The following is a 144,179-nucleotide window of genomic DNA, read 5'->3' as shown; positions in this document are numbered from 1 at the left end:
GCGAGTCGGAGACCTCCATTCCTTTCATGTGCGCCTCCTATCACCAGAGTAAGCGTATGAAACGCACCGTACACACGCTCTGAGAGCGTGTGTACGGTCCGTATCACTATAGTAGTGGTGCCGTAGGAGTACGCGTGGTACGGACCGTACACACCTCGTGTGTGCGGTCCGTATCACTATAGTAGTGGTGCCGTAGGAGTACACGTGGAACGGGCCGTACACACGCTCTGAGAGCATGTGTACGGTCTGTATCACTATTGTAGTGGTGCCGTAGGAGTACGCGTGGTACGGGCCGTACACACGCTCTGAGAGCGTGTGTACGGTCCGTATCACTATTGTAGTGGTGCTGTAGGAGTACGTGTGGTACGGACCGTACACACACGCGTACTCCTACGGCACCACTACTATAGTGATATGGACCGTACACACGCTCTCAGAGCATGTGTACGGTCCTTATCACTATAGTAGTGGTGTCATAGGAGTACGTGTGGTACGGACCATACACACGTCGTGTGTACGGTCCGTATCACTATAGTAGTGGTGCCATAGGAGTACGCGTGGTACGGGCCGTACACACGCTCTGAGAGCGTGTGTACGGTCCGTATAACTATTGTAGTGGTGCCGTAGGAGTACGCGTGGTACGGGCCGTACACACGCTCTGAGAGCGTGTGTACGGTCCGTATCACTATTGTAGTGGTGCCGTAGGAGTACGCGTGGTACGGACCGTACACACTCGCGTACTCCTACGGCACCACTACTATAGTGATACGGACCGTACACACGCTCTCAGAGCGTGTGTACGGTCCGTATCACTATTGTAGTGGTGCCGTACGTGTACGGGTACGTGTGAAACGCACCGTACATGTTTTTTGGAATCAAAAATTACATAGGGGACAAGTATTAGGCCCAAAATGCATGCTGGTTGTCATGGATACAGAGATTTCAGTTGCAATGTGGCCATCATGTGGGCTTGAAAAGTCAGTTGGGCCACAAATTACAATGTTGCAAAGTGGTGTTTGCCTTGCTATGATGCTCAAAATTTGAACCATGCAAATTCGTGTCATTGGTGTATGTTTAAAGGGATTGGAGGAAACTTAGGATGCAAATGAGTCTGACCAATCACTCTGTACTCCTGTAAATGAAAGCCCCCAGCAAGACAGATATAAGTCAGCCAGAACCCATGAGAGGGCACTTGCCTGCACAACTTTCCTGTCGACCACACTGCTGCTGTCTTTGCTTCCTCTGGCACCATGTCGCGGACTGTGGAGAGGGCCCAGCCATTCACACTTGAGGAGAATGAGTAATTTCTAAATGTCCTCCTCCCACAGTACCCCAGCCTGTATGGGAGACCAGGGGAGCAGGTGAGTGCTGACTCCACTACCTTTGACTGTGCACCTTTTTTGTGACTGTCACTTCTGGCATTGTGTCCAGGTGTGACAGACATGCAATGTGGTTTAGAGTGGGTCCCGGGGGGGAAAGGCTTATGTCTGTCATGCAGAGCATGATGTAGTTCCTGTGTGCGCTCCTCACTTGCATTGTGCTTACTGTGACATTCACTGCATAGTGCATGACACATTCAGCCTTGGTGGCATTTTTTGGCTATTGTCCTGAGATGATTCAGTGGTCCCCCCGGTGTGACAGGTGACTGTACCCACAGATGTGTATGAGTTGAGTGGAGCTGTGGTGAGAGTGTCCAAGTGATGTTTACGCCCTCCTGGACATTGATGTGTGTGAAGGTTCCTTGTCATGTGGGTGAATGTCTATGTGAAGTGTTGCACCACAGCTGCATGGAGGAGGCAACAGCTCTACCCATCTGATGTGAGAAGTAAGCCGTGCTGTGTGTCTGACTTACTGAGCTAGCACAACACCTGTGACACCCCACAGGCAAGTGGCACATGTGCAGAGTGAGGTATGTATCCGCTGTTGCCAATGGCAGGTGATTGATCTGTGCCTGTGTGTGTCTGTGTACTCTGCTGAGGTTGCGTCAGTGGCCTGGGGCATGTAACTGCTTTGAGGTGCTGTCCATCAGCCTGGTGTTGCATGTGATGCACAGTGTGTGCCATGATCAGGGAGTGTGTCACACCCCTCCTGCCACCTGTGTAGTTTCAATGCCATGTAGTGCATTGGGGCTTCCACAGAGGCCAATGTCTATATGAGTAAGATGCTATTCCTTGGCAGCATCCTATGCCCTGTTCAACATATCATCGATGTTCAAATGTGTGTCTCTGTGACATGGAGCAGGTGTAGTGATGTTGTCTTACTTTGTCATCCTCACAGGTAACTGCCTACGAGAAGGGGGGGATCTGGAAGGAGATCGTCAGGGCCGTGAGAGTGGCAGGGGGTCGCAGTCGACGCCTAGCCCAAGTCAGAAAACGATGGCAGGACATCCGGTGCTGGACCCGGCGGATCGCCCGGGTCCAGCTGGGGCTCTCACCTCCACGCCCCCACGGCGGGCGCCGACGCCTGACCACCCACATGATGCGTGTCCTGGCGGTGGTGTTCCCTGACCTGGATAGGCAGTTACAGGAGGGACATCAGCAAGGAGGGGGTAGGTACCTGTCTGTTTGTTGTGTTGTGTGTCCCCAGCTTTTGGAAGTGCTCTGTAGCCTGTATACACTGTCAGGGTTTATATGTGCAGTGCATATTCTGGTCCCCAAAGTCAACCGGTGCTCTTATTCGTCCCTTCCCCTGCTTGACATGTGTCCCCTGGTCTGTGTGTAATCACAATTGCACATGGTCATCTAGCCTGCCAGTTGATCCAAGTGCACATTGCTTTCTGCATCATGTGGGAGGGTGGTCTGTGACATGTGTTGGTACCTTGCCTGTGCCCTGTCCTGTTCACTCTGTTGGGGGTCCATATTTGTTGGCACTGATGATGAGTCTCCACCTGGGAGTGTTAGGTTTCAAATGAACAGACTTACAGCATGCATGACCAATGTTGTGGCCTCAGACATGATGTGCATGAGTGGGAGATATGCATAGTGCCAGGACGGTTGCTCATTTTACAGTCAGATCATTCCAGGAACAAGGAGCAGTGTGCCCACGACAGTCCCCTGAGACACCCTTGCCTCGTAATCATGTGTGTCATACAACACTGTGTCCCTTCTCAGTGTGTTCAGCATATGTTTGCCTCTGTGGCATTGTTCCCTGGCCTCATTTGTATTTATCCAAAGTGTGCTACATGTGTCGACTGGACAGGGAGACCCCATTTGGCTTGTGCATACTCACACTGGGCAGTGCCTGAGTGTCTATTCACAACTATCTGTCGATGGTTGTTTGTCACAAATATGTGTTGGCAGCCTCACGAGGTGATGTGGAGTACATTTAGGAATTCTTGCTGCACATTTTTGTAAACCCTGATTAAGAGGTGTCACTTCTTGATCTGTCTCAATCACGTTGTCTCAGGTATGGGGGATTTGTGCGGGTGAGGCCTACATGGCCAAACCTTATGTCTCCTTGCCAGGTCTGACCTGTGTGTGATAATTGGCTGGACAGAGACTCAACGTTCAGTGACCCAGTGATGTTGTGTAGGGTTTAATGTTTGTGCTTTGCAGCATGTGTCAATTGTTTAAATACATGATTCCTGCTCATCCATTTTTTGCACTAGTGTGTGGTCAAGATGCTACGTAGTTTGGTCTTTGTGTGCTGACATCTGTGTGGACAATCTGGCTTGCCATGGGGGTGTCTCCTCAGTGCAGGTATGCCTTTTTACGACACAATTGCAGGCCCATTAGCTCATGCATTGTCCTGGGTTTGGACATGTGTGCCACTCCACATGACAGGCAGTGGGTCAGATGTGTTGGCAACTGTGTCATCAGGTAACGGATGGCAATGTGACAACTGACATAATTCAAGTTGTTAGTCACAAGGTATTGTACCTTGGCACTCACAACACTTGTCAACAGGTCTTCACGATTTCTATGCTTTAGTTTGATGTTTTGTTGTTAAGAACAATAATGTGCCTGCATGACAGATGGCTCCCAAGGAAGTGCACAACAAACCACCTTTACACTTTCAGGGAACACGCAGGCACAAGTTTAAAGAAGGCACTGTTCTAATGAGACTGTTTTTCAGATTATACATATACATGTTCCCCCAGTGTTGTGGAAATTGGGTAAGTCCTTGGTTGGTGGTGATACCAACTTATGAGTGTCAAGTCATCTAGCCCTCCGTGGGCCCATGTATATGTACTTTCTGCAACAACATTTCTTTCTAACAGTGGCTTTTTTAAAGAAGGCTGCCAGCTTCTTCAATGACTGGGTAAATGTAGTTTTGTGTGCACCTCCTTGGGAGCCATCTGTTATGAAGGCACATGTGTGTTCTGTTCACAAAATGGCACATTCCCACATTCTGACCATGTCGATTGTGTAAAGTATTGTGATTCCCAAGGGACCAACATTTTTTCGTTTTGTGTTCCAAAGTACTTGCAGGTCTCTGAGTGTGGGGACACCTTTGGTATTGAGGTGTGCTACATTGCCTTGGGTGCACCACTACTGTTTCTTTCAGGGTAAACAAGAGGTGGCATGACTTCATTGTATTGCTGCCCAGACACTAGCTCCTCAGTGTATTTCTCATTCAAGTTTTGAGCTGGTGTCTCCTATTTTTGCTTGTGTCCAAGTGGCATGGTGGGTCTACCAACTGGGGAGTACAGGGCTTACATATGTGCGGAGTAATCTAGCTGTTACTCATGATGCATTGCCTGATATGCACTGTGACCTATTGTTTTTGATAAGCACATTTTTATTTCTTTATAGAAAGCAAAATCAAGGATAACATACAACTGTCCGAGTAACTTGGCATCAATAAAGTCTATCATGGAAGCATTAACAATCCATTGCAAGACCCTTCCCTCCTCCCCAGCCCCCCGCCCTCGTCCGTGGTAATCGTTCTGGGTGCCATAAGGGCGTCACTCCAGTCAGCATCCTCCAAGGGACCCACCCAGGTTTCCCACCGCTGCTTCAATCCGCTCCAATCTACCGGGGTATTGTTAATCAGGGATTTATAAATAGGGGATATTCCCCCTCTCCCAAGACACCCCAACATCACCTGGGCCTCGGGCGGGCTATGGTCATGCAGTCTGGAGTCCAGAGGGACATGTGACTGGACCGCATGGCGCAGCTGAAGATACTTATAAAACTGCGAAGACTGTAAAGAGAAGCGGTTCTGAAGCTCCTGGAAGGAACACATGTGGCTCCCCCGCCAGACATCACCCAAGCAGGAGATCCCTAGAAGATCCCACGCTCGAAATCCCTCAAGCCCCGCCACCTCCTTCAGCCAAGTCCCATGCCAGAGTGGCGTGACCGAGGTCACTGTTCCCGACCAGCGGGTATATCGCAAAGCGGCGCGCCATGCCAGAAAGGGGGCCCGTACAACATCCGGAAGCGACCGGGAAACTGTCGCCCCATAGAGCATATTCTGGATAGATGAAAACCCGGTAAGTTGCACCTCGAGCCTGTAGGCCGGATCGTCCCACCCGTTCGAGAACCAGTCGTGAATCACCAGCAGCTGGGTGGCCAAATAATACAAGTAGAGATTGGTCATGCTCAGGCCTCCGTCATATGATGGGACCCGGCAGCGGTCCAAAGCCAAACGGAGTCTGCCGCCACCCCAAAGAAATTTAGTCGCCATCTTATCCAGTTCCCGGAACCACGGGCGTGGGAAGGGGCACGGAGTGTTTTGTAGTAGGTATAGGAACTTTGGAAGGATCATCATCTTATAGAGGGCGACCCTCCCCAGTGGGTTCAATGGGAGCGACTGCCACCTAATCAGATCTGATCTGGTCTTGTTGACCACGGGGGCCACGTTGAGGGCCCAGCAGAGTTCCGGAAGGAGGGTGACCCAGATCCCCAGGTACTGAAAGGAGAGCCGCCGGAGGGGGATATCAGACTGCCAGTCGAAACACTCCCTCGACGGGTGCAGCGGGACCAGCAAGGATTTCTTCCGATGCCTGACCAAATTGGCAAAGTATCTGGCGGACCCAGGGCCCCGAGACCGCCGGATCAGAAAGATATAAAAGGACGTCGTCCGCGTAGAGAGCAATTTTGTCTGGGGCCATACCCGGCCACTGCCACCCACGAAGAACGGGGTCTGACCGGATCAGCACGGCCAAGGGTTCCATGGCCAGGACGAAAAGGAGGGGCGAGAGCGGACAGCCCTGTCGCGTCCCCCATCCTATGGGAAACGGGCGGGACAGAGCCCCATTGACCAACACACGGGCTCGCGGGCTCGCGTACAGGACACCAACCATAGCGCGGAACCGGGGGCCAAAACCCAATCGTTCCAAAATATCACCCAGGTAGGCCCACCCCACTGAATCGAAGGCCTTTTCGAAGTCAACCAGCAGAAGGGCCAGATAGGGGGAAAAGCGCTCACGGTGCACCAGGGTGAGATGCAATCGTCGCAGGCAGTGTCTGGTTCCCCGGTTTGGCATAAATCCACATTGGTCCGGGTGGACCAACGAGGCAAGGGACGGGCGCAACCGCTGTGCGAGGACAGTGGCATAGATCTTGAGCTCGGTATTAATGAGGGATATCGGCCGGTAATCTGAGCAGGACTGTGATGGGGGTTGCGTCTTGGGAAGGACGACTATAGTGGCTGTGTCCGTTTCCTGCGGGAACGAGCCCTTCTCCACCACTTCTGCAAAAAGGTCCCGAAGCCTCGGGGCCAGGGTCTCACGGTAGTGAGCATAGTATTCCTGTGGGAACCCATCTGGTCCCGGGGTCTTCCTGGGCGCCAGGCGGCTGATCGCCTCCTCAATTTCTTGCAGCGTGATGGGCAAGTCGAGGGTCTCACACACCTCCTGTCCCAACCGTCCGAGAACCGCCCCGTTCGCCCCCAGCCACTCCGCAAGGGAGATCTCAGACGCCCGAGTTCGGTATAACTGGGAGTAGTAATCAGCAAAGCTCTGGGCCATTGCCACCGATACCGTTTGGGTCCCGCCCGCGGAGTCTTTGACGGCAGGAATAATCCTGCCCGCCCGGGGGTAAGTAGCCAGCCGGTGAAGGAGTGTACCATTTTTATCCCCCCATCCGTAGACCCGGGCCACCGAGGAGCGCCAAAGAGTCCTCGCCGCCTCCAGAGAGTGCAGGCGTATCTCCTCACGCAGAAAGGCCAGGCGGCGTGTCTGTGCGGCGTCTCCCAACGCCCCCCGGTTCCGCTCTAGCTCCAAAGCCTGAGCTTCGCAAGCCGCAAGTTGTTGGATTTGTCTACGTCTCTGCTGTTGCACATGCCCCTTCGCAGCCCCCCTAATAGTCGCTTTGCCGGCCTCCCAAAGGATGGCAGAGGAGGAGACGGAGCCCGCATTATGGGAGTAATAATCAGCTATCTCGCCTCCCACCACTGTTCGCTCGGGCGGGCGGAGAGGGGAGGTGGGCCAAGAGCGAGGAGCACCAGCGAGTGGTCTGATAGGCCCCTCGGGAGGATGCGTGCATCCTGCACCCCCGCGCATTCGGTTGACGGGACAAAGATGAGATCGATCCTGGCATGAGAGTGGTGCGCCGCCGACGTGTGAGTGTATTGGCGAGCCTGTGGGTGCCAAATCCTCCAGACATCACACAGACCTTGAGATTCGGCCCAATTCGACAGTTGCTTCGCGCGCGTGGCTCTGGCGAGGGAGATCGGACCTGTCGAGTCCAGATGGGGCGCGTAGACAGCATTAAAGTTGCCTCCCAGAACGAGGGAGCCCGCCGGAAGCGTCGGGAGGAGCCCCGCGGTGTATGAAAGGGCAGTCGGTAAAAGGGATGGCGCCGCATAAAGGGACAGCAGGGTGAGGGGTCGCCCCTCAAGAGTACCACAAACAGCCACTACCATTCCCTGGGGGTCTAAATGCACCTGAGCCAAGACAAAGGGAAAGGCCCTGCGAAGCAAGATAGCCACTCCCCGGGATCCTCTTGCAAAACCTGAGTGCCACACCCTATCGTATCCATAACGGCAGAGAAAGGGACATTTATTGCCAAGGAGATGGGTCTCCTGAAGGAGGAGCACATCGATCTCCGCACGCTGTGCATATTTAAGGACAGCCATGCGTTTAAAACGATCTAGAAGACCATTGACATTCCAGGACAATACACGCATGGCGGCCTTCGGAATGAGCGCGTCAGCCATGGTCGTGGACATAAGAAGGGGTCAATGGAGGCATGGCCGCGCGGGCTCCCAGAGAGGAGGGACAGCGGGACACCGAGCAGGAGAGCCGGTCAAAGGTTTCATGATGCCGCAGAACAACAACAGAGAAGATCACCCTCTACCAACAAAACCCTCCCCAGGAGGAGGCAACAACCCCAAACCAACCCCAACCCCCCACCCCCCACCCTATACTTCGAAAACAGAAGCATCTGTCGCCCTAACGAGATGGAACAACCACCAAGCTAAAACGCTCGGGTTTGAGCACTAGTGGACCCCTGATACAGCGGAACAAGCCTGATTCACCTGCCCTGGCCGAGAGCAACGAACACAACGGAGTACTCCAACCCAGTGCCGAGCGCCTGCAACCTGGTGGGCAGATCTCCCCCCCCCCCCCCGACAAATACACAGACAGCAAAAGGAAGTCAAATGGTAGGGCTGCGAGAAAGTTCCGAGGTGTCCACTTGCACGGCTGGCCGGTCCGCGGAGCCCGCCCTCCGGGGCGACGCAGCCCGCCGCACGGCAGCCGCGGGACTAGTGTGTGCAGCAGAGGAGGCAGAAGAGGCCCCAGACCCCCGGCGCGGCCGCCCCATGGAGCGTGTGATGACCACCCCTCCCTCTGTGCGCTCCCGGGGCAGCGTGCGGCGCCGCCGGCGGGGTATCGACGACCGGGGCCCACCCCGCCCCCCCCACCCGCCCACAGGCGATCCGTGTCCAGAGCGGTGCAGGGAGTGCTCCTCCGTTAACCAGGTCCAGGCCGCTCGTGGTGTATCAAAAAATATTGTCTTGTGCTGGAAGATGACACGAAGGCGGGCCGGGAACTGAAGCTGGTATTGGAGGCCCAGGGATCGCAGCTTCTGTTTCACCTCAATATAGGAACAGCGTAGTTCTTGGACCTCTCGGGTGTAGTCCGGGAAGATCATGACCGTGTGGTTTTGGTACTTGAGGGTGTCCACGCGCCGGGCCTCGCGGAGAATGGCATCCCTGTCCCGGAAGTTAAGGATCTTGAGGATGAAGGGCCGGGGGGGGCGCGCCCGGGGGGCGAGGGGCCAGGGAGCGATGGGCCCTCTCCACTACGAATGAGGCAGACAGACTGTCCGCCGGCATCCAGGATCTGAACCAGCGTTCCATCAAGTCATCAGCACGGCCCGATTCGAACCCCTCCGGGAATCCCACCAGGCGTAAGTTACTGCGTCGGGCGCGGTTTTCTGCATCCTCGACCCGGCGGTGTAGTTCCTTGGAATGGGTGGTCAATTCCCGTACTTGGTCCTGCCGTTGACGGATATCATCTTCAGCGGTGGATATTCTAGATTCAGCTTCCGAGATGCGGGCGGTGACGTTACGCAGGTCCTGCCGGAGAAGAGCGACATCCACCTTGACCTCCCCCACCATGCCCTCCAGGGAGGCACGGGACGAATTTATGGCCTGCAGGATGGCAGCAAGGTCTGTGACGGGGGCCGGAGCCGACTCGCCAGTTGGGCCGGTCCCTCTCTCGGAGGTTGTGAATTGGTCCATTCTGGTTTGGGTGGCTGCGGGCATCTGCCTGGCTGTCTTGTCTTTACCCATGGTGGCGGCACCTGGGGCGCGGAGGTCAGCGAGGCCAGACGACGGCGGGGTATGCACCCCCAGTGCGTCCCGCGAAGACCGAGGAGTCAGGAGGCAGGGGGAAGGAGGTGCGATCAGGGCATCCCGCGTAGGTATAAGGCCAGGCGCCACCAGGCCACAGATCGGTCCCCGGCGGGCCTCCCAACCGGACAGCCGTTTATCTTCTGGAGCTCCTCCCCACAGCGGTGCCCACCACCATCTACGATCAAGGCAAGGCTTCGCCACTCAAGTCAAGGCCCTGAGCCAAAACATCGGCCACCAACACTCCTGCAGGCAATAGGTCTCCAAGGCACAACGAATGCGGTTCCGCACACAGATGACCCCTCTCACTGAGCCCCTCACCAGCGCGGTCAGCGTCCAGTTTTAAAGGGGGGCTGCAACACAGTTCGGACCTCCCCCCCAGGGGTCTCCATCACTTCGCCCTCCGCCAAGTCCACCTCGGAGCAGTGAGAGGGGGGGAGGGAGGTCACACACCCCTTGACCGCCGGTCCGTGGCCCGACCCCAGAAGGGGACCCCACACCGTCTGGATCACCCCCGATGGCCTTGGCAGATTGGAGAAGAAGGGGGGGCCAGCCCCCGGCCACCGACACCCGGCCCGATGGGGGGGTGTCCCCACCTCACCCAGCCCCCACAGCAGCCCCCAAAGGCCCAGCCGATACCTCCCTTGCAGCCGCACTCACCGCCTGTCTTGCAGCGCCATCCTGCTTCACGCCTCCTAGGCCCCCACGTGCGGTCACCAAACAGGAGCCTTGCTTTCCCCTCTTCGGCAGGGCTTGCAGCGTCCGCGCAGCCGCCTCCTTCCCTCCGCCGGCGGAATCCGGCCAACACCTCTCGTGGGCGCCGCGGGCTCAGGTAGACGCTCGCCCGCGCTGCAGCTCCAGGGCCGCCACCGGCCACCGTCAGTTAGCTTCCGAGGCTCCGGGACGGGCCCCGCGGGGACAAAGGCACTCCGGATCTCGGCCCAGGACAGCGCGACAGCTCCGCGCTTCGCTGGGCTCGGAGGGAGCCGGCCAGGGCAGTGCAGGAAGGAGCCAGAAGGACTCGTGGGGTCCGGCGCCAGGAGCCTCACTGGAAGGCGGCCATATCAGTCGGGCGCCACCTAGCGCTCGACCTATTGTTTTTGTACTCATGTGTCAGATGTATACAGGTGACTGGTGTTTTTCTGTATCTTCACCTTGCCCACAGCATCATCATTGGAAACCGAGGGAGACACCTGCATGGACCTGGATTAGGGACCTAGCACCAGTGCCACCAGTGCTGGCGAGTCTGCGAGAGCCAGTGGCACGGAGGGCGAGGGGAGTCAGTCAGAGGACCTGTCTGGTGGTGATTCCAACTACGAAGCAGACGGGTCCGAGGCTGACCTCATCGAGGGGGCGGAGGCTGCTACAACACCTGGCAGCAGTTCAACATCTGTCCCCGCCTCCTCCATTCCCATCACCGCCCTCCCAGTTGCTCCGGTCCCTTCTGTCCGTGCAGGGCACCACCATGTCTCCTTCGGGACAGGCACCGCACCCCCTGCCCCTGTCACCCCTGCTGCCCTCAGTGCAGAGTCTGTGGACATACTGCGGCAGTTGCAGGTTGGGCAGGCATCGGTGCTGACTGTCCTCCATGGCCACACCACACTGCTGACACAGATGGTGTCGTTCATGGAGGGCATGTCAGCATCAATGTCTGAACAACGCAGGTTTCTGCGGTCCACGGACTCTTCCCTGACGGCAGCAGTGAGTCTCCTGCAGCGCTTCGTCCCCCCCTACCCCAGCCCCATCCACACTTCCCTCTCCCATACCTGTCCCATGCACACCCAGACATTCCCAAGCACGCACCCCACCAGACACAGGCAGAACACCACCAAGTAAGGGCAAGCGCACACCTCCTGTCACGCACACTCAGGGGGATGTAGGCACACCCACTGGGTCTGGGGCAAAAAGACATACACGCAGCCACAGTCTGAGTCCACAGGCCTCACAACCCAGTCCCTCCAAAAGCACTCCCCTTGGCTCCCCTGCCAAACTGACACCCAAAGAGGTCGACATGGGTGAGCTGCCCATCACCCCCACTGTGACACCACCCCGCAAGCGGACGAGGAAGTCCCCGGTCAGGGTAGTTGAGTCCCACCCCATGTCCACCGCCTCCCCCAAGAGCGCTGCACCCCATCCCTCGGCCACCCCCCCTCTGTTGGCCCTGAGGTTTCTTCCGGTGCAGGGCTTACCCTGGACGCCCTGGCAGCAGTGTGCAGCGACGTGCTCACATCCACCTTTGCCGCTGCCCCACCCCGTGGTGGAGACGTCCATCCCCGCACCCACCACACCTGCCCTTCCCCCTCCTGTCCCTGCGGTGCCTGGTCCTTCCCCACATGATGCCCCCCCCCGGTCGATGAACCTGAGGGTTCCACTGTGCAGGCAAGCTAGGGGAGACGCGTGCCCATGTGTCCCCCCAAGGACTTCTATTATGGACTGGCCCTTGGCCTTTGTATATAGTGTGATTTAATAATTTGTTTTTTATGCTGAATAAAGCATTTTATTTTTACTTTGCACACTATTGCATTTCAGGTATTGATGTTGGTGCTGAGGCTCCTGGAGTTGGTGTAGTGGTAATGTGTTATGGTTCTGAGAAATGTTCTACTCTGATGGTCATGAGGTGGACCATGGTTTCTGCGTGCCATCACAAGGTCTCTGCAAAGAATCATTGTTAGTGTGTGTTATTTTGGTTTTGAGACATTGTCCCAAGGAGTGTTCCTTCCTCTGTGGCACAAGACATCTTCCCTGCAAAGAGTTGCACAATTGTTGTGCTGACCTGTGTCTACATTTCCTTTGTTGGTGACGGATCCCTTCAACTATGGCCATGCCTGCTCAGCAATGTCTCCGGCTGCATCGTCTGTGCCATCCTTGCTAGTCACTGTACTTGTGTATTGAGTATGTCGAAATGCCTTCATGGAGACATTCTCCCTTTTCAGCACTATGCATGTGTGTACTCACGGCCTAGCACACATATGGTACTTGTTCTGCAGGGTATTTGGGCACCTGACTCACAATTGTGGGCATTGTATCTGTGGGAACTCCACCCTAGTCCTTCCATGAGAGACAACATCTTGGTGGCTGGCCCAGCACCTGAACATTCCTATCAGTCCTGGGATGTGCGTGACAGTGTGTGTTCCCTTTGGCTCTCTTAGTTTAGTAGGCAGTGACATGACTATACAGTCTTGTGGCATGATCTCAGTGTGTGTATTGTGCTGCATCCACCAGGGGTGGGTATGCATGTGTTATTTGTCCTCACACCCACATGTGGTGTGTCATGCAGTGGGGGAAAGACATCCATCATCCTGGGAGTGGGACACTGCTGTCAGTGATGTGTTGTTATGGCACTATCATCATTGTCCAAAGTTAGGGATGCGTACATACACCCATGTAGTTGTGGTCATCTGATAATGATGTACACCCCCCATGTCTCTGTCCACTGCTGGGAGTCCTCTGCACCCACCCCCATGTCTCTGTCCACTGCTGGGAGTGATATGCACCCACCCCCATGTCTCTGTCCACTGCTGGGAGTCCTCTGCACCCACCCCCATGTCTCTGGCCACTGCTGGGAGTCCTCTGCACCCACCCCTCACATGTCTGTCCACTGCTGGGAGTGATATGCACCCACCCCCATGTCTCTGTCCACTGCTGGGAGTCCTCTGCACCCACCCCCATGTCTCTGTCCACTGCTGGGAGTCCTCTGCACCCACCCCTCACATGTCTGTCCACTGCTGGGAGTGATATGCACCCACCCCCATGTCTCTGTCCACTGCTGGGAGTCCTCTGCACCCACCCCCGTGTCTCTGTCCACTGCTGGGAGTCCTCTGCACCCACCCCTCACATGTCTGTCCACTGCTGGGAGTGATATGCACCCACCCCCATGTCTCTGTCCACTGCTGGGAGTCCTCTGCACCCACCCCCATGTCTCTGTCCACTGCTGGGAGTCCTCTGCACCCACCCATATATGTCTGTCCACTGCTGGGAGTCCTCTGCACCCAACCCAATGTCTCTGACCACTGCTGGGAGTCCTCTGCACCCACCCTTCACATGTCTGTCCACTGCTGGGAGTGATATGCACCCACCCCCATGTCTCTGTCCACTGCTGGGAGTCCTCTGCACCCACCCCCATGTCTCTGTCCACTGCTGGGAGTCCTCTGCACCCACCCCTCACATGTCTGTCCACTGCTGGGAGTGATATGCACCCACCCCCATGTCTCTGTCCACTGCTGGCTGTCCTCTGCACCCACCCCCATGTCTCTGTCCACTGCTGGGAGTCCTCTGCACCCACCCCCATGTCTCTGTCCACTGCTGGGAGTCCTCTGCACCCACCCCTCACATGTCTGTCCACTGCTGGGAATCCTATGCGGCCACCCACCCACCCACCCCCTTGGTGCAGTACACTGCTGTCCTGGGCCTACACACACACCAATATAAAGGTAATATGCTGCACCAGGCCGTAGGCCAACATTTGTGGTGTGTGTACGCCTTGTATCCCAAATGTACTGGTGCCGTAGGGGTATGTGTGATATGGACCGTACCCCTGCATTCATGGGGTGTGTCCGGTCTGTACCACGCGTACCCCTACGGCCCAAATACAATGGTGATACGGCCTGTACCCACGCTATGTATGTGTGGGTGCGGTCCGTATCACTATAGTAGTGGTGCCGTAGGAGTACGCGTGGTACGGCCCGAACACACTCTCTGAGAGCGTGTGTACGCTCCGTTCCACTCGTACCCCTACGGCACCACTACAATGGTGATACGGACCGTACACACGCTCTGAGGGCGTGTGTACGGTCCATACCACGTGTACCCCTACGGCACCACTACAATGGTGTTACGGACCGTACACACGCTCTGAGGGTCTGAGGGCGTGTGTATGGTCCATACCACGCGTACCCCTACGGCACCACTACAATGGTGATACGGCCCGTAAACACGCTCTGAGGGCGTGTGTACGGTCCGTACCACGCGTACCCCTACGGCACCACTACAATGGTGTTACGGACCGTACACACGCTCTGAGGGCGTATGTACGGTGTGTACCCCGCGTACCCCTACGGCACCACTACAATGGTGATACAGACCGTACACACGCTCTGAGGGCATGTGTACGGTCTGTACCACGCGTATCCCTACGGCACCACTACAATGGTGTTACGGACCGTACACACGCTCTGAGGGCGTGTGTACGGTCCGTACCACGCGTACCCCTACGGCACCACTACAATGGTGTTACGGACCGTACACACGCTCTGAGGGCGTGTGTACGGTCCGTACCACGCGTACCCCCACGGCACCACTAATATAGTGCTACGGACCGTACCCACGCTATGGATGTGTGAGTACGGTGCGTATCACTAATGTAGTGTTGCCGTAGGGGTACGCGTACACGTCCACTTCCGTTGTTGCGTGACGCAGGGATTGGTGAGCACGCCCCCCGGAGTGACCAGACCCTTGAGGTAATGCATGTCCTCAATATTGTAGGTTTTAATTTGGGTAGGGGGTATGTTTCCCGGCCCTTACCCCCCCCTTGGCCCCTGGGTGTTGTTCTCACCTTCTGCGGTGTGTGCGTCGGGTTCGGTGCACCAGGTCGTAGGCTAAGAGGGCCGGGTGACACGTAGGATGGGGTCTATGGCTGTCCGTCGCGTACTGGGTCTCCGTTTTCACGTCGGACTCAGTTTTCCGGCTTTTTTTGGCTGCCGTAAAAAAATAGCTGTGCGGAGTGACGTAGGGACGAATCGTACTTACTGGTCCGTAAAACGCTGCCTGACTCCGTACGGACGTCGCGTACGCGCTGTCCATGATCAGACTCATAGGTATTTGTTAGCCGTACGGTGTTTTGTAGGAATCGTACGGAAATGGTATTTCTGTACGAACCGTACTTGCTGGATTGTACGGTGGATATCCCGGGTACGAGTCGTATGGAGAATACGCTCCATACGACGATTCGTACCCGGGTTTTACCGGATCGGATTCGGCCCCTAGATGTTGGCCAGTAACTTGTTATTTGAAAGGAGTATACTAGCCAAACATCATTCACATATGCATTATTAGATGGCAAAGGCAAAAGACGTTAGGGTTTTGCTGCCTCAACGATTCACTGCCAGAGGTAAACGATGTAAGCTCACACTCTCAACTCAAACCTGGAATACCTTAGAGGGTCCCTCAAAATCTCTGGTGGCTAGAAGGACTTCAGAAGCACAACAGATCTAAGACTACAAACCAACAAACTCAAATCAAACATAACTGGCACTCATGTTTTCTCTGGAGCCGACACATCCACCTGCAACATGCTACCAGTTGCCCTCAAAGGCACAAAAGTCTTCTTCTAATTCTTAAAAGGGCTAAAGGCTCACCTCTTCAAAATCCACCTGGACTAGCAAACCTTTGGGCCAATCTCCCTTTAATCTCTCTTTGGGACTCTGGGTACGTTTTTCCACCTCCTCCCCATCTACTTTCTCAACCCTCTCCTTCTCAATGGCTTCATATCTCTTTTAAATTATACCTTGCCACCCCTTTCTCTTGGAACATGGTTTTCTTCTGCTTCCTTAACTTTCTCCTCCAAATCACTGCCCTGTCCTGTAGGCATCACCCCATCACTCTCCTTTAGGCAATTTCTATCTGTTTCTCTTCCTTTTAACCACCTCCACATCAGTCAGCAAGCATATTTTCCTTTGTGACCTCATGCCTCAACCCCTTTTCTTTTTCTGGATACCCACTACTTTCCAATAATTTCAAATTTAAGACGAATCCATTACTTTTCAATGAATAGGTTATTTATATGCCAGAGTGTCTCCATAAAATAAAAGCAGAGTATAGCGATCAATGTTCCAAGTGCAAGAATGGCATTGATACCTGGATCCATATACTGTAAGAATGCCTAAACATTAGAGAATATTGTGATGAGGAATATGGGTCAGGATGACACATTGAAGGAAAAATAATTTGTGATTTTTTTGGGGGGGCGTCTTTGGCTATCAGTTAAATAAATGCACAGAAATGGAGTGGAAGAACCTCCATCTGTGGAAAAATGGACATGTAAAATAAAAAAACATATGACTAATGAAAAAACATTCTACAAGAGCTTTGGAAGGTGAATACATTTTTGAAGATCTGGGGTTCCCTCAATAATTGCATAGCCCATATCAGAGTGACCTCAGGCAAGCAGACATCAATCCATTTATTAATTCCTGACAGTGACCTTGCTTCTGTGTAGACATTGGAGTGGTTATTTGATTCTGCCTCAATAGATAGTAAAGCGTCAAGCATGGAGTACAGGAAGAAGTCACCTTCTGCTTTGCTCAGGACTGTGGGCTGACATTGTCATGACCATGATCAGGTTAGTCTTGATCGGTTTCTGGTAGTAGCAAACTACTCTGCACATGGTCCAGAAAGTCAATGTTAGAACTCAGAGGAAGAAGTCCAGTGGTATGGAAGATTAGAGAAGCCAAAATGATCAATGGCAGGATGTCGGGCATTTGATCTCTCCTCTTGAACCAGCCATCCATGTGATAGCCATTTTTCTTTGCCAATGGGTGTGGCTAGGGATATGTTCATTCTTTCCCAAGATGGTTGTCTTAGCAGTTTGTGCAGCAGGAGTTTCCCTCTCCAAGATGGTGCTCGATCATTTTCCTGAATTATCTGATCTACTCAAATATTGCATTTATTGCAGCTGTGTTTCCTGATTTATTCTTCAGCCTGGAAGATCCCTACTCTGTCTCATGGTAGTCTTTGTGTATTGCTTCCTAACTCTTGTAAAGGTCTTTATCTTCAATCTTGATGTAACTATATTGCGAGTGAGGTTGTCTATGCTATCTGTGGCTTTCTCCTCCCAACTCCTCGTAAGGAGACAGATGACAGTTTTACTATGTGTTATAAGTGTAGGGTAGCACCTTAGCCACTGGGAGGAATTGCCTTTTCTGCAACTAAGAAAAAACACAAGAGAGATATTTTCTGCTTTCAATCGTTGTTTAAAATGTTGATTAAGGGATTTATTGATTTATTTATGTCAAATGTGTTAATGTATTCCTCTCTGAAACTGAAAATGTTAATTATTTTCTTCCAAAAATACTTTTCTTTTTCACTACCTATTTTGACTCTTACTGCAAACCTAGATGTACTACATGCGGACACCTTCCTGGCCGAGTTGTAATGTGAAATAAATATATACGATCTGCATAAAGCGTTTTTATTTCACTGCAATTATCTTTTGCCCTGCACCCTCATTCTGGTTAAATATTCAATGAATTACTTCAACCAATTAAAACATGGAATGGCATGGTTAGCAGATACATACTTGCCCACAGTAACAGCATATTACAAGTGGATCATCTGCAAACATGCAATGCCAAGCTCAAGTCAACATTTACTGTAGTATAATATGATGCACACAATTATACAGAGAGATTCGAAATTAAAATATATAGGGGCTGAATTACCAAGCCATTTTGCAGTCTTAAAGCATTCGATTAAAAAAAATCACAGGGTTTGTGACCGTATTTTTGTTATGTCCTAATACATTTTGCATGGCTTTAGAAACCAATAACAAATCTCTACGTGGAACAAGCATGTTTAGAGCATCCCTTCCAAATAGTGATTCATTAAGGTATGCATCAATGTTTTGGGACCAAATTCCTGTTGCAAAGCATTGACATTTTACCAACACCTCAATGGATGTTGCAACCTATTTGCAAATAGGAAGGGGCTCCCATGGGGACCCCTTTCACTTTGTGAGTGTTAAAAAAAAGCTTGTTGGGGAGGTAGGCTGTGGCCCATGGAACTACTGTCAACTCTCAAACAAACAAACCCAAAAAACTTTTCTTTATTAATTCAGCCTCTAAACTAAATTGTCTATCTTCAAAACAAAAGTTTACTTTATTTAAAATGCACTCACACACATTGTGGTGTGCTGACTCGAGCACGCCACCATCCTTGTGATGCCATCTAATCCTATTGAGTCACAGTTTGCAGACTATCTTATGAATATTGATGAGGTATAATCAACAAAAAAGGTACAATTCCAGGAAGGCTTACTGTTTTGTATTAGCCTAAAGAGGAAGAAAGTCCTTTTTTAAGAAGAACCCTCGCTCACCAACCTAGTTGGTGACATACTTCATCATAGGGTTCCCACCCAAGGGGCCAAGTGCCTCCCGGGTGTGCTGCGACACCTGATTACAGTGGAGCAGGTATTTCTTGTGTAGAGTGAAAAGTGAGATTGTATCAATTCTTGGGGGGCCAGGAGCGGTTCCACTAGACCCTTTCTCTCTTTTTGTTTAATTATATTGATGAGGTATGTCGGATTGTGATCCACTACGATTCCGAATTTTGTGAACCTACCTATTAGTGCATAGGTTAAGTCACAGGATTCCTTTCCATTTGCAAAATGTCGGTGCACAAATTACAACCACTTTTTTCAGATGGAAATCTTGTACATGAGGTCAACAGAATTATTAGCTAAAAATACAATGCACATTTGTATTAATATTCCCATTATTTTTTTTAAGTAAATAATCGCTCAGTGTAGTCTCCTCAGTTTGTCACTTATTCAGAATCCAAGGCGTTGTGTTTTGCCAGTTTATCATGTAAAGAAAACTGTTACTGCCAATTGTGACAAGATACTTAAATCCTCACAAGCAACAAGATGGACTCATGCCCTTCTCCTTTCAAACTCTGTCTAGCTGCTGCGTTGCTGCTTTCTGTTATTACACCAGTGACCACCTCAATTTTCTTGTGAGCCACTAGTCAATCAGAGCATAGGATGTCCAAGTGTGTGGCATGAGTTGTACATGGTGAATGCCAAAAATATTGTTTCAAAATTAACAAATACTATGAATACAGTGTCAAAAATATAATCGATACAAAACAATTGAGGAACAGAATACATTTGAAGAAATGGATTGGGAAGTTATATGAATTATTGTTTTAATTGACAAATAATTATATATATTATTTAATTGATTAATTGCTACTTTATTTAAGTGTCATTTGTGATTTTATAGTGTAATTTTATTTTTCAACAATGTAATTACTAATTTATATTTTAATTCCAGGTTGCAGGGTTTGTAGGGGAATAGGGTGGCAAGTTGTTTAAATTATACATTTCTATTTTTGCAATTATTTTTATATCCCATTATGTAAGTTGTAATTAAATATGTAAAGTGTTTAATTGATTGTTACTTTAATTATTTCAATTTATTTTGTGTTTTTATGTATATTTCATTTTCCAATGTATTGGTTACTAATTTATAATTTAGTAGTGGGTTTTGGTTTTCTAGGGGTATAGCGTGGTAGGTTATTTGAATTGTAAATTTATCATTACATATTTTTGATATAAATTACATATTTTTGGGGTAATTGTGTACATTTTTAACTGATTGCTAGCCAAATGAATTGTAATTAAATTATTTGATGTGTATTTATTAATAAGCTTTGTAAAATGTATTTTACATGTATTATTGGTTTAAATTGTATTTGTTTTATTGAATTACTATTTTAATGTTGTTATTTTTTATCATTTCATTTTAGATTTTTCAGTTGGAGGTTTTTGGGTAGAAAGGAGAGTAATGTATTTATTTTAACTTAATTTATTTTGCTTTTTATTTTTTGTAATTATTTTGTAATTATTATTTTTTGAATTAGATTTAATTTTATTTATATATAGATATATTTTTCATTTTGAATATGTTTTAATAATTTTATATTGTTAGGAATTTAAATGCTTCTATTGAAAATTATTAGTAATTGGACTTGTATATTTAACCCTTCCAAACTTCAACACGTTTAATGTTTTTGTTTATGTTGGAGTGGGAATAGTAAATCTAAACCCTCCAAAGTCTAACACTTTCCCTACTGTTGCCAAGATTTCAGTAGGAATAGAAAATCCATTCCCACCAAGGTCCAAAACTTTCCATGATTTAGCTTACAAGGGAGTAGGAATAGTAAATCTTACCACTCCAATGTCTAACACTTTCCTTGATTTTGCTTCCATTGGAATGGGAATTGAAAATCTAACCCCTTCAAAGTCCACACCTTTCGAACTGTTGTTTAGATTGGAGTGGTAATAATAACTCTAACCCCTCCGAAGTCCAACACTTACCCTCCTGTTGCTTATCTTGGGGTGGAAATAATAAGTCTAACCTTTCTAAAGTCCATCACTTTCCCTACTGTTGCTTGTGTTGGAGTGGAAATACTAAATCTACCTCTTCCAAAATTCAGCACGTCCATAATTTTGCTTATGCTGGAGTGGGAATACTAAATCGAACCCCATCAAAGTCCAATACTTTTCCTACTTTTGCTAGTCAATCAGACCCCTTTGATTTCTAACACTTTTTCTAGTGTTATTTATTTTTAATTGTAGTTATCTTTATGTTTTAAATACTGTTTTCTTTTTTCTTTAATGTTTATATTAGAAACAAAATGTCGTTTTTTAAAAATGTTTTTTTTAAACTATTGTAACTTTTTTGAAGTGTGATATATTTTTGTTAATATCTGTTTGTTAAATTTAATTTTTTTAAGTTATTGTTGATATTGTTGCCTTTTAAAAAAAAATAATGTGTGCTTTTTTTATTTATACATTAAGTTCACAGTATATGTTTTGTTATATATATATGTTTGTTAACTTCTACTTTTTTAAGTGATTCGTAATATTTGTAATTTAAGGCTTTGTTAATATAGTCTAATTGTTTATATTATTTTTAAAGTATATCTGTATCTTTATATATCTATTTATCTATCTATATATCCTGGCCCAGTGGAAGACAAACATCGAAACATGTCGACTGCCCCTGTTGTTTCATGCACTGTCAGTGAGGATTTGAATAAATATTAAAATCCCATTTCCTGTGGTGCCGTCTGATTTCTACTGAAGAAGTGGATCCTAAGAAGTAGGATCGTTGGACCTATATAGTGAGATATCTATATTATCTACTGGCGGTCACCAGTAGATAGTTATAGTTAGGATCTAGTTTCCATAAGAAAAGCATTTTTTGTTTTCCCAATAACTTTGGCGCCAGATGACGAATCTTCACGAAATTTTCAAAACTTGTGGGGCGCTCCGGTCAGCTCCTATCCTGAAAGTTTCGAGGTGATTCGCCAAGCCGGGGGCCGAGAAAAAAGGGGGATCCCGAAATGTGTCTCCATGTTAATTCCCATAGGAAACTTTAGACACGGCTACAGCTCCAACTGCTAAATGGAATTGCACCAAATTTGGCAAAAAGGTAGCCCTTGTTTCAGAAAGAGACCTTTTTAGGTCTCGGCTCGAAGGCTGAGCTTGCGCAGTCTCAATCCGAGATTTAATGACTTGGAGAAGAGGGGCTTGAACCCGCCCCTCTTCTCCCCTGCTCTCCATTGGCTGGCCTCTTCAATGCTGGCCAGCCATTGGAGAAGAGGTCCCGTCACTCCGATCAGGCCCCGTCCTTTTCGGATCGGGGGGCGTGTTTTTTGCAGAAAGTCTAATTATCTCCTCCAGCCAATGGCAAGAGGAGATAACAGCAAAACACGCCCCCGAATCCGAAAACGACGCTGCCTTTCTCCGAGGCATTTCTGCTTCGCCTCGGAGAAAGGCGGCGGGGTTAATGGCGTCCTCTCCCCCTTGCATAGAGTCACGTTCATTCGTCGGCTTGGTAACACGTTTGCTGCTGAGTCATGCTTATGTGCGTACGATGGGGAGAGGGGGGTGGGGAGAAACGTATACAGGCTGCATAATTAAGTGTTAGAATAGCAAAAGGATACTAATGTTTACAGATTACATTTTCTTGCCTGCACGCGTTTGCCAATCCAGATTAATAATTTGATCCACGGGTGCGGCATAACTTCACTTTGCCTGCAGATAGGTAACGTAAAAATTTAAATTAAGCGGGTGGTATTACTAAGTAATTGGATTGTGGGCAAAAATAAAACCACAACAGTAAACATTTAATGTATCTAGCATGAACAGTACACACTTTATTACTGCTTGTTTACCGACTAAATAGCGTTATTATCCCTAAAAACAGCGATCGTGCATTTCTCTTTTCTACTTCCGGGTCACGGGAAACAGAGAAACACAAGCGATTCTAATCTGTATTTCTAACCGTCGTCGCAACTTCCGGAAACACAGACCGGAAAACGCGCCTTTGCAGTAAAGCTGGGGGTCGGGGCACCTTCACGCTCCCGCCTTTGAATGTGTCTACTGCTCAGCCCGGGAGTCCTCAACTCTGAGGATAATCCGCCTTCGCTTCCCACCACTCACCGCACTATTCAAAACAGTTGCCCTCTCCTCTGCCAGACAGCAGAGCTACCCCTTACAGTACGTATCTTATGAGCTCTCACTTCTAACAGCCGAGTAGCCTGCAACCTGACGGCACGGGTCTTAGTGGCACAATGGGAGAGGTGTGTTGGTGCAGCGCGTGCGCTCTTTAAACAGCAGAGCTATCTCTCATGTACGCAGATTACACCGACCGTACAGCCAGCACTCCGGCTACATGTCTTACAGCCTCCCTCCACGATGCTCTGTGTTTTTAAGGCGGGGCCTCGGCTACATGTCTTACAGCCTCCCTCCACGATGCTCTGTGTTTTTAAGGTGGGGGCGCAGTTTTGGGATTGAATGTCTGCGCATCACTTGGAGGGGTCATTAGAGGTCAAACTGTTCTCTTTGGCAAAGGTTTGACCTTTATGTTTTTTCCTTTTAAATTGTATTCAATCAATCAGCGTTAATTGTTTGGTTAATTAATTAAAACCGTAACAAGGTTACTAAAGAACACACCAAGAAATCTGTAAACACACTTTGACCTCAACCAAGACTTACACACTCGATTCTCCCTCTCACATTACTTCCTCACCACCCCCACCCCACACACTGTGGCCATGTGTTTAATTGCTGCATTGCTTACCTTCAGATATACCCGCCCCTTACCCATACTTTCACCATCCTAGTCATCAATTAAATTGTTAATGTTGGGTTTTGTTTCAGACAAATCTGTAAAAAATCCTTACTTTTGCATGAGAGGCCAGTATTGGTGCACAGTGTGAGAAGCAGATACTGATGTATGAGGGCCAGTATTGGTGCGCAGTGCGAAAAGCTGACAATGGCTTTGCATGAGGGGCCCTATGGTGCAGAGTGCGAGAAGCTGCTACTGTTCGAGAGTGTGAGAAGTCACCGGTGGGCAGTGAGAGTGGCACTGGTGAGCAGTGTGAGAAGCTGCCATTGACAGCTTAAGGAAAAGGTACCTGTGGACAGTGAGTGTCTGGGGCTGGTGTGTGGTGTGAGAAGCTAGCACAAGTGAGTAGTGTGAGGAACCAGCACTGATGGGCACTGTGGGAACTAACAGTCGTGGGTTTTATAGTGCGTCTGCATTGGTTGGTAGAATGAAACGCTGTCCCTGGTGTACAGTGCAAGCAGCTGTCATTAATGAACAATGTGAAAAGCTAACACTGGTGATTGGTGTGAGGAGCTGTCATTAGTTGGTAGTGAGAAGCTGGCACTGGGAGAGAGTGAGATGTTGTCACAAGCGGCTTTGTGAGAAGATTGTACATTGTGTTACACAGAACGACCATAAACGAGCTAGGTTTCAAAGAAATGTGCAGAGTAGGTTTAAGAGAACAGCGTATATGCATTGCCCGAAAATTAATAAAATGCAGAGTTCAGAATTAGAAGCTCACAACCTCACAACTTCACTCTCTCTCACTCACTACCTCAATCACTCTCTATCTCACTACCTCACTCTTTCTATCTCACTAACTCACTTTCACTCTCTCTTTCACTACCTCTCTCTCTATCTCACTACATCACAACATCACTCTATGCTTATATATCACTACCTCACAACATCCCTCTCCCTCACTACCTCACTCTCTATCTACCTCACTCTCTCTATCTCACTACCTCACTCTCTATCTACCTCACTCTCTATCTCACTACCTCACTCTCTATCTACCTCACTCTCTCTCACTACCTCACTCTCTATTTCAATACCTCACTCTCTCTCTCTATCTCACTACCTCACTCTCTCTCTGCTAATGCAATAGGTATCACATATGCAAAAAAAGCTAATGCCAATAGAAATGACAATGCCATTTATTTAGGGATACAAAAATGATAAAAAAAATAATGAGCAATACCAATAGCTCTACCTATAATATTGCAGAGACCATTGCATTGTAAATGGGAAAAGGGCCAGATGCGCTTCTAGGAGGGGGTGGTGGTGGGGTGATTTCAAACCTGGGACAGACTCCTTTGGTCATGCTTCGTGTTTCATGCAGACTTTGTCTAGACGAGTGCAGAAAACAGGTTTGTCTCTCACACCACAGCCACATGTGCACACCGACCAGGCAAAACATTTTGTGTGGCTTCCTTCACAACTCAGGCAGCCAGTGAAACAGAAATACGCAAAATAGGGTGCATCTTTAGTGGCAGCAACTACGCTCCATTTTTGGTATCTCAGGCAGCCTTCTTTACTTGTGCTAATAGGACGTGGCTTAGATGTCAAGGTGTTAACTTAACCCAATGGTCGAAGTGGGGGGAAAAAAGTAGGGGAACTGTAGACGGAGAATCAGAGGGCGGGAATAACCCAAGGATCGGATCAGTGGGCGGAGCAAGAGGTGTGGCCGGAATGCGCAAACATCCCAATTGTTTGTATTTGTTTGACATTTCACTGCCCAGTTTAATCAACCAATGGATACACATGATTATTTAAGGTTATAATGAGTTATTGACATTAAAATATACTCACAAAGTGGGATATGTTTCTAATCACAGAATGTTCAAAATACGATACAATGTGGAAGCACAAGCCAATTGTCTCTGAGTCATGGAGTTTCTGTCATCAGCACTTCTCCCTTTTTCCACAACAGCAGTTCAAACATGAATGGCAAAATATCCTACATTGCAAATGTTTTGTATGAGAGAGAATAAGCTATTGACATTGTAAATAACAATGCCGTTTCTCTAAATGTTTTAAAAACAAAAACATAAACAAAAATAATGTCATGAGCAATGCCAATAGCTCTAACTTTACCAATGCCGAGACCATTGCATTGTAAATGCTTGTTTTTACATGGAGTAAATCCGTTCAGTAGTTCCTGGGAAATTCAAAAAATAGAGGTAGGAAAATCAATTTCCCAAAGGAAACGTTAGACACGGTTACAGCTGAAATTGCTGAACGGAATTACACCAAATTTGCCAAAAAGGTAGCCCTTGGTTCAGAAAGAGTCCTTTTTTTTAAATGGTGTAAATCCGTTCAGTAGTTTTTGAGATATTAAAGGAAAAATGTGTTTATATATCTGGGCGCGACCTAACTACACAAGCACGAGCTTGGCTCTAATTGGCTGGCAACACTTCAATCCAGGAAGTGTTGGCAGCCATATTGGTGCAATGCTTTTAGGTCTCGCCTAGCGACGCAGCGCATGCGCTACCTGCTTGGCCGGCTCTATTGTTCTCGATCTACCTAAACACCACTGCACTAACCTAAACCCTAATACACTACCCCCAGCACGACCCCCTACACAAACACCACTGCACTACCCTACACCCTAAAACACTACCCCAGCACGACCCCCTACACTACCCAAACACCACTGCACTACCCTACACCCTAAAACACTACCCCAGCACGACCCCCTACACTACCCAAACACCACTGCACTACCCTAAACCCTAAAACACTACCCCCAGCACGAACCCCTACACTACACAAACACCACTGCACTATCCTAAACCCTAAAACACTACCCCCAGCACGACACCCTACACTACACAAACACCACTGCACTACCCTAAACCCTAAAACACTACACCCAGCACGACCCTCTACACTACCCAAACACCACTGCACTACCCTAATCCCTAAAACACAACCACCAGCATGACCCCCTACACTACCCAAACATCACTGCACTACCCTCAAACATGACCCCCTACACTACACAAACACCACTGCACTACCCTAAACGCTAAAACACTACCCCCAGCACGACCCCCTACACTATGCAAACACCACTGCACTGCCCTAAACCCTAAAACACTACCCCCAGCATGACCCCCTACACTACCCAAACACCACTGCACTGCCATAAACCCTAAAACACTACCTTCCACACTACCCAAACACCACTGCACTGCCCTAAACCCAAAAACACTACCTCCAGCACGACCCCCTACACTTTCCAAACACCACTGCACTACCCTAAACCCTAAATCTACCCCCAGCATGACCACCTACACTACCCAAACACCACTGCACTACCCTAAACCCTAAAACATGACCCCCTACACTACACAAATGCTGCACTACCCAAAACACTAAAACAATACCCCCAGCACAACCCCTACACTACCCAAAAACCACTGCACTACCCTAAACCCTAAAACACGACCCCCTACACAAACACCACTGCACTACCCTAAATCCTAAATCTACCCCCAGCATGACCCCCTACGCTACACAAACACCACTTCACTGCCCTAAACCTAAAACACTACTCCCAGCACGTCCCTTACACTGCCCAAACACCACTGCACTACCCTAAACCCTAAAACACCCTACACTACACAAACACCACTGCACTACCCTAAACCCTAAAACACTACCCCAAGCACGACCCCCTACACTATACAAACAACACTGTACTACCCTAAACCCTAAAACACTACCCCCAGCATGACCCCCTTCTCTACCCAAACACAACTGCACTACCCTGAACCCAAAACCACTACCCCCAACACGACCCCCTACACTACCAAAACACCACTGCACTACCCTAAACCCTAAAACACTACCCCAGCAGGTCCCCCTACTCTACACAAACACCACTGCACTATCCTAAACCCTAAAACACTACCCCCAGCGCGACCCCCTTCACTACACAAACACCACTGCACTACCCTAAACCCTAGAAAAGAAACCCCCACCCCATGCCCAATCCCCCTTACCTCTCACTCCTCGTCGTTCCTCTCTCCTCGTGGTTCCCGCTTCACGTCGTCTCTGAGGGGCGGTGCACGTCGTTGTGAGGAAACGGAACAGCCTCTGTTTCCTTACAACAACGTGGATCGTCTACATGTTTTTTAGAACGCACTGGTCATTTACCATACATACCTTTACAACGAAATTCATTGTAAAGACATGCGTGGTAAATGGCCATGCGTTCTAAAACAATGTGTAGTAATGACTTCGCAATGTACAACGCATGCGTGGTAATGCATGAGTTGTAATGGCATCACGAAGATAAAAAGTCGTTGTAACAGCTGTTTAACGATTGAAGCTGGCCCCTGTGAGTCGTTTATTTGATAAATTAGGAGGAAGGAATGTGGTTTTTTCACCGAAAAGTGCATTCCCGGCTGTTGTAATGTGAAAGTGTCCGCGTGGCCTGGTTTCACTTCCGGTGAGAGAGTGGAAGAGTCTGTTTGGATCTAAAGGAGTTCTGTTGTTGGACGGGGCTGGTGCGACACGTCATCAGAAAAGACAGCTAATGGAAAGCGTCTTCCCTGAAGTGTGGAGCAGTGCCATGAGAGGTCAATGAGTGTGCGCCCCACCGCAGTATGACCGTACCGCGTGACCCATGTGCTGCCTCCAAGGTACGGGAGGCAGAAGCGGCATCGTAGGTCCTCTTCAAGACCATTGTAGCACTAATTCTACATTTTGGAACTAGGGCATTTGAACCTTTTTGTTCCTGCCAGATACAAAGAGAAGATCCTGTGTTATTCAGTGCCCTCGTTACCTTTTTTGTGGGTTGTGGTGCTTGTCACTTCACTGCCCCGCCGGTGCACACGACTGGGCACCCCACCTTGTGTGCCATCTGCAGGGCCTCTGCCCTCAGATCACTGGTTTCAGTTGCTGGAGTGGCAACATAAACAGTTGCTCCCAAAGGACTAGCCTGAACACTTAGGTGAATATTCCCTACACCAGCATTCCACGGAAATTCTTTCCTAGCTCTCCCACGTCGACGAGGACGTCATAATAGTACAGCTCCGCTCGCGACACCGTATGACGTCATCGGAGCCATAAGAGGACCTCGTCGGCGTGCTGACGTCAGTTCCACCCATTTTTTCCGTGCCACCGAGGCAAACAGGCAGACCGAGACATTTTCACATGTATACATAGTATACTAAATATATATATATATATATATATTACCTACTGGCGGTCGCCAGTAGGTAGTTATAGTTAGGACCCCTTTTCCATAGGAAAACCTCAACATTCTATTTTGAATAACTTTGGCGCCGGTCGATGAATCCTCGCGAATTTCTCAAAATAGGTGGGGCGCTACGCTCCGCTCCTACCCTGAAAGTCTCGGGGGGATTTGTCAAGCGGGGGCTGAGATAAAAGGGGGGTCCCAAAACGCGTTTTTCCCATGCATTTTTCCATAGGACCTTTAGAACGAGCTACAGCCCGAACGGCTGAACAGAATTACTAGAAATTTGGCAGAGAGGTAGTCCCTAGGTCAAGGAAGTGCCTTTTGTAGGTTTGGTGTAAATCTGTTCAGTAGATTCTGAGAAAATAGCCTTTAAATCAATATATATATCTGAGCCCGCTTACGGTACGCTTACCGTACGCTTACCGTAAGCGTACGGTGGCGTGCGCGAGCGCGATTCTGATTGGCTCTTAGATCTTAGTAAACATTCGAATCGGCCGAAACCAGGAAGCGGCGGCCGCCATTTTGTCTCTCGCACTGAGTGTTGTTTATCAAACAAGATGGCCAAAAACATGTTACGGGGCTGTTTTGACAACTCCCTCCCACATAGTCATGTTGAGGGAGTCCCCAAACATCCCCCAAGAGCAAAAACGGTTTTATTTTTTTTTCGGCAATTTCGCCGAGTACGCTTACCGTACGCTTACCGTAAGCGTACGGTAAAAAAAAAAAAAAAAAAAAAACACTATCCACACTTACCCCACCCCCTGTGCTTTTGGTGGCCGTAGGCCACCAAATGTACAGGGCTTATTAATAGGTAAAAAAAACTAAATTTTGGCAACATGAAATTATAAAATCGAAATAAAAAAAACACTATCCACATTGACCCCACCCCCTGTGCTTTTGGTGGCCGAAGGCCACCAAATGTACAGGGCTTATTAAAGTTGATAAAAACCGTGCACGGAACGAACTGCGTTAAGTGGGCGCGCACGCCTCGAATGGCGTAAAGTAACTTAGCATTTAAAAAACCGTACAAATTCACTGAAAAAACCATAGGTTTCACACGCGTTATAGTTAGGAATTAGCATTTAAAAAACCTTGCAAATTCACAGAAAAAACCATAGGTTTCACACATGTTATAGTTAGCGGAAATTTTACTGATAAAAAACCAATGAAATTCCCCCGTTATAGTTAGTTCAGCTAACTATAACTTGCGCGCCCGTAATGCACTGCTGATGACGTCACATATTACATCACTCATGACATGGTCAGTGACATCACTCATGACATCACTGATGACATCTCAAATGACATCTCAAATGACATCACTGATGACATCATCCAGTGAATGTGTGTTTTTCTGAAAATTAAATATGTTTTATATATGTATATCTCAAGGTCGATGGAAGAATAAATGGGTATATAAGTGTCTAAATGGATGAATTGTTTTTGAAAAATTGATTGTATTACTGACTGATTAAGTGTATCTTAGTGAATACATGGCTTAGTGAGTAATGTTTAAATATGTAAATATCTGTATCAGTCTCTCACTTTGTGTATAAGTGGCTGCATGGGTTGGTGTGTAGCTACATGAGTGTCTAAATAGGTTATTAGTTGGTTTTTTGAGTATCAGTATGAGTGTGAGTGTCTGGTTCGGTGAGGGGTATTACGTAGTGCATGGGTGCATGAATGAGTGACTCATTGTTTGTATGTGTTGAAGACAGCATGTGTGCAGGACTGTATGGGTGGATGAGTGTATGTATGGGTGTGTTAGTGAGTGAATGACTGTCTCAATAGTGTCTTTATGTGTAACTACATATGTTTTAAACTAGTATATGTGACTATTGGTGTATATATGTGAGTATATGTGAGAGTGAGAGATTGAAAGAGTTCCTGTATGAATAAGTATGTGTTTCTATAAGTGATTGTTTAAAAGACTAAGTATATGTAAGTTTCCGTAGAAGTAAGTGTGGTGGTGTGTGTATAACTGTATATGCAAGTAAATGTATGTTTGATTCTTTATTAGCATGACTAACTATGTGTGTGAGTACCTCTATGGATGAGTGGCATTGTGTAACAGGATGTATACGTGTATGAGTACATATGATGAGTGAGTACATGTATGAGTGACTGTATAGGACTGTTGGTGAATGAGTGGATGTGTATTTGGATCTTAGAATTACTGTATAGGTTGTTGTAACTGGTATTGGTATGTCCATTGTTTTTAAAATTTTAATTTCTATTTTTGATTGTGTGTATCAAAGGTTATATTAGGGGAAGAGGAGGTCTGCCACTCTATCACAAGGATGATGTCATCAGTGATGTCATCAGTGATGTCATTTGAGATGTCATCAGTGATGTCATGAGTGATGTCACTGACCATGTCATGAGTGATGTAATATGTGACGTCATCAGCAGTGCATTACGGGCGCGCAAGTTATAGTTAGCTGAACTAACTATAACGGGGGAATTTCATTGGTTTTTTATCAGTAAAATTTCCGCTAACTATAACATGTGTGAAACCTATGGTTTTTTCAGTGAATATATATATATATACACACACACAAATGCATACCGATAAAGGCATAAAGAAATAGCAACAGATCATGCATTTCTCACTATTAACACATACGCATGATTAAGACATATTAAAAACATTCATGCCAAACAGTAATAGCATCTTTTTGGTAGAAACAGGTGGACAACGGGGAGGCGGGTGGGATAGTGAGGAATCCACAGGCAGATACTGTATCCACCAGAAAAAGTGTTACCGAAGGTAAGTAACTTGTTCTTCTGATGGATACTTCTCCCTGTGGATTCCTCACCTTTTGAGTAGTATCCCCAAGCCGTACCTCACCCGGGGGAGGGTGTTCACCTGACTAGACCAAAAAGTCTTGCAAAACAGATCAAGCAAAATGGCCATCCCTCCTAACCTCCGAATCCAATAACAATCGAATAATTTTTCGCCGAAATTATATTGAAAATAATACTTTAAAAATACTTTTATTAATAAATTTAGACAAACACTTATAGGAAAACTTTTATTTATAATTAATTTAAAGATATTTCATACATTACAAATTACACTGAAGTCGCGACCCCAGCACAACTTTTCAAAATGGCTACCAGAATGCACGAAGCCATCGTGTAGGGTGCACGACTTCAGTATAATATATATTTTTTTTAATAAGATTGACTATAGTTTTCCTAACTAAAAATTATTCACAACTAACTAAAAATATGCCAGCATATTTACGGGACACTACCCATTTTCTGATTAGCATTGATGGGATTCACTGGGAATCAGAATACACTTTGGTCACCCTTGATGTTGACAGTCTGTATACCAGCATACAACATCAGCTGGGTTTAAGGGCTGTACAACATTTTCTCAAGACCCGTTCCATCTCTCTCCTGCATCATTCAGAAATGATCATTGCTATGATTGATTTTTGTTTGATGAACAATTTTTTTCTATTTGATGATGTCGTCTATCAGCAGTCACAGGGCACAGCGATGGGCACCTGCTTCGCCCCCAGTTATGCAAATCTAGTCATGGGCTGGTGGGAGGAGCAGGTAGCCTCTCAGCTGGAGGAATTTTCCAACTGTGTCTTGTGGCTCCGATATATTGACGACATCTTTCTAATTTGGAATGGTGATATGGACTCTGCCGGTGCATTTGTCAAGAAGTTGAATGACAACTCATACAATTTGGTCTTCACGGAACATATTAGTAGGACCTCGGTTGAGTTTCTCGATGTTACCGTTGAGATCAAAGATCAATCCATGCATACACATTTATTCCGGAAAAAGACCGCCGGCAACAGCATTTTGAGTGCTTCTAGTTCTCACCCACGCAAATTGGTGTGTAGTATCCCATATGGGGAATTACTACGCGCCAAACGCAATTGTAGCACTGAAAGTAGCTATGTAAGAGAAAAGGAAAACATGGTGCAACGCTTCAGAGATAGGGGTTACCATCAGAGTACCATTAAAGAAGCATGTAGAAACGTAGATGAGGTTGCACGCATTGAGCTACTGCATCCTGTGCAGCGAGTATCAGAAGCAGAAGGTCTGCGGTTCATTACCATGTACTCGGGACAGGCGCATGACTTGCGCCGTGTTCTGGAGAAACATTGGCATGTTCTGCTGACCGATAGCAATTTGCACAAACATCTGATCAATCATCCACAAATTACCTTTAAGAGGAGTAACTCGTTAAGAGACGAGTTGAGTCCCAATGTGGTTACCAACTCGATGACTCTCAAAAGTGTTGGCCGAACCGGTTTTCGATGTTGCAAAAACTGCAAAGCTTGCAGAAATAGTATGGATTGTACTGCGGTACATTTTTTAAGCATGAAAAAAGAGTTTGTTATTAAAAAAGCTCTTACATGCAATACTATGTACTGTGTCTATGCACTGACCTGTCCCTGCAATAAGGCATATATTGGCAGCACAATTCACCGTGCCAAAAAAAGAGTGCTGGAACATGTTAGGGCAATACGCCATAACAATAGACAGTATCCAGTTGCACGACACTTCTTTGAACAGCATGCGCAGAATGAAAAACTGTTGAAGATGGTGGTAATTGATGCTGTCATGGAGAATACACGAGGAGGTAACAAACTGCTCCACCTTAGACAATTGGAGTCAAGATATATTGTTGATTTCGAAACAATGTTCCCCAAAGGGCTAAATTCTAGTGAAGAATTATCTTTACATTTACATAATTGAGTTAAGCTGTTGTGTGTTGTACACATTGTTGCTGTTATGAATCTGATAGACTTTGTACTAAAATTAGATTTTATTGTATTTTTCAGGGATTGGTATCGAGAAAACGATTTTTTGAAGTGGCCATTGATGAACTTGACCAGTTGAGCTATGTGCAACTACACTACTTTGTTACAGTTTTGTACAGTTTTGCATAATGCCCATTAGGGTTGAATTAGGAGCATGTCGCATTACATATCCGCACACCTTGAGTCATTAAGATCGGACCTTATCATGTTTGCCCACTGGGGCATGATTGTGATATATTTTGTGTAGGTTACGTTTCACGCAATTCTGTGAATTTCTGTACTATTATTACGAGTGTGTGCAGTGAAGTTTCGCTGGTACACACCTTGGAAGCATAGCCTTGGGGTGTGTGTATATATATTATATTGAATACTTAAGCACCATTGAACAATTGAAATCACGCTATTTTGCCTTTATTTTCAGGTTTAAAATTACGTGCTGTCGAGTATTATTAGTCATTGTATTGAATCAAGTACAGTGCTAAGATGGCCGCCACTTTACCAATTTGCTTTCTCTTTCATTCACGATTGTGTTTTGATGAGTCTGTTGTTTGTTTTGTGGATATTGAATTGTATTTAACTTTAACAAAAAAACTTTGCGGTAAGCGTGAACAAGGCGAAAGCTCAAACGCGTTGTGTTTGCAGTTCAATAAACTAACTTTAAACTGCAAATCTCCTCGGTGTCCGTGAATACTTTTGGATTTGAAAGTGTGGTGTTTCATTCATATATATATATATATATATATATATATATATATATATATATATATATATACACTCCAACGCTCACCTTACTTAAAAAAGCAAGCAGGACACAGCTCCGGATAAAGTAAAGGATTTAATGAGCAAATTCCCAGCTTTTGCTAAACAGTCCGTGGAACTATGGCAGACGCGTTTCTGGCCATCATGGCCGTCATCAGTGCCGGTCTCACAGGCTGGTTAATTCATCTGTTGGCTCGGAGATCACTCCTGATAAGCAGTCTCTTAGCTCCTCCTACTGAAATCAGGTGGATGACATAATGCCGCTGGACTCCAGGAGAACTGCATGATGGTACTAGCAGTCCAACGTGGTACCTCATACAGTGATGGGAATCCAAACACCTAATAATGCCCCACAGTTCATGGCGCTGGACTGTATACTGCATATTTCACCTGGATGTGTTGATTCAGCTCGCATCCTCGTCCGTATCCTTATCAGGCAACCACACGCTGCCTCCTCTCTCCCCTCGCAAACATAACAACCCAGTGGCAGTAGTTTTCGCTCGGGGGGCGCCGTGTTTGTACTCGTCGTACTCCTCCAAAAGATTTGCTGAAAACACGGTGCTCCTGACCGAAAGGGCGTGTCCAAAGCCGGTATCAGCAAAACCGGCTGTATATGCACTCCAACGCTCACCTTACTTAAAAAAGCAAGCAGGACACAGCTCAGGATAAAGTAAAGGATTTAATGAGCAAATTCCCAGCTTTTGCTAAACAGTCCGTGGAACTATGGCAGACGCGTTTCTGGCCATCATGGCCGTCATCAGTGCCGGTCTCACAGGCTGGTAAATTCATCTGTTGGCTCGGAGATCACTCCTGATAAGCAGTCTCTTAGCTCCTCCTACTGAAATCAGGTGGATGACATAATGCCGCTGGACTCCAGGAGAACTGCATGATGGTACTAGCAGTCCAACGTGGTACCTCATACAGTGATGGGAATCCAAACACCTAATAATGCCCCACAGTTCATGGCGCTGGACTGTATACTGCATATTTCACCTGGATGTGTTGATTCAGCTCGCATCCTCGTCCGTATCCTTATCAGGCAACCACACGCTGCCTCCTCTCTCCCCTCGCAAACATAACAACCCAGTGGCAGTAGTTTTCGCTCGGGGGCGCCGTGTTTGTACTCGTCGTACTCCTCCAAAAGATTTGCTGAAAACACGGTGCTCCTGACCGAAAGGGCGTGTCCAAAGCCGGTATCAGCAAAACCGGCTGTATATGCACTCCAACGCTCACCTTACTTAAAAAAGCAAGCAGGACACAGCTCCGGATAAAGTAAAGGATTTAATGAGCAAATTCCCAGATTTTGCTAAACAGTCCGTGGAACTATGGCAGACGCGTTTCTGGCCATCATGGCCGTCATCAGTGCCGGTCTCACAGGCTGGTTAATTCATCTGTTGGCTCGGAGATCACTCCTGATAAGCAGTCTCTTAGCTCCTCCTACTGAAATCAGGTGGATGACAATGCCGCTGGACTCCAGGAGAACTGCATGATGGTACTAGCAGTCCAACGTGGTACCTCATATAGTGATGGGAATCCAAACACCTAATAATGCCCCACAGTTCATGGCGCTGGACTGTATACTGCATATTTCACCTGGATATGTTGATTCAGCTCGCATCCTCGTCCGTATCCTTATCAGGCAACCACACGCTGCCTCCTCTCTCCCCTCGCAAACATAACAACCCAGTGGCAGTAGTTTTCCTCGGGGGGCGCCGTGTTTGTACTCGTCGTACTCCTCCAAAAGATTTGCTGAAAACACGGTGCTCCTGACCGAAAGGGCGTGTGGGGCATTATTAGGTGTTTGGATTCCCATCACTGTATGAGGTACCACGTTGGACTGCTAGTACCATCATGCAGTTCTCCTGGAGTCCAGCGGCATTATGTCATCCACCTGATTTCAGTAGGAGGAGCTAAGAGACTGCTTATCAGGAGTGATCTCCGAGCCAACAGATGAATTTACCAGCCTGTGAGACCGGCACTGATGACGGCCATGATGGCCAGAAACGCGTCTGCCATAGTTCCACGGACTGTTTAGCAAAAGCTGGGAATTTGCTCATTAAATCCTTTACTTTATCCGGAGCTGTGTCCTGCTTGCTTTTTTAAGTAAGGTGAGCGTTGGAGTGCATATATATATATATATATATATATATATACATACATACATATGTCAAAACAATTCCCTTGCAGGCATAGAGTGACGAATAAATTATGCAAAAAAGAAAGAGAGAACTCTGGGTAGTTCCCAAGTTTAGGTGGACGGCAGCTCGAGTACAGAGCACCTTCAACACCAGCGCCGCTCTAAATTTGCTCACCTCAAATGTCTGCTTTTCTATCAAAGTTTTAAGCATAGGATTAGCACAATGCTATCCACGCCGAGATGGAAATGGACAAAGTATTTTGCCATTTGTACAGCAAAGACTTTAAGCATAGGATTAGCACAGTGCTATCCACGCCGAGCTGTAAAATGACAAAAGCCATTTATCACTCCAGGCACAGTATTATAGCTTTGGATTGGAGAAATACCATCCAAGCCAACCTGAAATGAATAAAAGCAACCCCTGACACATGTTTCGCTGTCATTACAGCTCTTCAGAGAGGTTTAGCTTTCTCCAGACACAAGGGAGCACCCAGTATAAGTCAAAACAATTCCCTTGCAGGCACAGAGTGACGCATAAATTATGCAAAAAAGAAAGAGAACTCTGGGTAGTTCCAAGTTTAGGTGGACGGCAGCTCGAGTACAGAGCACCCTCAACACCAGCGACGCTCTAAATTTGCTCACCTCAAATGTCTGCTTTTCTATCAAAGTTTTTAAGCATAGGATTAGCACAATGCTATCCACGCCGAGATAGAAATGGACAAAGTCTTTTGCCATTTGTACAGCAAAGTCTTTAAGCATAGGATTAGCACAGTGCTATCCACGCCGAGCTGTAAAATGACAAAAGCCATTTATCACTCCAGACACAGTATTATAGCTTTGGATTGGATATATATAGATATTTATGCTCAAAGTTTGCCCGATCGGCAGGAAGCACTCAAACGCCATATTCCGACATCAAGCCTTTAATTGGTATAAACGGAACTGCCACATGTAGATCCTTTAAGCAGCTCACTCGTCAGTCATGCCTTACGCGTTTCGAAGTATAGAAACTTCTTCCTCAGAGGCTCAGACGAAATGAAATGTGCACGGTCTGACCAAGTCCGCCCATTAAAGCTACATTGTCCCATCCTGAATGGGCTGCTCAGGTGAGTCTGTGTGAAGCATTCTGGGCATCATAGTTCAGAGTGATTCTTTTATCGATGATTGCACTGTTGGAAACTGCTGAAACTTTACAAGCCCCCAAATGAGCCTCTTCATGTGGGTTACGTTTTAAATCCAGTACAGCGTTCCATAACAAGCTCGGTAAATACCTCAGCTCATGGCCCCCAGGGTCACGGGGTGGTGCTCTCCCAGCAGCAGGGCCATGATACGTCCATATAAAGCTAATAGGAATCTCCGATCAGATGACCTGTATCTGGCAGAGATCCCTAGGATCAAGAGGTCCTGAAGTGGTGGTCGGCTATTTTCATAAAACGCCTCCAAACTCTGGAACTCCCTGCCTTTACACCTTCACACAGTCTCCAACCATCTGGCTTTCCGGAAACAATTAAAGACCATGCTGTTTCCTTAGCCCTCTGTCTCCTCCGTGTTCAGTTACTAGCGCTGAGATGCTTCCGGGTAGCCATGCACTCTACAAATGCCCTTCCATTCCATTCCATTCATGCAACTACTCACCAACCCATGTAGCAGCTTACACAACAACAGACAGACTGATACAGACTTTCACTCAGTTTATTCACTAACCCATGCATTCAGTAAGACATATTTAATCACTCACTTATACAGTCAGTCACGTACCCACTAAATCCTCCATACAGACACTTATACACGCACTCATTGTTCAATACAGCTTGGCATATATATAAAACAAATTTAAACTTTACAGAAACACACAGTCACTGGATGATGTCATCAGTGATGTCATTTGACATGTCATCAGTGATGTCATCAGTGATGTCACTGACCATGTCATGAATGATGTAATATGTGACATCATCAGCAGTGCATTGCGGGGGCGCAAGTTATAGTTTGCTGAACTAACTATAACGCCGGACTTTCTATGGTTTTGTACGAGTGAAATAACCAACTAACTATAATGTTCCTGAACACAATGGTTTTTTCAGTGAATATATAGATAGATATCTCTATATCTATATATATATAGATATCTATATATTAATATACTATCCACCTTTCTCTGCCTGCCCTCATGTTGCATTTACCGTGCAAGGTACCCAGCTCTAGAATTTACCGTACACCAATGTAACTGATATACAAAACGTGCACTCAGAACTGCATTAATTAAATGTGTCTATTCCAACCGAATCAGCTCAGTGAACCATTTATTTCGGCTTCATGGCCTCACTCACGCTCAACAGCCCAAGTGCATTACACCAACAAATATGTGTCATAGACATGAACAGAGGTCTAGTCCTAGAGTCGGCGTGTGGGCGCCATATTGAAGTTGTTATTCGCCGAATACACAATGCAAACCATAAAAATAATAGAAATTGAAAATAAACCCAGCCCAAGTGGGCTACTTATGCCACCTGTTGTAACTAACATATGTTTCATAATACATCTATTAGGAACAAAACAGAAAACACAAGAAAACAGTCTCATTTTTGGGGCTGTTTTCTGGTGTTTTCTGTTTTGTACCTAATGATGCACTGTGTCCCTGAATGTATATTTTGAATTTTCAACAATGCTTTTACTCAGATTCTGTGTAGATACTTTTGAGTGTACTTCATGGTATACTATGTTCAATGTTGTTATTGTTCGGTGTGTCATCATATCACTCGTACAAAATAACTTCACAGCACTTAAAGAGCAATTTAGAAGCAGTTTAAAACCATTTTAAAAGCTGTTTTTAAAGGGCAATACAGCTTGTTTTCTAACCACAAAGGCAAAAAAAAAAAAACTGAAGAAAACTCTTAAAACATCTCCCAAAAATATGAATGTCTAATCGATGTAACTTGTAAAGAAAAAGCACTTTATTATTCATAACATTGGGAAAATATACTGTACATATCGATAGAGCATGACGTTTGGTGTGGAACTTCCACTAATGAGACAGATAGTGCTTCACAGTGTAACGGGTGATTTTACTTCCACCACTTTCTTTGACCCCGAGGGTCAGTCCATATGCTTTCTGTGCACCATATTCTATCATGATGGGAGGATGCCCACAGATTCGCAGGGATAATTAGCAGTCTTTAAGCTGGTGTGGTGCTCAGTGGGACCATGTACTATGTGATGTAGTGCAGGGGAAACAATTTGTGGGGTTCCCTGCTCTTTTGCAGCCTCTAAGGCACAGCTCCCTTTGTTTGCCTGGAGCCGCCTCCTCTCACATGCCCCTTAGTCACAGCTCCAAACAACCACAGCCAAAAAAGTAAGCATCCCACCTAGTTACCAGCTCAGGAAAGGGGGTTGATCCTGTGTTCCATGATTCTGGCAGTTGTGGTGAATGGAGGCGAAGGTCACCCAGGCGGCTTCAGAGTACCACACATTGCAGTCAATCAAGTAGTTTGCACTTTGGAGAACTAAAGGGGACACTGTCAGAGAGAAGAGAGTCCAAGACATGCAGAGATCGTTGCGATTATTATTGATATCAGTTCAATCTAGCAACCCCTCAAAACTCTCCAAGGCCACAGAGGAAGGACAAGTTGCTCTTGTGGGTATGTTGGGGCAGTTGGACCAATACTTGGCAATATAATGGCTGTCTGTGCTGTGTTGTAAATTCTCTTCTCACGGGACAGCTCCTCTATCAGACAGTCATCACTGGGTTCCCCTTTGGGCAGGTGACTCCTGCATGAACATCTCCAGAACTCCTTTCTCAGCATCAATGCAGGCTACTCCTTCAACGCGGATCATGAACACTCACAGCAGAAATTTGGAAACTTCTCAAGTGATATTACCTCTCCTGACTTGAATCATGCAATCAAGTGCACCAGCTCTGAACTCTCAGCAGATTCTCCATCACACTGCGAGGTGTCACCTATACTGGTCAGTGAAAGGTCATAGAATACAGAATTGGAGTTTTACTCCCTTTGTTATTCTGTATTTGTTGACAGTGTTTGTGTATTCCCCTGTCACAGTTCTAGTACTAGTTCAAGATGGTTTTACCACCTTGGGTATTATCCCCAGACAGGCCAGTCGTTGTCTTAAAGTGACAGCAGGAAGGAGAGACAGAGCAATGGACATCTTTCTCAGAGAGACCTAAAATATTGGCACAAGAGAGAGGTGTGCAATCACACCCTACACCTACCAGCCTTTTGGGAGCAGCACCTCCAGGGGAACAAAATGACATGTCCAGATCAAAGACTAACTTGCATTTTGTAGAGATCTCTGGCTCCTATCCTCCCACACCACTGATCTACATGAAGGGTGTGACACCTAAAGGGCTGGACCTGACAAAAGTTGATCCCTGGACTTCTAAAGAGATTACTATTACCAGTCACCCTACACCCTCTATCTGAGGACTATGACAAGATTCCGTAATGTCAGCAATAAGCATCGCTAGTCTGGCAGGCTATGCCCAACATCCACTTTGCACACCTAACTTACACTGGACTTCCAAAACGGATTCCACTGCACCCACCATCATTCATGACACTCACACACTCCTGGTTCATTCTACTTGTTTCCTCCCTCCATTGACCGTATACACTTCAGCGCCAAGACGCCGCATGGCATTCGAGCACTCTACAAGCTTCTTTATACTTTACTTCACATATATAATACACATATGAACCTAGCCATGTGCACTTAACAGTGAATGACCAATCTGTAGAAGATTTGACAGACCATTTTAACAGTTGAGGCCACATACAGGGAATAGTTATATAACACAATATCGACTTCCCAAAATGACACCAAAATAAATATCGTTCACCACAATATTGTCACCCCATACTTAAATAAAACACATACAAATATCGATAACCAAAACATCTCTGTAAAAGTATCAAAACTACAACATCAAACACAAAAATTTCGAATTACAAAATATTGTCAATCCATTAAATATAGATAACATAAAAAATATTGAAAACAACAATATGGACAACAAAATTATCTCCAAAATAAATTTAAAACAGTTAGAAGTATAAACTAATCATTTAAAATTCCAGATTACAGCCTACAAATTAAAAAACCACAAATAAAATGTTAAAAACATTTACTTAATACATAAACCAAAAACAAATTGAAATAATTATAAAACCATCACAAAAAATAAAGCAAATATATAACAAATTAAACCAATTAAGCAAATAAAAGCAATATACACTAATAAAGTAACATAAATACCAAGAACATCAACTAATAAAATATTATATAAAATTATATACACTGAAAAAAATTATATTTCAACATATGGAAATGTATAACACTTAAACATAAACATGAATTAGCGTCTCCTCCAAATCAGGAACAAACTGTTAAAAAGAGTTCAGACTAAACACAAAGGGGGTGATTACGATGGCGGAAGGCCTGGCACCGCCAGCTGTGCGGTGGCAGGCCCTCCGCCATCGGACAGCAATTTTCCCCCCGCCAAATTAGGATGGCGGGTGGAGTCCGACCGTACCGGGTGCAAAGACCGCCCACCACGGATCCGCCACAGGCAATCGTTTTGATTGCTTGGTGGAGCGGTCAGCATCAGTAAAATGGTTGCGGTGCCTAGCAGGCACTGTCCACCAAATTACAATGCTGGGCGCAGCTAGCCTCTCCATGGCGGGTAAACCGCCATTGACAGGCTGGCGGGGATTGGTTTTGGGGGCAGGTTGCGGGCCCCCCTTGTGTTGGTGGGAGGTGGTGGTGCACTGGGGGGGTACCCATGGTCACACCCCCTACATTTCCCTGCACTAAGTGCCAGGCACCACATGCATTTTACACATTGAGGCGGGTGCTGCAGCCAGCAGCACCCGCCGCAATGGTGAAGAGCACGATGCGACCGCCACAGCGGCAGTCGCATTGTGATTCTACGTGCGGGACCACCGCCATACAGGCGGCCAGTCCCAAGCACCAACACGATGGCGGGCGGACTCAAGTCCGCCCACCATCGTAATGACGCCCAAAGTCACCAACAAACTTTAAGCTGAAACAAAGTAGCCAATAGGACTCTTTAAAAAATGTACTTAATATTATAAAAAGAGCAAAAAAAGCAGCTACATTTTTCAGCAAAGACGCTGCACCTACAAGAAAGTGACAGTTTGCTCAAATCCAGTAGAAAATACACATTCCAGAACACCTAATCACTACACTCAAAGATGAGCCCTTTCTCCTGCACAATAATAATAATAACAAGCATCGGCATAGCCAATAGGTCTCGCTTTTGGGACCTTATAAGTGTTTAGCCATGCAACAGTTGCATAACTTAAATACTTATAAGTTCCCAAAAGCAAGACCTATTGGCTATTCCAATGCTTGTTTCTGTTTATTACTGCTCTGTAGTAATGGTGGCGCACGGGTGCCACCATTACTACATAGGAGTAATAAACAGGAGGGAAAAAAACAAGCTCACGGAGAACATCAAAGCGCCATGCGGCCGCGAAAGTGATCGCAATCGTGATCAAACATCAAAGCGGCCGTGCGGCCGTGAAAGTTAGGCGCGCGCGCCCGCGCACATGCACTGTAGCTCTAGGCTACAGTGGTAGCACTTTTTTGAGCCCTCACAAAAAGTCTCGCCAGACCAGCGCATGCGCTGGGTCAGGCGAGACCTAAAAACAGGGGGATAATAATCAAAGCAACCAAAAATAATCACCCTCGACCAACCCAAAGGCACTTTTAGATTGTCCCCTTGAATCATTCACATAGATATACACCATACATGGTGAATATCATCACAGTAATATACCCCTAGGTTATGCACTGCTTCCTAAAAATCAAAGTGCTACATACTAAGAACTACTAACCCGCATCAATTTAAAAACTAAGAACTACCACCCACAAAATTTAATTACAGATTTTGAACAGACAACGATACAAACAACTTAAAAAAAAAAAATCGACCCACACACAGCCATACAAAGCTGCTATTCCCATTTTGATCAAAGCATTTGGAGACACCTTCAGAAATCTACACTAAGGGCCTGATCACGATGCCGGTGGGACGGACCATCCGACCACCGTGGCCACGGTCCGATTCCGAATGCCAAGGCCAAGAACATACACCCGCCGTATTATGATGCATGCAGACCGAATCGCCGACCGGGGCAGTCGGAGTCTTCTTGGCATTGGGCCGCGGCAGTCAGGTAGTCCTCATATGGTCCACAGCAGTCAGAAAGCTTGCTGATAGGGACTCCGACCCCTTCAGAGCTGTGGTCCACCGCCAAGCAGATGATGATCAAACCTTTGTACTGGCAGTCCCTTGTCGGTCGTTTCACGGCGGGACTAGACCGCCACGCAACTGCTACCATAAAACACCAGAACAGTGCCCCTATTGGATGCTGAAAAAAACCACACAGCTGATATCCATTGCCAAAGTGGGCACACCTACAATTCAAACTATAAAACACACCCCATCCCAGACCATAATCCTTTGCCACAAGACTGCAGCACAGCAATATACACTACAGTGTTTGTGAGAGAAGGCAGCCCTTAATACATAATCCCATCACACACACTCCACACATGTTTATTGCACTTTTATCTTTGTCATTCTTGGTTCATAACCAGTTTTCATTTTCTTCACTGTTACTCATTAATTTGTTAGTTTTTCATAGTGTCACAGGCTAAACATCCATCTATTTCTGCCACCGAATTGACTGTGATGGTGGATGAAATCATTAGAGTGGAGGCAGAATTGTTTGGAGCCCAAGTTCAATAAACTCCTCTCACTACAAACAATGAAATGTGGGGCAGGATAGTCAACAAAGTGAATGCTGTAGGTACCACCCAGCACACAAAGGAGGACATCAGGAAGAGGTGGCATGGCCTGAGGTCGAAGGTGAAGAACCTGGCATCCAGGCACCACCTGGTGGCCGAGAAGTCTGGCGGTGGTACTCCCGGGCCACAATTAGAACTTACACCCTGGGAGGCGAAGGTGCACACCATCCTGCATTCATAGGGCTTGGCTGGATTACCTGGGGATTGGTGGCCGTAAGTAACACCTCAACAACTGTCACAACATATCAATGTTCTGTTTGCCCACATCAAAGCTCTTGCTATTGTGTTGTCCATCTGCGATTCAAATATACAGGAGCCACAGTATCAGAGATGTGTGACTGTCACTTCCAAACAGTATTCCTGCACAAAAGATCACATGTATCTATTGCCATTACATCCCACACATGGGAATGCTGTATGTAAGGGCATTACTATACAATCATCATCCAAGCACCCTTAGTATGTGTAAATGTCTAGTAGCATGGGCCAGCACAACTACATATTGCAAGCCGGTATGTAACACAAACCAGTTTTTCTAGTGTTGGTGAGTTTGAAAAGAAACTACTACAACTACCATGAGGCTCTGTTGCTCCAACACTTAACAAGAGGCACCAGTGTTGTTTCCCAATACTCACTAGTCAGCCATGTCTCAACGGACGTTCACCTCACATGCAGGTAGCCATTGGACAAGAGTGGGGTACGAGAGACTTAAATGACTAAATCTACCATGAGGCCCCGTACTTCTAACGCTGACCAAGAGCCACCAGTGTTGTTTCCCCATACTCACTTGTCAGACATGCCTCAAATGATCCCCAGGTCATATGGACTGAGCACTCTACACACAATGCTCTGCTCAGACAGGTCTGCCTACTCAGCCTGAACTCTCCCTGGCCTTCATTACTGAAAAGAATGAGGCCATTAGTGACACCATAACAAGGGTTAACATGAAATATCAGTAACGCATTAAGGTAACCCAGTTGATATTATTTGCCTGGTGACCCGTTGACACTGCACAGCATACGATTATCAATGCTAAACCAGCTACCAAGTTGTGTGTATGCCTGTAACTAGGACTTGGAATGTACTAATACACATGCTACTCCTACACTGTGTTGGGTTCAAGTCATTTGGAGATGGCATGTCCATCCCTCATTTCAACATGAAGCATATCAGCTTAGCAAACGATCATGTCAATACCACTTCATGTAATGGATGTCTCCCTATGTCTTGAAAACGATTCTAAAACAAAGGGGAGGACTCACAATGTTAACCTATGCCCCTTATGTCCTTCCCAGGCCTGAACTCACTGTGTTCCAATTGATGTGGATGTACATATCACACTTACAACAATAACAATATACTCTTTGTCCAAACAGGTGGATCTGGCACATCCGCCCAGAGTCAAGACACCGTCCAGACTCTACCTCCACCCCTGGATCAAGCCTTCAGTGATGCAGAATCTCCTGGACCCATGGACGTGCAACAGTGAGTCTCACTATGCCCACAACCACACCTCCTACCCCAGGTGCAACATCTCTGCTGACTTCTGGCCCAACAACGGGTGGTCCTAGCACAGACAGCAACATCTCTGGTCCCCACTCCGAGCTCCAGAGGTGAGGATTAACAACACTCTCACTGAGAATGGAGGAGCCAGTGGGAGGGGGGTAGGCTGGCCCAAGGACACGGGTAAGTGGGGGCAGGGGTGGTGGGAGGTAACTGTGGACCCGCAAAGTGAGGCCATTGGTGCCACTGATGCCCAGGCCAACCTCGCTTGAGACCTGGGCGCCTATGAAAACTACCAAGGAGTGACGGGCCAGGTACTTGAGGAACTCCAGGATATGAAGGAGCTGCAGCAGTCCATAGACCAGAGGATGTACACCCCCAACGACAACATGGGCCAGCTCATTGGGGTGCTGAGGGACATTTTCACCACACTCTGCAGGGCTTTTCCCCCACCGCCTACCCCTTCCTATGGTCCGACTTCATCTGGGCCTTCTACATCTGCAGCAGCCACTGACCCTGCAGCAGTGAATTCCCTCTTGGAGGTTCGGATTGCAAGGCACACACCACTACCAGGAAGAAACGTCATCCCTGATGTCCTACTGTGTGTGCAACACGTTCACTTTGTTAACTATTCCTATACACTTTCCCATTTCTGAATGGAGGAGAATGTTAGACTTTGGACTTCAGACAATGTGGCTCCTACAACAATGGTTTCAACCACCAGCACCGACAACTACACTTCTGTGTTGTCACTATTTGTCTGTATTTTGGTGTATTGTGTTATTTTACATTGAGCACTGCAATTAATTCACTCGTCAAAAAATCATAAGCTCATGTAGTATCATTCACATTTAGCACATTATGAAGTTGTGTGTACTACCAAATGTAAGTAGAAGCTACTGTTGTTAGCATGGACATGTGGAATGTCAACAATGTTCAACTAAGTATCACAACCATGTCACCCCAACACAGATGTACAAGTGTACAATCTCATGACATCCTTATTCCACAGTTGCAACCCTAGGCTGGCATAATGTCCAAAACAGAGCTAAATAACACATCTCTGAAATTATCTGTGTCAGTGACCACAAATTTTGTGTGCAGACCTCAACAACATGGTCGGACGGTATACATCTGACCATGATAAATAGAGTAAGTAGGCAATTGGCCAATGGCTGCCATGTCGACAATCTCACAAAAGGAATCCCACTTCATTGAAAACAAGGAACCAAAACATGGCAGTACAAACATTTCTGAGCACAGGTTCATTCAAATCCTGAGCTGCTCCAACTGGTGGAATGTCACAAACATGTTTCAGTGGTGTGCCACGACCACTGTGGCATACAATGATGAGACACATCAACAGCTACATCCAGTTCATACACATTGAGGACAAAAAGAAGAGATACTAGCATGATTTGGCCCAACTACAACATTGTATTGGAGAACATGATGGCACACATATTGCTAAAGGACCGCCACACGACAGGGAACAAGGAGAATGGAGTATCAGCAACTTCCATCCTATTGCTGTGCAAGCTAGCTTGGTACCGGAGTAGTACACCCAAAGTCTGTGCCAGACATTTCTGGGAACAAACCAGGTCTACTTCGTACATCAAAACAGCATCATATACCTGCTGATGTTACAACTCTGAAATTACCAAATGAAGATGACATGTTGGTGGTAACTATAACAGACCAATATAAAGAGATTAGGTAGGAAGCCATACAGATGACACCAATCACACTCCACTTCTGGAATACACCGTACATGGGTAAATGTCACCTACACAAAGCAACATAAACATTGTGTGCATGTTCCTCCACAAACACCTCTGCACAGTTTCATACCTAACATGTATCTATGAAAGTCTTCCTCATAGCTTCACTACAACTGTTGCTGTAACAGTCAAAGGCATATCTCACAGCATGCTTACCCTCATGAGAAGAAGTTATTGATATGATCTTGACGCATGTCATCTCCTTCATCTTCGCCACTATCATCATCATTTGGCATTTCAGGATCTTCACCCGGTGGCTCCTGCTGGTCTCCATCCTCTGCGATGAGAAGGATGTTCCATCACCGTGCAAGGTGGTGATGCATGCAGCAGGCAACGGTGATCTGACACACTTTCCCAGGTGAGTAGAGGAGGGCTCCCCCAGTCTTGTCCAGACATCTGATTCTGGCCTTCAGGAGCCCAAAAGCCTGCTTCACTGGCCGCATTGGCCAGTGGAGCAGGCTTCCATGGGCCTCAATGAAGCGGACTCCCCCTGGCGTTGTCAGATTCCTCAGCGGTGTCAACAACTATGGGCAGTTGGGATACGCTGAGTCTCCTAGATGGAAGACAAACAGAAGTGCAAAAATGAGTCAGACACTTTCAGAACATATGACCTGAAATCACACACACAAAGATTGGAGACATCATACTCACCAACAAGCCAGGCCCTCTCCGTTAGTAGTTGTGATATCAGCTGGGGTATGATGCAGTTCCGCAGTATGAAGGAGTTATGGGCAGATCCTGGGAATCTGGCACAGATGTGTGAGATGTTTAAATCCACTAAACAAACCACTTGCACGTTGATGGAACGGAGGTTCTTCCTGTTCCCATAAACCTGTTCTCTGTGTTGCGGTGGTACTAAGGCTATATGTGTGTGCCATCAATAGATCATACCACATGTGGGATACGACCAAAAGCATAGAAGTCACCCTTCACATTGGCCAAATCTTCACGTCTGGGGTACTGGGTGTAGCTGTCTATGTGTCTCATTGCTGAAAGCGCATCGCATAGTACGCCACTGAACATAGGTTGTGACATTCCACAACATATAGCCACAGTGTCCTGAAAGGAACCTGTAGCCAGGGAATGTAGTCCGACCATGAGTTTCACCATTGGTGTCAGATGTGGGGTAGTGTCTTCGAGGACGTACATGAGCCTTCAACTGGTCATATAATACTGTATTGTCTGCCTATTAAGACAAAACATCCTTATTACGTCTCTTTCTTCCATAGATAGAAGGTCGGGAAATGGCCAGTATACTGGAGGCTGTCATCTCCTCCCTCTGCCAGGGTACCTAGATGTGGAGTGTACAGACATGTGGCTATTGGTCACAGTTTCCACACTGACACTTACCAAGACACACCCAAAATTCTTGTGACCACTAATGCCGAAATATGTTAGCAGTACACACCAGTTCACATCATGATTGCATAAGATACAATTGCATACATATCAACATTTAAGATGAGGAAAGTCGAATAGATGCCGGACAACGATCTTGAGGAGAGATTGCCCCATTGTACATTGTTGTAGGATAGGCAAATCCAAGCGGAAGACAGCCTAAAGTAAGACACTGATTGTTCGGAGAAATACGGAAGTCATCAGCATGAATTGGACCATTGCCATTACTGACATTTCCACCTAACATCCCCATTCTACATTCTAGACACCACATGTCTGTAACGGCACTGTGCAAATCATACAAATTTACATTGTATGATGGACACCGTCGCGTTGTAGAGTCAGCATTGCACTTATTATTATCCCACCACTGGTGTACAGTGCACCTTGGTAATAGTGTGTTCATGCACAGTACGGAACAACACTGACGTTTTAAGATTGTTATAGGCAGAGGAATGGTGTCATACATCAGGTGACATGTTCTAACATATTTGTACTTGTGGAGACGCACTTAAAAGATAGTTTTCTATGTGGTCTTCAAAACTGACATGGCGGATGCCAGACCTCACTAATGGGACGTGCTGAATTGCTGACCCACGGAAGATTCAAACTGGACGGTAGGCGGCTTTCTCCATGTTAGTCACTGCCATAGGCTAACAGTTATTGTGACTGCCGCGGTCCAGGGGCTGTGTCTGTCGACATAGAAGACCGCCTATGTGGATGCTTGACTTCACTTATGGGAAAAGCAGATTCGCCAACCGCCAGCTGATTTAAACCAATTGGTAGGCGGATTCAACCACAGCGCTCACAGCTATAGGCTAGCATTGGAAAATGCAACCGCCAAGGTCCAATGGCTGTGGCCGTCTAAACAGAAGATCGCCTATCGGGTGTACAAGTACGTTGCGGTTTGAAAAATGATTCACTCGCCTCCTACACTGCTGCTTACACCACTTCCCCAACCTGCTGCTGTTTGCCATCTCTGGGAGTTGTCATGGCATGTTGTACAGCAAGCAAGACACCTGCCTTCACTACAGAGGAGCTGGAGACCCTGGTGAACAAGGTCCTTCCCCTGTTTCGCCAGCTCTATGGCTCACCAGAGGAGAGGAGAGCACCGCTAATACAGTCTGTACTCTGCAACAACTCCTATTCAATCCCATAGGCCACAATGTGGCTCAGAGTTCTAGACTGACATCAGAGCTTTGCAAGTCAGATAGGGTGGGCCCTACATAGGACAATCGTGTAATAGTTCATGTGGCACTGTACTTTAAGGACTTCACATTACGCGTAATCAGTCCTAAATCCTACACCGGTTGCATACACACATCTATACATGTATTAATATGATCATGCCTATGACGAATTTGGTATTCAGTTCATAGCAGATGTGCTAACAAATGTATAGGCCTTGCACCCTAACTTGTGTATGTATCTTGTAAGTACCATGTGTGGATAAAGTGACATATGTGTACATTCCCTCATATCACTCAACACACATGAGGCCTCACCAAACTGTTGGCTGGGATATTACCAACACCTCACTGACCCACAACGGTTATGTCATATAGCTGCCATTTTTTAGTTTTGAGTGTTTCATTTTTGCCATTTTTACCCAAATGTCTTCAACATAGTTAATTATGGGACCTAATTTCTATTTGTGTACTTGGTAGTAGGTGCAGTCTATTAGAATGATGTAGTGGTTAACTGCATATGTGACTGGTACATATGTAAGGACTATTAATGTGTTTATTTAAGAAATGAATAGGATGTTTATTGTATATTCTACACTTAGGGGCCATTACGATGTCAGTTGGACTGACTTCTGCGATCCTGTTGACGGCGGTCGGAGTGCCGCGGTATCGTCGGAAGTGATCAGTCCGACCGCCGGATTACCTGCATTTGTATACAGGGAAATCTGGCCACCGCAGTCAGTGGAGCTAGTCGGAGAGCGGACCACCTAACAAACTGCCCTCCCAATTACGATGCGCCTTTCCGGCGGTCCAACCACCTCATCAGAGCTGGCGGAACGGGAGGGAAAGAAGACTGAAACACACATGTAGACAGCTCCTTACATCATCTGCCACCATGGAGCCAACCCCACACGTCCTGCCGCTGCTGTACCTGCTCGATGCCACCCAAAATCCGGACCGTTCCGGACGCAACGGCCAGTAAGTGCCAGTAAGTGTCACACCTACCCTTTTACAAGGAACCCTCAACAAATCAAAGCACCGCCATGGAAAAGCAGGGGTGTAACTTGCTCAGTATGAGTTGGGTTGTGTGAGCAACATGTTTCCAAGTCATCACGCTGGGACATCTTGCCAATACATATTTCATGAGAAGCAGGACATGAGGGGGCCTGAAGGGACAGTGGAAAGCGTGAGTAGTGAGAGTTGTGTAGCAGGGCTTAAAGTGGTCCAGGGTCTGCGCCAGCCGTTAGCACCGGCATGTCAAAAAAGCAGATGCAGAGAAGGGTCCCATTGGACTCTCCATATTTGCCCTCACCTTCAGTGTGCGAAATATATTCAACTCTGCAGCAGTACCACCTTCCACTGCCGTAGATGTAGCTGCAAAGAGACTCGTAATAGTCCATTCCCAGTGTTGTCACCAACTATGGTGGATACTAAAGACTTTCAACTAAAGTGAGTGTTATCATGCACTGCATTTACCACAATGCACCTGGGTAAATTGGGTGCTGGTGTGTCAGGCAGTGTGCCTCCCCTTCCTTTTGTGACAAACCGAAGGTTACTGGATTTTACCAGGAGCAGGCACGGCCGGCACAGGTAAGAGCTGTGGGGTGGGGGGTGGGGTGGAAAGCCAAGAGACGACAGGATAGGTAAAATTAAATAAAAAATTTATAAAACCACATACATTGCACCCGCCGCATCGCTGAGTCGGCGATTCGATGAGCGCAAGGTAAGTGGTTTGATTTATTTTTTTTATTTAATTTTACCTATCCCGTTGTCTGCCTTCCCCCTTTCCCCCCCTTCACCCCACCACTCTTACCTGTGCTGGCTTCGTCTGACCAGGAGCATTAAATATTGAAGTCCAGTCAGGACAACTCTTAATTAGGGCCTCGGGTGAATAGAACGCACATTGTTTCTTATGAAAATATTGTGGAAAAACAGCAACCATCTGAGTTTCCCGTATGCAACAAAGGAAAGTTTTCACTATCACTATGTTAGCCCTAATCCAAGGTGCCAAACTTGGAATGTAATAGTGTATCTGATAAACACCAAACCCATTGGTATGAGCTCTAACCAGGTGCAGCATTTACATCCCCACAAGTTGGCTCACATGCAATGAGGCTCTATGAATGGTTTCCACCAGCAGAAGGCTAACGGCTGCGGAGAACAAGCAAAGGAGAATAACAAATGGTAACAATGTTACTGACCATTATTTCTCATGTATTAGTATTCTACATAAATGTAGAGGTAATGCCAAGATACCATGGTTATTGCCACTCCAGCTGAGGGAACTTGTTACCCATAAGAGATCTAAGAAGGAACACATACACATTCCAACATTACGTCAATAGTATTGCTTGCACACTAATCATTAAGTTCTGTTTATATAAATTCGGCCCAGAATCTCAACAGAAAGAGAGAGACCTCTTATCTTATTAGAACCATCCTCTGCTACCAAACTTTATTTTATTTGTAAAGAGCAAAATCCCCATGTTCCAAAAGATGCTATGTCTACTCCATGAATCCTTCAGCCGTCGCACCACTACTCATGCCTTTCAATACAGGAACCATTGCTGCTGTATGTTGCATCAATTTAGGCCATGGTGAACTATGGTCTATCCCTCTGCTACCCTTCTCAATCTATATAACTGTCTAACATATCCACCACTCAAATTACTTTCATATTTTACTATACTAATTCAACACTAATCCTTATATGGGTACCGGCACAGCGTGCTACTCGCCAAAAATTCGCTTCAACACCCCATCGGGTGTAACAAGTGCTATATAAATGCAAACCTTTTACCCTCTTCTATCCCTCCGCTATCCTTCTCAATCCAAATAACTGATTAATATCCACAACTCAAATTAATTTCATATTTCACTATACTAATTCACTACTAATTCTTATGGGTTCCGGAGTAGTGTGCTACTCGCCAAAAAAGAGCTTCGACACCCCCTCAGGGGTAACAAGCGCTATATAAATGCAAACCTTTTTCCCTCCTCTATCCTTCTGAATCCAAATAACTGACTAACCTATCCACCACTCAAATTACTTTCATATTTCACTATACTAATTCAACATTAATACTTTATGGGTTCGGGACTAACATGCTACTTGCCGGAAAAGCGCTTCGACACATCGTCAGGGGTAGTAAGCGCTATATAAATGCAATTACATTACAATGCAATTACAGTGATGCAACAGATGTTCAATAACTGAGAACAGTGTCCATGTAATTGATAAAACTTTAAATATAATTTTGAGGCACATATTATTCGATTGATTAGAATGAGAAGGACTGTGAAAACATTATAGACCTGAGGAAGTTGTACAGAGATTGCTCAAATGACGAAAAACGTGATGGCTGAAGTATGCATGGAGAACAAGCATGCATTCGTTGATATATATGAACGAGATTAAAAGACATATGCAAGAAACAAAGTTTATGTCCCCCAAGCCGTGCAGATTTAGGGCGCGAGGGTAGCCATCTAAATATTAGATGGTCTACGTTGACCCTGCGCTGCCCATTACGTCTCCTGTCTGAATGGGAGAAGGCTGGGCAGTGTCCTGGCGTGCTGTACAGATGCATGCGCCAGATGTTGAGTTTCTTCCAAGAGAAGCAGGCGGTGCGCGGGCTCAGCAGGAAGAGCGCCCGGAGCAAACTGGGCGGCTCTTTGGAGACGCTCCCTGGGAGGAGGGGCCAGCATGAGAATTCAGCAGCCGGGAGGGGTGGTGTGTGGGAGGGAGTGAGCCTGCCCGTCTGCTTGGAAAGCAGTGCTGGAACGAGGACGGAGCTAGGGGAGGGACTGAGTCGGTCTTGGAAGAGGCTGGAGCGACCAGTGACCACGAGGAGAGGGGGGAAGACGGAGACTTCGGCACAAAGAGGCCAAGTGTCACACCGAGGGAGAGGGTCCGAGGCTCGCAGGACCGGTGAAGATCTCTCTGCCGTCACAGCACCGCCGCAGCCCCGGGAAGCATGCGAGAGAGCTGCCGGGGATCTTCTGTGGGACTGGACAGGCAGCCCGGCTGGGACCGACCGGAGGGGCTGCGGACTGCAGGTACGGGCTTGTCGGCGACGGAGGGTCCTCATGCATTGCATACCTAACCACCCTGCAGCTCTGCCACGACCCCCTTACCGCCCTGCGGGCACCCGGCTTTACCACTCTTAGTTGTACCCTCTTAAAGCCTTGCACACCCTCGGCTCTTCCACCTTTGGTTGTACCCCCTTACAACCCTGCGCACACCCAGCTCTGCCCCCCCCTTAGTTGTACCCCGTACCGCCCCTCGCACACCTAGCTCTGCCCCCCTTTAGTTGTACCCCTTACCGCCCCGCTGTGCCACTGCCAGTCCCTGAGCTTTCCCTAAATCGTTCCTTCCCTCATGTCGGAAGCCCTAATCCCTCCGCTCCCAGTGGACAGTAGGCCCTGCTGCCTACAGTCCTAACCCCTTACCTCCTTCTGCACGCCTAACATTACCGCCATGTGCTTGTGCACACCCGGCTCTGCCACCCTTAGTTCTACCCTCTTACCACCCTGTGCACACCCGGCTCTGCCACCCTTAGTTCTACCCTCTTACCACCCTGTGCACACCCGGCTCTGCCACCCTTAGTTCTACCATCTTACCGCCCTGTGCACACCCGGCTCTTCAATCTCTAGTTTTAATCCCTCCCCTGCCCGTGCACTCCCGGCTCCGCACTCTGTAGCCTTTGACCCCCCCCCTCCTGCCTGTGCACGCCCTGCTCTTCTGCCTGTAGCCCTGAACCCCCTTATCCACTCTCCAGGGCTTAAAGTGGGCCGGGTCTCACCGGTGCGGAGCACCTGCTGTTTTTTAAATGGGGCCTCGAAACGAGTCTCTATATCGGACTCTGTTTTGTGCCCTGGCACATGTGGTCCTGCAGTGACAGCAGGCACATGGATGTGCGCCTGCTCACTTCTCACTAGTGGAGAAGTTACGGCATGACGTCATGCCAGATGAGCGTTGTAGGGGAAGGGAAATCCTTCAAAGAGTCATTTCCTCTCTGGATTTCCCTTCTCTTTTTGAAACTCGGGAGCAGCAACATTGTCATGGTGTCACAAGGGCTTTAAGTGGAAGCTTTTTCAATATTATCTACAAGCCATAGTTGCTGCTTATTTATCTTCTGCAAATAACCATTAACAAAGCCAATAGTCCTGACTTGTAATAGGTATGATGTTACTTGTATCATATCTGGATGCAATGACAGAAGCAGCGAAATAGAAGTCGGGCTGCACGCTATGCTAAGCACAGATTTGTAGCTTGCGTGTTTTTAAGCCACGCCCTTAATTACATTGGCCACGCCCTTTTGAGAGACCCTCCAGTTTTTTCATCCCACAGAAAGCCATGCCACTGTGCATAATCGACTCTACGGTCTGCACTCCTAAACCCTTACTGTCAACACACGCGCGCTAGGCTTTGCGACCAGAGTTTGAAACCCCTACCCCCTCCACTCTCTAGCCTTTGCGGCCTCTAGTTCCAGCCTCTTACCTTCCCTCGCTCCCAGGGCTCTGTCGCTGCGTCCAATCGTTGCCCTGGCTCGTAGCCAGCCCACCCACCCTAACAGTACACTACCCTCTCTACCCGTCCCAACCGCATTGTCTCGTCGGTGCCAGTACCAGGGGTTACTGCTCTGCCGCCAGGCCTCCAGGACCGAGCTTCTGCCGGACTATAGTGCTCCACGTCTTTCCCGCTGACCCCTGAGGCTACGCGGTAATGCAGCTGTACTAGACCCCCCCCCCCCCTTCTGCTTTCTAGAGTTACTTATTGGCATTTGTTGAGCGCTTACTACCATAGTTATGGCGTCGCAGCACATTAAGTGGTTTGTGTAGTTAGCGGAGGGCTCCACTTCGGCCCTCCTCGCGGCAGCACCACCACCCGCCATGCCTCCGTCACTCCCAGCGTGTAGGGAGGACCTCCACCCATATCCAGCTGTATGTATCCCCAGCACCGCCCGCTCCAGCTGTGTTCTCCCCAGGAGTACCTCCACCCATCCCCACCTGTGTTTCGGCCCCTCCACCCGGACTCATTCTTGATCTTATTCCTCCGAGATGTGCTTCTCACAAGAGAGCACTTACTGGTGCGTTACTAGTGCACGCCCCTATGTGCTTCCCACAAGAGAGTGATGGACGCCCCGCTGTGCGCATTACTAGTGCTCTCCGCGATGTGCTTCACGCCCCTCTGCGTGCATTACTACTGGGCTCCCTTATATGCTTGTGAGTGAAGTCCCGCCTGCCTGCCCCAGATGTGCTGCCCAGTGGCGTGTCCAGCCGCGACACTACTGTACTGGGTGGATGTAGGTCCACCCCTTAGCAGATGTGCTACTTGCGTCATAGCCTCAGCTGTGCCGCGTCCCGGGGAGCCCCTGGCCGAGTTCCCTCTGGCGTGCATCCCTCCCTCCCGTCTGAGCCGCGCGTTGTGTGGTGGGGTCCGCCCACTTCTCGTCGGGGTGCCCCGCTTGCCTCCGGAGGTCTCTCCACTGCCCGCCAGCTGTGCTTTCCTCGAGGGCCTATCCACACACAGACCACTCTTTTTTTGTCAGCCGCTTTCCTTTCGGACTAGGATTTTATGTTCGGTCTCTCTTTCTGGCTCTGACAGCCTTTTTAGAAGCATTACGCAAGGACGTACACCCCGCTTTTTAGGTTTTCTACTTATCGTGAACGTGCAATGAACGGATAACTGCGGCAGGCGTTAACGTCTAAAACGAGGCTCTAAACCAGTACGTAACATGCTTCTAAATATACCACTTTCTTATCTCTTGGGGGGGGGGGGGGGGGGGGGGGACGTATTGCTCCTTGAAGTGTTTCTAAGCGCTGCAATCAGTGGGGAATGCCCTCTGTCCCACTTCACGGTGCTATCCCCGGAGTTGCACTTTTGCTCGAGTTTGGGGCCTCGTGGCCGGTTGTCTCCCAGCACCCACTCGGGAGCGACTGCCCCGGAAGGGATCGTGTCTGGGACGGCGCTGGTGTCTCCGGCATCCCGTGTCCAATTACAGTGCTGGGTTTCTCTTCACTGCTCAGTGCACATCTGCACCCCGGGCTCTCCCGCAAGCTCTGTAAACCGACGAGGGAGTTTCCTGCCGAGCAGGACTGACATAACTGAAAGAACAGTCAGCTCGCGAGGCTGTGGAGTTCAGAAGCTCCGCAGTGTGCTGGAGCCCCTCGCCAGGGACCCTACAGCCACTTCTAATGCAAGTCGCCAAGGGCAACTCGTCAAGGGGACGTCCAGTGAATTGTGCCACTGTAAGTAGGGTGGCAACCTCGACTGTATTAAAGTAGTTGGGTCAATTAAAGTAAAGAAGACTACTATACCCAGAATGCATTAGGGTGTCACACAAAAGCAGAGGGCTGGAAGCAATGACATGGAGTGACCATTACTTCTGAGTGCAATTAGATGATGTAATAGCAAGTCGTTACTTACAGTGCTTATAAACAGCATGTGTGATATGAACCGGTATATAAACGAGCATTGGCACGTCCAATTGGTCTCGTCTTTTGGCCCTATTGGCTGTGACAATGTTTTTTAGTGGTGATTTACACACGGGTACTCACAAACATTTTCCCAGGGGTCAAAAGTATATGGTCTATGATGTGGCTGAGGGTCTCAGCGACACCAGCAAGGTTGGGGTCAGGAGAGAGATGGATGTAAGGTGGGTGTAGGTGGAGCGAAGCTTGTAAATTGTGTGGACTGTGAGTCGTGGAGTTATTTTGAGGATTTCATTCCATATTGCCTTCTAAATTGTGCCCCTTGTCTACAGAAGACACAGATTTCACAGTCCCTTGTTCCGCTGTGTTTTAGTCTTTACCCATGCACCGCACCCTGGGGTAAGCCTGCGCTGCTTGCTGTCGCTACCTTTAGTGAGTCAAGTGTGCCCTGGAAGTATCTTGATTGTTGAACTGGAATGAGCTTGAATCTTCTGCCTCACAATCTCCTTATTCCTAGTCTAGTTTATCTGTAAACATTAAGAATGTTTATAAACGGACTCAGGGGGCTATAAGAACTGACATAGACCCCCTGCTTTGAGCCTTGCACTGTGTTGCTGGTAAAAAGAGCATATGGAGTGTTTTGGTTGCTTCTGTGCACACTTCCTTTTTTGTTTTTGATTATATCGCTATGTATTTTTAGTTTCTTGTGACAAGTCCTCTGAACGCGCCCCTCCACTGTTTTCAGCAGGTCCTCTTTAACATCCCTTATAATGTTTTGTTGAGATGGTGAATTATAGATGGTAATAACAGTAATCTGCATTTATGCTAAAATTGATGAAGACTAGACTTTCCCAGCACTTGGGTGTTAGCACTTAATACTGAAGTAAAAGCTGAAAAGGGTGCACCAGAAATTTGAGCAAATGTTATTTAAATGATTGTACGCTGCTTCCTTCAAGAACTGAGTAGACACAGGATTGTTGAAAGGAAGTGTACCCACAAGGGCTCGCGCACAAGGGACATTCTGTAATTGGCATGCATCAGTGATGCTGAAACATTGTTCAGAGCGGGGGTGCTGGTTTAATGTTTCATCACTGATGTCATAGGGATTGTGAAAAATCCATGCGTCGCACAAAGAAGTGTATTCAGCAGGAGGGTGGTAAGGATGTACTATGTAGCTTGTAGTACATGGAGCATACTGTCTCAAATATATTACTAAAGTATGGTGTGGCAGCGCATGGTAGTTTGCAAACACATTTTTCACTGAAATGACCACCGAATTTGAACAAGTATACCGTTTTATTGATAAAACTATGCAGCGCACAAATGTAATGTGTGGAAATTGGGTTTAAGTGAATATTTCATTTGTACATCACCAAGTTTATTGATTTTGTTCCCAGGAAAATATTATCTTTGTTTACACCACACTTCAGAATTACAAATAAGTGCTTAATTTGTGCTTTCCTAACTTCTAATATCTTCAGAAATATCCATAAGTTTATTTAGAGGTATTTAAACTTTGTTGTGTGGTAGTAAATCCTGACATCCTACAGCCGTTCACACTGCCTATTACCCAGCAATATTGTGTCATAGTTTACTGTACAACATCCTCTGTTTGCAGTCAAACAAAGAAAAGTAATCCTCCTCCCGTTCAAAAGCATAAACAGCAATTTGTCAGAAGTTCTAGCCTGACATGCGACCGCTGTCTTCAACATTTAAAGAGTTCTTTTCTGCCTTCTGAAATCCAGCATTGCACATGATCAACTCATAGTGCCAGACATAAGTAGAGTCAGCCATACATATAGACAATTCTCCAAGGAACAGGGAGCCGCTTGAATTCAGCCGGGAGGAATGCTGACAGACACTTGAAGTGGTCTGTCATGGGCTGGATATTAAATCATCCTCGTGGCCAAACGTGTGGCATTGCCACAGCTCTCACCACTCTGCTGTCCTTCATGAAAGCTCTGAGTGAGAACTCCCCTCTGCCAGTAATCTTTCCCTGGCCTGCCTGCCTCCTCTTGTTCGTGTGCATGGGGTATGTGTATGTTATGGTATTTGTATAGCATAAACCTGGCTGAAAGCTGTTGCACATTGAGGCCTCGGGGTGCAGGACGTGTGAGATGGAATGATTGAAGGCCCTGTATGTAGGGGGTGGCCCTTAATTGCCCAGGTTGGGAAGGTTACAGTGGCCTCCATCAGTTTTGTAGACCTTTCCTGAAGAGATGTACCGAGATCTCTTCAGAGCTGCAGGGGCAGTGCAGTTAATCTAATCTGTGGGGGCACGTGAGGTGGGATTCCGTAATCTCTACATTTAGGTGGGGAAGACATGTTTACTATGCTAGTCTTTTACTACTTTGCTTGGTGTGAGCTCATGTTTGGTGAGGATTTAGTTTTTGTGATGTGGTCCAAGTGTACACCGTGCTTATTCACTCTAGGCAGACGCTTTTTGGAGAGCTTGAGCTGTTTTTACATTTTGTACAATTTTCATCATGCATTTTTTGGGGTTTGCAATTTTCATGAGTGTTCTCAACAGGTGCCAGATATAGAGGTACAGAATCAAGTATAATACAGGTATTTGTAAAGTGCATGTTCAGCCCAGTGGCTTTCAAGGCACTATACAATAGATGTTTGTCATGCCGCTGCATAGTACTCCTGTTTTCAGCCTCAGGGCGATGATACGATGAGTGAACCACCTGGAATTGCATCATTAGCCCTCTATGCCATCAAACCTGTTTATTCCTCCAACCTTCCCATCTATGTATAATGTGACAGCCAAAATGCAGCAGAGCGTGGTGCTGGGCAACTGGGAGGGCATGCAGTAAATGAGTGATGGAGGGGAAACTGGAAAACATTGGTTGCCTTGCTCTTTAGGTCGAGCCTACTAGACAACTCCTGCCCTCTGTTGGGAGACATTGTGAGTTTATCAAGACCATACAGGGGGATTGAAGCCCAACCTTTTCCTACCATTGGTCGGCTTTCCTGTCACTCTCATTGACTTGTTTCTTATTCGATGGTTTGCCTTGTCCATCTTGTGTCAGTCCGGCCCCTGGAGCATTGCCTCTTTACTTATGTTCTTTCGCTGCTCTTTTTGAGGTAGTTACTAATTAAGAGTGCATATGTTTTCAATCTGTCTCCCTAGTGTGCTTCTATCTCCCCCGTGCTCCATGTTGCTCTCTCTTGTATCTGTGTACGTCTCACCTCCTGCTGCACGCTGCCCTCTCGCTCGTTGCTTCTCCTCGCCCCCGCCCTCCACATTGTTTACATCCACCCATGACCTCATTCACTCCCACCGGTTGCTCCCCCCAGCCATGTCGGCAATTTGTGTCGCTTGCCCTTAACCGATGTTTCAAATAAAAATTACAAAATATGTAAAAATTGCTTGCATAATTTGTAGATGTGCGTAGTGTGGTTTCCTAAAAAAGGACACGACTGCAGCATTTTAGCGTCTTTTAAAAAAAATTAATTTCCTTTAGCCATATTGAACAGCATCAGGATACTGCGCAGCATGGCTAAACAAGCATTGAAAATGCAATAGGTCTCGCCTTTTATTAAGTTAAAGCTATTTGCTTTGCTAATGATATTGTACAGCAAAGCAAATGGCTTTAACTTAATTAAAGGCGAGACCTATTGCATTTTTAATGCAATAGGTCTCGCATTTACGCAAGTTTATGCTATTGGCATTATAAATGACAATGCCTTTTATTTAAGTTTTAAAAACAAAAATAAAAGGCATTGTAATTTGTATGGGAATAGCTCAAACTCGCGTAAATGCGAGACCTATTGCATTGCAAACACTGTGGCTGTAGGGTTCGCACTGCCTCATTTTCACAATAAAACTTCAAACCATGTAGTTGAATGGGGGTTTGCCACCTAGACTGGACATCTAAAGATATAAGAATCAAAACCAGTGACAACAATACACGTCTGATACAATGTTGGCACTGCCATGCATACAGCAAAGCTCCAAGCCACGTACTTGACTAAGCATTTGCCATCTGAACAGTATATCAGGAGCAAATAATACTGGCACATTACTATACAACCGTACACGTCAAACATAACTCACTGGCACTATGATGTGTAAAAGGCTCCTGGGAAGTAGTTGGTTCAGAGTGTGCCCCGTTGAGAGAACAGCAAACACAGCACTACATAACACCCAGAAAGAGATAAATAAGGTATGTAATACAACCTACAGCCCGTTACCATATTTACACGACAAGCCTGAAAGTGTGTAGTGCGTGTAATTGTGTTGTGTTACGCAACAGTAAACAGTTTGGAAAACCATGGAGGACCTTATGGAAAACATCAATACTTTTCACACAGGCCACTGCACGACCATGAGACGCACCATTGAATTATGCCAGTTTTAAGAGTCCACCTAATGGTTAAAGCAATTCAGCGGGTAAAACTCTATTATGCACGAATTTAAGCAAATGTGTACAAAGACGCCAGTTAGCACCAAATCAGACATGGCTTAATGGCATGCTAGACCACCCGGCAACAGAACGATCAAAGCAAGCATTAGATAAATTACTGACTCTCACAAGGACAAACAGAACCGCGTTATTGGTATAAATGAATGACCTTTGGGGACACCCGTGAGGGAGATTAAGGTAATGTACTGCATGATAGCTATTTCTCCATTAACTTGCATTGGAGTGAAACAAGTTTCAAGAGGGGGGAAAGGTAAAATCACACCATTTTCTAAACACAATTGGGAGCGCTTGCATGTAAAACATACCAAGCACTATGCTGCAGCCGACATGCAATCAGTGTAGACCGCCCATCCGATAGCCAGAGCAATAGAGCTCATGTGGAGAGCACCCTGGAGCTCTTAGTAGGGGGTACCACAGAGATCACTCATGTAAGCAAGTTCCCTGGAGCACCTTGTATTGACACAGTGCCTTGAGACCATCACTTCTGGGTCTCGAGCTGTCAGAGCTTAGTGCCAGGAGGCCGAATTCCCTCCTAACTCACCTCCTTCTTCTTCTTCTGTTCACTGGAGGGTGGCAGGCCGCAGAACGCCAAGCACCGGCAGCAAGAATCTCATGGTACACAATGTCTAACAAATATCAAATAAGAATCCTGGATACGTCATTTTTCAAGAATCTGATTTTAAATAAAAAATAAATCTTCTAGAAAGGATTACGTCTCAACATAATGCAACCAGTTTATATCCACAAGCCCTTAGTATCTGAAATGCAATCCCAGACCAGATGTGCATAGTTCCATTCCTGCTTGTAGTCTATTACATAGATGCTTGTAGCCAACACGTTTCATTCAATTCTGAATTTCTTCAGGGCTTAAGTTGTACAAACCGACCCATATTAATTGATGGTTGTATACAGTGTTTAACCCAATCTTGAGGCTGAGACCGGCCACTGAGGTCAAATAATCTTAGTAATTAGGAATTTACACATGGTGGTAGGTGCAACTCACTCAGAGAGCACGTCCGTTTTCACACGGCATCTACCACTGTTAAGGAATTATCATGGTACCTCTTTGTCAGAAACGTAGCTATTGACTATTACAGCGGCGGTCTGCAGGCTGGTAGTAGCAAGACACTAGTAGGAATATTCAGGCTTCTGCAGAATTGTGAAAATGCATGGAAGGGGTGTTCATGGCAGGTACATTTCTGTGCAATGTGTATAGTACATGTTGAGTGCTCTCAGTGCAACCATCGGCCTCAAACTCAGTGACGTGAGTATTGGCAAAACTGTTTCACTCTGCTGCCTCCGCCAACCAGGCCCATGAACTGGATGATATTTACTTCTGGAGGTTGGATCACAAGTAATAATTGAGCCAAGTGGTAGCCTGGGGGTCAGGTGCTTGCTTCTGTGTCCTCACAGCTTATGTAGGTGATGAGATCCGTTTGTAATGGGGTTTTCCCTCTGCCCTCTGCTTCATGTGTCTCTGTCACGAGACTGAGGTGCTCTAGGCCCCAAGGGTGTTCGTATTGCACTGTCACGATACGGTGTGTTTACGCAATCAGTTTAAGAGGGGGCTTGTAGAGTTTAGCCCACTGCATCAGTACAGCAGCCAGGGGAGACCACATTAAATAGACAGAACTGCTACAGTGCTGCTGTCAATGGTCCCGGGCTCAAGGCCCGTAGAGCTCCCGCGGCCCCCCACTCCCCAGAACCTCTGGGGCCCTGCTTCTCCCCCTCACACTCAGCCCTCACGCCTGCACGGCTCTGGCCCTGCCGCCGCCCGCGGTGCTCGGGGCACGAGTACAGGCAGCACAGCAACTTATCAACTATGCAGTGACAAATGCTCAGGGCGAGGACCCGCCAAACATGTCTATCCCGAGGGCGTGGGCTGCTGGCCCTGGCACGAAGGGGAGGCAAAATTGTGCTAGAACCTGGGGCAACCTCAGTCCAGGGATGGGGGCGTCAACCTGCAGCCGAGTCCTCTAAGCTGCCACCTCTGGGGGAGGGCAGCGGGCACCCTCCCGGGCAGCAGCCCTCAGCGCTACCCCAGGCCCCAGCAGAGACCCTGCCTGACCGGAGGGGCAGCACCCGCCCCAGGGACAGCACCCCGGAACCCACGGCCAGCACAGCCCGTGCTCCAGCAGTCGCCCCTATCCTGCAGGAGCCTCTCCCCTACCCCTGTGCGGGCTGTACTGGCTGAGGCAGCGGGCACTGCCTCCTCCGAGCACTCAGTGCCATCCTCACCCCGGCGGATGTCCCAGGCATAGGCGGCAGCGCTGAGCCCGTGCCCGATGAAGGGAGAGCCGGGAGGAGCCGAGCCTCGCAGGCGCTGCGCAGAGGGAGCCGCTCCTACCTTCGGCCGCAGATCCAGGAACACGGGGTCCCTCAGCTCGGGCACAGCGCCGATTCCAGGTGTCCCGCAGGCTCCATCTTTCCGGATGTTTCTTTCAGCTCTCAAAGTCAATTTGCATTAACAAGCACGGTCGGCTTTCATTTTCATCCATAGTGAAAGCTTTCTTGCCTTTATGGGGCCATGTGTTTGAAACACATGGCCCCATAAAGATAAGAAAGCTTTCACGAGGCACAGAAGTCAGACGAGCCCGTCCAAATGGGATGGCTCAGAAAGCCGAGCAAATACGTCAGCAACAGCTCTTTTTCCAATGGCTGGCCACCGTTTAGCATAAACGGTGACTCCAGCCAATGGAAAAGAGAGGCGGGGCTTAATGCCCTTTTACTAAAAAATCCCCATATCATTAAATCTCGCCAGCGAGACTGCGCATGCGCGCAGCCTACGCCAGGCGAGACCTAAAAACGAATCGCAAAGCCAGTTGGTTCCAAAGTTGAGACCTATAGACTTTGCCCACGCTTGTTCTTTTTCTGATGGTGTCCTGGCTGCGTGTGCCCTGAGCCTCCAGAGATGATGAGCTTGTCACCTTGATGGGCAAGGCAGAGTGTTGCGATACATGTGTGATACACCTAGTTTTGAAGATGGTGTGGGCTGGCACGGGGAGCCAGTAGGATCCACCACTGTGAGGGTGATGCTTCCTTAGTTCTTCTGGTCCTTGATGAGGTCTGCTGCTGCCTGCTAAGTTGTATTTATGTTTCCACTTTCTAGTGGCAGTGAAAATAAAACTCCCAAGTTTAGCACTTCTTTTAGCACTTCGACCATCTGAGAATACAGGAAATGCACTTCCTGCACTGAAGGGAGTAAACTTCCCCCATACCTCAGTGTTCCTCAGGCTGCCCACAGGCTTCATAGCGATGTATTGATCTGTGCCTGCCAAACAGGTGGGCCAGTACTCATGATGTGAGGGGGTAGGGGTGACTAGTGCCTGTGCTGGCACGGTACAGTTGCATCTTGTGTGTTGTTATCTGACCTGCAAGCGTGTTTGGCGGTGTAGTGGCTTGTGGTCCGTAGGATGTGGTGTGACAGGGAGGTCTGTTCAATGCGCACTTCAGCTCTTGGCTATGACTGAAGAGGAAGGGTTCATGGTCCTTAAATATCCGTGATATTGCAGTGTGAAAAACCAGCTGCAAAAACACTTTCTCACAATAGTTCCTATTGTTTACACCATGGGTACTCGCAAACATTTTCTCAAGGGCCAAAACGGTTGGTGTGATATGTGCCCAAGGGCCGCATTGTGGCCTCTGGGGTAACGGTTGGGCGAGGGGGTTCGAGGGTTGGTGGATGTAGGCTGGTCTTTAAGTGGGTAGGGTCTCACCGCTGCTGAGCACCCACAGTTTTTTAAAGGGGGCTTCGAAACGGGTCCCTATCAGGCTCTGTTTTGTGCCCCGGACCGCAGTGACAGCAGGCACATCACTGTGCCCGTGCTCACACTTCTCACTAGTGGAGAAGTTACAGCATGAGGTCATGCCAGGTGAGCGTTGTAGGGAAGGGAAATCCTTTAAAGAGAGTCATTTTCTCTCTGGATTTCCCTTCTCTTTTTGAAACTCGGGAGCAGCAACATTGTCATGGTGTCACCAGGGCTTTAAATGGAAGCTTTTTCAGTAGTATATACAAGCCATAGTTGCTGCTTATTTATCTTATGCAACTAACAACCATTGACAAAGCCAATAGTCCTGACTTGTTGTAGGTATGATTTTACTTGTTGTATCATATCTAGATGCAATGACAGAAACAGCAAAATACAAGTCGGGCGGCACACTGTGCTAAACACAGATTTTTAGCTTGCTTGTTTTAAGCTACGCCCTTAATTACATTGGCCACGCCCCTTAATGAGACCCTCCAGTTTTTTCATCCCACTTAAAGCCCTGGGTGTAGGCAAAGTGAAGCATATACATCTAGTGGCTGAATTGAACCTTGTGAAACCAGAAAACCTAGAATTATTCCCAGCTTCCACGCCGTATCAAATTGTCTGGTACGGTGACAATTTTTTATTTCACTTTTCATCCGGTTTTTCATTATCACATATAAGAGGACCTCAAAATACATAGCTTCAGGATATGCGCTGTACAAAACCTTCTCCTGCGTTTGATTTAATGAACTATATTGTTGTTCATGTATAATAGGAACCCAGGCACCCAAAGAGTGCACATAACAACGGACTAGCCTCTTTAGATCTCTATTGGCATTGTTGTCAGGGTAAGGGGAAGAAATATTTTTTTCTAAAATCATGTTTGAAACATATCCCTTTTATATAAATATTTCAGTTGTACTAAAGTGAAAAGGTTCTGCATGTTAATTAAATACACTTTTTGAATTTTGAAGTGTCATCTTTTTACACTATTGCTGCAAAAGCTTTAAAATGATGGTATTTCTAAAGTAAAGCGGGGCAGTACTTCCTAATTATATGATATCCTCCCTAATTATATCCTTTCTTTAGCACCAATTAAATTTTAAATAAATGCTTGCCTGTTTATTTAACGTCTTTTTATTGTTGGTGCTGAGTCGAGTAAACAGCAGCCAAGGGGCAGCATGTAAAGGTCAGGAGGGCCACACTTTGAGCATCATTGGTTTGCAGCTGTCCTAATATTCAGAGCCAAAAAAAAACAGACCAAGTATTGTGTGCAAGTACTGTTTGTAATGTACTTTTTAAATTGTAATTACTGAATAACGTAGAATGAAATTGTTAGATTTGTATCTGTTCCAGGAAGTTGTGGGCCTGCTGCTGTGTGAAATTCAGATCTTGGGAACAGTGTGTGCACTTAGGAGACTGACGCTTTTCCCAGTAGTTAAAGTACATAAAAAGTATAGGAACTGTGGACCTGAGTAACCTTCAGATTAATGCATATAAAATATAACACACACACTAAATTAAAAATACATTCAATTTAAAGTAATCAGTGGATATGACCAGGTATTGCCAAGTCCCCGCCTCAGCTGACATAACTCCCTTCCATGGGCCTTGTGGGGTATCAACCTCCGAACAAACCCACCCCCGCCCCACTCTGCCTCAGGCATGGAACAGACAAAAACACCTAATTTAACTTTTTGGGTTAGGGGTCGCAACAACCCCGGCCGTATTTTATTCAATGACAAAAAACACATTAAAATGTCATATTTAAATACGAAGAAAACCTGGCATGACAATCCAGCATATTCATTAATCAACCGTGTTGTACACAACTTATTTACAAATGTTTGTGGATGACTAACCTTAACATAGATTCTAATACATAGCCATTCCTAACCAAAAATTCAAAATGTTAGACATTTGTTTTCTGCATATCCCATTTGGGCCCACGGGCAAGGTCCAACTACGTGCTAGGTCTACCCCCCTACCGGAGTGACCTTGCGCAGGAGGCCCTATTGCCCAGAAGGTTATCTACCTCTGGCACCCCCCTATGCCCCCATATACCATCCCCAAGGGGCTGCGCTGTTATGCCAACTTGGCACCCATGCACCTGTGCAGGAATTGGCAGCGAGCGCCAGCTGGAAGCGTGCACTTCTTAGGGCAATGGGAAATGGCGATGTGTAATTAAAATACTACAAGGTCCAAGCCTGTGACTGAACGCACTGTGAATACACAAGTCATTATTTGGTCAATCTAGGAGCTAGAGCCTGTGTGATCTAAGTGGAAGGTCTCGGGCAATTAGTATTGCTTGGTTGGTTGAGATCTATAAAGAACACGTTAGTAGATCTGGGTTTAAGTGATTATTGGTCCAACGCCTCCCCCATCACTTTAAGTGATTATCGCACTGTGAAGGAGAGGTTTTGGTGCTGTGCTGTTAGAAACTGTTGACACAAACTTCACAAGCCTGTATCTTTGAAATGCGGACACAAATTTTAAAAATCCTGGCTCCCATCAACCCTCCCTTGGCTAGAACGCTCTATATAGAGTTCAGGTTGGGCATTCTTCCAAAAGCCTCCTTTACAAGCTCTAGGTCAGCTTCTGACCCTGAGTGTAAGTTCTGGCCAGTCTGTAAGCAATCCGAGGATCTGTTCTGGTACTGCCTAAAACCCCCCTCCTCTTAATAAACCAAATACCCTTGGGAAATGGGGACCCTCCCAGCTCCCGTGGAGGCTCGCCGCCCCCCTTTCCCCCAAGGCAAACAATGCGCACACCACAACTGTTTGGATTAGGGGTCATAGTAACCCCGGCCTTATTTTATTACATAAAATAATCAAAACATTGAAATTCTTATAATTTACATTATGTACAATACGCAGAAAGTCCAATACATTGATAGGTACAAGATGTCAATTGGCTAACCTTAACATGCTTCTAGTACACAGCCATTCCTATTGTCATCTAAACGATGAAGATAATCTCATTCTGCGTATCCCTGTTAGAGCCTACGGCAAAGTAAATGACTGGCGGCCGCAGATCCCGATCAAGCTAGGTCCCAACCTCCTACCGGAGTGACCTTGCGCAGGGGGCCCAGCTTATCGGATGGATCCCTACCCCGGGCGCCCCTACGCCCTCTCCGTTAAACTCCATAAAGGGGAGCTGCAGTTATGCAATCCGAGGAAACTCTTCTGCACTGCTTACAAGAGACGGATTAAAATGGGTCCACCCTCTTTGTTTGGTGCTGCCACCAAGGCAGTGCCCTGTGGCATTATGAATATGCAAGTCTGACGCCAGTACCTGTGTGGGATTTGTCATTTCCAGATTTTTGGAAATGAGCCTGGATTATAAGAACTAATGAACTGAGATCGGGTTTATAAGCTCCTGTGCTCGGTGGAAATATTTAATAGATGAATTAGTTAAACGTTTTTACTTGATTTTATTATGTTTTGTTGATGGATAATTTTCACAGTAAAAGAAAATATAATGTTATATTAAGATTATATTACAGTATAAGGGTGGCTGCCCCAAAATGTGCAGATATTTAGGGTTTTTAGATGAAACTAGTGCTTTCCAAATATATTGTTTAGTAACCGGCGGGCTGTACCTCATGCACACAGTTTCAGTAAGTTTCCAAAACCTCAGTGCACGCCAGAAGTCCGCTGGTAACCTTATATTACTTCTGAAAAGTAATAAATCTTTGTCACCATGAAGCATCAGATGGCTCCATCTATTAAAGCTATGTACCGGCTCCATTAAACTTGCTAATTATCAATTTTATGCATTTACATTTCTTTCATGTTGCAGGCACTCTGGAGAGAAGGCGTGTTTCTACTTTAGCTAACCACCGCTCCCTCGACTTGAGCCCCCCCTTTTACCCAAAGGCACAACAAATTTGGCATTAACCTTCCGAAAATGGCTGTTTTGTGCCAAAAATGTAAAGGGACTGTGTTTGTAAAAAAAAAAAATGTTTAATCTGCATGTCGTTCCAAATAGATTCTGCCCACTTTGACCACTGGCTATATCAGGGCCATGATGATGAGCGTGGTCAGTCTGTGTGCCTTCCACCCCAAACCTCACAGCTGCCCTGCTGGTGTATGTCCAAGGCGCAGGTACAAGGAGATGGGTCTTTTATTTTGGAGCTGCATGTGAAATGATATGGCCTACTGGCCAGAGGTGCCGACTTTGAAACTGGAAAACCAGGTTCCAGGACTGGTATTGGCTCGAGATTCTGGGATTATGGGCAAATCACTTAATCTCCCCTGCCTTTAAATAAAAAAAAAAAAAAAGCCCTACAAAATAATGTGTGCTTGTGTAATGTAACCAGTGCTCATGTAAATAAAAAATACCTCGGATTGAGTTTGCACTAAATAAAACTGATAATCCCAAACCCCATACCACTACTATGGTCCCCAAAATATCCCTTTCTAAACTCTTCCCTACTCTACCCCTCCTTGCATCATCATATACCTCTTTTACTATTTTGATCTCCCAAACAAGCCTTTCTTCACCCTTCTCTCTAACTCTTCCACCTCCCTGTCACTCATCCCAAGCCTCCTCCTACTGCTATGAGCTAACGAAAAAAAATAATTCTAAAATCCTTCCCTCTTCTATGCCCCCCACTATCGTTTTCAATCCAAACAGACTAACATGTCCACCACTCAAACTAATTTCATATTTCACTATACTAATTCACCACTAATCCTTTATGGGTTCCGGAGTAGCTTGCACTCACCGAAAAAGTGCTTCAACGCCTCATCAGGGGTAGCAAGTGCTATATAAATGCAAACCTGTCCCACCACTATCCTTCTCAATCCAAATAACTAACATATCCACCACTCAAATTAATTTCATATTTCACTATACTAATTCAACACTAATCCTTTATGGGTTCCGGAGTAGTTAGTTACTCGCTGAAAAAGCGCTTCGATGCCTCGTCTGGGGTAGTAAGCGCTATATAAAAGCAATTATAATACAATTACACGCTAATTGAGCATCTCTCCTCTCAGCCCCAGAACCATGTCTTGTTATATTTCAAGTTACTTACCTGTAACATTAGTTTTGACGCTTTAGGTTATGCTAGATTCATGTCACACATCCACCTCCACTAAATATGAAAAGGGAAAGCAGGCCCCAACGCCCTGTCAAAAAAGCAGAGGTACATGCAGACAAAAACATCAGTGGAAAACTTAAAAATGCATAATGATACCCTAAAGGAAGATGAGGTGTGTGGAGGCATATGTGCAGGCGAGGCGGCGCGTGGGGGCTGGTAGGCCTGTCAGGCCGCTCAGCCTGTCCTGGAGCTCGGATTGCCACGGCTGCATAGAAATCTGATCGGCAGCTGGAGCTGCGCCGCCTCCAACCCTCTGCCCCCCTCCTCTCCAGCTCTGATTTCAAAGCACATTCACGACAGCCTCCCAGGGACCGTGTGGCATGTCTTGTCTGCCTACTCTTACACCCGCCCCCACCCACACAGTGCACCAGGGTCGCGACTTGTTGCCAGCCTTGTCCAGATGGGGGGGAGGGGGCGGGGTTACTCTGCCCTATGCCCATCGTAAAGGGTCTCCGGCCTCCTCAGCACTATAGTTGCGTGTGCCCTGTCTCTGCCAATTGTTCCGTGACACGTAGGAGACATTGGAATGTTGAAGTTTCTTGTTTCTAACTTGTCCGTTTTGTTCCGTCCTCGCTCTCCAGTCACGTCGTCTACCGGTGTAAAGGGCCCTTTGTATCGGGTTCATGTTGCAACTCGAACGCGCACTCGACCCCCGTTAAAATACTTCCCAAAAGAACGTAAAATATTCTGGTTGCAGAGTTAACGGTACTCACGGCTTTGTTGTAGCAGAACATGATTATAGGCACTTTATTAACCAGTTGAAACTGGTACTTGCGTTATCGACCTCGGAAGGATGTGAGGCTCCGTATGAGTCAAATCTTTCTCTGCCGGTCATAGAGCTCATCAATAAGGCCTCCCGAGCGCTTTCAAATCGTCGACTTTCGTGCTCTATGTACCAGGGGCGCCTGCATTCTGGCCAAAGTTCACTCGGCTGCCCTCCCCTTGTAACTCCGTCTCGCTTTTACCTGCGCTCATAAACGCCCAGTCCCGCCGACGCACGGTGTTATAAGAGTTTACAATCTTTTTATGGAAACAATGGCCGCCCTTTCACAAGTATAGCATTTTGCACCGTGGACACCAACTTGTTTATTTTGTGTCTTATGGTACAGGGAGATTTGCATGTAGACGGTGCTGCTACCTTTGTAAACCTTGACTCGGGCGGGACTAATTTAGAAATAACAAAGAGCCACCCGGGGCGCTGGTACCCCCCCCCCCCCAGCTAGAGGTCACGTGTACAGCGCATCACAGCACTCCCTGGACACCAACGGTGTATCTAGGCGCTATGATGGTGGCGCCTGTGATACCTCCCACCCCACGCTGGCTGCCACTGCGTTCATTCTCTTGCAGGAGGGGAGGCCCTCGCGCCGCATGTGTCCCAGTCAGCACGGCAGCTGGTTGGGAACGGCACGAGCCTTGTTTTCTCGCGTGGCCCCCGCTTCTCTCAGCAGCAGGTCCCGAGAGGGAATCTCCCCATTGTCTGCTGCCCTTGTTAACACTGTGTGCCTAGAGGCAGAGCTATAGCGCTCCCTGGTTTGCCGTTCATTGCCTCTAGTTCCCGTCTCCTGCTCGTACCTGAACATGCCTCTGGAAGCACGTCTGCTGCTGCAATTGTGTCTTTAGTTCCGTTGAAAGCCAGGCCTGTATGGCAGTGCCTTTAGTTCCCTTATTCTACCAGTGCCTGGAGCTGCCCGGGAGTCAGGCCAACTCTGCAGTGGTTTTAGTCCCTTCCCCCGAGACCTCCTGTGCAGTAGCTTTAGTTCCCTTCCCCGAGACCTGCTGTGCAGTGGTTTTAGTTCTTTCCCCTAGACCTGCTGTGCAGTGGTTTTAGCTCCTTTCCCCCAAGACCTGCTTTGCAGTGATTTTAATTCCCTTCCCCGAGACCTGCTGTGCAGTAGTTTTAGTTCCTTCCCCGAGACCTGCTGTGCAGTGGTTTTAGTTCCTTCCCCGAGACCTGCCTTGCAGTGGTTTTAGTTCCCTTCCCCGAGACCTGCCTTGCAGTGGTTTTAGTTCCCTTTCCCGAGACCTGCTGTGCAGTGGTTTTAGTTCCCTTCCCCGAGACCTGCTTTGCAGTGGTTTTAGTTCCTTCCCCCGAGACCTGCTGTGCAGTGGTTTTAGTTCCCTTCCCCGATACCTGCTGTGCATTGGTTTTAGTTCCCTTCCCCGAGACCTGCTTTGCAGTGATTTTAGTTCCTTCCCCCGAGACCTGCTGTGCATTGGTTTTAGTTCCCTTCCCCAAGACCTGTTGTGCAGTGGTTTTAGTTCCTTCCCCCGAGACCTGTTGTGCAGTGGTTTTAGTTCCTTCCCCCGAGACCTGTTGTGCAGTGGTTTTAGTTCCTTCCCCCGAGACCTGTTGTGCAGTGGTTTTAGTTCCTTCCCCCGAGACCTGTTGTGCAGTGGTTTTAGTTCCCTTCCCCGAGACCTGCTGTGCAGTTGCTTTAGTTCCTTCCCCGAGACCTGCTGTGCAGTGGTTTTAGTTCCCTTCCCCGAGACCTGCTGTGCAGTGTTTTTAGTTCCCTTCCCCGAGATCTGCTGTGCATTGGTTTTAGTTCCTTCCCCGAGACCTGCTGTGCAGTGGTTTTAGTTCCTTCCCCCGAGACCTGTTGTGCAGTGGTTTTAGTTCCCTTCCCCGAGACCTGCTGTGCAGTTGCTTTAGTTCCTTCCCCGAGACCTGCTGTGCAGTGGTTTTAGTTCCCTTCCCCGAGACCTGCTGTGCAGTGTTTTTAGTTCCCTTCCCCGAGACCTGTTGTGCAGTGGTTTTAGTTCCTTCCCCCGAGACCTGTTGTGCAGTGGTTTTAGTTCCTTCCCCCGAGACCTGTTGTGCAGTGGTTTTAGTTCCCTTCCCCGAGACCTGCTGTGCAGTTGCTTTAGTTCCTTCCCCGAGACCTGCTGTGCAGTGGTTTTAGTTCCCTTCCCCGAGACCTGCTGTGCAGTGGTTTTAGTTCCCTTCCCCGAGACCTGCTGTGCATTGGTTTTAGTTCCCTTCCCCGAGACCTGCTGTGCATTGTTTTTAGTTCCCTTCCCCGAGACCTGCTGTGCAGTGGTTTTAGTTCCCTTTCCCGAGACCTACTGTGCAGTGGCTTTAGTTCCTTCCTCCGATACCTGCTGTGCAGTGGTTTTAGTTCCCTTCCCCGAGACCTGCTGTGCAGTGTTTTTAGTTCCCTTCCCCGAGATCTGCTGTGCAGTGGTTTTAGTTCCCTTTCCCGAGACCTACTGTGCAGTGGCTTTAGTTCCTTCCGCTGATACCTGCTGTGCAGTGGTTTTAGTTCCCTTCCCCGAGACCTGCTGTGCATTGGTTTTAGTTCCCTTCCCCGAGATCTGCTGTGCAGTGGTTTTAGTTCCCTTTCCCGAGACCTGCTGTGCAGTGGCTTTAGTTCCTTCCTCGGATACCTGCTGTGCAGTGGCTTTAGTTCCTTCCTCTGATACCTGCTGTGCAGTGGTTTTAGTTCCTTCCCCGAGACCTGCTGTGCAGGGGCTGTAGCTTCCTCTTCGCCTGAACCTGGGCATGCCTCCGGAGCCAGGCGTGCCGGGGAGTGACAATAGTTCCCTTTCTCAGCCTGTCCCTGCACACCTCCGGAGTCTGCAGTACTTTCTTCTGCATGTCCCCGGGCTTGAAGCCTGGACAGCAGTCCAGAGCCCCTGGTTTCCCTGTCCAGACCGGCTGCGCGGTGTCTGTATTTCCCGTGCACTGGCTGTGCCTGGACATGCCTCCGGGGCCAGGCCGGACGTTCAGTGCCTTTCACTGGCGATCTTGGACACATTCAGCGCCTGCAGAGATAACAAGGGTCCCTGTCCGATAATCCTGACTCCCCTTTGTGTAATGGCTTCGGGAGCAGGGGGAGGAGCGAGATTTAGCTCGCTGCGGTGGTGGGGATGGGGGAGGGGAGGTTGTGTGTTAAATCATTAACTCTCCGAGATGAAAGGAGGCGTGGCAGTCTTTATAAAAGAGGCTGGCAGGCTGCAGCGGGTGGTGTAAATACACAGCTATCCTAACTGGGCGCTGCACTTTGTTTTCTGCAACAGGTCTGAATCCAACAGGTCTGAATCCGGAGTTAGCGACTGCCGACGATCACACATTCCGCTGCCTGAGCGATGCTGGACTGTAGCTGATAACAGACGGCTGCCGACCAATTCACAGGTAACCCCCGCCGCAAACTCTTTTAATCTAGCTTTTAGGCAGACTACAAGACCCTGATTTTTTTCTCTCTCCAGTTTTTACAGTGCGAGCTAGACCCACGGGCATCCAGCGCTTAACAAGAGTTTGTTCCTGCTTGAAAAGTAATTGAAGCCCGTGTTTTTATTTCAGGCAACATATACACAGCACTTACTTCAGATAACTCCATTAATTGCTTCGCACTTTCTTGTCTACACACCACTGAGTTAGCCATGTGTGATCCTGGGCACCATAGATACGACGGCACTTAGATCATATGCTGCACGTACTTTTATGTACCGTATGTTTCCTAACCGAGGCGCCATTACGCTGAATCTTCTCTTTATGGTTCATGATGCACGTATGGCGGCTGCACCAAATATATATGCAATACGATATGTATGTTATGTGCCACACATGTCCTGGGTCACAGTCTCTGTATAGTTTCATCTAAAGAGTGTATGGTGCCCTGGTCGATAGCTGGTTCTGCCCTGTACTCGTGATGTCCTGGGTGGTAGTTACACATTCTGTATGTTTATTGTGAACCGGATGTATCGTGCCTGCAGCGATAGCTGCGCCTTCTGTATGTCTGTCTGTAATTCTGATGTCCTCGGTGGTCATTATACATTCTGTGTATTTCATACGTCCCATATGCATGGTCCCATATGCATGATGCACGGTGTGGTACTTGCACCTAGTGTGTACTTATGTTATGTCCTGTACTGATCACCTGGGTAGCACTTACACCTTTCTTATGTTATGTACCATACGTACCATTTCTTGAGCGGTTATTCCTCTTATTATTTCGTATATGTTTATTTCATATTTTCCATATGCATGATGTATGGGATGGAAGTTGCATCTAATGTATGTTTTGGCCAGTTAGAACTTCTGTATATTCCTTTTATCCCCCATGTATGATGGCTGGGTGGTAGCGCCACCTTCTATATGGTTGCCATGTACTGTGTGTCTCACTTCTTGGGCAGCAGTTACGCCTTCTATATGTTTATCTGCTATGTGTGTTATGTCCTGTGGGGTAGATACACCTTTATACGTTTTTTTGTCTACAGTATGTGCCATATTGAGCGTGGATATTACACTTTCTTTATATTCCCGGAGAAGTAATTCTACCTGTTCATACGTTTTTGATCTTTTGCACCTATCGTATCCGGGGCGCAGCGTACACCTTCTGTAGAGTTCTCTTGTACTGCTTAGGCCACGTCTTCTCTTGAGCGCTTTTTGTTGGGGCACAGCACTGCCGCTCACCCTGATCCCAGTACTTGGGCACAAATACATGGAGCTGGAATCCTTCACCCCAGCTTCCTGTCAATGTAAGCTGAATTGTGTCAGGTGGTGGTGGTGAGGGTTCTTTGATTTTAGTAGGAAAAAAAACCTGCATTAGAAAGTAATCCTTTCCTTATGATGTGTACTGTACCTGGTCCTGTGTGTGCTAGAATAAGCAAGTTTTATCAGAGGAACATCAATCATTCAAAAATGCCCAATTTTAGACTTCATCGAAACACGCCCAATCTTGGTAGACAACGTGGAACCGGAGAGAGAGGAACATTATATTTGCCCAGGATCACACAATGTGGTCAAGCATAGAAGCAGAGATTGCACTTCACATCTCCTGGTCCCATAGTCCGCAGTAGAAGACCCCTGGCCCATCTCCTTCTTATTTAAAGTGCAGACAGTGCCTTCATATAGCACAGGTGTTAATCAAGGGAGGTGTCCGGGCCTGCCCCTGAGTGAGGTTGCGGTGAGCTTCAGGGCGTCAATGAATTAACGAATGCCTACTCCCTTCAATGCACTGGTGCCTTTACTCTGAACACTTCACAATAAAAGGCCGAGTGAGTAATCGGGGGTCACCGTGAGTAGCAGGGACTGCTTCATGTCCCTGTATGTTATGGGAATGGTAAAACACTTAAACTATCACAGGCTTGGCCATCTAATGAAGTGAAGCACTCCTATCTTGTAACCCTAATGTTTTTTGCCATTAACAAAAGACCTCCTTCCCAGCGTTTTTAGTTGTGTGAAGTGTGCCAGGCAAGCAAGCTGAGGCATTACAAAAAGTAGGGCTTGAGTATGGAAAGCATTCTATACAGGTGATTTTCGGACCTCCATGAACCCAGGTCCATTCAGCTTTTAAATGTGGAGTGCTCTATCGGGAGTAGATCTGGTCTAGTTGTTCAGTTGCATCTTTGGACCGTGAAATCTGGGTTTGAACCGCAGCTACTTCACTTGACTAAACTGTGTGATCTTTGGCACATCACTTTCTCTCCTTGTACCTTAGTTCGCTAAGCACAGACATGCGGGCCCACGAGATAAAGTGGGTGCAGTGCAGTTAGCAGTTTGCAGAATGCAGGGTAAAGTTATGAATTCACATGATTTTACTTAAAGCCTTCTGGTTTTGCAGCCACTGCCGTGTAAAGGTTCACTGTGCTCATAAAACTACCTTGCACTATCTTGTGGGTCCACACCCATAACCTTTTCAGAGAAGGAAAGCCCAGCCTGAAGAGGCCACATCATGGTGGTCAGTTGTAACACCCCCCCCCCCCCCCCCCCCCCAACACCTTGCCTCTTATGAGGGTAGGAGGTTGAGATGTAGTGTACAGATGCACGTTTTAACACATGAAAAATCATCTTTACAAAACATCTTGCGAGTTCTAGCCAATATTGTGTTTACCTGCGGAAATCTGTTCATATGTTTAAGCCACACCGCGGTGCACCTGAGAATCACATTCAACCCAAGTATTGTGGGGCACACAGTGAATCTAGTGCTCTTTTTTTGGGGGCGACTGCGTTTTGAATGCTGTTCCATTTTTAAATGACATCTAACTACAATGCAGTGTGCGGTCGGAGGTGCTGCTGCTACTGTCCCAGGTGGCCCCACACTCCACTTTAGTCCTTACCCCAGTGAGACACCAGCTTGCCTGGTAGTTAGATATCCATAGAGAGGGGGTGAGTTCGCATAATTAAGCATTTGGAATGATTCGCACATTGTAATGTAATCATCAAGGGTGAAAGGTGACGGGCTCTGGTGGCTAAATCTGGCATGGATCCGCCCATCCAGACTCGCGTAGGATAACCCCGATTTAAGGCAAAGGATTGAAACGGAAATGTATACCGAGTCCCATCCATTGCTCGCCTCAGTCATACACCCCCTCCCCCCTCCTGCACTTGACTCCCCCTCATAAACCGTCCCCTCGCGCGCCATTATGCAGATGAACCCGTTTCAGGCTGCCCCAGTGGTTCCCAGGGCCATATGGCGCGCGTGGCCCGCCCCGCCCCCTCCCGCCGCTCGAGGGGCAGGTGGTCAGCTGCTGCTGACAGCCTTTGTCCCATAAAACTTCCCAGAGCCCCGGCTGCTGGCGGCAGACTGCTACGGAATGCCCCCTCCCTGACCCGCCGCAGATGTCCAGCCGTCTGTGCTGTCACAGACTTCTACATACTTGTCGCCCCCCCCCACCGCCAAGTTCCCCCAGCTCCTGTCTTTTCTGCAAAAGGCCCTGCCCCACACTTCTATTTCTGAACCAGTGTTTGCATTTTGTTCTGAAGGGGTCTGTGCCTTGCTGTGCGTTACAGACCAATCAAGGGTTATAATGCTCCTGAATGAACGATATAAGCATTGGCACGGTTCACTCCCACGCCACGCTTCTTACACACATCCATAAGGCAATGTAGATATAAATGTATATAAGGTGCAACCGGCCTCGTCGCATAGGCTCTGTAGGAATAGCTTGTTTTTCAATAGGGCGCTGTCATGCCGTCTAAAGACGCGTTTCTTTCGCTCTGTAAACCAGAGATGCTGCTCTGGTTTATCATTGACCAATCTTAGCAGCACGGAAGGCGGAGTCCGCATTGCCTCACTTCAAACACAAGGACCTGCTTATCTCGGTGGTGAATGTTTAACTCGCTGAGCAATCCTTCTGGCTGTACAAACCATCAGTGTCCAAAATAGGTCTGGGAGGGCAGTTGTGAGGCTAACTACAAAATATGGAAATTATACCTTTTTATTATATAATTGCATGAAAGTTTGTCTTGTGGATAGCCTCAAATTCTGAACCTAACTTGGTTGCTCCTGAAATAGTGGGCTTTGTGGCATTGGCGGTCATGGGCCCTCACAGGCGTATGCGCTTTGTGCGTCCCGATGACAAGTATTCTGCTATATCTATTGCTGTATCACCCAATCGAGGTTGAGCATTTTGATCATCACTCAGTTTTGGAAAGTCTGTGCTTTTATTCATTTCTGCCATCTTACTTCTTCATATCGGATGCAGTGGGTGGGGCAGTGAGTTTCTGCTTCACTAAAGTCCACTGATCCTGTCTTCTGGTTACACAATCCAGTTATTGCCAGTGCCTCTCTGTTGATCTGCTCACTGACCTGCTATGGTTTCTCTAGGATCAACCCATCACAACTAGACCTCGTGACTTGTGCGACAGTTTGTTCACACACTACCTCAACCAACATTGATGGATGTCACTGTAGTCCTATAGGAGAGAATTCTTAAGGCCCGTTGAAGTCCAGTGGATGAAACCTGTGGTAGCTAATTAAGTTGTTTCTAATAATGCGCTTCTGCCATTTCCAATTGTTAACCAGTTTAACTACTGCCTAAATGAATGATACGCCATTTATTTACCTTTGGAAGGATGTAAAGCTGAGCCATCCTTACCAGAATTTGAACTCACGACTTGCAGATCGCTGCAAGCGCATTGCGTACATTTAACTCGCTCAGTCATTTATACTTCGATTATGTACATAGTATTCAAAGTATTAACATTTAAGTTGTCGGTTCATCAAGAAAGGAAAAAACAAAATTGTGAATTGAGAAAGTTGTAATTTTTCACTGCAGTGCATATGCCCTCGGGCGGGATGGGAGCGTTGGACTTGCAAGTAATAAATAATCTTGAGACCTGCCCATGGCTATCATTGGCTGAAAGAATCACAACGTCCTGAAAGTGAACACTGGCAGTACTGGGAGGCCTTCCATCTGTCTGAACATCTTCTTGGTGGTCGGACAATCTAGGCCAATGTCCTATTCCTTTTCCAAACAGTGAAAACTCTGTAGTCCATTTCGATGACTAGTTATCTCAAGTCACAAAGGATTCTGCCACATTTTTTTTTACCTGAAGGTTTTGAATACAGTTCTCCTGTTCCTACCTGACCATACTCACTTTGCTATCCTTCAGGCTATGGTTGGTTCACGTGTTCCAAGGTGCAAACTGGGAACTTGGTCATGCATCCAATATGGCGGTTGTGTCGGTCCCCGGGAAGCACACCAGGAGTGGTTGGCCCGGTAAGTGGGGCAGGGCAAAAAGACTGCAGGAAGCGACAAGAGTAGCCCAGAGCTCTTCAATCCAGTCACAGCTGCAGGAGCTGAGCACACAAAGACGCAAGCAGGCATGTCTGCAGGTAGGGAGAAACTGCGATAATGGTGGAAAAAGTCCCTTAGCTGGGGTCTGCATTGGTGTGCTATCAGAATAGGATCACGTGCACACGGGGAATGTGTTGGAAGGAATATGACTAGGCATTTAGGAGGGCGAAGGCCTCTGACCCGGCCCTAACATGGGATCAAATGAATGTAATTCTGTGGTTGAGGCACATGAAAAGCACGAGCCAGGACGCATCAAAAGGGCGGTCCTTTCGGTCAGGTACACCCCATAGTGGGGGAGGGGTAGCATGAAGGGAGCGTGTTGGGATTTCAAGAAGCGGACCTGCACAAGGCCCAATGGTTCATGTAAATTCAAGCATGCCTGCTCCTTCTCTGGTTTATCCTCCCACCCAGAGTACAAGTGTTTTAAGAAACCAAAGGAAAAGGGAGGTAAAAAACAGGAATGAGGATCTATCACTTTCTAAAGCACACTCACACATAAACATGATGGCTTTGATTCCCTGGCTAAATAAATACTGCTGCCCAAGCACAGCCTAGTTGTTGTTGGAGGGATTCAGGGAGGGTTTCAGGATTCCTGGCTATTGTGGGGTTCCTTACTGACGAAAATAGCAGTCCGTGAGGGAGAGCATGCCCGTGGCAATAGATAAAGTGTTGAAGGAACTGCGTTTGGGGAGGCTGGCGGGTCCTTTTGACTCAATCCTGTTAATGATTTTGTCTGCTCACCTCTGGGTGTAGTACCCAAAAAGGAACCGGGGGAGTTCTGATGAACCATAATTTGTCTGCTCCTAGGGGTCAATCTCTGAATGATGCTGTTGATGGGGTTTTGTGTTCCGTGAAATATGCATCATTGGCTCAGGCGATTGCAATGCTGCAGTCGCTTGGCCCAGCCACTTCGCTAGCTAAGTCTAACATAGAATCTGCCTTCAGTTTGCTACCAGTCCATCCACATGATTTCCATCTTTTGGGGTTCCAGTTAGAGGGGAAGTTGTACATGGACAAGTGCACGTGTGGGCTTCTGCCCTATATTTATGGCTTCCTGCTCGCACAGTTCACCCGCTTCAACCAGTTCAAAATGCAGGTCACCTTCTGCCTCGACTTCCTTGGAAATCTTCTGTTTCCAGACATTTCAGAAATCTCCACTGGCTGATTCACAATCGGTCCTTGTTCATGAGTCTTTGCATTTGCTTTAAGGCATTAAATAACAATGGTCCCACCTTTATTGAGCACATTTCATGTCCCAGCGTGCTTCTCTTATAGTGGTTCCTGGCATCAGGGAGGTGTGCTAAGGTGGTCATGTCTGCTCTTCCCAGGTTGCAAACATTTTGGAATTTGCTGCTTGCGAGTCTTCACCTTATGATTCATTATCTCAACTTTAACGCTAAAAAAATGTCAGATTTTTGAAGCTCATCTGGTTGCCTTTTATGTCAAGCCTACCCCATAATGTAGAGCTGCCTGGTATCAAAAGACACTGTGGGCTAACTTGAACATAAAGGGGCTTGCAAACCTTCACATTGCTTGCCTTTACTGAGACTCATTTGCCTGCTTTTTATTCAATGACTTGCTTTATTCATCTTTTGTCTGTCCCTTCCCTGGACATTTCAAATGTACTTGTATGCTTCCACTGCTCACTTTTAGGGAACTACTGTTTTTCTTTTGTCTTAAGCACTCCACAAGAGTGCATGTGTTTTCCAGTTCGCTCCCCAGTGTAGTTCTCTTCTCCCTCCATGCTCTATTTTGCTCTCCCTCATATGTACATTTCTCCCCTGCCCTCCCACTGTGCTGCCCTTTGGTGCTTCTTCCCGTGTTACTTTCTCGAGCGAGTGCTTCTTTCCCTAGCTCCATGTTGCAGTCTGTCGCCACGCCCGTTTCTTTTCTCCCCCTAAGCTCCACATTGTTCTCTTGCATGTTTGCTTTTCACTGTCTATCCAGTGACCCACATATTGCTTCCACACACCCTCCACCAATGTTGCTTTCACTGTCCCTGACTCCCTGTCTTGCCTCTGACCCAACGCCTTGCAGTGTCCACCATGTTCCCAACCGCTTACAATGCATTCTTGCATTTTTTGTCCTTTTTTATTTAATAATCTAAATTGGATTGGTAAATAAAAAGAAAAAAAAGCAACTGCATCATTCTGTAGGAGCGTGCATGTGTGACACGGGCAGCCATGTGCTATTTTTTTTTTTTTTTTTTTTAAGCCATGTGGCACAGCATCACTAAAAACTGTTTTCAAAGTTAATAGGACCCAGAGGCCAGACTGAATGGCTTTGCCAGTCATTGATTTAATGTAGGGTACAGGCTCTGCAACAGGTTTTTTCAGCACCATGACCATATTTTTGACAGTAGTGATCTTTACAAATTCAATAAATTAGCAAATGGCAACCTATAAGGATTATTTGAATACCTGCAAGTGACGCTGCTCCGTGTGTCTGTTGTGCACCCTTTTGTGGCAAGGTATAGAAGTTCTCAGGTCGTTACAAGGCGTCACTGGGAGGTGAAGTGCTTTTGACACCGACGAGAACCTCTTAATTATCTCATACTAGTACCAAACTATGTTTAACCCCTTGCATGCCCTTGACGGAACCACTCCGTCATGAGCCACGGGCGCCGTGTGCTCATGACGGAGTGGTTCCGTCATGCTGCGGCCGTTGGCGGCCGCTCCTCCCACGCGGCGCTAATTCCCCGCCTGTGCGGGCGATTAGCGCAGTGGGTGGAGTCATGACGGAACCACGCTGTCATGCGCACAGCTCGCCCGTGACTCATGACGGCGTGGTTCCGTCATGAGCATAGCGGTGCCGCAAACCCCCCCAGCGCTGCGGCGGAATTCGCGCCGCAGCGAAGGGGTTAACTTAAGAAAAGAAGAGTAGATGAAACGCGCTGTGCATTGTCACCTCGCAGACCTAAACTGAGCATGAGCAAGGACTCAGACACTGCCTATCCTTCCATAGCACCGCCCACCTTGTTTTAGCTGTCTTACAGCTGCGTCTTTGACCCAAACCAAAACTGCCTCTTTCCTGCCGCAAGAAGAGCAACTTCTTGGAAATGTGAACACAAGCTGAGCTCTATCGTCCTGCACAAAGGATGCAACACTGCTGTGTGATCCCCTCGAGGAGGTTGGTGGGTGTAGTTGTATGCAGGGTGAGGGAGATGTGATTATAGGACAACATTCTCGCTTACTCTATCCAAAGCAGATGGTTCAGTGGGATGATGTGACTGCTACAAGAAATATTGCAACCTGCTTGGCCAGGGTCCAATCCCAGCGATCCTGTCCCAGCCTTTCCACAGTTTGAGGAGGATTTTGAATTATACTTTCTGTTAAGTAATGGTGTCCGTGATCTAAATAGAGGAGGCATTTCTCTCTTCACTCGGACTATGAGGTCAGGCTGGCGTTCCTTTTAACTTGTCAAAGTGTTCTGATTGCCTTAAGTGTGCAGCCCTCTGGTTCCACGCTTTCGTAGATTAACAGGAAGTGAGGCTAGATAGTGCACCAGGCAGTATCTAATTCTGATTGGGTATCCCACAAACATCAGTGCCTGTATCCTTAGCTCAAGGACAGCAAACCTCTCCTCAGTGCAAATGAAATCAGGCAGGTGATACCACGATTAGCTTTTTTTGGTGTACTTTTTCAATAGACAGTGCAAACTCCTAATTTTAAGCTTTGCAGTCGAATTTTTCTTTCAGTCTCTGTGACAAAACTACCTATAATTCTGACTGTTTTCTTTTCACGTTCTCAGTTATCCAATTTGAGCTGAATGTGCGTTACGCGAGTCCGCCAGTTCTGAAAGACACTTATGCGGATGTGTTGGAGTGCATCTCTTGCAGTGTTTACTTTGCGTTCCCCATGGTTACTTGTTCCTATTGCTTGCTTGTGATCACTAGACCGTTTTGCCATGCTTGAGTATCTTGACTAAGCAGAGTGAAAAGAATTAAAGAGGCAGAGAAACCAGATTGTAAGTCTTTCTTTTTGGAAAATGCTGTGTATCCTGTTGTTAATCAAACATATCCTTCCCACTTTTTTGTTCGTATATAATTTAGGGCCGTCAGCATTTACTTTACCTGCTAAATATCTTCAACTCCGCCTCTACACCACCACAGCGGTCCCACTGTTCCCACGGATTGCCCGTTCTTCCACCTTAAAATGGTCCGGCTTAAGGAAATGTTTGTTTATTCACCAGCGCTTGGGAGCAAGGGCTTATGGGAGGACCACAGAGTGCAGTCTTTTCAGCAGCGGCCTGCCCCTCTCACCTTTTTCTAGGCAAGAAGAGAGTCTGTCAGGCTGACCAACACTTTTTTGGTTCAGGCCAGGCAACCAGGAGCTAGACGTGTTCTAAATGGGCAGGTCCTTGGCTGTCTAAGCTGAACTTTGCCAGGCTGAGGATTTCACAGCCCTGTGGGCGTGACCTTCTCAGCCTAGCAAAGTGCCTTGAGGCCTTCCCCCTCATGACGAAGGGGAGCCTCACCGATTGCCTCGGACCGAGGCGCTTCAGTTTTAAACCCTGAAGTGCCCTGGGCAGAGTGTCAGTATATCACACCTCGTCACAGAGTGGGGTGGGGTCAGCAGTCTCACTTGCCCCATCCCACTCAGACGAGATTGAGACTGCTGCCTTACCTTAGTTCAGCCAAAGAGGGAAGGCAGCAGTCCCATTCCTCTGGGGTTCCTAGACTTTGGATTTCTGCCTTCCATCAAGCAGCAGTCTCATTCCTCCAGGGACCTCCTAGACTTTGGATTTCTGCCTTTCCTCAAGCAGCAGTCCCATTCCTCCTGGGAGCACCTAGACTTTGGATTTCTGCCTTCCCTCCAGCAGCAGTCCCATGCCTCTGGGGTTCCTAGACTTTGCATTTCTGCCTTCCCTCAAGCAGCAGTCCCATTCCTGTGGGGTTCCTAGACTTTGGATTTCTGCCTTCCCTCAAGCAGCAGTCCCATTCTTCTGGGGTTCCTAGACTTTGGATTTCTGCCTTCCCTCAAGCTGCAGTCTCATTCCTCCTGGGACCTCCTAGATTTTGGATTTCTGCCTTCCCTCAAGCAGCAGTCCCATTCCTCTGGGGTTCCTAGACTTGGGATTTCTGCCTTCCCTCAAGCAGCAGTCCCATTCTTCTGGGGTTCCTAGACTTTGGATTTCTGCCTTCCCTCAAGCAGCAGTCTCATTCCTCCTGGGACCTCCTAGATTTTGGATTTCTGCCTTCCCTCAAGCAGCAGTCCCATTCCTCTGGGGTTCCTAGACTTTGGATTTCTGCCTTCCCTCAAGCAGCAGTCTCATTCCTCCTGGGAGCTCCTAGACTTTGGATTTCTGCCTTCCCTCGAGCAGCAGTCCCATTCCTCCTGGGACCTCCTAGACTTTGGATTTCTGCCTTCCCTCAAGCAGCAGTCCCATTCCTCCTGGGACCTCTGAGCCTTCCCTGTCAGAACTGCTGTCGAGGTAAGTATTACATGTTGTTTTTATCTTGGGTGCGTGCATGCACGTATGAATGTACGTGTATTTGTTAGTGAGTGTTGTGAATGGGTGTGTGTAAATGAATGGGTATGAGTGAGATGTATGTGTGTGCCACACCCCCCTGCCTGTTAAATGTACCGGCAGCCACTGAGGCCCTTCCTCCCCCTTCAGCAGCCAGTGTTGGGTATCATCTTCATGACTTAAGAAGGAACATTCCACCCTGTGAGGTAGACGAGACAGGTGTCCTAGAGATTGAAATGTGCCATGGATTCTCCCCCCACCCCCTCCCCGCAGTTGTGGTTTAACGAAGATGAGAATGTGCTCAGCTCAATTGCTTCAGTTTTAATCCACCTGAAAAAAGGGCAGCAGAAGTGTAAATCGGCAATCGGTGCATGAGGATCTGATGGTCGACTGGGTCCGAAAAATGCCAAATGATCAATAAAAATCAGCATTTAAACCCTTCCAATAACTACCACCATACCTAGTTCATCTGAAGCCGTGGCCAGTTCCCAGTATCAAGGCCAGAAACCAACTTGATAGAAGGCCAAGAGCAAAAGGGACTCGAGTAACCCTTGAAAATTGTTTCACCATGACTTAGCTACTTTATAGTAAAAGAAATGTGAGAGATTTGACCAATGGTACAAAATAATTTTAAAAGCATTGGGTTTTAATAGTGAATAAAGTGTATTGAATAAGTGGGACAAGAAGTCTTCTACTTTCATTCTTTTTGAAGAATAACACTTCTCTTTCTCAGTAATGAGGAGATTATATTATTTCTTCTTTATCAGGAGATACAGTGATTTATGGGAGAGGCCATATTTCATTCCTCACTGAAACCCCAAATAACCATATATGTCATCTTCAGTGGCTGGTGCTCTTTGCCTGGAGTAGCTTCTTCGACTTTAGTATACCCTATTTTGTCCCTAGCACTACAAGCTCAACTCGATCTCTTACAACGGTCTGTGAACGTTAGGATACCCTATTTTGTCCCTAGCATTACCATCTCCACCCAATTGATCCCTTACGGGGGTCTGTGATCATTAGGATATTGAAAGTAGTTTCCCTGCTATCCATCACTTTTCAAGCATACCTTGCGTTTTCACACTAAATTGTTCTTTTTCAGCTTCTGTCCTTTAGCAAAGAGAAGTCGATTCTAAGCCAGTGTTTGAACTCCTAGCTATTGCAACTCGTGGTCTTGGGTCACGAAAGCACGAACATGAATATACAAGGCCTTTAGAGAACGATTATGTTCTATAGTTCATGCTTTTTTACCCTTGGTGGCAAATAGGAGTCTTATTCTGAAGAGTTAAGAGTAAACAAATGGTCAGCTTGTGGTACCATTGTGTTAATGGGTGCTGTATGACTAGTCCTCTAACCCTGATTTTTGGTGAGTCGACACCCATGCACTTAGTCATTTTCTTGTCCCCTAAATCTCCTCTTCAAAACGTTGAGCCAACAGTGGTTTCCCGCTGTTGTGCCTCAGCTGGAGTAGTACCCTGTAAATGAGGAGGTGAAGTTACAAACTAGTGTCAGCTCATTTGGAGATCATGCTTACCAAAATCTGGTTTTTACCAAGCAAGTCTACCCCAGCACCTCATATTGAACTGTAGGGCCAACCATTTATGTTCCTGGAACCCGCTTACTCTTTTGTAGAGTGCGGGAGCAAACATCTGCGAGTAGGGTAGCCACCTGGGCAGTATCTAACGATCACAGGCAGTATTTTTACATATGATTAAAACAAAAAGTTGGGACATTATTAGATGCCGATGATTTTCTCTTTTTTTTTTTAACATAACCTTAAAGCAGAAAATACAAAATTATTTAAAAAATATTTTACAGGAATCACATTTTTTCTAAAAATAGTAGACCAGGCAGCGACTGAATTGCCACTTTAAAAAAGGAGTGTATTTAATATAAATTATTCTTCGCGTACCACCTATTCAACCTTTAGAAACCTTAAAACATGAACAAACAACCGGTATTTTCCTTTGAGAAAGGTAGAAACCTCTTAAGCGTGTACCTTGCCTTCTATCTCCCTGCTTTGTGTATCAGGCCGCCAGTAGATGGACACTCAGGGGCTTTCCGTTCTTTGTGTTGTGTTCGGCTCCAACTTGTTTAGATTAAGCCCGTGTCAGCCACGTTGCCTCTAGGTGACACCGTGCCGGAACATCCGCGTCATTCTGTACGTGCTGCGTCACGCCGTCTGCGCGACCCGGCGTCGAGGTGAGAGAAGTATCCCATGTGTCCAGGAGCTAACTGAGGATTTAGAAAAATACCAAAAAAATGATAGCTTCTGATTGGGAATTCGACAATTATATTTAATCCCATTTGGGGGCTCAAGCTCTCTGGAGTGCTTTCACTGCTTTCTTTAAAAATATCCTACTTGGTGCATTCCTAGGCACTGCTCACTGCTTACAGTACTTTGCAATTAGTTGTTGGTCAGTCAAAGTTTCAATGTATGTGATGTCGATTGCACACAGTTCGCTTGCCGACCTTTTATTTAAAAAGGTACATACATATGGCCTATGTTGTAATGACAATCGTTTCCTCGAATAACGCTTCTCTGGCTGTGTGTGACCAGATGAGACTTAATACATAGAGCTTGCTGTTACTTTTCTTTTCTTGAGAACTTTTTGAGCTCGTGCTTGTTTGTGTTTATATATTTATATACGTGACTTTGCACACCAATCCAAAACCTTGTAAAGGGCGCCAGCGTATGATAGGATGGTGATTAATAGCACAACTTAAATCAATAATGGACTGGTTAAAAAAAAAAAGAGGGAGGGGGATGGTCGGTACTTGAGCACAGACTTCCAAAACACTAATAAAACCCATACTCCCTCAGTGCTACTCACCAATTACTACCCAGATTTAGTCACATCTGTGGACCTCCCTACATCTGCTCTAGACATCTGTGAGCAGCCTGAATACTACGTATTCTGGCTGCTGACTCGGCCCTTCTCTGTTCTTGAGGCTGATCGAATGAGTGCCTTAAAATGAAAACCCCACCTGTTCCTGAGTGTGCTACAAAACTGCAGGAGTGTTGACAGCAGTCATTATATGGAAGGCAAGCTATTATCCGACTCCCTCTCTGTGCCTCTTTTTCTCCATCTCAACCCCCTCTCTTTCCCAGTGGCCCATTAAATCTATCTCCAACCATTTTCTTCTGCGTCTCACTCAGCTTCGTGTTTCCTTCCAGTGCCGCTGTTTGGATCCAAGAGAGCTTGATTTTAGCTCCTTCTGACCTATCAGGGGAGAGTGTTACAAGGGTGGCACTAATTCTTTTGCGTCACTTCCGGTCCCTTTTATTCTGTCTGCCTGTCTTCCAAAGTGCCTGCAGTTCTTTGCAGTTTCTGTCCATGGACTGCATAAAGGAACATCAGCAGGCAGGCGCCTCAACAGGAGGCACTACAGGTAACGCTCAGGTAACAGGGCGTTACCTGTGCTTGCCCCGAGGTCATTAATGGAATGAAAGTACCTGGGGTCCGAACTACCCACTCGCCCTCCTGGTCTTCCACAGTGCACACCGGAAGCCCGCGCATGGTCCGTGAGCATCTCTTAATGTACGCTGCTTTCCGGTCTATTTTCTAAATATAGTTACTAAAGTGCACTCTAGCCTCAAGGTCGTGGGCGCCGAGGATAGGGCCAGGAATATGGTATCCCTCATCATGACATAGGTTGTGGTTCTCACTTTAAAGAAACCCCTTTTGAAGTGTTTGTGGAGAGGGCTGTTTGCCTCTGAGTGTCGGGGATAGCTTTGATACGTCTCAGGTGAAAGTGCACTGCCTTTGACAGACGTTTTTGCAGTGCCCTTTGTCATGTGCTCTACACACTGCTTTTTTTTTCTTAAACCAGTTTTGCGATCAAATGTCTACGTAAAAGGCACGCAAAGGATTGAAGTCCATCAAAGGAGATGCTTTTTTAATGAAGGCTTGGCTTGACGCATCGTGAATCTATTCTCGGAATGATTCCATTTCTATTCACACCCTAACAACAGTGACACATGGATGAAATCTGTATAGTGGGGCAAACGAGAATTAGGCTTTTGATTATCCTTACTGTGGTTCATTCCAGTATTCATTTCTAGAAGGATGCTGCCAATGTCCTTCTTCCCCAGATGCTTTGGCCTCATTGGCGACCTTTGGTCTCATCCTCCAACATAAGTTCTCTTCAGATGGCCCCAGGTCCTTCTGCATCGTCCTATGCAGTGTGATTTGTCTGAAGCATGTTAGGCTTCTGTGCACCCATCAGTGCCTCTTAAAGCCCATGATGGTGCCTGTGCATCCCTCACGGTACTAAAGTCAGGTTTTTCTTAAGCCCACACTAGACTGCACATATTGCACAATCTATACAAGATGATGTATATGTCACGCCTTAAATCCATGCTATATGCAAAAAGAACAATTGATGGACAGAATGCAGAACAATGTCATACATTCACCCCAGTACAGAGATCTGGGCCTAAATCCATAGTTTTTTGCTCACCATGCCATTCCAGTTAGAACCCAGTCATATGCAAATCAGTCCTGATCCTGTGCCCAATGGGAACAGTCCAGCCCAAACTGCCAGGCCAGGTCCTCCCTGGACTGGAAACAAGCATCCTAGGACCAGTTTCGGGGTTTCACCCCTCTTCAGCCAGGATAGCTTAACTCCAGTGGCATGGAGAGCACGGGACCCACTGGGGTGCCATGATGAGCAAAAGAACGATAGACTTAACCCAGATCTCTTGACAGGGGGAGAATGTATGATTTATTCAGCATTCCGTCCATCATTTGTTTGCGTAACACTTTTGACCCAGAGTGGGACGGGTATGCCCAGATGTGGGTCCCTTGCTCACTGTGCCACTGGATTCATGCTAGCCTGGCTGATGACTGTTGATTAGCCAGAAACCGGTCCCAGGATGCTTGTTTCCGGTCCTGGGAGGACCTGGCTTGGCAGTTCGGTCTGGACTGTTCCCATGAGGCACAGGGTCAAAACTGATTTGCATATGGCTGGGTCTAAACTGGGGTGGCATGGTGAGGAGAAGAAAGATGGATTTAACCCAGATCTCTTGATTGGGGGTGAATATATGATTTATTCAGCATTCCGTCCATCATTTGTTTGCGTATCACTTTAAATCCATGCTAGACCTAGGCATTCCTAACTTGCAGTGGGGTTCTCTCTCAGCCTATCTTGGGCTCCTGTGCATCCAACAGCACGTGCTAGGCCCACGACCCTCCTCCTCCTGTGTATTCACCATTGCAGCTTGAAGTGACGTCTTCTGCCTGTGCAGTGCAAGGTGAGGGGACCTCCAAACACCAATAGCTTCTGGGAGTGGAGAGGTTCAAGTCTTTCAACACGAGACCAGCACTTCTCGCAGAGAAGCGCACCTACCTCAGCGCTCATTTAAGGTAGGCAGGGGTGGCATGCTTTCGATTTGTACAGTTGATGAGAAACCTGAACAGTCGGGCAGATTTTCTATTGTCACTAGATTGATTCATTTATCTAGGCTGCAAATTCGTCAGCATAGCACAGGCCATGCCACTCAACCACTTACAATGTGAAAGTATATAGCATAACCAACCCAGTTGTGTTGACGTGGAAGGTTGAGCAAGAGAGTACCAAAGTAGGCGCCTCTTTTAATAATGCCAGATTCTGGTCCATTTATCCTCTTTTCCTGCTCATCCGCCGTGACTGGTCAGTCCTGTTTGACTGCTGAAGATGCAAATCCAATAGCTCCTTCTCAGTCTCTGTTATGACTCTGCGATTTCCCGTAGCGTGCGCTGACTTCCGGGATTCGGTACATTTCTACCCACCTGTTCGATGACGGCCAGCTCGGCATCTTTTGGCCTACTTGTAACCCACACGGGGACCCTCCTCCACTGCAGTCCAATGTAAAGATGTGACCTGGCACAGTGCCACTTTATTAGTTCCGGGTTGCGCTTCCCCTTAGTTGCATGATTTCCCCTCCCTTAGATGCGCTGTGCTGACTATGATACCCACGTATCCCTGCCTACAATAATCCATCCCAGTGACTGCCACTGGGGGGTTATGGTTAGGGTCATATTTCTATATATGGGGAGCAGTCTGCCAGGATTCAACAAAATAGATTATACTTGGCATATTGTTAAATCGCTCGACTGAATATTCCACGCTGACTCCAGACCCAGAACTTTTACTGTGCTGAAAAATTAAATATGTTAATATTTCTCTTGGCTGAGTTTTAGTTTTGGAGGTGCATGCACAGCAGGAACTGTTTTTCAGTGGGAGGGTCTCTGTTTCCCCGCTTCCACACTGACCACGTGGCACACTTGCCTCGGTAATGATGGCTTTGTTCTCTATATCATCATGCCAGGAGCGCACTTAAGACCGCTGCGCTCAGGACATATAATAACATAATTATATCTCTGGGCATGTTCGGGACTGCAAGTGCCTCCCTGGACTGAAAAACACGCATGTGTTTAGAGCGATCTGAAAATCCCACGGTACAGGTCAGATCCCGCAATACCCAATTTCCTGCAATTTCCCTCAGCCCTTCTCTGAGGCATCAATTTATTTCTAGTCCTGGAGCGTATTACTAATGTCAAAGTGTTCTTTTGGGTGCCCGCTGCTGATATTTGAAGTGACAGCGGGCCACACAGTCGAATCCTGGCAGGCCACCCCCAGGCTTTCGTCCTTCCAAAGTAGATACAGCCTCGTGTTCACTAGCTTCTTGTTGTCCCCAAGCATCGCAAACATTTCCCGTCAGGAAGGCCCTTAAAACTTCTCTTGTCTCACAGCTTGTCAGCTTGCCATCAGATGTGCTTGGCACCATGATTGTCTTTGCAGTGACAAAGCACTTTACAAGCAACCAGATAAACCAATGAATATGAGTGTGAAACCTTAAAAGCGGAATCTCTTGTTTTCCGATTCAGCTATGCCTCATCCGTACTCACCTTTGACCTGTTTTCAGCCTGACTCTGTCCCTGACGCCACCTGCATAAAAATTAGGTCACGAAGCTAAAGTTGAGACATTGTAGGCTGCGTAAACATGCAGAGTCAGCTTGCTCGAAGGTTTTCAGGCAATAGTTAATCCTTAAGTAAAGTCTGCTCAGAATAGCACATTTTGTTGTTCAGCCTTAAAATGTAGAAATTGCACAAGACACCGAGGCTTTCAGATTCTTGCCTTAGCTCATTTGTGTGTTCTTTTCAAAGTTCTATTTACCTCTGGGCGTTCCTTGTTTGTGATCTTCCCTATAAAAACCCATGTAGCCATTGTTCAAGTGTGCTCCCTCCTTGGTTAGTTCCTTGTACTTTGCTCCACTGTTGATTCCTCCTTACTTGATAAGGACCCACGGCAAGAGTGGCGACCCTGCACCAAGCAGAATAAAATTAATCTGTTCCACATGAGGAAAGCAGGTAGTACTGACACCTGTCTGTTACAGCAATTCCAGTTTGTAAAACTCCAGTAGTAAGCTCTATGCAAAACATAAGTTCTAGAATTCAAAGTGCTGTTACCTAAAAAGTCACAGCTGCTTGATGGTGATCACATCATGTGGAAACCCTTGGCAACAATGAGCCAGTTCCTAAACGTTTTTCTGGGTGTTTCAGAATGCCACACGCTCAGCAAGGAGATGTGTGTGTATATCACCAGTGGAGCGATTTGTTGTCCTATTTCTGTTGTGCTGACGCCCATTTGTAAGGGCAGCATAACTTAGCAAGTAATGACATTGACACAGTGGGAGATTTCCACTGGGTCGTACCATTTTTTTTTTTAGGACTAGGGTTTGACAGCGATACAGCTGTATTGCTGATAGTATGCGGAAAGGGTCTATGGGTGTACCCACTTTCAACCTTTGTCTTTCTACAACCAGCCTTCTTCAGCCATTGGCTTGAGACATTGTCAATAACCCCTTGGCTCAGCCCAGTGGCGTTTTTATATTTTACCTAATGCTATTGGTTGGTTGGGTGTATCCTTCTGCCGCCACTCGAGTGCTTGCATTGAACTGCTTGAGAGACTACTTTATATGAGCAGCCCTCTATATTTGAAATAGAAGCAAAATCAGGACTGTGTTTAAGGCAAGGCTTCCGTCGATTCAGCCATCCTTTCTTTCCTTGACTGACCTCAAAGTGTATACTCAGCATGCGTTACCCAGGTTTCCCAAGTGTGCAGTAAAGCCACCAGACCGCATCTCCTCGCTGTCGGCCATCCGTGGCTTTATTGCAGCCATAGAGGTAAAATAAATGCAGAATAAACACTGGTAGTTTATATCGCTTGCATCCTTCCCTCCTGAACCAACATGGAACTAACTGCTGGCTGCTGAACAGCAAACATTATTTGTTTGACACCCGATTTGGGAGAGTGTCAAAGTCCACTCCCCACAAGATACCCATGGGGGTTTTGGCATCTTTTTGAGGCCCTAAAATAATCGTGACTCAGTTTGAGGAAAGCAGAGCGCAGCACTGGCATAGATGTGCGTGCTGCTCCTGCTGAGAACGGTGGTGGGGCTGAGGGAGGGTGCCCCAGTGTTAGACTGGCACCAGGTGTAAACCCTGTGGCCACGAGGCTGCACCTAGGCTGGGGTGAAAGTTCAATCACTGGCGGAGAGCTTATGAGAAGCCTCAGCACTTGCTGCAAACCTGGATCTGTTGGAGCCTGAATATGTGGTCTCTCTCGCCATTGTTTGTCTTTACCTTGTGCAGAATGGAACCGACGCGCATTCGATAGCCCGGGAACACGTGTCGGGGCTTATAGGATCCTTCGGGTTTGTCCTTCTTTAAGGCCACCTCTGACGCTGCGTCTTGGTCGGTTCTTCTAAAAGGAGTCCGTTCACAACTTAAAATACCAATAAAAAACAATATACATGCATTCTTGTAGGCATATATACAACATACATTTCATGCGTTTTCCTGTATATGTTAACCACATGTACAGTACATACTAAACACACATACCTATATACCAAAAACGTACATGTATCACATCAACCTATCTATATGCATAAAACACATGCACTTGTACTTCATATAGCGATCTATTTTGTCAAAAAATATGTACAACACGAAATACATGTGCACACCTGTAAATTTAAAACATAACCTTACAGCACATGCATACTTGTACATACTAGCACTACACATACATACCTATGTACGTGAAACACGTGTGCAACATATTCTACACATATAACCCTACAAATATAAAGGGTATGTACAACATATATTATCCACCGGGCCACTGGAATTAGGCGGCAGGAGAGGGACAAATTAATGGGCAACGTTGAGTAAATTATGCATCAAGAAAAGGCAATTTACACATCATGTTTTGTAATAGTATTACTACATTATTTTGTCATTTTTAAAACTTGTTAACACTGTCGGGCTTTGGTTGCACCTCATTAGTACCAGTTTAGTACCCAGATCAAGCAACAGAAAGGTGACCATTTCAGCTTTGCAAAGGTCCTTCCACTACACAGCAACATGTGCCACTCCATTTTTAGTAACCTTTGAAACTTTTGAGCTAGAAACAATTTTGTTTTTATGACAATCTGCAGATTATGCGGCAGATGGATTATGTAGCAAATGTGGCAATTCTATAATTATGCAAAAATCGCCACAGCTGCACAATCGCATGAGTCCAGTTTCCCCTGATTATACATACACATTCATATACTTGCATTCGTGTATACATAAAACATACGTATAGCAACCCCTACGGGCCTTGTGCTAATAACTCTATATAAATGCAGTTAGTATCACATGAACTTCACATGCATATCCATATACATAAAACATATGTACAGCACACGCTACATGTCCATACATATTGTATACTCCATAATTGGATATATACCTACACCATTGGGACTCCTACATGAGGTCCGTCTGTCTGCTTTTCACCAAAACCTTCGGTTGATTTTCCTTTTCTCGGCAAGCAGACACGGGCCCGATTTTTGTGCTTACAATAGCTGTTTAATGTCAGCCATTACGCGTTTCGGTCCAAGAAGGACCTTGATCACATGAGATATATATATATGTACTGTATGCACCACATAGCTGCACCAAATGTATGGTGGCCGGGATGTGTCAGCCACATGCAAACACCACCTGTATGCATTCACTGTAGATTGTTCACTATAGAATACTCTCTCGGCACGTGACTGGATCCGGAAACCTTTCTTCGGCAGTGCTCCTCCGTGCCGCTAGTCTGCGCAGTGCGGCTCTGTGGCGGTTCCATACCGCCCCAGAAGTAATAGCAGAGGCGCATAGAAGCGCAACCTCTGCATGCTGTTGTTAGATTCTTGGTTTTCCTTTCCGTGCTCTCAGACGTGCAGCATGAACATTTATTCGTACCATTGTGCTGAAACGTAATGTGAGGAATCTGCGGTTAGAGTATCCACCAGAAACAGTCATCAAAGCTAAGTAATCTTGTTCTTTTGACTTGCCCCTCCTATTTTTATTATTTCATGTGGAGTTCATCTCCTGACATTACCCATTCGCCCCTCACTGTTTTTATATTTTTCATAAACTACCAAGGAGTATTCTCAAGCTGGCGGGAGCCCTGCACAACACAGAAATAGCAAGTAATTACCATTCAAATGAGGAACATTTAGAAACCCTCCGTGCTCGCTCAGCAGCATGCATCCCATCAGCTCTCCTTTTTAACCAAAATACTTCTTTCCTGCTGATTCTCTTTATGTCTTGCTTTGTCCTTGGGGCCAGAACCACAGACTGTATATAACATTATGCAGCTTCTTACTTTTCTTGTCGAAGTAGGCTAACTGCGTGGGGAGTGGCCCTTTGAGGACCAAATGACAAGAGATCTCAAGAGAGCATATTTCCACTTCCATTATGTATTTATTTATTTCCATTCTCAAAAAGAAAACATATCAGTTTGACTGTAAAATGTGGAGCCGGGGCACCACCCCAGGTGGCCACAATGTTTTTGCAGAGGAGTTGATAGGGAACGACGGTTCATTTGGAGTGTAGACAAAGTCCAGCCCAAATTCACACTCCAGACTGAGGGGGGAGACTGGGGAGGACTTTGTAGCGCTGAGCAACCTTTTAAGAGGTGGCAGCCTAGTTTGAAAGCTAATAAGTGCAAACACATGCCCTGATGGCATAGAAAACCTAATGAACGAACTAAGGTGGGAGGTGACGTCTTACAGGTTGCTTGAGGGCTGTTTGATTTCTCTTGCTTTTAGAACTGAAGATGGGATACCTCTGTGATTAGACCATTGGATAGCGTAATACATGTAGGTTAGACACAAGGATTTCAATTTACCTAAAGGCCAGGGGTAGAAGAAGCCACATTTACCCTTCATGACATTACAAGGTTGCGCACTTATCCCACCCTTCCCATATCAACAGTCTTCTATGTGTGAACACCTCAGAATGTAAATAAGACTCTTAAGAGTCCTACCTTTGTTTTCATACATCTGCCTTCATGACCTCTGTGACCAGGAGTAGCAAGAGCAGTGCCGTGGAAGTAGTCGCTCCCCATGGATACCCCTAGTTGATGCCCTTGGTTTCCATGGGAGTGGTATGACTGGTAGGGGAGTGTAGCTTGTGGTACCAGTTCACTGTGAGCTGCCTCTTTTCTTGCGTCTTATCCTGGAGGCCTCAAAGACTGATCTACACAAACAATGCACGGTGTACATTATGATTGCTGTAAGAGGTGGGCCCAATCACTTAAACATCTGTACGTTGAAGGAAAGTAGGTCTGGGTTGTTTGATCAACGGGTTCACATCCCTAAAGGAAATACATGCCGTACAAGAGGCCGCCTTTCGTTCTTCGGAGATTGACCAGAACTTAAGGTCACAAATTGAGACTGGAGATTGGAATGCTAGTGATAGGCAGTTCATGCACTAAATGTCGCCCATTGAGGAAGATAACAATGCCTCAAGCCAGAAACTGGGATGCAGTAATCCCAATAAGTGAAGGCCAGACTGGGAACTTGTAGGGTCTAGCAGTCCTCACTTGCTGTCCCATCTGTTTCTAACTTGGGTTGGTGCAGGTGAGCGGACGTTGTGTTTTTTGATTGTGAAATTTGCTTGCATCTGGTGCTTGGTGGTTTTTAGCTGTCTCTGCATTTAACTCTAGTGTACTGTTTTTTCCAAACCCTCGAAAGTAACAGGTAAATGTGCACAAAAGATTAATTCAACTGAGCTGCAGTACGATTAAGCACTTCTGTGCTGACTCATTTTTGTTAAGGCTGTGATTTATCGGGCAACGTTGATCATTTTACAGCTTTACAAAGTTGCAAACTTTGTGGGCTTTGCACAGCCTCATGAGTAGGTGAAGTTTACTCCAATTTTTTTTTTCTTCTACAAAAGGATTTTTGATGCAGAATTCTGACACTGAATGTATGTTTTATAAGTATTTTAGCATGCACATTGTTTTTAGGTCCAGCCTACCAGTCCAGGCCAGCTGTCTGGTTACAAAAGACCTATTATGAGCTTAACTAGAACTTACAGGGGCTTACAGTCTGCCAATTGCTTACCATTGGTTCACTTTATTGTCAATGCCAATAGCTTGCTTCGTTTTCAATGGCAACCCTTATCCTAACTTCCCCTTATTGTGTTTGTTCCTCCTCTGGAGCATATAGCCTCCTCACCGTCTGTGATTGGCTTGTTTCTTACTTTCCACTGCAATTTTTTCCTCCTTTCCTCTGCTCCGTTTTGTTTTCTCACTTGTGTGCTTCTCCCACCTTGTTTGCTGCTTTTCCCCTGTCCTGCCCACTCCCCGTTTCTTCCCCCAGTTGCCCCTCCATTGCCCCACACAGCCAGAAATTTTTAAACCATTCTATTTTTTCTTTATTTGTTGGAGAGGACCATGCAAAAAATTGCTGTCGGCAACTCCACCTCAAAAAGAAAAAACACTTTCTCGTTACTTTCCATTTTTGTTCAATTGATCGACATTTTATCAGTAAATATAAAAAGCAACAGCGTCATTTTGTAGGCATGTCGTGATGGTCACACCATTGCACTTTTTTTCTGTTCTATGCTGCACAGCATCACCTTTTCCAGTGGACCTGCTCCTGGAGCACGGATGACCCTGAGTGCCGTGCTGCTGACTTCCATAGCAGGAGGCGTGGTCCTAAAATAAGCATGTGCCCACTCTCTCCCATTTGGAAATGATCTCCTCCTCCTCTGAAAACAAATTCTTGCAAGTGATGTTGACACACATGGCCCTGATATTGGGGTACGGCATTGGCCTAATTTAATCCATTTTCATATTTTTCTCTCTGTATACTTGTCAGTCTGATGGATGGGGTAAAATATAAACATTTGTAGCAGCAGAAACCTCTGCAGAAGGCTGAGCTTATGGGTATAGTACTAGGACTGGCTTTTTTACTAAGGAAAACGTCTAAAACACGGCAAGCTCTCAGCCACAAGACTCTTTAAAAGGCCAAGATTCCCGCTCCTCCTGCTATTTCAAACAAAGCCAACATTTTGAGTTGGGGTTCATGCCTCATGCCACTTTTGAACTGCCAAAGGCGGATGAGCACCACTCGGGTGAGCCGTAGTCTGGTCGTGGCTCAGACCCTAGTACTGCCACCCTGCGCATGCGAGAATGAGGCCCAAAACGCTTATTTTATTGCTTCCCTGACGGTTCAAGAGCGAATTAGTCTGCCTCATGTTACCCTGCTGTTCTCTCCCCTCCTTCCAAGGCAAATACTTTTCTTATACCCTATAGACATTTCAGGGTAAAAGAGACAATGTGGTGAAAGGAGGCTTACCCTGCTTCCATTTTTTCAACTAAGACGGCAGCATGGTACGATTTGGCAGTTCTCATTTTCTTAAATCTTAGCTCAACTCTTCTTTAGCCCTGGGTGGAGTTTGCGGAATTCCACAAGCAGCAGAGTGTTAGGTTGCGCTGTTCGTACTGATTGTTAGCAACAGGTGTTTGTCCTGCGCTGTAAAATCAACACGAATGATGCATGGCGCAAGAGGGCGCTGCTTCTTTCTGCTGCTCGAGTATATGTTCTCCTTGAGCGGTAGCTTCCTCCATGTGAACAGAAGGTTTCTCAACTTGAGCGGTAGTGACCATCCGTGACCGTCCGCATTGAAAATCTCACTGGGAGGTGGTCTAGTGTTGGATTTCCCTCGCTCGCCAACTTAACTCCGCATGCTCCATAGAATGCGGAAAACTCCGCAAACAGAGTGGTGTTCACCACCCAGGCCTACTCTCCTTTGTCATAATATTGTATCATAACACATATTCCCATGTAATGAATTAGTGTCAACATGTAATAGTTTATTAAAACATTGTATTCTCATGTATGTAATTAGTATCTAAGTGTAACACTGTATGATAACACTTTTTTGCTTCAACTAGTAAAGAGAGCTGACGTCAGGTTTGACTTTTTCCGCGCTACATTAAAACTGCAAAGTTATTAAATCCATTTTTTCTAGCTCCTCTTAAGCCCTACTTAGATTCTTTCTCCATACTTACTCATGCATAAACAAGTCCCGAATGCTAGGTAGATGATACAAAGATATTTAATGTACGTATTCCACTGATACATTCTTTGTAGTTTTTGGGTCTCACCTACCAGACAGCTCTTCGCTGTCTACAGCCAAAAGCCTCTTGGGGACCATACCAAAAAGGTACTGTGGGCTTAAAGACCGACCATTTCTTACCTTTGGCTGGCTTTATTGTCGGTCTCATTCGCTTGATTTTTATTCCATGGTTTGCCTTCCTCTTTCTTGTGTTTTTCCCTTCCCTTGAGCATTTCCTCTTTACCCTACTTTTAATTGTCTGACTTGTATCCTTCCGTTGCCAACATTTAGGGAACTACTTTTTTTCCTTTAAGCACTCCATGAGAGAGGGTGTTTTTTCAAGATATCTTTCATGTGCTGATTTCTCCCCACCAAATCCCTTTACCCTCCTCCCAAGAGATCCAGGTCTCTCTTCCCTCGTTTATAGCTTGCCCTTCCTTGGCTTTTTTTTTTTACCTAAATGTTTCTTCCACTGCCATTCTTTGCTCTCCCTGTCTACTTTATTTCCCTCCTAGCTTCTGTTTCGTAGCTCCCCCATCCCTTGCTGTCATATTTATTTATTTGTTTTTGGGTAAGGCCCAGCAGCTCCCATTTCTTACTGGACCACTCAAATTTTTAAGAGCCTTTGTGAAGTCAATTTTCTTTAAGTGGCATCCTCCATCTTGTATCGGTAATGAAATAAATATTAAGAAAATGGTACCCACGCCAGTCAGTAGGTGCACGAGTGTTGAAGCATGCCCATAGCTACTAAATGATGCCATACCAGTAGCGTCAGGATGTGGGTGCATCATGTTTTTTTTTTATGTTTGTTTTTTTGCGCCAAATCTGCATATAATCAGCAATTTCACTAGTTTTCACTGATGCTGTACAGCTTTGCTGAAAGCATTTCCAAAGCCAAAAGGTCACAACGGCGAATCTCGTTGGCTTTGCCAATTCTCGCTCCCCATTGTGACCTCTGATATTACTTGACAGTGTTTTCCTTCTTTGTATTAGGTGGCCTTTCTCGGTCTTCAGCAGTGTATTTCATACCTTAGTGCCTATTTCTCTCTTCCTTTGGTATCTGTTGCACACAGCCGCCCGTTTACCTCCCTTGTGAGGTGAAACATTCTTCTCTTATTTGAAATGAATGTATTGATGATGACCACACAATGCAACAACTGGCAGGAAGGCCGCCGTCGCAAACACAAACAACACGTGGGGCTAGAATTTGGCAATGTAACCTGCATTTAAATATTTTAGTTTTCATTTCCTAAAACGGTTCCAAAGGTTCAGTGCTGAATCGCCCTCCTTCCGTCCTGTGTCTACCTGGAGTCTTCTGAACTTCTCAATAACACAGACCGGATATGAAGTGGTACGTGGACGTGGCTTCCATTACTTCCTGGTGCGTACGTGTGTCACGGGGACAGGTTACCGGAAGCCGTCCGGTGTTTGTGGCATGTCTGTGACTGTGTGGCGGAAATGTGGCTAGCTGACGTGCTTAATTGGCACATCTGTTGAGTTTTGTGTGTGTATTTTTTGCATTACCAAGCAAGGATATTATGGAAGAGTAATAGAAAAAAACATGAATTTAGTTTTCATTTTATTTATAGTATTTTCATAGCGCAGATCCGCTGTACCAGAGCTGTGGTAAAAATCAAATTGTGTTAGGAGGCGGAGACCGGGTCAGTTACACATCAAGGGGGAGTGTAATGTAGTAAGGTTTACTCAGCAGGGTTCATTGTCATCAGCCTGGTACTGAGCCTTTCTTCTTATTAAGTGAATAAGAGGAGTTGACCCTGATGACAGCCGAGCCGGTCAACTTCATTGGCCAAGATAGTTAAAAAGGATCAACCCGCTCCTCCCAGAGATCATTGGGACACATTACCTGCTTGCCTACTCCTGATTTGGTTTCTGGCCACTCATGGAATAGAATCCTCTCAACGTTTTCTGGGATGTCCTCGAAAGCCAAGCGGACACACCGTGCGCACGGTGCACTGTGTCACTGGAACCAAGCGGTACGTGGCTGATGAGCCCATAACTAGGGCGAAACCAGGACCTGAGTTGCTTGCATTCCAGTTCAGAGAGCACTTGGCTTGGCAGTTCGCTCTGGACTGTTCCTATTGGAGCAGAGTCCAGACTGATTTGCATATAGCTGGGTCCAAACTGAGGTGGCATGGTGTGCAAAATAACAATGGATTGGAATGCGGCCCGAGTGATTAGCAGTGGCTGGGATTAATTCAAGCATTCCTTCCATCCCTGTTTTGTATACTTATTGTGTAGCCCTAAGTGGGATGGGTATGCCCAGATGTGGGTCCTGTGCACACTGTTTCTGGAACCAAGCTGTACCTGGCTGATGAGCCCATAACTAGGGCGAAACCGGTCCTGGGATGCTTGTGTTCTGGTTCAGGGAGAACCTGGCTTGGCAGTTCGAGCTGGACTGTTCCTATTGGAGCAGAGTCCAGACTGATTTGCATATAGCTGGGTTCACACTGAGGTGGCCTGGTGCGCAAAATAACAATGGATTGGGATGCATCGCTGTTTTGTGTAGACATGGATGGTGATCCAGTACTTTTCCCACTGGACTTGTCTGCGTCCTTTGATAACGTCCATAATCAAAACCTCCTACACCACTTCTCCCAAATTGGGTCTGAGGATGGAGCCTGGGACTAGATCCTCTTTACAACTTACTTGCTCTTCGCCTTGACTCTCATTGCAACTTCAAGGGTCTCGGAGAGCTGCACTATCGTCCCTCTGCTGTTCGGCGTGCCTTTTGGCTCTCTTCTCAAAGTGATCCAGTCCTTTACCTTTTCCTGTTGTAACTATGATCTTTCTGAACCTGAAACAATCTCCTGCCTTGGATGCCTGCATGCGTAGCATCCTGTCTCTTCATAGTGGGCAACTGGAGTACCAAGGGCCATCTCAAGATAAGTGTCCATGAACTACAAGTCCTGAGCGGCAGCGGCCAGATCTTTGTGCAGTGCTGGAGATCCTGGTACCGCGGCTTCAAGCCAGTTTGACATGGGTTGCCCCGCTGTGTGGATGCTAGTACTGGAATACCAGCAAGAGCTTCAAACAAGATTGACACCCATTGATGTCATTGTTTTCCTTTTTTTTTTTTTTACATGAGAAAAAAATACACTTTTATTTGAGCAAAACGTTTTTAGAAAATGTCAAGCATTCAGAGTGGACACAAAGTGGGATGTAATTGTTTTCAACCTCTTCTTACACCTTTATGCTGAAGAGGTCCAACTCTTTGTTTTTCTCCTCTTTCACCCCTGCTGCCCTCAGTACCATCTCATCCTGACTTCCAGCCATTAACTCCTGCACTGTATTTTCCTAACTGCTCCTTAAATCTTCCTGCCACTGAAATTGTGGTCTTTCCTGCCTCTTCCCTTCTCGACTCTTTTGCGGATCTTCTCCGTACTCGTTTCTAGTCTCTTTCTCTTTGCCCATCCCTGCTCTTTGTGAGCCCTTTCGTTATAAGCTCCACTCCTTTCATTCAGATGTGTCCCTTCATTACCTATCAGGCCACCAAAAGTTGCATTTGTTCTCTTCTTCTTCAATCCTGTTGTTTGTCCCTTTCTTTCGCCGAGGCCCCTTGCTACGCCACTGCCCTCAGTGACTCCTCAGTGTGAAGACGCGGCGTCACTAATCACCAGTTAGTCCGCCCGCGCGCGTTTGTCAGTCGAGACTCGCGTCTGCTTCTTCTCGCGGCCGATAAGGGCATCTCTGAAGTCTTATCTGAAAGGAAATGGTGCCAAGTTACAAGACTCCCGATAAGAGACGTTAACCTCGGTCGGATTTCAGGGAGTTGCAACCGTTAAACATCAGCACGTGCTGTACCGCGGAGCGAACCCATAACTGAGGGTTCGTGTCCAGAAAGGTGCAGAGCACGAGGTGTTCCACAAAACTGTTCATAAGCGGGGCCTTGTGTGTCTGAGGCCGCGCTCCGGCACGGAACGACCCGAGAAACCTCAAGTGTGCACTCGCGAGATTGATGCTGTAATGGTGTAGACAACCTTGTGAAGACACTGGTGCGTAGCAAACGTGTCACGGACTCCTTTCCAAGAAGGCAAAAGTCCTCGCCTTTCCACACTGGATAGAAAAACACTGCCATGCTAGGTAGGGTGGCTCTTTACACCTCTATGCCACGTCACTTGTTTCTCGAGCTTGATTTTTGCAGCTGGTGGGCGCCGACTCTCCTCTTGAAGTCCCACGGCTTACTTTTCACCATCAGACTTTGACCCAGAGCAAGAGATAAAAGGGCAGAAAAGAGAGAAGAGGAGAAAGGTGGGAAAATAGAGACAGAGAAAGCAACAATGAAAACCTGCAGGGGTGAGCTAAAAGGACATGAAAGGGCATGGTTGTGCACGATTAAAGGGGTTCAATCCAAACTAGTAAACCTTGGTGTTTGGCAACCCCTTCGTTTGGCAGCCCCAGCTATGGGCTCACAGGAAACACTTTGTTTGGGCCCCTAGACCTATTTTCCTACAAAGTAAGCACTTCACTGCACTTGCACGTTTGTCTGCCAATCTGATGCCCACTGAATTATTTCAGCCAAGACTGGTGGAACAAGGGTTTTAGAATGATGTTAGTTACTATTATGTGTCTAGTAACTGTATGTTGGTTTTATCAGGTTGAGAATCTGAGCTGGGGTAGAAATCCCAGTTGATGGTAGAAAGGTTTCGAAATGGCCGTCTTTCTGACAAGGGCCTTGATTACGGGCAGGTCCTGTCCGATGCGATACTTATCACACCTGATCGAATCTGACACCAAGGTGTACATCATTTATGCAATACTTTAGCGTCTATTCTGAATTTGTGTGTAACAACATGCAGATGGTGGTGCTTACTGCCCCAAAAGCCTCATGCCTTGGTATATATTGTCCATTTTTACCCTGTGAAGTTCCGCCAGATTCTGCTGAAATTGAACCACGGGTGCAGACTTTTTCCACACCTGGTATTTACTTAGTGCAATAAACATTGCAACACATGTAAGTGCGAGATCTGTGCACAAATAGATGTTTGCAAGGGGATTGCAGTTTAGTGGGTGGAATGTAATTGGGTCACATATATACAAATGAAACTGTCTAATAGGCATCCTAAAAACAAATTCTTTCGGGTGAAAACCACAGCTACAAAACATGTTCCCCACTGTCCAAATAGAAAGAGGTGTGGAGATTTGTCAATGGAATCAACTCTTCAGATACACCATGGTGGAACCCAACCCCAGAGGCACCACCCTAGGGAAATCCAACCATACAGGCATCTCCCTAGTGTAACCCACCCTCAGGCACCACTCCAGGGAAACTCCACCATACACGCATCGCCAAAGTGAAATTCAACTCCAGGGGGCACCATCCTCAAACCTGACCCATGTGGCACCACCATAAGAACACCCAACCCTGTGGGCCATAGCCTAGGGAAATCCAACCCTACAAGCAGGGCCATACTGAAACCCAACTGCTCAGGCCGTACTCTGAGAGGAACCTCACCCTGCTGTTAACAAATGAAGGACTCCCAAACCTACAGTTATGACCGAAGAGAACCTCAAACAAAATGGCAGCACTTTGGGGGAGACTCAATCTTATGGACCTAGGGAAATCCAAGCCTAAGGGCACCCCTTTAATGAAACTCACAACTGCAGCTCATACAGATCACACTCTAAATGCAAGAGGAGAGAGAAATGTATCTAGATTCATCTTTCCAGGCACAACTTTAGTGAATGCCAACCCTACTGGCAACAGTTTAGGGAAACTAGCCCGTATTAGCATCACCATACTGAAATCCAACCCTGTGACTACCAAGCTTATGAAACCTACAGCTACGGATCATGCAACCCACTGTACCCGTACACACAGTTACCTGCTTACCTCTTGGAAGGTGACCAGAACTGCAAGCACCACCATAAGGAAATTCACACACCTGAAGAACCAGCAGAGTCTGCACGCATAATGGCCTGTGTGCGAAGTAGACTTTGAAGACCAGCAGCATGCCTGCATCCCACGGAACCCACGTCAGCCGCCACTTAACACATCAAAGAGCATCTAAATCATTAATTACTGAAAGTAACACCACAATATCATGATTTTGGTCACAGAGAATTCCCGGAACCATTAAGGGTGCACAGACTCATGTGTGCAACCAGACCACTCTACGCTGGCATCCCCAGAAACTCCTCAAGAAACTGCAGAACATTCAGAATGCCTCCGCGAGCTGCCACCAGAGAGCTCCGCTCTGCCCAGCTGGCACCGTCCCACATATCCGCAAGCCCACGGCCGGTGGAAGATCCTTCTCCTAGCTCGCTGCGAGGACCTGGAACACCAAGACTCTTCACCTCAGGCAATCACCGTCACCGCCTCAATTCAAGAAGGACTTCGAGACCTGGCTCTTCGATTAAACCACAGTGCCTTCGACAGATCAGCTGTACTCCCTCTCCCCCTTCCCCCCCCGCCCCCCCCCCCCCCCCCACACACACACACACAGCGTCTAGAGACCCTTACGGGTGGCTTTACAAGACATTTGATTGAATGAGTGACCACAAAAATGATAGCAATAACGCGCTGCACAGACGCTGGTCACAAAATCTAATGTGCACGTGATCCCCCTAACCACAGACGGCCCTGAAAGGTTGGGCGACCCAGATGTACAACATGCTCTCATCGAGGGAAAGCCACAGTTGTCAGACGACACTGCACTTCAAGTGGCTTCCTGCTCCCCAGACCAAGAGTTAAAATGCTTACATAGCAGATGTTGGGCTTTGTTAACGTAATAACATCATACGCGTGGCGTGACGTATCCTAGGCTTTCAGACACGTAGCCATGTTGACCTCTTCTGCACACCTTTCCTGCTCCGTAGGCCTTCAGTAAAGTGCATTTTTGGGGTTATTGCGACGGTTCCTGAAGAGCCGGCCGCCGCCGCCTCGGTTTATTTAGTTCGCTTCAGCTCCGTTCCGCTGAAATGCGATCCCTTCGTTTCAGCTGAAAACGTTGGTTCCGTTTTCCTGAAAAAACAGGCTGACCCTTCCCAGTGGCACAGGGATTAAAACAACCGCAAACCTCTCTCCTCCCCCACGGAGGCCTCGGCTGCATGTGTTAATCATTATTTTAAAGTAAGTCGTGTGAGTCGGAAAAGGGAAGCGGTGTCATCCTCTCATGGCGAATGTAAATCATGTTAACGTGCAGTTTAACCTAAAGTAGGTTAGAGGGAAATATTAGATGGCTCTTTGTACTTGGGTAAAAATGAAGATGGTTCCTTCCCTCTTTTTTTACTGTACGTGTGGAAAGAAATGATTCAACGCCCTGTAAGAAATTAACTCTGAGGTGCTGGGCTTTTTTTTTTTGGATAGCGCACTGATGGCCGATTCCTTGGCGCCTTATCAGCATCAGTGTTTGTGTTCGTTGCGGTTGTTCTAAATGGGCCAGAGTTCATCGGAAGAAAGGGGGTGGAGTTATTAGACCTTTACCCCTGTGATCGGCTATCTTCTGTTTAGGCAGTGGAACTGAAGGGGAACTTCCAGAGGACAGTTCGCGAGTTCCCGCCTTAACCCGGATGTTTGAGCAGGGAACCCATGGGTTGACGCCTTGAAGGTACAATTGCATTTTAGCCCTGGAGCTCTCCGCACACAGTAATAAAAGGGCCATTTCCTGTCTTTTGTTGTCATTTGACGCCACCTAGCGCTAGCACTTGAACACTGTTTTATGTTTCCCCTTGTCTCATGCAAGCACCAGCCGTGGTGATGTTTGGACAAAGATTCCATTGACTCATTTTAGAAATGCCCGCATGAAAGGCCAAGACAGGAAGAGGCCAGCGCCCTGACTCTTTAAGAACCCCTGACGGTTTTTCGTTTTGTGCAATATCAAAAGGTCTGCATGGAACCTCAGATCTGGAAATTATCTTGTTCTAAATTACGGGTGGATCTCGGTTTTTGGATAAAAAGATACATTTGTGTTCCAACCCCCCCTTGTGATTGTGATGCTCTGTCACCGATGCGCCATCAACAATGATTGTCATTAGCTACTGTCTTGGTGACTTTTTTTTCCATGTAGTGTGTATCCCGGATTCCTGGGAAATGCATTTCCAAAACCTCCTGTGTCGGTTTTCACCAAATTTAGCAGGCACGTAGATTGTTCGGGGGCGAACTACCCCCAAAAAGTCATAGAGGGTGCAGCATGCACTTACTATCTTTGTTTCCACATTGGCACTCAACAGATCGTAAACTTCAGAAAGTTCCATTAGGAGATGTTTAAAAGTTTCTTCTCCTCGTAATTTGGACGGAATGAACTCTTTTAAGATGAGCCAGGCGCGCTTTTTATCGGCCAAATGGTGCTGAGCCAAATTCCAAAAGTGACGGCGTCATTCTCAAGTTAAAACCGCGACTTATCCGTTTTATAACTTCGGGCGTTGTTGAATTACTGTTAATGGAGGCCCGGCCGGACTTGCACTATCATCCTACACGTCTGTAAATATAAGGATGATGCAACCCGGCCCGATGGCAGCTGTGCACCAAGCCGTACTCTCGCCTTTGTGTGAGGCAGTGCCTAGGAAGGCTCTCGTGACCCGGTCGCCCATCACCTGCATCGTGAGTTCGCCAGCAGTGCGGATTGATTTGTGCCCCGCCCGCCACTCTACTAGCCGTTCTCGCGCGACTAGGTCACGTAAGACCTGTCGTAGCAAGGATGCCCTCGGTCCTAATGCAAGCCAGGAAAACGTGTCCCGAAAAACCCTTGTCGAATAGTTAAAACGTCGATGTTTGGTTCACGGGGCCCCACCGGTGCCACTGCACCAGCTGCACCGTGGAGAGCTACATCCCTGCATGCAGGAGCCTCTTTGCTGCACGCTTTTATTTACTTTTCGGCAGACTGGAAAAAGCCTTTCAGCGAGCCACTTGCTGAAGTGAGGCAGCACATAGAGATGTATACACCGCCCTCCACTCTGCCAGCGAAGGGGCCTGTTTTGACGGAAGCTGGCAGCCTCTGGGCTCGGCTGTGGCGCTTCGCACAGGAGTCTTTGCAGAGGGCGCGGGCATTTGCGACCATGTTTTACTGCGTGCGGCACCCGTTTGAGAGCACGCATTTCAGATCGGGATTCTAGTACACGCAGCTTCGAAGCGCTGCATGGGTTTTACAGTATACATTAACCAACAAGAACGTGTCATTAAGGGAGTGCTGAGGTTCGAAGTTCCTGTCCTCGGGACACTGACGATAGCGGCTATTATGTAGGGGTGGGCGGAATTTGCGAAATCCACTTTTGCAAATTATCGCGAAAATGTTAAAAATGATCGCAAACACGCGGAAATATCGCAAAGATGCGGAAGTTTTTTTCCCGCATGTTCGCGAGATTTTCTGCATGGTTGCGGCTCGCCAACTTACCCATGTGATTGCTCGCGGGCGCAGCCATCTTGTTTTCAGTTGCCTCGCGGTGCATGATCGCAAGAAGAAAGACGTGAACGCATGACGTCACTGCAGGCGCGAACTGTCGCGAGACAGCGCAAATGGCTAAAAACAATGCAACATCTCATGGAGAACGCGACCGGATCAAGAAAACTTGTCGGCGAACGCAGGGATTCAGGTAAGGCGATCGCGCGCGAGAATGTAATATTTTACAGCGCGAGCAAGAAACAAATTATCGCCAAGCTGCGAAATGCGGAAATTTTGACATTTTCGCGCTCTCCGCGGAACGCAAAAATGTCAAATTATCGCAATTTCCACGAACGGAACGAAATTTTCGCCCAGGCCTACTATTATGACAGATGACATCACGTGACAGGAAGAGCAGGGTTACATTCCTTCCCTGTGAAACTGGGAATGGAATTACTATGTGTGTGTTCATTGTGTCACACTCCAGTTCTCCTCTCAAAGATTCCATGAGCACAAACCTCCCCAAATATATTGTAGGAAAAGACTCGACAAAAAGGCGAAACCCGAAGAACTCGGTGTGTTAAATAGTAGATTATGCACGTTATGCCTCATTTTCAAGTTGAAAACTCAGAATAGAAGTTGTTTACCCATGTAGGGTAAATACCTTTCCCTGGGCTCTGGCGTTTAATATGTGTGGTAAATACCCCAACCTATTCCTCCCAACTTGAAAAGAGAGCCATAGCAGTGACTGCTGTTTTGGCGGTGATCTGAACTCAGAAAGTTTTAAGTGTGACAGCCACCGGGTGCGTCCGCACAGCCACTTTTCCTTTGTGCACTTTAGTGCAGATGCGGAAGGCTGCATGCCTCATGCACCTACCAATGCATACACTATTGCATCCTAGAAAAGGCCTCTTTCTCTTTGCATCCTACAACTATCCCAACATTCATGTTCTTATGTTCATGGACGTAGCTGCCAGTGGTGCTGCAGGTGCAGTGACAGTGAGGCCCGAAGGCCTGAGGGGCCTGCTAAACCCTGTTTATTGTTGTATTTTACTAGCCGCCCAGCAGTAAAGGGTTTATATGCTTTTCTTGCACCCTGACCCTCAGCACAATTGCTACATTACTGCTTGAGTTCCCTGCTAAATACAGTATTTAATTATCCAAATATCCCAACGTTTACGTTCTTCTACGTTCCCTGCTAAATGCAGTATTGCATCATCTAACTACCCCAACGTTTACTTTCTTCTACGTTCCCTGCTAAATGCAGTATTTCATCATCTAACTACCCCAACATTTACTTTCTTCTACGTTCCCTGCTAAATTGTGTATTGCATCATCTAACTACCCCAACGTTTACGTTCTTCTACGTTCCCTGCTAAATGCAGTATTGCCACCTCTAACTACCCCAACGTTTACTTTCTTCTACATTCCCTTCTAAATGCAGTATTTCATCATCTAACTATCCCAACGTTTACTTTCTTCTACGTTCCCTGCTAAATGCAGTTATTTCATCATCTAACTGCCCCAACATTTACTTTCTTCTACGTTCCCTGCTAAATGCAGTATTTCATCATCTAACTATCCCAACGTTTACTTCTACGTTCACTGCTAAATGCAGTATTTCATCATCTAACTATCCCAACGTTTACGTTCTTCTACGTTCCCTGCTAAATGCAGTATTTCATCATCAAACTATCCCATTGTTTACGTTCTTTTCCGTTCCCTGCTAAATGCAGTATATCATCATCTAACTATCCCAACGTTTACGTTCTTCTCCGTTCCCTGCTAAATGCAGTATTTCATCATCTAACTATCCCAACGTTTACGATCTTCTACTTTCCCTGCTAAATGCAGTATTTCATCATCTAACTATCCCAACGTTTACCTTCTTCTACGTTCCCTGCTAAATGCAGTATTTATTGCATCATCTAACTATCCCAACGTTTACTTTCTTCTACGTTCCCTGCTAAATGCAGTATTTCATCATCTAACTATCCCAACGTTTACGTTCTTCTACGTTCCCTGCTAAATGCAGTATTGCATCATCTAACTAGCCCAACGTTTACGTTCTTATACGGTCCCTGCTAAATGCAGTATTTCATCATCTAACTATCCCAACGTTTACGTTCTTCTACATTCCCTGCTAAATGCAGTATTGCATCATCTAACTATCCCATCATTTATGTTCTTATAGGTTGCCGCTAAATGCAGTATTTCATCCTCTAACTGTCCCAACATTTACGTTCTTCTACATTCTTTGCTAAATGCAGTATTGCATCATCTTAACTATCCCATCGTTTACGTTCTTCTACATTCCCTGTTAAATGCAGTATTGCATCATCTAACTGTCCCAACGTTTGCGTTCTTCTACATTCTTTGCTAAATGCAGTATTTTATCATCTAACTACCCCAACGTGTACGTTCTTCTACGTTCCCTGCTAAATGCAGTATTGCATCATCTAACTATCCCAACGTTTACGTTCTTATACGTTCCCTGCTAAATGAAGTATTTCATCATCTACGTATCCCAACGTTTACGTTTTTATACACTCCCTTATAAATGCAGTATTGCATCATCTAACTATCCCATCATTTATGTTCTTATAGGTTGCCTGCTAAATGCAGTATTTCATCATCTAACTATCCCATCGTCCATTTTTCTTATATGTTGCCTGCTAAATGCAGTATTGTTTGGTGGGTGGCACCGAAGAGGCGTCTCTGGTGCACCTACCAGACAAAGCGTAACATAATAGTCCACAGTGTGTGGCCTCTTTTTTTCCACAGGCTCATGTAGGCAGGAATAAAGTGGCTGTGGCAAGACTGCCCTCAATTCTCTTTATGGGAAGGTGTAATATAATCTTCCTGCCCTATGTATGGATTACAGTCAACTGTGAAGTATTTAATGATGTTGCTCAAAACGTGTTCAGTATTGTAGTTTGTGATGCATAATTATGATTAATAAATAGCACATTGGATTATATTACTGCTACCTTAAACATTTTCATACCTTTCTGTAAAGCAAGTTTCTGCTTTACTAATGTGAGCTTTGTCACCAAGACTTATTTTCGTAGAATTCAGCGAGGCACACTGGTCTATACACACGGTCACATACCTGCTTGTGGAATAATGCAATTTTCCTTCTACTTGCAGCTTCTTCCTGCACACACTAGCCTTGTACCTTTGGCTGGGTTGGGTGTATTTGTGGTTATGCCCAGAAGTGGTTTGGTTAGCCATTTCTGTTTAGGCCAGGGGCCGCCAACCGTTTCTATAACGAGAGCTTCTTCCGACCAGTCAAAATAGCCCTAGCCACTAATGGCTTTGACTATTGTCGAAGTAGTGACAACATCAGATACAAGCAAAGTCGTAACCGCGCCTTGCAGATTTACTAGTATTGACATATTTGTTTCCCAGAATACATGTTTTTCTATTAAACTTAATATAAACTTTCCCTTTTGGGTCAACACATTCAAAGAAAATGACGTTTCATGGGGGAAAAGTTTTCATGCGTGGCCCTTAAGTCAGCTTGTGATTTTCCTAGTTCAAATGCATGTTCTTGACACATTCTGCCCCATCTACCCTGGTATGTACATGCTGTGGATGCCCATCAAAATGACAGAGATTGCCTACATTATGCAAAGGATGCCCCCCATAATGTTAGGGCCACAACCACTATTGTATCTATTTGTGAACATTGATTCCAAAAAGGCCATAACTATTCGATAGGGGACCACAATTAGACCAAATGTATTCAGAGCATGGCAAGAATAGCTGCCTTTATGCCATGATTAGTACAAAGATGCCCAACATATGTCAAGATTTACCATTATTATGCCAGAGCCAACTTTGTCCAGAATAGTTTTTATTGTGCCATAGATGAACCCCTTATGTTGGGAGCACCAAATAGGTGGTGTTGCCTGATACCAAGAATTGCTTCCAGGAATAAACCATGTCTTTCAAGGAGAACACAATGCCAGCCACATACACAGCACATACATAACGCACACATGCAGACAGAAACATTAAACAAATTAACATGCGTCCATGCACACACCCTTCCCACCATCTGAAACAAACAAGGCTGTTGTCCTATCTTCACTCTCAACCCCGCCTCTGACTACAGGGCTACCGACGAGTAATTCTCACACAATGCTACTACCTCAGTGCACTTTTATTCTTGCCCAGTTTTCACACATTCTGTATGGTTTATAGAATGGCTCTTGGAAAGTGGCCAATCTCGTTGTGACTGCTAAATTGAGAGTGGAGACAGGTGGTCATGCTGTTGGTACAACCGGCCGTCACAGTGTGTTTGTGTGTAAGCATGTTGCCCTGTCACTGGTTTGGATGGCGGTCACTCCAAGGACACAGATGTGTAGCACTACCTTGTTCAGTTTGGCTGGGCCCTCTGATTTATTACTAAGCCGGGCTGCACTTCAGAGAGCTGTTTCCAGGGTACTGGTGAGCAACCAGTGGCTCCCAAGCTACCCATTGGAGACCCTTGCTTTAAGCGCACTGTGCTGTGCAACCTAGGCTTGCTTTTGCTGTGCTTTGTAACTCCACATGGTGTTGTCATTTATGCCACCGTAAGGCCTGACATCTCAACTACAGTCAATCGTTGCCACGAGTTTCCTAACAATCATTCTTAAATGTAGAATTTTATACCCAGAACATTCCCACTTGACTAACCATGGCAAAACCGCTGCGTGATGCTTTAAGCAGCTCTACAAACTTGAATCGATTGCTTTTTTGAAAAAAAAAAAAAAAGGAAGGTTGGTTCTGTTGGCAAACTAGTCTTTGTGGTCTTTAACCGCTTGGCTGCGGCCGGAATTCCCCCGCAGTGCTGAAAAATTCCACAAGTGCGCGGTTCGGACGGCCCCCGGCCGTCCTCTGTACACGCCCACTGTGAAGTCAGTTGGCCGGGGGCCGTCCGACGCATGGAAGCGGTTAATTTTTATACAACAGGTTTGACTAAACAGTTTCAACATGTTGGATCTGTGCTCAATGTACGTCACCTGCAGAGTGGGTGGAATAAGGAAAGGTGGAGGGTTGGCAGGGAGGTCGTGGGAAGAGGTGAGAAACCAGGGAATGGACAAACCGGGCCAACTTTACATCCCTGTGCCAGTTGCAACACCTGGAGCTGAACGACTAATGTGGGAGAGTGGAGCCAGTGAGCAAAAATGGGCTTTGTAGCATAATGGGGCCCAGAATAGAGCAAGATCGGAGAGAGGAACCGATAGAGGACAAGATGGTGCAAACAGCAGCAGAGCTGAGTGAAACAAAGAGGTGAGGTGGGGAGTGATACGTGCATGCACACCGAGAGCGAGAGAAAGAGCTCACAAGTGTGTTCCTGTGGCTTGTGTAAGGCCCCAGGTAATGTGACACAGATCAGTACGGCACAAGGGGGAAAATGGAGCATTTGGGATATCACCCATATGTTACAATGAACAAGACCGCTTGATTCTGGAATAGAGGTGCATCATATGGGTAGAATGCAGGGAGATGCTGCTTCCTGTACTGTAACTGTACATTGAAGTGGGTGATGCCAAAGAGTCTATTATTAGACCTTCCAATATTTCTCATCAGTACCTCAAGCATCTGGTCAATTAGACTGATCACGAAAAGGCAAGTTACGTTCATTTCGGAAAGCCTTGGCCATGATATGAGGGTGGATGATTGAGCTTCATGGCTTCATTATACTAGAGACCATGGCATCCCAGTGCAGAGCACACCTGGGTGTGCTTAAGCATCCATCCACACTTTCCTCACTGGGATGGAGGCAGGGCTAGAGCTGCAGGAAACCAGTCAATAGGAGTCGGGAAGCTGTGGGTGAAGTAATACAATGAATAGGCGAAGGCTACCCGTACCAGGTACCGCACTTCTCTCCAGGTGAGCTATCGGGGGAGGCACCAATCTGATACTACAAAGTTTGCTTAAGGTTTAGCGTTCAGCAACTCTAAACCGTTGCATCTCCATTGATTAGCCATCCGATCTTTGGTTTGACAACAAATTTCCGTAAAATCTATTGTGAATGGTGTTGCTAATAAAATCATTGTTTAACCTTCTCTGACGTAACTTTTTTTGAGCCATGCCAGGACTAAGTATGTTTCCTCTTTTTGTTTTACAGATCTCAAAATGACTTTGTCAGCCTTGCTCCAGATTTTGCTTCTGGCACCCTTTATTGGATCCACCAAGACCTGTTTTCCTGAATGTCACTGTGAAGTGGAGTCCTTCGGCCTTTTTGACAGCTTTAGTTTGACCAAAGTGGACTGCAGTGGAGTTGGGCCTCATATTCTCCCAGTGTCTATTCCTTTGGACACTTCCTACCTGGACTTGTCTTCAAACAAGCTGAGCATCATTAATGAAACCATGTTGTCTGGACGTGGCTACACGACCTTGGTCAGCCTGGATCTCAGTTACAACCAGATCACAAAAATCTCTTCCACCACTTTTTCAAAGCTCCGGTACTTGGAGTCTTTAGATATGAGCCACAACTCCTTGGAGGCCCTGCCCGATGAAAGCTTCTGTAGTTCGGCCCTAGGTGAAGTGGATTTTAGCAACAACAAGCTGTCCGAGATAAAAATGGAAGTTTTTACATCAAGAGGACAAAGAAAACCTATGAATGTAGATCTTTCAAGTAACCTAATTTCTACGGTTTTGCAAAGTGATGAAAGAAACCTTCCCAACATCCAGAGCTTAATGTTGTCAGAAAACAGACTGCATTCCGTGCCAAAACTTCAAGGAATTCCACTTAGATACCTTAACCTCGATACGAACCCTATTGCCAAAATTGAAAAGCAGGATTTCATGGGACTGAAAGGGTTGATCCATTTGTCACTCAGCAATCTCAATCGTTTGACTGAAGTCTCCCCCTATTGTTTCAAAGAGTTGCCAACTCTCCAGGTACTGGACCTGTCAAACAACCCTAACCTGAAATTCCTAAATGCCGAAATCTTTGTTGGCCTGGACTCCTTGCAAGAGCTTAATTTGTCCAGTACCGGTGTCGCGTCCTTGCCAAAGGGTATGCTAAAGCATCTCCCTTCCATAAAAAGCATTGCTTTGGGGAAGAACATACATTGCCTAAAGACGATCAAGGCCGACCAGTTTCACAGGCAAGGCAGCCTGACCAAAAAAGAGATCATTCACTGCCGCGATGACCATGGGTCCGTAAGCGCATCTAACTTATTATGAGGACAACTGGTAGAACAATCCTGCCTCTTGCGAGATGGACTCCCGCGGCCTGCTTTGTGCCTTTTTGTAAAATTGTTGATAATTTATTTGTATATATTTGTACATGCCGGTACTTCTGTTGCCAAGGATTGTGAATTCCTTCGGTGAGCTGCTCGTGGGTGCTTCCTGTTGGCCCACTTGGACATCTCCATGTGCTTTATTGTCTACTTCTTGTTCACTGTCATCCCAGAAGTGATGAACACGGCTTGGGCAACTCTGGTCCATATGGTTGTCCAGCAAAGGAGCAAAATCAACCAAGTAGAAATGCGCGACTCATTTTAGAGCAATATCATTCTAGATGTTTTTAATGTGCAAATAATCTCTAACACTAAAATGGTTTACATTTGGTGATTCGCAATGCCCACAAACAGGAGGGTAGTGGTATGTGTTTGTTTTGCTTGCACCCAAAGATATTGGGTTGGCAATCCTTTATTCGCCATTACTGTAGTAAACTATGCTTTATTTTGGACGATTTTCCACGTTAAAGTGCCTTTGAAAATGTTGCCTTTCGTGAAGCTGCTCATCGTTTGCACTTTTGTTCCGAAAACACTATGGTTTACGAGATGGCATTGTGCTTCGAGACTCTCTTAGACACATTGGCACTATTTGCATATATGTGCAATGAACACTTTTCTGATTGGGACCATGCATAGCCTCTATGCATCTCGCTTTGCATAGGCAAGCCATTTTTAAGCTGCCCGCCTCTGTGGAACCCCCCTGCACGGCTGTTCGAGGTAAACGCATACATAAGCATTCAGCATCCTTGGGGACGCGCTTTCGACTTCAGTGGTATAGTGATGTCGTACATTCAATATTGCCAAAACAATTTGTAGGTTTTAAGGGGTGAGAGCAATAAAAGAAATGGACAGCACGACCCCCGTGGGGCACGCACCGAGACCCTATTATAGCGATATGGAAGCGATGCAAGTTCAGCAAATGCTGAGAGACAGACTTCAAATTCCTGTTTTTTATGCAGTTTTTGTGTGGTGCGTTTAAAAAGAGCAGTATTAGCCTTTCCTTTTTAAAAGTGTGCTTTTTTATATTAGTAATCAAAATGAAACCTTAAGTGATAAAAACATTGAGAGGTGCAAACATAGTTTTATTTAAATTGAAGTAATCCTTGAAATGGGGGGAAAAGGATGATTTGAACATTCAAGGTCTGCTGTTGAAAACTGAGTTCAAGAAACCCCCTCTGCCCCCACCACTTCTTAATGTTCTCTCCTTTCTTCGCCTAACCAAAAAACATGTATTTTTTTAGGAGCAAATGTTTTAGCTCACTGAATTAAGAGCATATTTTTCACGCTGGGCACCCACTTATTCCTGGGGACACTTTTGAATGTGCCAAGAAATGAGTGCCACCCGTGATAGACACTATCTTTCAATTTGACCTATTAGCTTGCTTCTAAGTGGCATCAGGGCACAAATAGTTAGGTGCCATGCCTGTTCCATCCACGGGCTCTATTAAGACTGGCACGATCAGCCGTTTTCGTCCCCTTTTTTAAATGATAATCTATTATCGTGTTGACACATGCACTCTGGCAGGGTCCATTCCAGGTGAAAGCAACACTACACAGCTGCTGCGTAGAAGGGCAGCAGAAGGGGGTGCCAGGTTGGCTCTAATCACGTCACATAGTTCAGACGGGAGGAGAGGGCGCGGTGAATAGCATCCTTGCATCGACCCTGCACTCTGGGAACAGAACCAAAGCATTAACCCAGCAGTGGGACCAATTGATGGTAGATGTCTAAGGCTTTCTGACACCGATAGTTTGAGTCACCTACAGCTATTCTCCTCCAGGGTGCTGCATTCTTATTTTAATTGCAGCGGGCAGTGCATTCTGGCATTGACGTGTACCCTCCCCAAATCTGACACCCTTTCCATTTTGGAAAACTATGTTCTGAGAACTTTTGGAAGAGTGAAAGAGTTACATATGCACTTTGTCCTAGGTGACTGAGACCCAATTTTGTAAACTTTATATGCTTGAAATAATCCAGAATGTCATCACTAGAGCAAGCAATTGGCCTTCGTCATGGCTTCTTCCTGACCTCCTCCAGTACAGACCACCAGTGCCCTGTGTACTGTAGATGTAGGTGAGGCGGTCAATTATTTTCAACCCTCATTCAGTCCTTGGCTTCTATAAAGATTGCAAGTATTGAGCCCTGGTCCTGAATCAGTTGTGTGGTTGAAGAGATCACTCGCCCAGTCTCATTCTTCTGTAAGCCATGGAAATTATTAAATCATTCTTTCAATATAGATCAGAATGTTCTCACCATGACTTGTAGCTTTCAAAAGACTAGGCACAATTGGGCAATCCATGAGATGTTCACTGCACAAGAGTACCTTTTGTAAAGGTGCATTTTTTTTGTTGATGTTTGTTGTTAAGGGCAAGTGCTTTGGAAACTAAGAATAAACACGCCCAACAAGGCATCTGGTTTTGAATAGAAAACTCCTAATCACTGCATTTCTTGAGTAGGTGTTAGAAATATATATATATAATATATCATGTCTTGTAGCACCCACCATCACAGGTATCCAATATATTTTCTTTCCATGCAAAAGCCAATAAGTCATTGTAAGGTATAGTTCATCGTTAATGTCCCCATCAGATTTTAATAGCAAGGATTACATGGGCGGGGTATAGCAATAACCTACTCCCGACTTCTCAGTCCTGTTGGGTACATTTGCCTATTGATTCTGAAAGGAATGGGCAGCAAGGCCTGTATACTTTTTATGATGATGTTTTGGCGAGGTCAGCATTGAAAGAACTTTCACCTTGGTGGTTGTTTCATATTTCATTTTAAGAAAAAGTGGGACAACTAAAGATAACTAAAGATAAAGTTCCAGCATCTGTTGCCAAGTTGTGAAACCTACTCGATAAAGAGGCCTTAATCCTTACCCTGGCCATTGAGTAAGCCATACAAAGTAAACTTTACCACTTGTAATGCTCAGCATACAGGCTTTAAACAATGCGTATTCCTCACCACAGACATGTGACTTAGACACACCAGGGCGAGGCTGACTTATAAGTATCATGATTGCGCTTCTCGATATCTCATTCCACTGCTCATTAAGATGAATTTGAGCAATTTTCGCATAATCTGTTGACCAAAGTTCAGAAGATGGGATTAGGGTTCCTTCCTGTTTGTCCGAACGAACTGCTTGATAGAACAGCCCCACACCATCTCATATTGTGCGTTAATACAATATGGAAGGAACTCCCACACTTAATTTGTCTCTGGTACCCTCAGGAATGCAGGATATCTTGTGTCAAAGGCAACTCTGTTGTGACTTCAGTGCAAGGAATTTAGCAAAATTAGTTCTCCATTTGGGCTCTCCCTGTAATGGCACCCTCTTGTGGTGGCCCCACAAGTCAGCAGCCTACAGTGACCTTAATATTGCACTTCCCTATGCTACTCTGGCTGGTTTTTATTTTTAACTAGTGGTCCCTTTTCAAATAACTCGATCATTAGCACATATTGTAATGCACATGTTTGCTTATGCTTTTAGAGCCACTTAATTTTTAAATAATTGTTTTCACCCACCACTGCCAATTGCACACAATATTCCACTTTTTCAGGTTGAGGGATGTTAATGGGCAAGTAGTTGTGAATGACCTGCACGCCCTCCACGAGGGTCACACATATTTTATATTGCATGTCCTCATTCAGACCTGAACGAGCGTTCCCATATTAAAACCCTCAATGCCTTTTTATAATGACCAGGAGCTATAATTAACTGAAACAGAACTTGAAGATGATTTTTTTAACATTAAAGCATAAAATGACAAATGGTGTTTCTAACAAAACATAGGTCTGTTGATGTCAGTTGTTTGTTAGATGAACCTACAATGCCCTAAATACTGTGCAATAGAAAAACCACAAAGTGCCACAAACCTTTTTGCAATGGCCTATGGCAGGTTCATAGAAGTGTGATGCTGGACTTATTTGAGCTTTGACCCAGGAAGTTATCACAGTCTCACTGGAAATTACGTTTCTCAGTACAAGGTTGCACAGTGTTCCCCTATAGAGTTAGAGCTGAAGCTTTTTTAATCTCTCCTACTCCTCCCATGCACATGACCATGTTCTATAGCATACTAAAATTGCTTTAGTGTGCGTTTTGGGAACCTAGAATTATTAGATTTCAAAATGTGTTCTTGAGAAAGATAATTCGTAAATGTTTATTTTTGCAACGCTTGTAATGACTACAACTAGCCCCATGTGTTAACACCTGTCAAAGAACATACCATAATATCTTTGTACTGCTTTCTGCTGGCAGAATCAGATTTGTTTTTTATATATTTACAAAAACAGGATTATTGAATGTTTTTTTCTTAAACTGCTTCTTTCGGATGAATATGTGAAGGTGTGAAAGTCTCCACAGTCCCCTGCTTTTGGACCTCTGTGGTAAGATGCTGCCCAGTGTGTTTGATCCACGTCATGACTGCAAAGTTTACTTTTGTAACCCATGCGTTGCTGGTTAAATAGGTCTTAATAAATATCCGACAATCTATATAATATTTCTTTGTGCTGCATTGTAAAGAATTGTGATTATGCAATAATATTAATAAAGTGTTTTTGAGTTGTTTTTTAAACCGTGTCCTTTCTTAATAAGGTACTGTGGTCAAAGATCGATCCATGTTTCAATGCAGAAAGGAATTAACAAAAGAATCACTAACATTTCTGTGTAGAAGTTTCAACCTCTTTGTAACCTCCCCATTTTCCTTATCTTTCCCACTGCAAAGGGTTCCTAGAGTGTACCACACATTTTGATTGTTGGGTCTATGTTACTTGCACCCAGGAAGGAAAGTTCTGAACATAAACAACACGTTATATATGGATCTGCAATCAAAGTTGTCAACTTGATCATCCTTTGTCTGAAACTCTGAATTAATTTATTTGAACCAGCCTTCTACAAATATTGGGCTCTTCTGCTGCCCCCTGCATGAAGCCCCACTCCATCTTTTGAACTGTTTTCTCTCAGGAGCGGTATAAGGCAGCCTGCACACCTGAGAAAAGCATGCTTAATGGACTGTAAACGATTTTCTCTGCATGTGTTGGGGTATGTGTGTCTTTTATCAGAAAAAGTTGGTGAGATTTGTGTACACTGGGCAGCATTTTTCAGATTGAGATTGGATTACAAATCTGTCTGAATTTGTGGCCATTATGTGGATGTCCTTTCTGGATCTTTGTATTTGGGCTGTTGTACTTGCCTCTCGCATTATTTATTTTCACTGTTAATGTTTATTTAGCACAAGATTAAAAAAGTAACAGATGAGTATATCTTCTTGGGGATGGTACAACTATTCCCTCGTCAACAATGCAAACCAGTTCAATCCAAGCAACACCGCCATTAACGAACCTGGCAAGGATTTTAGATCTCGATTGGAAAAGACCTATTGTGTGCTTAGCAAAAACTTAGTGGGTTTACAGCCCATCCATTCGCTAGCTTACTGTTCGATGGCTTTCCTTGTTAATCTTGTTTCATCTTATGTTGTCCCTCTTTTGGGGTATAGCCTCTTTACCACCCTTTGGCTTGGCTCACTTGTATTGTTCCAATGCTCACTTTATGGAAACTACTCTTTTGGTTTGGCAGTGTGACTCTTGTCTAGATACACATACTGTGCTTTATTCTGCCATATAGTTTTTGGGTCTGGATTTGTTCACTCTAACCTTCTTTATCCTTTTGGTTTTTTTGGTCATGGGTGTTGAGTCATTGGCCATTTGGCCCCTGGTCCCTTCTTGAATGACGTCAGATGTGTGCCACTGAAACCTCTCATAGCAGTTGTCATCTTCGGATTCTTTTTTCCGCCATTGGGTCTTGAAGGACAGCCAAAGACTCCAGGGAGCAGAAGGTTTTGCTGAAATGTTCCAGCGCTCACTGAAGAGCAGAGGAGCTTGTGGCTGGATTACTGACAGACACTGAAGGAAGGCGAAAACCCAAAATCAGGTTTTTTGGGTTTTTTTGTTCAAGAACTTGCATCAACCACATGGGTTGGAAAACGACCAAGGGGTATAGAGCACACCCCAATTAGATTTTGACCCAGCTGCCACCACAAATGCGCACAGAGGGACAACCACAATGTGTGGAACCTTTGTCTCCCGAAAGATCAGAAATCAGAAGGGAGCCCTGTATGCACTGAGTTCTAGCTGAAAACTCTAAGAGCAAGGGAGAAGAAAAGGTGGGCACTCTAAGTCAAGGCACTATTGCAACATAAGCAGGAGTCGCTGAAAGATTTCGGGATTTCCAGCGATGACAAAACACACAAGGACACCAAAGTGGCCCAGGGAGAAGGTCCCTACATTAATGGAATCACTGATGCTGAGGAGGAAATAACCCTGAAAAGAATATTGAGCCTTGCAGAGTCCAAACAACACCAGGTAATACACCAAAGGCGCACAGTGGCCAAGCTGAAATCTTTGGACTTGAAGCACGCACAATTAGGCTCAATGCCAAGGCCTTTGGCAACTAAAGGGAGGCAGAAGTCAAAAGAGCCCCACTGGTCCAAAGAAAAAGCCTGTACGAGGAAGAGTATCTGAATCAGCCTCTATGCCAAAAGGTTATTGCAAGAGTGGGGGCGAGAAAGAGGAGGCCAGAGATGGTTGACATCGACCAAAAAGCGTTTGATGTTGATTTAAAAAAACTGTGCCTTGAGGCTGAAATGGAGGCCCTGATGAAGAGAAAGCTGGGGGTTTGGTGATTCTTGAAAGAAATGCAGAATTCCTCTTGAGACTTTGCAAGACCTAGACATTGTACAGGACATACCAGACTTGAAACCTGCTGCCACATTAGAACTAGAGGAGCTGATCAAGGAAGTATTCGTACAGTACGAGGTAGAGGAAGGATCAGTCAAGCAGGACCCTCTGGGAAACAACATTTACAACTCTGTCGGAACTATGCATGCCTTTACCGCACAGGCTTTCCAACGCATGCGTTTTTACCATGCATGCCTTTACCACACAAACTTTTACAACTAATACATATATTAGGTGGGTATGGGTTTTTCGGTGGTGAGGGTATTTTTAGGGTTAAGGGTGGGTGTAGGTTTTTGGGTGGCGAGTAGGTTTAGGGATGTGGGTGGGTGTGGGTTTTATGGGTGGCAAGGGTAATTTTAAGGTTCAGGGTGGGTGTTGGTTTTTGGGTTGCAAGGGTAATTTTAGGGTTTAGGAAGGATGTGGGTTTAGGGACTGTGGGTTACTAAGTGTGTGTGTGTATGTATATATAGATATATATATATATATATATATATATAATCTACTGGCGGTCGCCAGTAGATAGTTATAGTTAGGACCTATTTCCCATAGGAAATCCGCAACATTCTATTGGGAATAACTTTGGCGCCGATTGACGAATCTTTGCAAAATTTTCCACACTCTTGGCCAGCTCCGCTCCGCTCCTACCCTGAAAGTTTCGTGGTGATTCGTCAAGCGGGGGCAGAGAAAAAAGGGGGGTCCCAAAACGCGTTTTCCCCATGCAATTTCCCATAGGATCTGTTGTCGCAGCTACAGCCCGAACCGCTGAACGGAATGACACCAAATTTGGCAAAGAGGTAGTCCTCAGTTAAGACTCGTGCCTTTTGCATAAATGGTGTGAATCCGTTCAGTAGTTCCTGAGAAAATTAGAGTTAAACGTACATAAATAGCTATGGCCGGGGAGGATCCGCAGACCCTACACGCACCGTAAGCGCATCCTCCCCGATCCGAGCGCGCGCCCTCCTGATCGCGCGCTGAATGCTAATTGGCTGTCGAGTGTCTCTCTACATTCAAAACCAGGAACTGTTGGCGGCCATTTTCCGCCTGGATAGAAGCGAGGCTGAAGAAGCAAGGGGAATAAGTGTGTAAAACATATAAAGGGGGCAGAGTGGAAATACTCTGACCCTCTAGAGGTGCTTAGGGGTCCCAGAAGGACCCCCTGGGGCCCCCTTTAAAAAAAAAAAAACGGCAAAACACGCGCAGGGTGCGCACATCCTATCGCGTTGGGTGCACGGTTCCTCTCGCATTAGGTGCGCGGATCCAAAAACATGGAAATAATATATATAAAATAAAGTTTTGAACATATAGTTAAAAAAATATTTTGAAAAAAATATGTTTGAAAAACCCATTAAGTTCAAATAATAATTTTTAATTTTTAAAAGAATTAATTGAAAAAATAAGTTTAAAAAATGGTGATAAAGTATTTAAAAAAATATATAATTAATGAAATTGACACACTGAATTTGAAAAATATACAAATCCAATCAAAATCATTAAACAAGATATCTTCAGAGATAAGTTATAGATAGGAATTAGCATTTAAAAAACGTTTGAAATTCACTGAAAACACCATAGGTTTCATGCACGTCATAGTTAGGAATTGGCATTTGAAAAACCTTTGAAATTCATTGAAAAAACCAAAGGTTTCAGGGGCGTTATAGTTAGGAATTGGCATTTAAAAAACCTTAGATATTCACTAAAAAACTAAAGGTTTGAGGGGCGTTATAGTTAGCTGGACATTTCCCTCGTACAAAACCCTAGAAATTCCCCTGTTATAGTTAGTTCAGCTAACTATAACTCGCGCCCCGGCAATGCACTGCTGATGTCACATATTACATCACTCATGACATGGTCAGTGACATCACTGATGACATCATCCAGTGAGTATGTGTTTCTGTACAGTTTTAATATGTTTAATATATATAGGGAAAGGTCTGTTGAAGAATGAGTGGGTGTACAAGTGTGTGAATGGATGATTTTCTAGGTGCGTAACTGACTCTATAAGTGAGTCATTAAATGTATCTTACTGCAGACTAGTGACTAAACTGTGAATGTCTGTATGTATCTGTGTGTAGGTGTATAAGTGGCTGCATGGTTTTGTGAATAGCTATATGAGTGTCTATATGGGTTATTGATTGTTTGTCTGAGTATCTGTATGGGTGCCTGAGTGTTTGTGTGGGTAGGGTGTGTGTGACTATGCATAGATGTGTGAGTGGGTGATTCTATGGGTGCATGGTTTTAAGAGTGCATCTGTGATGGACTGTATGGTTGGGTGAGTGTATGTATGGGTGTGTTAGGGATTGAATGTATATCTCAGTGGTACATGTGTGACTAACTACATATGTGAAAGGCAGTATATATGTGTGTAAGAGTATATAAGTGGGTATATGTGAGTGTGTGATTGTGAGAGTGGCTGTATGGATGAGTGTGTGCTTGTATCAATGATTGTATAAGAGCGTAAGAATGTGGTACTATTTTTATGAGTAAGTGAACTTGAGTGTGTTTAACTGTATAGGTGAGTAAATTGGACTGTGTTTAATTACTTGCACGACTGACTAGGTGTCAGTACCTCAGTGGATGATTGGTGGTGTGTGAGTGTCTATATAGGTATATAAATGCATATGATAGTCTTGTACAGTGTGACTGTAAGTATGAGTGACTGTACAGGTGAGTGAGTGAAGGTGTATGTAGACCTAAGAGTTAATGAGTGGGTATGTAGTTATTGGTATTGGAGTATCTATGGTTTTCAAAATGGCCGTCGGAAATTTTGAGTTGGTGTATCAAAGGTTATATTAGGGTGTGAGAAGATGCACTAATTTATCACATGGATGATGTCATCAGTAATGTCATTTGAGATGTCATCAGTGATGTCATCAGTGATGTCACTGACCATGTCATGAGTGATGTAATATGTGACGTCATCAGCAGTGCATTGCGGGGGCGCGAGTTATAGTTAGCTGAACTAACTATAACAGGGAAATTTCTAGGGTTTTGTACGAGGTAAATGTCCAGCTAACTATAATGCCCCTGAAACTTATGGTTTTTTCAGTGAATTTCTAAGGTTTTTTAAATGCCAATTCCTAACTATAACGCCCCTGAAACCTTTGTTTTTTTCAGTGAATGAATATATATATATATATATATATATATGTACACACATTGATACATATGTGTGTTGTATATATATGGTTTATGCTTACCTGTGAAATCTTTTTAATTCTTACATTTTCGTTGTAAAGGCATATGCGTGGTAAGATTTTCCTGGTAAAGGCATGCATGGTAATGGCATGCATTGTTCCAATATACAACCGGATCCCCTACAGTGTAGGGGAAACGACTGGCAAGAGCTCTATGCAGATTCACCAGAAGAGGGGGTTGACTCAAGGCCCTCACTGGATGATATCACAGTCTATAATGCCCTAATAAAAAGGACAGTGAATACTAATTGTGTCCAGCTGGAGGAAGAGCAATCAGATTCATGCTTCCCGCTCAGAACACGGTTACCAACCCCAAAAAAGGAATCCATCCCTACCCATTTTACTCAGTCTCTTGGACCAAGGTTGAGTTGCATTCAAGGAACCAGCTGCAGTGAAGGCGTTCATGTTGAGGTTACAGAAGAAATACAGGCACTCTACCCATAACCCACCTTACATCAAGGTCCATCTGGTAGCGGGTTCCCTGATCATTGCAATAGCACATAAGAGGGCACAATCACGCACCTCTACTGCTCCTCCTCCTGGCCAGCAGAACAAGTGTATCTGGTGGGACGGAAGATGGAAGGTCGGCGGTAGTGCAGCGATGTATTGCAAACCTGGAACGTACTGCTAAACTGATATGGGATACAAGCAATGGGATGAGATTGAAGACCTCCTGCAACATCTGCCAGAGGAATATAAAAAGAGGGAAAACAGTAGTTCAGGAGAGCAATAATATTGCTAATACTTGCCTCAAGTTGGCACTCGACACAGCAAACACTGCCAGAAGGCAACTGTGTGCAGCCACAACACTGAGTAGAGCGTAGACACACCTGGCTATGGGTGTCGGGGGTTAAGCAAGGGGTACAGGCCTGGTAAAATCAAAATGCCGTTCACTGGGGACAGTCTCTTTGGACAGCACAGATGACAAGGCACTAAAGCACCCGAAAAAGGACATTAAGATGGCCTAGGCAATATGGGCTTTGCAATACAAAGGACCTTTTCATGGAAGGAGAAGAACACCCACAAGGGTGGTTTGCAACATTGCACACTTCCTTCACTTCGCCAAGTGGCCCATCAAGTATGTGACCACAGTGGCAGTATAGGTCTCCTTTACGCCACACCTTTCGAGGGAGACCCATAGGAAGGGAAAAAACCTGAGCAGATCGCAACCTTCGAGCAACTGAGTTTGCAGCAGAGCCCCACCTACACAAGACACCAATAGAAGGCAGCATCAGAGGGTTCACCTAGTAATAGAATAAAATCACCTTTGACAGATTGATATTGAGCCTAATCCAACATTGTTACTGCATAGAACTAAATAGACCACTAACAGTAATACTGTGGGGAAAGGTAGGCAGCAGAAAACAAAAAGTGCGTCAACGGTAAGAAGTCAACAACCTCTTAATGGAGAGGGAAATAGAACAGATACCACAGAAAAAAATAACCCAGAGTTTATTCTGAATAATTCCTCATCCCAAACCAGACAAGACACTCAGGCTCATATTAGGCCTAAAGGAATTTAATAGGTTTATAAAGATGCAAAATTAAAAAATGACTACACTGCAAGAGGTGATCGCACTGTTGCAAAACGTTGACTACATTGTAACTATTTATTTTATTTCTTATATAGCACTTGAATCGACCCCTGAAGGGGTATCTCTGCGCTTAGGACGGGCCGTGAGGGTGAGTTGCAGCTACAGCAAAATCAGGCGCAGAAAAGAGTGGTCTTGAGCAGCTTCCTAAATTGTAGAGGATCCAAGTATTGTCTCAAAAACATAGGAAGCTCATTCCAGTATCGAGGGCCAAGATGGGAGAGAGCTCTTCCTCCTAATCTTGCCTTTCTTACTCGAGGCACCACAAGAAGGTGTTTGGCACTCGAGCGGAGAGATCTAGAAGGTACATATGGCATGAATTTCTCTGAGAGATAGGAAGGACCTAAATTAACCAATGACTTGAGAATAGTGCAGCAGATTTTAAATCTGACCCGTTGGCGGATAGGGAGCCAGTGCAGCTTCGTAAGAAGAGGGCGAGAAAGGGTCCTGGAGGGAGCGTTGAGGACCAATCATGCCGCCGTATTCTGGACTTCCTGCAGTCTGCTGAGTGACGCATCATTGGCGGAGATCAGCAGGCCGTTACAGTAGTCCAGACGACTTAGTACAAGCGCCTGGACTAAAGTTTGACAGGTAGAGTCTGGAAGCAAAGGGAAGACTCGACGGAGCAGGCCTATTATATAGAAACAGGAGCCTGCTGTCTGAGCAGCATGCCCCTTCAGGATAAGGGCTTGATCCAGACTGATACACAGGTTTTTTACTGTAAGTTTGGGAGTGGGATGGGGGCCTAGATCGGTTGGCCACCAGTCTGGTGTCCATAGGAGGGGGGCCTCTCCGAAGAGCATAATCTCTGTTTTTCCCACATTACACTGGAGGAAATTATTCTTCATCCAGTGGGATATAGCTCTCATACCATTAGAGAAGGCCAACTGTACCAGAGGAGGTAAATGTATCTAATGGAAAGAGCAGCTGAGTGTCGTCGGCATATGATATGGGGATGAACCCATGCAACCTTAGAAGATTGGCCAAGGGAGCAATATAGATGTTAAACAATGTAGGGCTCAAACACGAGCCCTGAGGGACTCCCTTGGACAATTCTGTAGGAGCCGAGTGATACGGGCCTAGGTTGACAATCTGGGAGCGAGCTGATAGGAAGCTCATCGTCCATTGTAAGGCTGATTTTCCTAGTCCGATCTCTTTTAATCTTCTGAGCAGAATGCTGTGAGAAACTGTGTCGAACGCCACGGCAAGGTCCAACAGCATCAGAATCATAGAGTGGCCCTTGTCTAGGGTCATCCTGATGTTATCCGTGACCGCTAGTAATGCTGATTCGGTGCTGTATTTGGGCCTAAAACCGGTCTGAGAGGGATCTAAACAGCCCGTCAGTTCAACATGGTTGGAGAGGTGAGTGTTGACATGTTTCTCCATTAGTTTGCTCAGGAACGGAAGGAGCGAGATGGGGCGGAGGTTGGAAAGATCCGTCCACGGGACTTTAGTGTTCTTGCGGATCGGTCTAACCTGAGCAACTTTCCATTCTAACGGAACATGGCCTTCTTTTAGGGAGAGATTAATAAGGGATTGCATAGAGGGAGACAGATGTTTAGCTAGAGAAGGGATAACTTTAGCTGCAATAAGGTCAGAAGGGGATCCAGATTTTATCTTGTGAATCAGTAGTTCTACCTCTGCTAGTGCAAGTGTGGGAAAATGCTCTAGCAGCTGAGGGTTTATCGGATTCAATTGGTCAGAAGCCATTGGAATCTGCTGCAGGTTTCCTGCAGAGGTGATTTTTTCATAGATAAGCTCTATTTGTTGTGAAAAATAGAGAGTAATATCATTGCACAGCAGTTGGGAGGGGGCCTCTAAGCTTTCACATGCCTTGGGGCTGATAAAGGACTGAAGAATTTGATGCAGGGTTTGGGGGGGTAGTTGCTGGCCTGGGCTAATTGCGATGCTATATGGGTTTTCCGTGCTATTTTTATATTTTTATGATAGCTGGACAGAGTGGAATAGAACCAATCTCTGTCCTTCTCATCATGGGAAGCACGCCAGATTCTCTCAAATTTCCTGCAAAGTTGTTTTAGGACTCGCAATTGAGTCGAGAACCAAACTGCCTGTGGGCGTTTAGGATAACTCGGGAAAGATTTCAGAGGCGCAATGTGGTCAATGGCTATTGAAACAGCTGAGTTATATTTAGCCAGTGCCTCCTCTATATTGTCCAGTACAGAGTTTTGAGGCCTTAAAGAGGTGAGAAAGTTCTCCGAGGAGACTTACTGCCACTGCCTGCGAGTATGAAATGTGACTGATTTAGGTTTTTTAGGTTCTATTGGGTCCTGAATAAAAAATTCGATAACCGAATGGTCAGACCAAGTGAGTTGCTGGGGGGGTTCACACTGGATCCTAAGAGAGTTGGAAAATATAATGTCTAGAGTGTGACCCGCTATGTGGGTCGGGCCTTCATTAAGCTTAGATAGGCCCAAAAGGGATAGGTCTGCCAAGAGGGTCTGTGCGTCTGGATTGGAAAGACATTCACTATGGATATTAAAATCTCCTAAAAGTAGGAAGTTGTTGCATGCGCTCACATGAGGGGCTAATAATTCAACCAATTGTAGAGAATAATCGGCTAGAGGTCCTGGGAGACGATAAATTAATGCCCCTTACCAACTGGCTTGCGGGGGGGGTGTATCTATCCTGACCAGCATCTCCATTGTGGCATCACAACGTTGATCCAAGATGGAGACCTTAATTCTATCCTTATGCACGATGGCGATTCCGCCCCCCATCTTCATAGTTCTATCCAATCTAACCATTTTATACCCCTCCGTTATACCCAACGCTATGGAGGGTACAGAATGGGGCTTGAGCCAGGTTTCCGTTAGAAAGCCCAGTTCAGGTTGAGCTGAGGACAGTAGGTCCCACACCTCAATGGAGTGTTTGGGCAGGGATCGAATATTACACAACACATTTTTCCATCCCTTCTGTGAGTTATCCACGGGAGTCTCCGTATCCCTTCTAGGAGAGATATGGTTTGCCTGGAATCGGCACGCTCAACAAGAAAAAGGGCCTTCTAGGTCTGGCAGATCTCTGTCCGACAAGTAGGGTTAGTATTGTTCTGTAAATCCATTAAATCTTGTCTGGAGTAGTGTATTTGCCTGGACGGGCCGTGATTAGCAATAAATTAGCCAGGGTCTCTGGCTCCTGGCGACATCCTGGCGCAGACGTGCTTGCCTTTGGCGCGCCCGCTGCACGCTCTGTTCTGCATGTGATTTTATGTGAGAGGGAGGGTGGGGACTAGACCTCCAACCCTCAATTCGCCGGAAGTAGCCTCCCTCCACACAATCTGTATTGGGACCCGTGGTGGGCCGGGGAAGTGACCGGAAAGATTAATCGGAGGGGAAGTCTCCGTGAAATCAGGTATTTTACTCATGGTATCTAAAAGGTTTAAAAAGGTTTTGTGCACAGCAATGATTATAGTGATAGATTAAAAATTTAAATAACAGTAACAAGCGTCAAGCAACTAGCGCTGGGCAGTGTAACGGCACAACACAATAGTACAGCAGTACAACTACCTCACTCGCGTCAAAGATGCCTACCTGCAACTACGAAAGAATACTGGACAAAAAATGCTTGAGGTTCATAGTGGACAAGGTACATTATCAGTTTTCACAAAGTTTCTTGTCTTGCAGTAGTGGCAGCGCATCTGCAGAGAAGGATAATACATCTTTACCCATAATTAGACAATTGGTTGGTAAAGGCGAAATTGTTCATTAAGTACCCGGACAACATAAAAACTGTAACAAGGACTCTTTACAAACTGGGCTTCTCCCTGAACCTAGAAAAATGACCCCCAAATCCAAAGAGGGAAAATACATTCCTATGGGTAACACTAAACCTGGTGAAAGCCAAGGTATTCCCCGTAACAAAGAGAGTCCAGGCACTAACAGAGCAAGCTTGCCTGTACCAGAAAGGTCAATGTCTGACAGTTAGAATGGTGATGAAAATGAAGAAGTTTGGGCCTTGCCTGCTCTTCAGGGTCACTCCCCCCCCCCCCCCCCCCAACATTTTGCCATCAACTCTCCTTCTTTGCTTTTGCTGGCTTTAGGACTCTGTGCAGTCTACCACTACTAACCAGTGGTAAAGTGCTTGTGCTCCCTCCCTAAAACATGGTAAAATTGCATTACACCTAACTGCCACCTTTAATTTCCTTGTACGTCCCTAGAAATGGTACTACATGTACGCAAGGCCTGTAAATTAAATGCTACTAGTGGGCCTGCAGCACTCATTGTGCCACACACTAAAGTTTTTCAAAATGAATATTTTGCTAGACCCAAACCTTCCTTTTTAATACTTATTAGTCACCCATAAGGTAGGCCCTAAAGGCTCATAGTACAGGGTGCAATTTATTTAAAAAGTAAGACATGTACTTCAGTTTTACATTTCTTGGTAGTGAAAAACTCAAAAATGTGTTTTTCACTTTGGTAAGGTCTATCTCTTCCATTTCCAACGCTGGGCTACCTTATTACATGTAATAAGTGATAACTTTAGATTGTGAGCAGATAGAAATATGGTATTTACACTCAAATGAATTGTAATTTAGAATTTTCTGTAATGGTAAAGTCAGATATGAAATCCCAATTCTGAAAATGCAACTTTTAGAAAGTTGGTATTTTCTTGTCCTAACCATTTGTGCCTTCTACCAGTGTCCTTGGTCTCATGACTGAATGGTTCTGCTGTTGGGGTTTGTGAACTCCTCCCAGACAGTGACAAAAAAGAGATGAGTGTGGGCATGACGGGCCATCTTGCATGACTGTGGCGGAGATGTGCCATGCCCCAATTGCACTACAAACGGCTTGCTTCCAACACACACAAAGGAACCTGGCACTACTTATTTGTCATCCCAGACTTCTTGGAGCTTTGACATGGGAAAGAAAGGTCTTTCTTTCCAGAAACAGATGTAGTGGTAGAATAAGAAATCCTTCCTACTTCAAAACTGGCACCAGGTATAAATAGTGGACCTCCAGAGACACTCATAAGTGCACTGCTGGACCAGTGGAAGACTTCAGAAACCCTCCCTTGACTCCCCAGAGTACTACCCTGCTACTTGAAGGAATGGCACGGTGGTTGAAGGAGAGCTGGACCATCTCCTTGAACCCAGGACCACCAGAAGGGACACCAAGGGCTAGTTGGTTGGCCGGGAGCTCGGTCCCGCTGGAGGTTTTCAACTTCCAAAGTTGTCTTAAGTCAGAAGGTAAAAATTCTCACTGGACTTGACAATGACCTCGGCCTGGAAATCAAGCTTTTTCCACTCAAAGTGTTTTCCCTGACATAGTTGACTGCTTCACAGAGTCTTTGTCCAGTGGCACACCGACAATGGTAATTCCTCCTCGGACACAGTCTGCTGTCTTGCTCTGCTGTACTCTACCTTCTCCTGGACTTTTCCTCAAGTAATCTTCCAAGTCTGAAGGTAAACCAAGACCGTACCTGATTCACCTTGTGTATCAGACCCATAATCCATTGCAGTCGGCCTTAGCGTGTCTTTGCACCGGCTGTGGTTGTTCTTTGGGTAGGGTTCCCCCCCCCCCCCCTCCTTCAACCAATAACCCAGCTTCGTCCAATGGGTTTGATGATTTCTTGCTTATTCTTAGCACCCGTTGCAAGACTTCACATGAGACAACTCCTTAAGTGGGTACAACAGCTATGGTCACAGGCAACCTGGAGTTGGGCTGATCTATTTATTATCACAGACAAGAGTACACAAGGAAATGCAGTGGTAGAGTACAAACCTCATTATAGTGGGCAGGCCATTCAGACTACCAACACCCTCCGTAAGCATGAAACAGGCTCATCCCATATGGGGTGGAGACCTTACATAGGGAAGCTGAACATCAGGGGCACACATATCCCAAACGAACCAGTAAAATGCAAGCATGTGACTCTTCTTAGCCCTCCAGCCTCCCAGTTACATGTGGGGGAAGGGAGAAAAAAATCCTCCTCCTCTTCATCCTCCTCCTCTTCTTCCTCCTCCTTCCTCTTCCTCCTCTTCCTTCCTCTTCCTTCCTCTTCCTTCCTCCTCCTTCCTTCCTCTTTCTTCCTCCTCCTGCTTCCTTCATCCTCCTCTTCCTTCCTCTTCCTTCTTCCTTCCTCCTCTTCTTCCCCCTTTTAAGGAGAGTTATTGTACTCTTACAGGCCTTACAACACAGTAATCTTAACTGCTAATACCCAAGGGCAGGGTAGTGATGAGAACAAACCCATAGTTTATCCCTAAAATGGTGTTAGATTTTCATGTTAATCCTGCAATACAATTACATGCGTTCTTCCAGCACCCTAAAATGCAGGTAGAGAGAACTCTGCATGTTAGAAAGGTGATTATGTATTACTTACAAAAGATGCAACTGGTCAGGAAGTAGTTTTTTTTTCTTCTATTAAATTTTCCTTTGCGCAAGAAAAGGCTTTGTAATCACCAAAGGCATTATTACGGGAATGGATAGTCCAAACAATTCAGATCTGTCACATAAAGGCAGCTGACATTGGGATAAAAAAACAAGGGCACACTCCACAAGGAAAAAGGGATCAGCCCTCACCTTCCTGGCCAACTTATCCTTAAATCACATTTCATGGCAACCATATGGTCTTCCATGCATATATTATTGTGTGGACATTCAAACCAGTAGGGAGGCTCAAGTGGGATAAAGGATGTTAAAAAAAGCACCTGTTTGTAAAAACAAAATCGGGAAATCCCAGCCTCCCAAGGGAAAAGTATACCGCTACAAAATCAGTGCACAGCATGTGAATCCAGAAAACATTCACTCTGACAAACAAAATGTTTGCTTACCTGTAGGAATAGTTTTGTTGTAAGAATTGTCTGGATTTGCATATGAGGTAACCATATAAGGAAGTCACACAAAGAGGGAAAAGAACCTGAAGATGGCGACGATTCATCATTCAAGACAGGACAGGGGACCAGGTGGTCAATGACACAATGATGCCCACAACAACATACCAAGAAAAAGAATAAAAAGGGACAGTTCCAGACTTAACCACTAGATGGTGGAATAATGCACAGCATGGGAATAAAAAAAATGTCAAGCTGTAAACCTACTATGTACAGGATAGCAGCCATTTTGTTTCTTTTGGTTTAAGCATTCCGTGAGACTCCATGTGTTTTCCAGCTCTCTCCCTTGTGTGTCCTCCACCCCACTAAGTATTCACTTGCACACTTTGCCATCTCTCCCAAGCCTCTCTTGCCTATTCCACAGCACTCTCTTGAAACAGCCATCAAAAGAAGCATGTCCTTGTTAAGTGCTGACTCCTGTGACATTCTTATTTATTTTTCTTAACCTAATTTGGGACTGTCTCGGTCACTGGTAGCTCAAGCTGCTGTGTGTGCTGCCGGGCTCTTAACAGGAGACAATATATTACTACGGTCAAGTACTCTGTGCTTGCTCCTAGGTATGCTATGGTAGCCTCCTGATTAGGGCCCTGGCACTTATTGTTTTACAAATTAAGCACTGCCCAACTGGAGCCGAGAGAGAGAGACACACCCGCACGCACGCACGCACCACCTGCAGGTAATACAGGGTAAGAATGAGATGAGGGAGTGGCAAAGAGGGAAAGAAAATAGGTTGGTTGGCTAGAGTGAGGGCAGGAGAGGAAGAATGGGGAATCGCAGAAAGGAAAGGGAGAGAAAACATGGGAACAGAAAGGCTGAAGGGAAGAACAGCATGAATGGGAACACTGAGAAACAGACGAAGAATTAAAGGAGCCTGGGATACTGTGGAAAAAAGACCAAGTAGCATGACACAGGATGAGAATGAGAAAAAGAGTACCCGTGAGGGAAGAAAGGCGAGCGAAAGAAGAGTGTACCCTGTGCTGTTTGCACATGTTTAGATGTTAATTTACATTATGCATTATATTTTTGTGCCTGGTTCCAGAGGCCTTTGTCAGAATATCGTTTGCATTGTATATTATGACTGAATTATCATCTACAACATTTTTGACGCTTTGGTGGTACTAAAAGGAAGTGTACACCCAGTGGATCGATATTTTTCTAAACTATACTTAGGCCACACGATTTGTGCATACATTAAAGCTGTGTCTGCCATATTCTGACATACCACTGTTTTCTGCACAGCACACATCTGCCTTTGGAGTGTGGTCATATATGGATGTAACCTCTTTTCTCACCTGCTGGTCCTGAGCACGTGCACCCAGGCGTCCTTGGTAACCTGCCCCACCTACAGTACCAGCACATAGAGGACCTTCTGCAATGACCTCTGTGCATGGCGGACTAAGGATGCCACAGGTGTCGCCCCTGGTCACCTCGACAGCTCTGCGGATGCTGAGCCTCATCTCTGTCCTACGTGGTGCTTGCTGATTGGTCTGCCGCACCAGGGTGTGGCCGGTCCTGATGTGTCACACCAATGATTGACTCTACAGGGCCAACACGCAGGAACCAAGAAGGCCCCACCACCAGCACTCGGTGGCAGGAGCATGATGAGAAGAGGGACTAACAGGCAGGGGGGCTCAGGAAGACTGCACCTCTGTTCTGAATAGCACTTAGGGCAGCTCCCAGAGTGGAGATAATGCAGTTTGCCAACACTTCACAGGATCTAGAGAGGAAGAGCAAACGCAGCCAGGCAAGCAACATAAACTAGCTACATCGTGGGAACGCACTGGAATACTGGATATTTAAGGAGCAGAGGAACTTTTTTTATTGTAATTTTTTAAAAAAAATATTGGCAGTACCAACCATCATAAAGGTAAACATCAAGTCACAAAAAAAAAAAATCCAAGGAACAATTAAAAAGTATCTCAGCAAGTCCCTCTGCCCCCTCCTGTCTGCCACATAAATCAGCCTTAATGACGTAAAGCACATTTACACCAAAAGAAAGCAAGTACTGATAAAGCGAGTAGACCTAGCTTCTGTGTAGTGAATTCACACATGCAGACAACATATGAGTACACCTTTGGAGACAGAGCATGCATAAAAGTGCAAGGACCACCATGCCTAAGGTCACCCATTTTGTTTACAAACTGCAACAGATACATACAACCCCCTGCATACTGACTTACAAACACAGTTGCACCAAAATACACAGACCAGCATTCATATATTACTGTGTGCAGGATGATGTGCGAAAGGGGGCACAGATGTTTAACCAGAGGGGCCCTCAAGGGTGTTATGCCTCATGAGGCTTGCACTGGGAGATGCACAGTCTGGGAGCCCATGGGTGTGTAGAATATGGGAGCACAGAGCGGTGAGAATTGAGATCACCCTGGCTGCAACCTACTGAGCCACATCTTCATGAAATACTGCTAAGAAGTGTCATGCTACACCTTCCCCCATCGTACCATCCCAGTCGCGAGTGGAGGGCAGAGCTTGGAATGGTTCACAAAAGCATAGGACAGCCTAACCCAAGAGCAGTCAGTTAATTAACATGACTATTAAATAGATTTTGCACTGAATTCGAAGAATATGAGACCAGAGCCAAGGATTACCAGCATGCATCACGTTCTTGTATTGTTGGAATAGGTGCAGTGTTTTCTGCAAAAGGATGCTCCAGTACAGGTTCTCACTATGCAGAAAAGGGACAAGACTGCTTGATCTGAGAACAGTGAACCATTCCATTCAAAATTACATTATAGGATGTAAATATTACATTATAGGATGTCGGAAAAGACAGCTATCTATCCACTATCTATATTAAGAATGTGTTTTTCCACAGCCAAATACATCTGAAGCACGGAAAGTACCCGAGATTAGTGGAAATTGGCAATTACCAATTCATCCTGCTTGCCTTTTGGATAAAGTCTACACCAAGAGTTAGTACATGTGTGCCTAGACCTAGATGATTGGCTGGATGATTGGCTGGTTAATTGGAAATCTTTTCAACAATGTCTAGAATCCTTAATCCAGTTATTCAGATGTTATTCCAGTTGTGAATCATGGTAAACTTCAACAAATCATCACCAGTTCCAAATTTGATTAGAAAATAAACGTTCTTATGCACAGAAATAGTCACACTAAACTTGTTTGTAACCCAATCGCTTCAGATAATTCACGCATTTCACAAACAAAATTATTTTTATTAAACATCTGGAATCAGGTTAATGGAGAATGTTTGCTTCATATATTCATATGATTTTATATGCTCACCTATATATGAGATCACTACAGGAGCGCTCTAGTTAATTGATGAGTACAATTGGGAATGGAGCGGATCTAGTGGTTGGAAATTGCAAGGTGGTAAAGACATGTTGGTGGAACAAAAACTATCTATCACAAGGAAGTTCTTTTACTGAACCAGTCCCAGATGTGACCATTACCAAATATGCTTTACACATAGGATGGGAAGCACATCGACATTATTTAAATGTATATCAATGAAACCAGCAGGAGTTAGTTGGACAAATCATTATCATAAGATAGAGTTGAATGCTTCTTACGGAAAGGTCATATGATCATTGGTAAATGTGTTTACAGACAACACCACAGCAAGAAGCAAAGGGGACCAAGATTTACTGTCCTTCACACAACAGTGTGATGCATGAAAAATTGCAGCGCTGCATTGCACGGAGGACAAAAACTGCACCACCTGATTTACCAAAAGTCATATGCCGATGACATCATCAGCTGCATTGGCACAAAAAAATGGTCTTGGTGTAATGTGTCTGCCGGTGGAACCAGCGAGGGCGACACCGGCGATCAACATGACGGGCTACTCAACTCTTATAGCAAAAGGACCATCCGCTTGTTAGACGAGGTGGTCTGCATCTTTGTCTGAAGTTGGCCGTGTAGCTTCTGAAGTCCTAGAGTTTGTCAGACAGGTAAGGATAAACTAACTGAAGCATGTAAGCCCAGTCCATAGGGTTCACTCAGCTAGATAACAGAGACTTGATGGTCGGTGTCGCAGCAATAACCAATATCCATTTTTGCATGATGTCAAATGTATCTGCAGTGTACATCAGTTTTAACTATTCCAGTTATAGATATTTAGCTGTAAGAAGTAAAATTAATCTATCCACTACCTCACAAGACATTGTCTATATGGAATCAAAACGTAATTTTTAGGAAACGGATAGTGCCACCTTTTGAGCCAAGTGCAAAAAAAACAGTTGATGGACAGAATGCAGAACAATGTCATACATTCACCCCAGTACAGAGACAATAGTTGACTTTTCATGATTAATCTTGTTCTTGCTCAAGCGCTCCGTCCATCACCTCCTTTGGTATCCCTTTGTTTGCCCTCAGTTGGCATGGTATGCCCAGACGTGAGTCCCTTGCTCACTTTGCCACTGGATTCAAGATAGCCTGGTTGATGAGGGTTATGAACCCGAAACTGGTCCCGGGATGCTTGTTTCCAGTCCAGGGAAGACATGGCTTGGCAGTTCGGGCTGGACTGTTCCCATGAGGCACAGGGTCAGACTGATTTGCATATGGCAATGTCGGAACTGGGGTGGTGGAGTGAGCTAAAGAATAATGGATTAAACCCAGATCAGTTGACGGGGGTGAGTGTTTGATATGCTCAAACGCTCCGTCCATCATCACTTCTGGCATCACATTTTGAGTCAAGGCACTGATCAACATTAAAACATTTCACCTTCACATACAGTTTTTCCGATACAGCTGTACATTTAAATAAAAATGTATCCCAAAAATGGCTGCAGCTTTTCACATGAATCAAAGCATATATCTACTAGTTTTCTTCAAATATTTGACAACACTAGCTGGAAGAGTTTTACATAAATTGGATGTCAGAAGAGCAGTTATGTATTTCATAGGTAGAACAAGATTAATCATGAAAAGTCAACTACTGTTTGTTTTCCAAGATCCATAAGCATTGAGGAAAAGGGGTACAGTTGCTAGATGGATCATAGAAACTATTTAGAATTTTTTCATATTGCCAGTGAAGACTTTACTGCCTAGGTAAAGTACATTTACTAGACAAAAGAGACATATGCGGCTTGCTTAGGAAATGTTTTTGAATCACATATATGCTGCTGCAAGATGGCCATCAATTCATACATACATACATTTACTAAACAAATCTGTGTGTGTATATGCATGCTCCTCCTGGCTGTGCTCCTCCTCTCTCCCACTGCTGTCTCTTGCTCTCACTAACTCATCTCACACGCTCCCTCTTCCACTCTCGCTTGTTCGCCATTGTGCCCGTTCTATGCTTTTACCTACGCTTTGGCTTTTGTTCTTAGGATTATGAGCCCATTTTTTTGCTCTGTTCAGTCTTCTGTGTCCAGTTTTGTTCTCTTTTGTTGGCTTTGACCTGTGCTTTGTGTTTTTTGTGCTCTGGCTTTTGTGCCAGTTTTGTTGTTCTGTCCAGCGTGTTGTGCCCGTTTTTGGGCTCTTCCTCATCATTTGTGCCCATCACATCTCTTTGTGCCCATATTCATGCCCGTTTTATTGCCTCATTTTTTGCCGATTTGGTGCCTTTACTCATTTCTGTTGACTACTTTTTCTGCTTTTCTCCTCCTTTCTTTCCCGCTTCTCTCCTGGCCCCACGGACGCCCCCTGCCTGCCTCCTCATACTTTCTCACCTCCCTCCTCCCCCTCTCCTTATCTGTTTCTCCGATCTCTTCCTTTTTTCATGGATTCCCACCCCTCCCTTGCCCCATCCCCCGCACTCCTGCCCCTCCTAGGATCTACTTAATGGCAGCCGCTGAGTGACAGCACTGCTGGCGTGCCAATGGCGCACCAAAGGCAAGCCCATCCGCACGTGGACCACACCCAGATCCATGGATACTAGTTAGTCCGACGAACATCGCTACACTTCTTACGACTTGCTAGCACTGAACACCAGACTCCAAGTTGGCTGCCCCTGCTCCACACCACATAGATTAGCAGAACCTTTCTCATGTGCTCTCTGCCGATTCACTTGCATCGTCACTCCTACTCTATCCACTGGTTCACATGAATGCTCCTTAACACCAGAATTCTTGGCAAACACGCCACCATGGTCTGGAACTTCATCGACATGCACTCCCAGAAAATCCTCTTTCTCACCAAAACCTGTCGTGACCCGTCATCCACCACAGCCATTGCTGAAGCCCTCCTGCCTGGCTACAAGATCATCCCCTGAGACAGGCACCACCAACCCAGAGGTGGTCTTGTGATCATCCACAAATACATATATATAGTCTTTTCAGGTGGAGCACCACCTTCCTATGGGCGGGGAAGGAAAGGGTTCCTTTCCTTTAAGTAACCCTCACACACTCTAATAGTGTCATGCTTCATCATTGGGTTCACCCTGACTCCTAAAGGTCAGGGTGGGCTTGACCATGTTCCAGGGAGCATTTGGAAGAAAAGACCAGGGGGAATAAAGATTAAAAATCCTCCAACTTGGGATCTCGGACCACGCAGCATTATGGGCAAAATACACTTTGGGTATAACATTAGCGCGTAAAGCCATATAGATCAATCCATGGTATCTTACAACTCCGCATATCAAAGCCAGCGTCATCAAATCCACTAAATGTTACTTTAGGGAAAATGTGGGCTCAGTCCAGTCTACCCGGACCATCTGGGAAGCATACAAGGCAGCCCTAAGGGGGCAGGCACTCTCTCTAAAAGAGAGAAAAGAGAAGAGGGCAAAGCTCGATACACTGCAGCATGACATACTCGCCTTGGAGCAATCCCCTGCCTCCCTAAGCATACACTAGGCGTAAAGCAACAAGAATACAGAAATCTGGTGACGGAAACGGCAAGAGGCAGGCTTCGGGCTATGCACCATAGAGTCTACGAACTCAGAGACAAAGTAGGCAAACACTTGCTACACCCCTCTGGTGGATTGAATGCTTGGGAAAGCTGGGCTGTTATCAGGGCTTCAACAAATGGGACACCATATGCATCTCAAGGGTGAGTAACCTTTGGGCATGGAGGAAAATAATTCAATTTGCTGAACTTCAGAAAGAATACAAACTAGCTGACACAGAAGTTTTCAGATTATCACAAATACGACACACTCTCAGGGGGGCAGTCTTGGTGGGGGAGGACATAACGGAGGCCTCACCATTGGAGGATAGTCTCCTGTCTGACTACATGCACTGCAAGGCCATATCCCTGATCAGCACTCGTCTGCAGATGTGACTTCACTGTGACGTGTAAAGGGTGGGCCGGAGGCGTTCTAGGAGGTTGTCGGGAGGAAACGCCTGGTCATAGTGGAACTACAAAGAGCCCAAGAGTTCATTGGACTTGTAGTTCAGTTCATTTTCTGCACTTGCCGGTGTCAGTTCTTTTGCGAGGAGAGGAGGTACATGGCATGAAAGGGAAGGATTATGAAATACCCAATCGCACTTGACATCTGAGAACATTTGGAATGACTGAAGCGCTATGTTTGGGAGACTTCATAATAATCAGGTGGAGAACAAAATTGGTAAAAACATAAAAATATTAGGTGGGATACCTTTTGTTTATAAGAAGTAATTTGGGAAGACGTATCCCTTCTGTGCCCCTTCCATAAGGTGGATGGACTTCTCTATCCTTCAGACTTGAGAAAAAGATCACCCATCCCTCTCCTATGTCCTGTATATACCATCCACAAAGACACCATCACTTGCACAACAGCAACTGACCAATGCTCCGTGTTTCGACTACAAATCCAATTACAAATCAGCCACTCCATGACCATCTCAGGCACCCTAGCTTATTAACTGCCAGGACCACATACCACTTTCAGTAACTTCCCTGCCAAATTCATCATAACCATAGCCATTAGATCCAATTACTTCTTGCTGCTCGGCGACCTCAACATTCGTCTTGATGACCCAATGGACCACAGTGCCACCACCCTTCTAGAAAGCCTCAACAACATTGGACTCACACAGCTCATACAAAGCCCGGCTTATATCGCTGGGAGTACCCTCGACCCAGTTTTCACAGCCAGCAGCAAAATTACCTTCAGCCACCACACCCCACTCATATGGATGGAACACTCCATCGTACACTCCTATATCAATGCACCCATCTCTAAACAACATTAATTGCAACTGGAACAAAATAGCAGAGGAGGACTGGACCCACACCCTCAGATCCAACCAGCCTGTCCTCATAAGTGACCTTCAGAATGACCTAACCTCTCTCAACAACTGGATCTCAGAAAGCGCCAACGCCATAGCTCCCCTGAAGAAATTCAGGTGAACAAGAACTCATGCTCAAGCATGCTGATACACGGAAGACCTCAGAGACTCAAATGCTATTGCAAACAACAACAAAGAAGATGGAGGACCATCCAAGATACTCTAACCTCTACTCCGTACTCAGAAGGTGCCACAGCTACATCAAAGAAGCCAGGGAAGATGGCAACCTGGGAAGAACACTGATCAGCACAAACCTCACCACCGTCATCAACTCCTCCACCCTCAGCGGATAGCTGGAAACACGCATAAGTCACAGCTCTCCTTAAGAAACGCTCAGCCTCAGCAAACCCAAAAGAATTCAGCAACTACAGACCCATCTTTCCCGTTCAAAGTCCTTGAGAAAGATATTAATAGGCAACTGTCTACCCTTCTAGAACAGCACCACCTACTGGACTCCACCCAGTCAGGGTCCCGCAGCAACCACAGCACGGAAACTGCCCTTCTAGCAGCAACAGATGACATCTGGTCCATCACAGACAGAGGTGAAACTACAGCTCTCATGCTGCTTCACCGCTCAGAGACCTTCGACATCATCTCCATGAATAAGACTTCCCCCGTACACC

General features: G+C 46.2%; 1 protein-coding gene across 4 annotated transcripts; it reads left to right on the top strand.

The window, feature by feature from the left end:
* Positions 1-53,989: 53,989 nt before the first annotated feature.
* TSKU (tsukushi, small leucine rich proteoglycan) lies at positions 53,990-121,564 on the top strand. Of its 4 annotated transcripts, none has more exons than XM_085623264.1 (3): positions 53,990-54,310; positions 74,998-75,112; positions 115,873-121,564. In XM_085623264.1, the coding sequence occupies exon 3, from the start codon at positions 115,881-115,883 to the stop codon at positions 116,934-116,936; it is 1,056 nt and encodes a 351-aa protein (XP_085479390.1). In that variant the 5' UTR covers positions 53,990-54,310; positions 74,998-75,112; positions 115,873-115,880; the 3' UTR covers positions 116,937-121,564. The 4 variants fall into 4 exon arrangements, with proteins under 4 accessions (XP_085479390.1, XP_085479391.1, XP_085479392.1 ...); XM_085623265.1 differs by lacking the exon at positions 53,990-54,310 and adding an exon at positions 55,856-55,976; XM_085623266.1 differs by lacking the exon at positions 53,990-54,310 and adding an exon at positions 56,744-56,982.
* Positions 121,565-144,179: the final 22,615 nt, after the last annotated feature.

The sequence above is a fragment of the Triturus cristatus genome, chromosome 8 (genome assembly GCF_964204655.1).
Source record: "Triturus cristatus chromosome 8, aTriCri1.1, whole genome shotgun sequence".
Classification (NCBI taxonomy): Eukaryota; Metazoa; Chordata; class Amphibia; order Caudata; family Salamandridae; genus Triturus; species Triturus cristatus.
This window is presented reverse-complemented; position numbering and strand designations above follow the sequence as displayed.

Coding starts and splice junctions, on each gene's coding strand:
- TSKU (XM_085623264.1), top strand. CDS start 115,881: ATGACTTTGTCAGCCTTGCTCCAGATTTTGCTTCTGGCACCCTTTATT.